We start from the raw sequence: 144,179 nt of genomic DNA, 5'->3' as shown, positions 1-144,179 counted from the left end.
GAACACTTTCACGTTTACATCGTCAGCCATTCACGATTACTCCGCCTATAAATGACGTCATTTTCAAGTCAAACATAATTGGCCAACATCAGAAGGGTACGGCGCATAGTCTAGCTTCTCGTTTGTGTTTATGTCTACAAGCAAACGTTTAAGTACTTTTACGGGGCACTGCGTTTAGGTTGTTAAATTTTTTGGTTACGTTTCTTTCCATCAAGGTCATGTAATTATATTTTCTTTTCATAATATAAAAATACCGAACATTTTGAGATTCTGATTAATTTAAAAGTGCATTAGAATGATTTAATAAACATGTCTTTCTCAAAAAATAAGTGTATCTTTCACATCATAATACAGATTTCGAAAAAATTAATTATTTCTTTTACTTGAAACTGATTATTATTATTATTATTATTATTATTATTATTATTATTATTATTTATCCTTGATTCATAAAAACTTTTTGTTTTATTTTTGTAAAAATCTTGTTGGCAACAATGATAGATTTCAAGAAAGTTTCGGTTTGCAATTTTCGATTGCTACCGGCCAAGGAGGTTAGAATAGCAGGAGGGAAGGTTCAACTCAAACGGTGAAGCTTGGCGGCCATCTTCCTGTTATCACCGTGACTTATGCAAGGAAATCCGTCATTGCAACATTTTTTTCTTTTCTTTTTGAAGCATGTCAGCTTGTATTGCATATGGATGCACAAATAGATTCTCGAAAAAAATTCCGGGCATTGTTTTTCACACGTAAGTATTAATTTTCTTTTTTATGTAATATGACAACTATGTCAAAAATATCACAATGTCATGTGATTTTCTTTCCAGATGTGAAAAAAAAGGACTTAAAATAGGTTATTTAATATAACTATAATCAAAATATATTAAATACATTTTAATGTTTCTGTTTATAGCTGGTATCTTCGTTCCTTAAGATACAATGCTATATGGTAGGATTTAAATTGTATAATTTGAACGTTTTAGTTAATTCGTTTTATAACTTTCATGAAAAGTAAGAAATCAATTGTTACTATTTTTATTAATTGTAAAGGTGTTAAATAAAGCAATGCTTTTCTTTATATATTAATTATTATTCATTTTTTTAAGTTAAGATAAACTGTTCTGTTAAAATTTTTTTGCATAAACTTACAAATTTCTGGGCAGTATAGTGATAAAATTAAGTAAAATATTTACACAATTGAACATGTGGAAAGATGTATCCAAAAACTTATATAGGTGTATTTCTGTAATTCAACTTAATTAAAGGCAGTTTCTTTGAGATTAATAAATATGAAATGCGCATAAACTGAAATCATTGAATTCACATAAATCTGTTTTATTTTATTAAGATTTATTTTCTAACCTAAGCAAATTCGTGAAATATGCAGAAACATCATTTTTTTAAAGGCTTTAATGTTATGCGCATGCATTTAGATTTCGAACTATTTCTTAATAATTTGCTGTACATAGTAAATTATGGATATCATCTTTATTACTTTAAAACAAAAATTCAACAATAGCGAAGGATTTCATTATAAATTTAACATATTTTTACTGGAAAATAAATGCACGGAACAGCTTAGAAACACGTACATGTCACTGCCGTAATGCAATGTTTTGAAGTCACAAACATGGACGCCGCTTGTTCGGCGGAGTTTCATTCCCTGATAGTGAAGGAAACAGCGAACCCTCCCTCCTTCTATTCTAACCTCCTTGCTACCGGCATATTCACAAAGCCTACAGACCTTTTCTTATACGCTTTGCTCTGATTGGATGGCACTGCTGAAATGGCAGTTATATTTGGTTTGGCGAGTAATTGCTCTGCGTTTCACCTGTCAGGCTTTGTTAAGGACGCCAAGCAAACGTTGTAGGCTTTGCAATGTGTGGATTAGAACAAAGCGTAGTGCATTGTTAAATTTTTATTTTGAGATTTTATTTTTTTTAATTCGGTTTCTGCTAACTTTTTTAGTGTAATACTGTATTGTCATATATAGGTATTTTGTAATTACTTTACTACTGACCAGCCATTTTCATCAAATTTCAAATAAATTCGTAACGAAACGGCATGTAAAACATTCTTACCGTTGATTATGCTTGTCTAACCACTATGTATGAATAATAATACTTTACATTGTTTTTCTTTGAACAGAGATATTTTACTATGTATACAAAAATTATGCTAAACATAGAATGTTATGTTAAAATGTAACCCAGTTTAAAGTACTGATATTGAAATCTTTCTTATTCCTTCAACTGGGAGTGGAACAAAAACATAATGTATTATTTCATACAAGCAAATATATCAAGATTTTGTTTATAGCATTAGGCATATTAACATAGTATATTAAAATATATGAATTAATGTATAATTTTTCGACATAGCATATTGTTTAAAAAAATTTATTGTAAATTAAGTGTTCTCACAAAGTTAAGGATACTTATAAATCTCTGGACTCAGTAAGAAGTAAATAAGATGGTAAGTCTGCTAGCAGCTCATTATGTGTTATGATGTTTTATTTTTGAAAAGTAAGTGAACGTTACCATGATATTTTATATTTTACATTATCTCATAATGGCTATGGGAAGTATGCCCACTAACATAGCATATATATCAGATCTATTCAATTATTAATGATGGAGATGAGCACATAATACATTTATAAGGCATATTGTACACAGTTCTAGATAATTTCTAATTGCATACATAAGAAAGTTAAAGATTAAATACTATCATTCATCAAATTGAATACATTTCTCCATAACTGGAAAATCTGTGGTATATAAATTGGGAAAAGTAGAATTGAATTTTCACTTTTCTTGTTATGAAAATCCTAGTGGTTAAGTGTAAAAAATGTTCCTGTTGCTTCTTGCAAAATAATCTTGATATCTAACGTATTCCAAAGTTCATTCTTGAAAATTAAATGTATATGTTAACTACAGCATTCAGTAGTGATGCAAGGTGCAAGTTTGTTTGATATAAATATTCAATCTTATAATTCGGAATCTGCACCGGAGTTGGCAAAAGAAGTATTTACTGTTATGTATTTATTAAGCATTCATGAAAAGCAGTTTATTATTCTTACTCTGATTAACTAAATGTAGGGCAGTTTTGAATTTAGATTATATATCTTAAGAGTTCATAAAATCAAAGTTGAACTGATGTAAACGAAAATTTGTTTGAAATAAAAATATGTTTTAAAAATATTTGTTTTGAAGTATTATTACATATGTAAGTTAAACTGTATAGAAAACAGTTTAGAGATAAAAAAAGGAACTAAAGTATCAGTTTATAATTTGACATCTAATTTCAGTCTTGTTCATAAGAAAAGTTAAAAAAAAAAAAAAAAAAAAAATAGCAGACAAAGACACAACTACTTCAAACACTGAATTTTTAATAAACCAGTAAATACATAATAGATGGCCCCCCCCCACCAAAGGTGTACCTGTTTTTAGTCATAGTGCTAGTTTTGTTTCGCCATCCAGCAGCTTCAGAATTTTGTTGGCCTTTCTGCACATTTTGCATTTATTTCTTCTGTTTAAATCAGAGCTTAAATTGTGCTGGAGCTTTAAATAAGAATACTTCGGCACTTCTGTTTCGTAACTGAACAACAGTTGCAGTAGAAAATTGACCTCAAAAATTTTTATTTTTTGTAATAAAGTTGTATTCAAAATTGCTTATTAAATTTTAATTTATCTTTTTATATTTTTTTTAATTTTAATTCTTTATTTACTTTAAACTTTAATTATTTTAATAATTAATTTATTAATTATTCTATTGGTCATTTTATTTATTTTTGTTCCTCTTTCCTGACAGTCTTCCATATGGCTTCACCACCTCTAATTTTAGAAAGCTGTGGTTTAACAGATATAGCAAAGCTTTATGCGAAACTCATAACACAGTGCTAAGAATTAAACTGACAAATTTTTATATAATTAATATTTTTTTAATTCCCATTCTTCAGTAGAATTTACATGAAACTTATTTGCTTCCAAATAGTTGGCATTTGGACCTAAACAATATCCTGAGCACTACTGCAAAATGAACCTTTTATCTTCAAAAATTTCATATGTGCATAAGGGAGTTTAAACATTTGTTACTTTTCCGTTAACATCTGCCATGCATTTTGGCATGTGTGTGCATAATGGGAAAATACTGTGTGTATATGCATGTGCTATCTATCAACTACTTTTATTTATTACTAGATGTTATTTATGAAAAAACCCAATTAAAATGCATAATGGGAAAAATTCCAAATTTTCTTGCTTTTTACAGTTGATGAAAAATGATAGCCTGCTTGTAATACTGAACAAAAAATAAATATATACTAGCGGGCAAGCCCGCTATTCATTGTTCGTGTGTATAAGAGTTTCTAATGTAATTTAGCGGGTATTGGAAATTTGAAACGAACTACCAGTGTCCAGCGGTGTCACGCTGTCTGCGCCCGCTTTATTAAAGTTTGCATCCAGAATATACTGCATACACGATACACATGCGTAAAATCACGAAAACACCCATGCAGCCAGCCCGCAAATTTTTGGGATTCGAAAGTTGGGACGAACTAACAGTGTCCAGCGGTTACCACTCATGCAGCCAGCCTGCTCGCCGGAACTTGTAAGTTGGACCGAACTACCAGTGTTTAGCTTTCTTGCGCGGGCTGCGCCGGCTTTATTCACTTATGCATACACGATACACATGCGTAAAATCACAAAAACACCCGTGTAGCCTGCCTGCTCGCCGGGATACGAAAGTTGGACCGAACTACCAGTGTTCAGCGATTTTGGGCAGGAAACGCTCGTTTTATGCACATATGTATCCAAAAGACATTGCATACACGATACACATGTGGAAAATCATGAAAACACCCACGCAACAGCCTGCTCGCCGGGACTCGTAAGCTGGAGCGAACTACCAGTGTTCAGCTTTCTTGCACGGGCTGCGCCCGCTTTATTCATTTATGTATCTAGAAGACACTGCATACACGATACAGATGTGTAAAATCACAAAAACACACGTGTGACTTGCCTGCTCGCTGGGATTCAAAAGTTGGACCGAACTACCAGTGTTCAGCGGTTTTTAGCGGGCTGCGCCCTCTTTATTCATGTATGCATCCAGAAGATACTGAATATACTATGTACATGCGGAAAATCACGAAAGCACCCATGCAGCAGCCCGTTTGCCGGGATTCGAAAATTGGACCGAACTACCAGTGTTTAGTGACTATGACGCCCGCTTTATTCACTTATGCATACAGAAGACTTTGCATACACATTACACATGCGTAGCCTGCCTGCTCGCTGGGATTCAAAAGTTGGACCAAACTACCAGTGTTCATCGGTTTTACGAGGGCTGGGCCCGCTTTATGCACATATGTATTAAGAAGACACTGCTTCCACGATACACATATGGAAAATCATGAAAACTCCCATACAACCAGCCTGTTCGCCGGGATTCATAAGTTGGAGCGAACTACCAGTGTTCTGCTTTCTTGCGCGGGCTGCGGCCGCTTTATTCAATTATATATCCAGAAGACACTGCATACACGATAGAGAAGTGTAAAATCACAAAAACACCCGTGTAACCTGCCTGCTCGCCGGTGTTCGAAAGTTGGACCGAACTACCAGTGTTCAGCGGTTTTTAGCGGGCTGCGCCCTCTTTATTCATCTATGCATCCAGAAGATACTAAATATACTATATACATGTGGAAAATCACGAAAGCACACATGCAGCCAACCCGTTCGCCGGGATTCGAAAGTCGGACCGAACTACCAGTGTTCAGTGACTTTACGGTGCCGCTAATGGGCCGTTGTAGAAAGAGAAATCGCGAAAATTTTCGGGTTTGTTATTCAAACAATAGATTCGTTACTAAAATTCCTTTATTTTTTATAATCTTCAACATAATCACACACAAAATTGTATCAATATATATATATTAATGCGATTATCAATTCATAATTATTTATAATAAAAAAGTTCTCATATACCGTCTCCAAGGGTCACATGTTCAATTTAAAACCCAAAACGAAAAAAAATTTTTAAATTTACAGAATCCGCACAAAGTTTCAACAAAGTTGTTTCACAAGAATATAGTTAAGTTAAATTAAATTTAAATAATTCTTTTGCGTCGTTGCTGCAAGGAAAAGCTCATATTCAATTAAAATTTAATTAAGAAATTTGAATCGTAAAAAAAAATTTAATAATTATTATTGTTGCGAACTAATTTACGATATCATTTAAATTCAAAAAGCATATGTAAATTAAGTAGACGTATCCAAAACCATGAAAGAATATATTATTCAAAAAGATTAAATTTATTATTCCAAAAAAAATTACATATTTTAAAAAACTAGCGCTTTCAGATTTTTAATTAATATCTCAGCTGATTAAAATTGTACAACTTCAAGAACGCCATCATTTAAATTTAATGTAATATAACAACTTTTACTCAATAGTAATAAAAGAATTAACGTGGCAATAACATATCATGGCAATTATAAAAACCTGAAATTAAAAGAATGTTAGTTTAAAATGCTGACATTAACGAAATATTTTCAATACACCGTGAGGTAACATGCAATCGCGTGTTTTATTAAAACTTCAGAATATAACCTTGATTTTTATCTCTAGTGGTTCAAGAAACTGTAGCCACTCGGAAAAATGAGGGGGAAAATTAGCATTTTCACAGTTTTTAATTAATATCTCAGCTGATTAAAGTCGTACGAAGATGAGAATGGTATCAATGGATTCCGAGAATTTTTTGCAATCCGGCGATACCTCTCTCGAATTCCAACTCGACCCGGTTCCATAGATATTTGGAAAAAAAAAGAAATTGACACCTGACCTTTCGCCAGCACAAATCTGAAACGGAAGCAATTCCCCCCCCCCCAGCGCTTTCGAAAAAGCAATTTTATCTCAGCTAATTCGGAGACTGTTGCCACTCCGAAAAATGAAATAATGCTTTCGCAGTTTTTAATTAATAACTCCGCCGATTATTGTCGTACGAAGATGGGACCGGTATCGTTGGATTCGTTGATTTTTTTGGAATCCGCGGATATGCGTTTCGAATTCCAACTTGGAGCCGTTCCCCAGATATTCGAGAAAAACAAATTTGGCACGTCGCCAAATCCCTAAAACAGGGAAAACTCCAGTAAGAAAGTGAAAAACGTAGGGAAAGTAGGGAGAAAATTAGTTTTTAATTAATATCTTGGCTAATTGTAATCGCACGAAGATGCCGATGGTCAAAATGGCTTCCCACGGACATTCCGAATCCAATGGTACCTTCCACTAAGCTCTGCACCCAGCCGTTTCGGAGAAGATGATGTTACAAACAAACGCATACAGATTTTAATAGTATAGAAAATTTAAAAAAAAAAAAAAAAAAAAATCCAGGAAAACTTATCAGAATAAATCATATAAAATACAGAGTTTATATTTCACCGAATGTGTTGCCACTTACTATTCAGTTACACTGTAAGTTTAAGTAATTTCTGGTTTTACTATATAAAGACAATTCTTTGTCTTTTTAAAACATTTCTCTTCTATATATGGCTACTGCTGAAGTTGTGTGTCTGAAATTTGCAGTCTCTGGTTTAATTTATCATATATATAAAATATTCAAAATGTTACAGAAATTTATATTCTTGAAAGAGAACCTTTCTTTGGTATTATTTGATTATGGAAAAGCATGCAAGGGCTACTTGCCTAAGGGGAGGGATGCCTTCCTGGAAGACTTTCTGGGGAAACAGGAAACCACAAAAAAACCCATGCAGCAAGCCCGTTCACTTGGATTTGAATTATCAGTGTTCGGTGACTTTACCACTTGAGCACTAATGGGCCCCTGAGAAGAGAAAGTATGTGATCTGTTTTCAAGATAGTCTATTACTTTATAATTCAACCATTCAATAGATGTAGACAAAATGAAGGACTTCTCAAAGATAGGAAAATAACACATATATATCAGGTTGGCAACTAAGTAATTTCAGATTTCACTCATAGATGGTTTCAGTTGAATTTTTAGGGTTGCAGACGTAGTACAAACGTAAAACACATTTTGTTATTTGATAGTTGGCAATTCAGCTGTCAATCAGTAAAAAAAGTTTTTTGATTGGTTGCGTAGTTTTCATTTGGCGTTCGTTGAAAAATGGAAAATCAAAAGGAACATTTTTGTCATATTTTGCTTTTTTATTTACGCAAAGGGAAAAACGCATCGTAAGCTCATAAAAATTTATGTGCTGTTTATGGTGACGAAGCCTTAAAAGAACAGCAGTGTCAAAATTGGTTTGCCAAATTTCGTTCTGGTGATTTTTCACTTAAAGATGAAAAACGCTCTGGTCGTCCAGTTGAAGTTGATGAAGACCTAATCAAAACAATAATCGATTCGGATCATCAGTACAACGCGTCAGATTGCAGAGAAGCTTCATGTATCACATAAATGCATTGAAAATCACTTAAAACAACTTGGCTATGTTCAAAAACTCGTTAGATGGGTTCCTCACAAACTGAAAGAAGCGGATTTAACGCGACACATTAACAGCTGCGATTTGCTAAAGAAACGTAATGAAAATGAACCATTTTTAAAACGACTGATAACTGCCGATGAAAAATGGGTTGTTTACAACAATATCAAGCGGAAAAGATTGTGGAGCAGGACAGGTGAACCAACTCAAACAACATCAAAAGAAGGTTTTGTTATCAGTTTGGTGGGATTACAAAGGAATTGTCTACTTTGAACTCTTACCACTCAACCGAACGATGAATTCTGATGTCTACATTGAACAACTAACGAAATTAAGCAATGAAGTTGAAGAAAAGCGGCCCGAATTGACAAATCGAAAAGGTGTTGTATTCCATCATGACAATGCAAGGCCACACACATCTGTGGTCACTCGGCAAAAATTATTAAAGCTTGGTTGGGATATGGGCAATACATTACAGAATAAAGTTATTTAGTTCATGAAAAAATTGTCTTTGATTTTCTAAAAAAAATCAGAATTACTTAGTTGCCAACCCAATATAATAATAAATAAAGCAATTTAGTCAACAGATTAGACATTAAAATTGCATTGTAGAGCCATACAGTTATATTGAATATTCATTCGAGAGAAAATGGAATGTTTAACTTTATTTAGTTGAACACTAATAAGCTTGGAAGTTATTATCAACAAAAAGCCTGTTGAGGACAATTTGATGAGAATTTCCACCAAGCTGAAAGTAACATTCTTCAAAATGGGCATATCACAATAAAAATAATTTAGTCTCATGATTAAATTTATTTTCTGTACATTTTTCCATGTAAATCACACAGCCTAAATTTGAATACTGCACTAAATTATTTATTTATATTTTAAGATATTTTATGGATTATTAGGAGCAATATGGCAGATACTTTCTCAGAACAACTGTCAAATACTTTTATGCAGTAAACGATTCAGATAAACACTTAAAGTTTAGCTGATAAAAAGTTTTAAATGTTTGAAGTGTAAATGTAAATAAAAAGATTATCAAACTGAAATTCTACGAAATTCCATTATGTGAGGATACTTACTACTTCCAAAGGTAAAAATTTATATTGGTAGAAAAACAGACTTTTTATTTAAGCATATTGGAACATCCCTGAAAGAGAAAAATTATAGAAATAAAATGCAAAAGGAAAATTAAATATAAGCATGATTAAAAACACAGTTTGCAATACTAGATGATATAAGTAGGACACTGAAAATCAAATACAACAAAGACTTTTTGGAGCATGATAAAATAAGTAAATGAAAAGTTTAGTTCTTCACAGGTTAAATTGATGGTATTGAACAAAATGACAATATAGCAGTTTTCATATAGAAATATCAGTAACTCTGTATTACCGTATATACCCGCATATAAGTCGAGATATTTTGGGCAAAAAAAAGACTTCAAAGTGGGGGGATCGTCTTATACGCGGGGCCATAAAAAATTAAAAGAATCGGAAGTTCAAAAATTTCTTTGTATAATGCAGTTGTTTTCTTCCCGCACTCGAATTGGACGACTTATCAAATCAGTCACTTACTTGAAGTAATTTCACGACTTAAGTTATGTGACGAACTACAGTGGTGGCCAAAATTGTGGACACTTTTGGAAATTTTTATGTTTTTGCCCCTGAAAAATGCGAATGCCTGCGAAATACCCTCTGAATGATTATAAAATCATTTAAAAAATGTTGTATTAGCAACGAACTAGATGGCACGGAAGATGATACTGTTTTTGAAAGTGAAAATGACGACGAAGGCTGTAGTAGTGATTTTAACAATACAGTGTTCGAGACTGAAAATATGTATGATGACAAGCCAATGACAACAGAAGAGTTCTATGAAATGTTTGGCGAATCAGACGTTGAAGAATTTTGATTTTGTTTATTTACCAAGGTATTTTTTATCGTATTTTTACTTTTTTTCTCGATCGATTTCGGAAGTGGGGGATTGACTTATACGCGGGTTTCTTATTTTCTACGAATTTTTTATGTCGAAGTGGTGGGGGGGGGGGTTGACTTATACACGGTATCGACTTATATGTGAGTATATACGGTAGTTTTTAAATGCTTCAGTAACATAAAAAATTAACCAAGCTTAAGAAACAGTTCTAAAAAAAAGGGGAAAAAATGCTTTTTGAGTTTATACAGTCAAAAGTCGTTAATTCGGACACCCATAATCCAGACCTCAAAGCTAAAAACTTTCTGTGCATGCGCCACGTTGACACATACGCATAAGACCTTTACGACTGCGCATATGCGCGTGCGCGTTTTATGTATAACCGACGGTATAAGCTAAAATTATTTAATTATCTATTTCAGTTAATGTTGATGATTGCGTTGTTCCTTAATCTTCGAATTGGATCCGTCTTATTATTTTTTGCAGACTGTAAGAGCAATTTTATAAAAGTAAACTTGAACTTTCGATTATGTCAAATAGAATTTCCAATGCTGGAGCTCCCAAAGGATCTACAAAACGAAAGTATGTTTCGTTCGATGTCTGTCAAATAAAAAGTGGAATTGCTGCAAAAAATGGATAAAGACATGAAGAAGGTGATAGAGAGGTTAGTGAAAACGAAAAAATTTCGATTGACAAGTTAGTTGGTATTCTCGGCACAGCAATTACGGGACTTGAACAGCGGAACTTTGTAACTGAATAAGAAATTATGTCTGTTTATAGAATTAAAGAGAAAGCATTATCACATAAAACGAAGCAACTTAAACAACTTACAATGAAAGAAATGTTTAATAAAGTAAACAAATATTAAGCTTTTTTTTTTTTTTGTAAATTTTGATACCCTTTAGATCTGTGGTGATGGCGATAAGGAGCGCGCCTTGCGCCCTCCGATAACTGTGGCAACCCTAGAGGAGAAGTTTCTTACGAGTAGCGAGCAGAGCGAAACAGGCAGGCTGTCGGGGAGTAAACGCGAAGTTCCAAAATAAAGCTTAATTTTTATTGTGCACTATGTCTTGTTAATATTTATATTAATGCAGTAAGAACATAATCTGTGATATGGAATTCAAGGATTGGTGGTAAAACATATAGGAAATCACTATAGATCATAATTGTTCTTTATTTCATAAATTACAGTTTCATATTTTTAATTTTAGAATTTCTGCATGCCATCTTACAAGATTTAAACTGATGATCTATAATCCGGAATCGCCGAAGTCCCGACGAGTCCGGATTAACGACTTTTGACTGTACTACACAATCTCTATGATAAATAAAAACTGGGTCTGAAAGTAGATATCCCAAAACTAAAGTTTTTACACATAAAAAAAAAACATTGCTATTCAATTCGTTCTGAAAGACTTCAGTTATGCGAAAAGTAAAAATAGCATTCTTAGTAGAAATACAAGAACCAAAATAAACTGGAATACTTCAGTAATACCACATAATTAACCAAGGATAAAAACGATACACATTATATAAGCTTTATAAATGACATTTAACACCATAATAGCAGAATTACTGCACAGAAAAAATATTTGATTACTTTTGAATTGTTTTCGTAACCAAAAACATAACAACGAATAAAAACATAGCAAACTGTATTTTTTTTTTTTTTTTTTTTTTTTTTTTGGTTTACTCTATAAAAATAAACTGGTACTCAAAACCAATACTGAAGAACAGTTTTGACGTACAGGAACACCATTAATATTTGATTCAATCGATTCTGAAATATTAAGTCAAGCACATTAATCAACAGAAAATTTAATTTGAAAAGAATATGCAGTACAAAATCCAAGATACGGGCTCCTTGGGACTTCGGCGATTTCCGGATATTAGATCATCAGTTTAAATCTAGTAAGATGGCATTAAAAATATGAAATTGTGATTTATGAAATAGTTCAGTAAAGAAATAATAGATCACTAATACATTTTAAAGTCTTATGTTTTAAAAAAATATTTTTAATGTTCAATAAGTATAATATATACCTTTTAAATAAAAATGCAATAAAACCTCTCTTGATAATCATATATGACAGTTAACCTGCTTTGGCTTGGGACATTCAGTACTTCTGCAATGGCTCTGTTTGATTGTAATACTATAAGGAAATAATTATTTGATATGCTTCTCCATCATAGTTTTTTTTTTTTTTCATTTCTTGTAGAAATATTTCTGCATTCCACTACAGAGCCCTTTTGGGTTTTCATAAAGAACAAAATAGACAGTTATCGGTTTTCAGAAAGCTAAAAAAATAGGGAGCTGCTGAGTAAAATATAACTTCAGCTATGTTTTACTGAATGGAATATATTCAGCAAGATCACACTGGATGATCATCACTCGAAATGAAGCTGATCCATTTTACAGATTGTAATAATACAATAAGTATTATTAATAATTAAATAAATCATACCTGTTTTAAATACTTTTTCCTTCTCAATGTCAGTAATAACACATCCAACTGGTGCACCACCAACAACAGCTGGTAAAATAAAAAAATATACACGGCGATTCAAAACATCCATATGCCCTGAAGCATCTACTAAAATTAATTCTTTCACTTGAGGAAGAAGTGTGGTCGTTCCCTGCATTATTGGCGTACAAATTGCAGCTGCAATATTATTATTTACAGTTTTCATATTTACTTTTCCAGCAGAAACAATGGAATAATTATTGCAGCAAGCTTTCAAATCGGATATGACATCCTTTCCATGTTTTGCCCCATACAAAGATGCAAATTCATTGTTAAATAAATGCTGAATAACAGATACTGATGGAAAAATTGATGCATCAGCAACTAATCTATCATAATTTTCCGCATTATTAATCTGGAATGCCATATCCAAGCTCCATCGAGCACTTGCTGCAGTGTGTCCTTGACGAAAAAGACGTTTCAGTGCCTCTTTCGTTGATTCAGATAAATCTCTAAATCTTAATGCAGCAGCACCGCATACAGCATGATTGTGCACATTATGTAATTCAATGACACATGGAAACTCTTTTACAGTCTTATCAGGGTTATCCAAATAGCTATAAATAAAATAACATTAACAACATATTACTATACAAATAAAATAACATGAGCATATATATTACTGTTATTGAGATAAAGGTACTCATCTGTTATTGGGGCCGGATTCAGAAATATATGTATGCATGTGTATATGGATATATTGTTCATCCTCACATGTGTGCATATATTATGCATGTGTATATATATATATATATATATATATATATATATATATATATACACATTTCTGAATCCAGTTTCCCAATAAATGAAGAGTACCAAGAAAAATACATTTGGCTTAGCTATTAAAAAATGGATTTAAATACAAACAGAATGGGTGAATCTTCAGATTATGGCGTTTTTTTGGCGACCAACCCAGCTACAGCAACCTGCTAGTTTTTTTTTTAGAGGCCATTTTGTTTCCACGAAGTAAAGGCTTTTTTTTTTTAACTCAACATTTTTTCCAACAATCTGCTAGCCGAATTATGCTTATGCTAGAACTTTTATGGAATAAAAGTGCTTAATCATCACGAACATTAGGTGCGAAATTGGGAGAAAGTGCAGAATCGCAAACTGCTTGCCGTGTTTTTAGGAATTGCACGTACACGGTATCCATGTACATGTCGACCTATTTTCACTTAAAAAAAATCCCAAAATTGCACAAAAATGGCATTGCGCACACTCTTGACTTTATTCATGTATACATCAACCTATTTTCACTTAAAAAAGTCTAAGAAAATTGACAAAAATTCAACCCTTCTTACTCTTGTAAAAAGCGGCAAACAAATAAGTGGGCGATTCTGCACTTTAGCAGTGAAATTGTTTCTAAGTGCTTGTTAGCTAAAATCACGATTGGAATTTTCCGGAAAATATCACGACATGTCTCATGATCTCTCCTTTCTCTGAGACAAAATAATCTGTGATTCGAACTGTGTACTTCTCAGGTTATTGCAAGTCCTACCTAGTAACCTTTATCGCCTTACCAAAATGTCGCCAAACTACCTGTTACCATATTCCAAAGATTAGCCACAGAATGATATATAGCCTGTATTCTGTTTTACTTTAAAGTCTACCACTAGCATATTTTTGAGAAAAACATATTACACCAGTCTGAATATAGGTATTTGTAAAATAAATAATGCATTACATATTTTCTACCTTTAGATGTTGAAAGAAAACATACTCATTCAGTTATGGTCAATTTTACTTGTAAAATGCTTTCAAAGTATCACTCAGGTTTGGCATTATCTGTGCCACACTCTGCAGTAAGACTTATGAGGCACAAATGTTTAGAATTCAAGGTGGGTTCACGCTACAAAATATCTAGCACTGGTCCTGCTTTATGCATATAAGCTTCTCTGATTTTGCACTTAATTATTGTTCATTGAACGGAGGTTGGTTTGTTCCCCTTGAAAAGTCAACTAATTTCCGATCAATGACAATGATTACTTGCATTTAATTTATTTCTTTTACAATTCTTATTCATGGTTTAATTCCAATCCCCGTTAAACATTTTTAACAATTTACATTCAAGTTACTTAAAAACATCGTTTGAAATAGAACTTACTACGTATGGATTCACTATTTTCAGATCATTCTACTATAATTAATCTTAGGAGATAATATAATCAATATTATTTAGTAAATAAATTATAATACCTTTATATATTCATTATTACCAAACTGAGTGTGATTTTTGAATTTTCCAATATGTCTCGAAAACCTAGAAAGAAAAATGATGCAGTAGTTATTACATATAATGCTAACCATTTTACCTCTGAAATTATCTTTTGAATATACATTATATTGATTTTTATTAACATAAATACGTTGCATGCTATTATCGCAAATCAGAAGTTTCTATGTTGCAAAAGCTAGGATATATGATACACAGTATGAATAAATATGCAAGTAAATAAAATTACCCATTCAAAATAACATTTTCTGCATTATAATATGAATGTTTTAATTAACAAACTATCCAAATAGTGACTAAGGAAGAATGTATGAAAATTATGCTGATTCTTTTTGCCTTCGTATCTCCAATGATCCAATTTGTGTTGGAAGGGCTTTAATTGCACCAATAAAAATTCTTTTATTTTGCTGCTTCATTATAAAATGCAGCAAGAAACTGTTACAGCAGGAATGAAATTCTTTGACTTATATAGTCATATAATCTTTGACTTATATAGTCATATAATATATTTATATGGATTTTTATTAAAACTTTTAGAAAAAATGTATCTTTTTGAAACAATATAGAATACATCTGGGATAGCAAGAATACATAGATTCAGTACTTAATTATAATTGAATGATAAACTAGTTGAAAAAGTATGTATTCAACAGCTGTCATTATACGAACCTTTGCACTATAATTTTCAGAGTTGCTTGGCAATTTGTATTTTTGGAAATCTTCACATTTTTTATACGTCTACGAGAATCAGTATTATGCTGGCAGCGAAAATCTTCACGAAAGATGTATTTGCTGGCACATTTGAAAGTGCGAGCTGTTCTCCATACTACATTGGACAGCTTTTGATACGAATCAATCCATAACTGAAATAAAATATATTTATGAAATAGGACACGAATACTTTTTTATTAAATAAAAATTTTATTTTTTATAACAAATGGCTACTGAAATGCATTCCCCTCCTAGCTTTTGAGAAAGCCAACTTCCCAAATCATTAAAAGATTACACTCACTGAAGCGGATTCTTCATCCCTTACTTCAGCAATTCTAAAAGCGGCACTATAAGAAATATCACTCAGAAAATCAATTTTCACAATTTTGTATGAATAATTTTGAGGCAAATTTAACTTCTCCATTACAACTTTCATCGATAACAATGCAAAGTATGTCTAATTTTTTTTGTCAGGACTAATAACAAAATTATTTGGCGTACTTGAAACTGACGCCAACAACAGAAACAAGCAACCCCTTACAATCGTCTTTCAACCAATCAGAGTGGACTCTATAAGAAAAGGTCTGTAGGCTTTGTGAATATGACCGCGAGTTTCGAGACAAAGAACAAAGAATCTGTAAAGGTTTCCCGAGGCAAATGTGGCTCCGTCAGACTGAAGAGACACTGTGTATGTCCCTGAAGCAAAGAATTTTCCTTAGAGATTCTTTGCCCGAAGCTTATTTCAAAGGGGCAATCGGGAGCGACTAAATTTCAACTCGGCAGGAAAATTTGATTGGTCAACGGTACACATCACATGTGACGTCAAAAGCGGGATGTTTTAGATTTACCCCACAGGCAAAGCCTTTCTAACCCTCAAAATTATAGACCTATCAGCCTCCTATCCTCGTTATCTAAGATATACGAGTTTGTGTTACTTAAACGCCTGAATGATTTTCTCCGAAATCACAACGTTCTGATTGATGAACAATTTGGATTTCGAGCAAAACACTGCACCACGCACCAGCTGCTGAGGACAGTGGAGTTCATTCACGAAGGGTTTCGTAACAAAATGCTTACTGGCGCTTTATTTCTTGACATAGCCAAAGCATTTGATAGGACTTGGCATATAGGAATTATTATCAAGCTCATACGACTTGACGTTTCGGCCCATTTAATTCATATAATTAATTCGTACCTCACTAATAGATCTTTTTCTGTACGGGTTAATTCTATCATTTCGACACCCCGTCCTATACTAAGCGGCGTCCCCCAAGGGTCACTTTTAGGCCCAATTTTGTTCAACATTTTCATAAATGACATACCAAAATCACCTAGTATCACTCTTGCACTTTATGCAGATGATACGGCCATCCTAGATGGCCATGCAGATGATACGGAATCAACACAAACGCCTGGAAAACTTAGTCCGAAACATTCAGAGTTATCTCTCTAGCCTTGAGCACTGGCTCATCACTTGGAAAATAAAAATTAATGTTGCTAAATGTGCTGCTATGATATTCAAACGTAGCCCCCTCCCGTACCCTTCCATTAATATTAAATTCTTTGACGACTATGTTCCCTGGTCAAACTCTTACAAGTACCTAGGAGTTGTACTTGATTCAAAATTAACCTGGCGCCTTCACATTGAAAATGTTCTCAACAAAGCAAAAGGTGCCAGAGCCCAACTTTACCCATTTTTAGCTCGAAAGAGCAATCTGTCAATTAAAAACAAAATCCTTCTCTATACTTCCATAATAAGACCTGTCTTTATGTATGCATGTACAATCTGGGGTACTGCTGCAAAAACTCATGTGAAAAAACTTCAATCTTTTCAAAGTAAAACCTTACGTATGGCCCTAAACGCAGCTTGGTACGTCCGTACAGATGTGATTCATTCGGACCTTAATATTAAACCAGTTGATTACCTTATCAAAAAACATAGTCAAAATTTATTCCTCAAAATTGAACAGATTGATAACCGAGCACTTCAGCAGATGCCAGCCTACGATCCTACTATTCGCAGCTCACAGAAGAGACCAAGAGCCGTGATTGGCCGAGAGTTCGGCATCTACCCTCCATCTAAAAGGGCAAGACACGCCCTCTCAACATCAGGGTCAGTCGTTTTTCCTTTTCTCAGGGTTGCCTTCGCTTGCGAAGGACGTAATCGTGGGGAGTTCCGCCAAATCCAAATCGCCGTTTTCACGCTTCGATGAGCACGGACACGTGCTAACGCAGTGACGGTTATTCGGATTATGATTATGCCTTGCTTATCTTGCCATATTCTTGCTATCACGCCTAATTGCTGAGTGTTTACTGCTATTTGATTGTTTCCTTGCTGGATTTCAACTCACATAGTTACTCCCTAGCTCTCACTTCAGGTGATTGTCAGGAGCCTTGTGAGTTTCCGCCCGCCCATCTGTCTGCCGGGACGCCGTCGAGCGGGCCCGGTTCCAGGGCGCGGGTCTTACTGCGTACTTGGGCGCTGCGAATTTTTGGATTTTCGGACCGATCATGGACAGAATTAGCCTAGTTTTTGAGCAGCTCATTGAAGAGCTAGAACATAAGCGTTGCGATGATGGTGCGCTTACTTGCGAACAAGAACGTGACTACAAATTCTACGTGCACATGCTTACATGCATCAACGCATACTTAGCTGACAGAAATAGTAATACTAATAAAACGAAACATACACAAAAAACTGACGAAGCTGATAAAATAAGTGACAACGAACGTTCGCGCAGTCCACTAACATTTAATGATAATGACCAAACAAACTCCGAAAAAGAAATCACACTCGATCAGGAATCTAGTTCTGACGAAGAATTTTATACTAAACGAAGAGGCGACCAGACAGTACGCACCAGATCGGCAAAACCGCCGGCGAAAAAGCAAAAACAAGATATGCCGACTGACTTACCACTTGCCACTAGGCACATTAACTCTGATATTATTGATAAGAAATCTAATGATGACACACAATCAAAAGATAAACAACATGAGTCAACAGAAAATAGCAAACACCAACAGGGATTACCCCCTACTGCTGAAACCGAAAATGATACAATGGATACGACTGCTCCGGAAACGGAACACTCTCAAACCGAAACACACCCACAAAATAAAGACGAAAATGAGATAACTGACACAAACTTTGTCAGAAAATATAAAATTCCACCTATTACCATTAAAGTGACTAACAAGGTCTGGAATAATATCAGGAAAACCTTTCAAGAGCGTAATATTGAAGTAGATAGCCGTCAAACTCCTAAAGGCATTAGAATTATGACTAAAGATGACGAAGACTACAGGGTGATAGTTAAGCTGCTTCAAGCCACAAAAATTGAACATCACTCATTTATCTTGCCACAAGATAAAGATATTAAAGTAGTCATTAGGGGACTACTTCATGATACAGAAATCAAAGAAATTAATGAGGAATTAAAATTTAAAAATTTCGTCGCTAGTTCTATCAAACAAATGACTAGCAGGAGAAATGGTGAGATTATTAAATTGCCTCTTTTCCTTGTTTCACTACCCAGAAAGGATAAATCGAAGGAAATACATAACATTACTAACCTATGCGGGCTTAGAGTAAGAATTGAAGATTATAAGGGTAGAGCTGGGCCCCTACAATGTTACCGTTGTCAGGGGTTCCACCACACTCAAGCAGGATGTTACTTTACGCCCAAATGTGTTCGGTGCGCTGAAGAACATTTATCTTATCTTTGCCCAAATAAAAATAAAGAAAAACCACCAAAATGTGCCAATTGCCTTCAAGAACATACATCGAATTTTAGAGGATGTGACAAATTCCCTAAGAAAAAACAAGAGAAAGTAAAAGCCTACACAAGCAGAGTAGTAGAAAGCAAAAGCTACGCACAAGCTCTCTCTACTGGAATATATTCTGACACGATTAGTGAAGCGAAAAAGGTGTTCGCCGACTTGGCTGAACTTGTTAATGTAATTAAAAGCTCAGGCTTTTTGCTTTCACAGCAAATTCAACAGACCAAAGCGGTAATTCAAGAAACTCATCAATCCGGAGACCATAATGGCCAATCACAACATTAATAAGGCCCCCATTCGAGCAGTTTTCTGGAATGCTCACAGCATTCTTAAAAAAATCACGGAACTACACAATTTCCTCACTACTCATGAGATTGACATCGCTTTAATTTCTGAGACTTACGCCACTCCGTGTAAGAACATAAATATTAATAATTATCGCACATATAGATGTGATCGCTTGAATCAAAGAGGTGGAGGAGTCGCAATCTATGTACGTAACTCCCTGCAATCTTGTTTTATTTCCGATAAAAGAAACTCCACAAATGAAATGGTCACAGTTTCAATATTACTACCTTACATAGGGACTGTTTATTTTAGTGCTTTTTACAACCCACCCGATATTGAGCTTAATGAAGATATTCTGAAAAGTATTTGCCCTGACAATCATCAGTTTATCGTTGCTGGGGACTTTAATTCAAAAAATAAAGAATGGGGATGTAGACAGACAAATAAAAATGGAAAAATTCTACATGATTTTATTACGAATCACCCCATTGCATTAGAGGCGCCAGCTGAATATACTTACCGGCCAAATGATCCTCGCAGAGCAGAGATTTTAGATCTCCTTCTTACTAATACTTCCTTTCCCATGACTATTGAAGTTCTCCACGAACTCACGTCTGATCATCTGCCAGTGGTTGCCACCCTAGGAGTCGCCAGGGATAAAAATGCAAATAAAATTAAACTCACTGACTGGAATCTCTATAAAGATATTCTTCAGATTAATCCCCCGAATATCGGTCCACTCAAAACCAGGAAAGATGTTGACGTTGCAATTGAAAACTTGACTAATGGCGTCAAATCTGCCATTAATAATGCCTCAAAAGAAATTAGCAGAGAGCAATTCGCCAATTTTCTCCCCCGCAATATTAGAGATCTTATTTCCGCACGGAATAAATTACGCAAAAGATGGCATTTGACCTGGAGTCCATATGTTAAAAGAGACTGGAATAAATTAAACAGAGATATTAAAAAGAAAATTGCTGAATACCGTAACGAAGTTTGGGAAGAGAAACTTCTCAATCTCAACCCTGCTGACGGCTCTATTTGGAAATTTGCTAAAAACTTAAAACGCAAGCCTTGCAGCAATAGACCTATTTATTCGGACAATCACGTTGCCACCACCAATAGTGAAAAAGCACAGATCTTTGCTAATCATTTTGAACAACAATTTATGCCGAACAGAGAACCCAGAAACATCAATTTTACTTATGAAGTTTCCTATTTCATTAGAGACTGGCTAAATGCACCGACCGCTAGCAATCTTACCAAGTTCACTTCGCCTATTGAGGTTAAAGAAGTTATCAAAAGACTTAAAGCTAAGAAAGCACCTGGCTATGATACAATTAGCAACAACGCTATCAAAAATCTACCTGATAACTGTGTCACTAAATATACAAGCATCCTTAACGCATGTTTGAACATGAGCTATTTTCCCACTGCATGGAAGCATGCAAAAATGATTTTAATTCCAAAGCCCGGAAAAGACATCACAAAACCGGATGGTTACCGGCCCATTAGCCTGCTCGCCGGATTTGCGAAAATTTTTGAACGAATTATACTTACCAGACTAAGACCATACTTATCTGTACTTCCACCTGAGCAGTTCGGTTTTCGCAGCCAACTTTCCACCACCAAGCAACTGATTAGATTGGTTGAGTTTTGCGGTGACGCACTGCACAAAAATCAAAATGTGGCTCTCCTCATGCTGGACGTGGCGAAAGCTTTCGACCGCGTCTGGCATGAAGGACTTATCTACAAATTAATTCATCACAATCTTGACAGAGAGATCATCTTGCTTATCGTCTCTTTCATTTCTAACAGGACTTTTTCAGTTTCCATAGGAGATGACTCTTCTTGTGTCAAACCAATAAATGCTGGAGTCCCCCAAGGATCAATTTTGGGACCCATTTTATATCTCCTTTACGTTGCAGACTTCCCTAATGTTGACAATGATCCTAACTATTTTCTTGGTTGCTACGCGGATGACACGGCTTTAGCCGTTAAGTCCGCTAGCGCCAAACATGCTATTTTCAAGCTACAACTACGCATGCCTGACATTGAAGAATGGTGCCAAAGATGGCGTATCTCTATTAATGCACAGAAATCAAACCTATTAATGATTAGGAAGAAACGCAGACTTATACAATTAAATGAAAATATTACACTGTTTGGGGAAACAGTCCCGCATGTTGAAGAAGCCACTTACTTAGGAGTCGTATTTAACAGACAACTCACCTGGAAAAATCATATCAAAAACTTGAAGAGAAAAGCTTACAGCATTATTAACTGCCTCAGGCCTTTACTTGGCAAATACTCCAGCCTGGATCTTCGCAGGAAAAGACTTCTTTATATTACCATGATCAGGCCTATTTTAACTTATGCGTCACCTGCATGGGCCACTGTAAAAGATAATGAAATTAACCAGTTACAGAATATACAGAATAAAATGCTTAGACAAATGACTAATGTACATATGTACGTTAGTAACGTCACATTGCATCATGACTTTCAACTCCATTCAATTAAAGAACATCTGCACAAGCTGAATACACAATTTTTTAATAAAGCACTAAACTGTGACCATCTTGCTATATTTGATACTTTTAAGTATATTATCCTCTCTGACGACGAAAAACTGAGACCTCTCGCGGCTCACCTCACTCACGACTCTAATTTTCCAACATAATCAAGTATTGTAAATATTGTAAAGCATCTTGTAATTTATATTATTTTTTACTTTATGATTGTATCTTTATTTTAAAAGTTGTATTTATTTATGTATTTTGTATTTATGTTTCTCGTTATTGCACATGATGACTTACACACTACCCGTCTGTCCATGATCGTCTCCTTGCTTGGTCTGCGATGTTGGCCCCCTTTTTACCAACTACCTCTCTAAACTGATGATTGTACTACTGCGATGTGCCTTCATGGTAATTTATGGAGCCAGACAAGCGGCCATGTGCTGCATTCTGGCAATATACAAACAGTCAGTCAGTCAGTCTCAACATCAGTTCCAGCTCCCGCGCCATGAAGGAAGGAAGTCTCTTCAGGGAGCTGCCATATAATTGCTTATTACCATCTCTACCTGCAACCAAGATCTTCAAGTAAAGTTATCAATCTGTTCGCATAGAATCACATCTCCCGCAGATTTTTAAAATCTGCCCATGAATATTTTCAACGCGTTCATATTTATTATTTGCACTATCCTACACAAGCCACATGCCAATGAGCCTATTAATCTTAAAATCTTTCCTCTCCGCTTTCTGCTTTAGTGTTGTATTGTGTATAAAAAATTTATAAAAACCAAAAAAAGTATAAAATATAAAATACAAAAAAATTATAAAACCTAAAAACTTTTAAAAAATATTATGATTCTTAAGTTTTTATTATCTCATCTCTATCCCTAAACTTTCTTGAGCCAGTGGCTCCCTCTAGTGTGCATCAGGTAATTCACTTATGCAAAATTTTTTCTCATTTCTGCTCGCTTTTAGTAATTCTGATGAGGAGGTAAATGGTTTTGATCCATAGGAACTCCGTAATTTTCAAATCATTGGCATTGGCTCAACATCAGTTCCAGCTCCCGCGCCATGAAGGAAGGAAGTCTCTTCAGCGAGCTGCCATATAATTGCTTATTACCATCTCTACCTGCAACCAAGATCTTCAAGCAAAGTTATCAATCTGTTCGCATAGAGTCACATCTCCCGCAGATTTTTTAAAATCTGCCTATGAATATTTTCAACGCGTTCATATTTATTATTTGCACTATCCTACACAAGCCACATGCCAATGAGCCTATTAATCTTAAAATCTTTCCTCTCCGCTTTCTGCTTTAGTGTTGTATTGTGTATAAAAAATTTATAAAAACCAAAAAAAGTATAAAATATAAAATACAAAAAAATTATAAAACCTAAAAACTTTTAAAAAATATTATGATTCTTAAGTTTTTATTATCTCATCTCTATCCCTAAACTTTCTTGAGCCAGTGGCTCCCTCTAGTGTGCATCAGGTAATTCACTTATGCAAAATTTTTTCTCATTTCTGCTCGCTTTTAGTAATTCTGATGAGGAGGTAAATGGTTTTGAACCATAGGAACTCCGTAATTTTCAAATCATTGGCATTGGCATTACCCCACAGGATTACCTGCCATTTTCGGTTGCTTGTTTGCTGAGCTCTGCAGTTATATTTTTTGGCGGGCTAAAAGTGTTTTTTGATAAAATATTTTAATTGGTAATTTAGGTATTGTTTGCTTGTAATTAAACATGTGATTACAAATTATTGTAAAGTATTTATTTTTGAGACAAACTTTTTGTAATCTATTTATTTTTCATATATTGCCTTTTGAGAACAGATAAATTTAGCGGAAATTTCCTTTGTTGAACAAAGAAAAATGAAAAATGTTTCAGAATAGCAAGCCGTGTTAGTTTCAGTCAAACATTAAATATTTTAATATCATATGCTACCATTTTTTGTGTCAAACATTAAATATTTTAATATCATATGCTACCATTTTTTTGTGTCAAACATTAAATATTTTAATATCATATGCTACTAGTTTTTATTCATTTCTTAATATATCTGATGACAAAATAAGTTTTTATTTTCTATTGCAGTACATAACTTTTTGTTATAACAATGGAATATGAAAAGATAGCAGTATTTGAATGTATGTACTGCTGCAAAAAGTACAAAAAGAAAAAGGTTTTATATGAACACATTCGGGAAGTACATAAAGTACCTGTTGTGGCTGAAGGAAATTTGAAATGTCCTATTAATGCCTGCAATTTTTCATGTAGAACGTTTGAAGAGTTAAGAAATCACGCAAGAGATCAACATGGATACACTCTTAACTCCGTTGAAATGACATTTAATACATATGAAGGTAAGATATTAGAAATTTGCATTTTCTGCGATAAACGTTTTTAATTTGAATAGCCCCAAACTGAGTACAAATTACTATTTTTGCAAATTCATTCATCAAGCTGGGGAATAAAATACATCTATTTTTGTGAGTATAATTGATAACAGAATAATTTCCTTAGCATCTTGCTTTTTTCTGTTAGCCTGATAAAACCCCATTATTCTTCAGTAAAAATATTTCAAAGTAATATTTCTCTTCCTCAACTATTTGAAATATGAAGTAAACATTTTCTAAATAATAAAAACATATATAGAGATGCACTGCTGCATAATTATTTATACGTGTAATTCAGTGCTTCATTAAAAAAAAAAGACTATCCTGTTATTACACAAATGGATCTCTTAATGCATATGTATATTGAAGATATCAAAAATGATGTGGACCTAATAAAAAAATTAGTAAAATCTTTATTAAAGTGGCAACCTTCAATTGTAAGTTTAGTATCATAATGATAGACACTTATTTTATTATATGTAAATGAGGCTTAAAATTTATTATATGTTATTTTAAAACTACTTAAAGAAATTTATTCGATGTCTTAAAATTTTAATAACCTATACACATTGTATCAGTTATCAAGAAACAGGCTACAATGTTTTTTTACTTTAGACATAGGCCAGATGACACTCATGTTATGGAAAATGTCTGATGACAATTTGTCTCTTAAGAATAAATTTCTTGCATTATTATACAACTTTGGGGAATATGTTTTAAGTCTTGTTTAGCTGGAACACGAGTACTAGTAACTGTCAAATAGGAAGAAAAATATGCCAATGTATAACTTAAAACAGAGTCGTAGCTAGGGTTTTCAGCGCCCAGGGAGAACTAAAGGTTTCGTGCCCCTCTACTGCTTGCCAAGGATGAAAAACATTTAATTCTAAAATGTCGTAACATCAGTTTGGCGCCCCTTGGATTCTGCGCCCGGGGACAGATGCCCCCCTCTAGCTACGCCTCTGACTTAAAATTAGGCAACTTTATTTCAGTGTAGATTTTAAATAAAACTATCAGTTTTGAGAGCAATTAGACATAGGTTCCTCTTCTTGAAGAGAAAAAATATTCTGCTAAAGTGACCAGTATCTATTTACAATCAGTGCCAAAATAAGATTTTGGTTAGTTTTAAATTAGTAATTTTGTTTTAAAGATTCACTAGTTCACAATTATAATGGGCTTTTATATTGTATGTAGGCTAATGTTTACCCTTCAAATTTAGATTTCTTACAATGGAAAAGTGAGGAAGAACGAAGAGAAAAAATTTCTTACTTTTTGAGAAGTACAATAACTCTTAAAGAAGGTGGGAAAAAGAGTTACTTCCTTTGTAATCGATCTGGATTTTATAATTCTAAAAGTAAAGGTGTAAGAGCTATAAAATCACAAGGTACCTGCAAAATAGAGGGCCACTGTCCATCTACTATTGAAGTTACCAGTAATGGCATAATTAAGATTTTATATTTCCAAACACACGTGGGACACACAGTAGATCTAGAACATTTGCCATTAACAAAAGATTTGCGAGAAGTGATTGCAGGTAAGTTTCTTTATGAACTTGATTGTGAAATTCAATATAAAACAGACATTATTATACAACATTATCATATAAATGCAATATTTTCAGGTAAGTTAAATGAAGGCATTCCACCACAGAAAATATTAGATTCCACAAGGAATAGTATTAAAGAAGACATTTACAGGGAGCATTTATTGACAAAAAAAGACATACATAACATTTCTAATTCTTACTGTATTGGTAATGATGAACAATATCATCCAACTGATGCTGTCAGTTTAAGGATCTGGATAGAAAAAATGAAATGTTTAGATGATAATCCAGTTCTTTTTGTAAAATTCCAAGGAGAAGCAGCAGATCAGCACTTGGAAATTAGTGACTTCTGCATCATCATAATGACAAACGTTCAAAAGCATATGCTTTTAAAGTTTGGATCCGATAGCACACATGGGACTAATGCTTACGATTTTCAATTATCGACAGTTTTAGTCATAGACGAGTTTAATTCAGGATTTCCTGCTGCTTTTTGCCTAAGCAATAGAGTAAATTTAGGTTCAATGCAAAAATTTTTTCAGTGTATTAGGGACAAAGTTGGACTGCTGTCTGTAAACTGCTTTATGAGTGATGATGCACCAGTATATTATACTGCATGGACATCAGTAATGTGTGATGCCAAATTTAGGATTCTATGCACCTGGCACGTTAAAAAGGCATGGCTGCAAGCAGCAAATTCAATTATCCCCTCAAAACGAACGGAAGTTTTGAAATTTTTAAATGTAGTATCTGAATGTCATGATATAAAAGAATTTGAAGCACTGATATCTGATTTCCTCAGCAAACTCTTTGCTGATAGAGATACAGACAAGTTTGCTAATTATTTTGCTTCAAATTATGCAAACAGATGTGAGTTGTGGGCTAAATGTTATAGAAAAAGATGTAACATCACAACTAACAATCATCTTGAAGCACTGCATCGAGTTTTAAAATATTCTTATCTTGATGGATTGAAAAACAAGAGGGTTGATAGGTGCGTTGCGAAGCTTATTAATATGGTGCAAGATAAATGGTTCCAGAGATTTATCAAAACAACAAAAGGGGCAAACACATCAAAGATCAACCAAACAAATTTACGACACAACAGAGTAATAAATTTCCAGCTAATAATATCACAGAAATCAATGAGTTTTCTTGGCATGTGATTTCAGAAAGTGACCCTACTCTTGAATATACTGTTACTCAAATACATACACAATGCATTAATTGTAACATTGTTTGTAAATGGTGCAAAATTTGTAACGATGCATTTGTATGCACATGCACAGATGCCACGATTAAAGGAAGTGTCTGTAAACATATACATGCAATAATTTTAAAGACAAGATTACCTAATAGAGAACAGCCAGCTAAAACTAAAGAATCAAATGATGTAAAATCCTTTCTTGATCTATCAGCACAAAAATTTAAAAAATCAGGAACCAAGCACCATATTATAGATCAACTGAGTATCATATCAAAACTTGTAACATCAACAACAGTAAATAATATAACTTTGGGAGATATTGAAAACACACTGAATAAAGTGATTACAAAATTAAAGAACGAAAAGCTGAAATTGAAAATGGTGAACTATGAACCTACAAATAAAAAAGCAGAGAAACAAAAAAATTTCTTTTCTACAAGAAAGAAAAGAAAACGTCCATGCAGTACTGAAAATATTGCAACAACTTCATACAAGAAAGCTGCTATACATGCCATTGGAAATAATGAAACTCTTATAATTCATGATTCTTTTGATCATGCATATTGATATCTCATCATGTAAATATATTGTATATAAAATAATCTCTAAATAGTTTATAAATTAAAATATGATGAATTAAAAACAGTATATAAATTTAAAAGGCTCTTAATCTTGTCACTACTTCATCCTTGCTAGTTACACAAGTAATTTATTAATCAATTTTTGATCTGCATATTCTGTCGCAGTATTTCACTACTAAATTATTAGTGTAAAGTTCTCCAGTTGATGGTACACATACAATACAGTTAGCAACATCATTTTACAAAACATCGACATATAATGTATTTATTAGGACGTATCACAACAATATGTGCAAAAGAACTAAAAGTTTCAGCATGAAATATGCAGTTACAGATTCAGTCAAATATAGATAGTAACATCATATACAGATAGAGAACATAACAGGAATAACAATTGCACTTGATTATTACAAAGGAAAATCATAATTTAGTATCTGCTGACAAATGAGAGTGTGCTGGTATTTCTCTAAATAAATGATTAAAAATGCCACAAAAATATAATAAGTGCTTTAAAATTCTTAAATTCATATAAGTGTAAATCTTAGTGTTTTTGAAAATGCTACTGTATTTTGTTATTGAGCATTTTTGAATCGCTAGTTATTACCATAACAATTTATGAATAGTGAAAACTTAAATTTTTCCAAGAGAATTGATTAATAAATTTCATACAGTAAATAAATCATTGGGCTGCAAAAGTATGCAGATATATGACAACCAATAACAGAAATAAAAATAAAATCTTTAAAAATTTTATGAAGTGGCGAAGCATGCAAGAGCTATTTATTTATCTTGTAAACAATACATTTTCAGTAGAATCAGTACTTTAAAAAATTGATATACTTTGGAAACATGCTCTGCAATGTAGTTGTTTTGTGATGAAACTGTTAATAGTGATGCTTTGATAATGCTTTTGTTGATTTGCTCCACACAGTAAAACTGTAGAATTTATGTATACATAGTTCTTGCTTTTATGTATGGATGCAAATTATACAGCTTTTAATTTTTCATGAAACTTGCATACATATTAAAGTCAAGTGACTTTTCAGAATATTACAACATTATAAATCTCACACCTTGAGATTACTAAGGCTTATACACAGATTTCAAAGGAAAATATTATTGATATAGACACAAGTATATAGTTTTCATTAATTAACACATTGTTATTGATGAAGATCTCTTTAATGATTCTTACATAAAGCTATTTGGATTTTTTTCCAGAGGAAAAACAAAGTTTCATTTAAGAAAATAAACCACAGAATATTCTTAATTTTATTATAAACTTTCATTACATCACATGAATCTGTAAACACTGAACTAATCGTTTTTAATTTAAATCACAAATGTATTCTTCATATTGATTTATTGACAGTATGAATAACGACGAAAACTTAATATTATCTGTATATAATAAGAAATCATTGATACATAGGGTAAAAATAAGCATGAAGTTAGACTATATTAGCATGCTAATGATCAACTAATGGCAAAAGACTTAAAAACCTTTACCTAATCATTTGTACAAGATTATTTAATGAACACAAAATGTATAGGAGTTACTCCAACCCTTTTTTGACCGTGGACACATTCTAACATATATTTTGAGATCTTGTACCCTTATGACTAAACATTCAAACAGATTTCAGGCATGAGACTTTTAAGTGCTTCTTTGTCATGAAATTACCTTATGATCATTTCATTCAACTACTACAAATCAAGGAAAGGAGAATTAATTACCAGTGTTTTATACTTTTAGCCACTTGATAACGTTACATAATATGGATTAACTCAAAGCACATTCTACTGATTATAATCAGATAATTGCATATCTCTTCTGAGAATTTAGATTCTTCCGCATTCATTTCTTTGCAGATCTTGCTCTAAATGGATTTCAATACATATTTACCACTAACAATCGCAAATGATAGTAAATAACAAATTAATTTTTATTCTAAACATGATTTGGGATGGCTGCATAGGCGTTTTCGTGTTTTTCCTCATGTGTAACGTGTATATGAGCCAGTTTCCCTTAGAAAGTTCTCCAGGAAGGCATTCTTCCCTGTAGGCAGTTAGCTCTCGAGTGCTTTAATCAAATAAAAACCTATTTTAAACTACAATTTCAAATTTTGTATTTTGTCCTTATTTATTTCACTAAATAATTGAAGTCCTCTTTAGTACATACACATATCAGGCGCTATTTTATCTTCATTTACAAAATAAAACAGTTGAAGTAGTTTTAGGACTTTTCTCTCATGGGGAAAAAATATCTGCATTTTATCCAATTTCCTTTATGAAAACTGAAGTTTTCATACCAAACGACATTCTTACAATATAACCTTCCTTACGAACTCTCTTATTTACCATATAAACCATTTCGGATCTTTGCTTTGGTAAATGGTCTAAGGCATTTTACCAGTATATGGCTGTCATAATTCCTAAGGAAGCATATTAGAAAAACAAAACGGTCAGCTATACACAGGGTTTAATTTCAAAAATTAGAAGTACCAGAGCCCTATAGAAGACCTTCAGGAAAGAGGAACAAGAATAAATAAGAGAATAAGATGACTAATAAAATCATTAACAATTAAAAAATTAAATAATTCATTATTAAAAAAAATTAATGGTTAAAGTAATTAAATAATTAAAATTTAATAAAATGCAAAGTGATAAATTAGAATTTAATAAGCAATCTATAATAATAAAAGCAAGTGTAATGTGTCTGTCTGTCTGTCTGACCGAGCTCTCCAGCCAAATCTATCGCACGCAGGGACCTGGAATTTTTTATACGGAAGCACAAAGGGGCTGGCCACCAGACCTCGAAGCCCGATTTTCGATTTTTGAATTAGAAAAATTTAAAAAAAAATTATTTATAATTAATTAATCACGGTTTTTTTGACTCACTGATATTATTATTTGTTTTCAAATAACGTTCGATTGTAACAATTGATTTCTTTATTCTAGCGTTAGTTTGCTGTTTTGACGATACATTAAATCGATTAATTACAATTCATTTCTTTTTTGTAGCTTGTGAGGGGGGGGAGGAAGAGAGAGAGACAGTCTACATGTCCTACACTACTATTCCTGCGCTATTCACTTATCTGCATTTTCTAAATGCACGGGCAACGCCGGGCGGGTACACCTAGTTTTTAATATAATTTTATTATTAAAAATAAAGCTTCCAAGACCAGGTTTCTACTGAAATTATTGTTCAGTTACATAAAAGAAGTGCCAAAGCCTTCTTATTTAGGGCTCCGGCTAAAATTATGAATTTTTCCTAAAACTAATAAGTATCTGAGCCAGCCTCCGGTGGGCTCCGACGCAAGTTAAGCCCTGGCTATACGGATATCTTGGTAAAGCAAGAGAAGAACCCATCTTTGGTCATGACCAAACATGGCGCATGATGAGTTTTGATTGTAAACCACATGAGAGGCGGAGTTTAAATACGTTGAAATGACGTCACCAGAGCCAACCAATCAAAATTTCCTGCCAAGTTGAAATTTAGTCTCACCCGGGGCAATCCATCCACCCTCCGTACCTTTCTGCGCATGTGCGAAATAGCAAGCAAGAAACCGGCATGTCGTCAGCACTAGCGGCTCAAAACAGGGATGGCTGTGAACGGCTCCCTATGAGAAAATCTTTTGAACGAACTGCGCATGCGCCATTTCTTTTTGTCGCCAACAAATGATGGTAAACCTATTGTAATTTCTCGCCAGCGTTTCGCGTTTCATTTGAATTAGCGTAGGTGTTGTCAGTGAGATTAATAACAACGATAATAAAAAAGTCATTTCAAATGTTTACGCAAGGAAATATTTTTTGCTCTTTTTCACACTATATATGCTATCATCGATAGAATTAAGAACTTTTAGTAATTAGGTCAAAATTAATTTTAACGTGTAAATTTCAAACTCACAAATTTGAGTACAGATTAACATCAGATGTCTGAAGGCAGTTACTATATTTCAGTACAGCAAATCCTGGAATATAAAAGAAAAAAATTTTAATTGAAGTCTATTCTTCAGCTTCATTGTAATTCCTATCGATACATCTCTCTAAAACAGTTTATTACAGAAGTTTCAGATGTAAAAGAAGTTCACAAAAGTATTAATCAATGAAATTATTTCCAATGGTCGGTGAAATTGGTTGCAGTTTCAGACACTGTTGCAGAAGTTTTCACATACAATTGCTGTTTATTGTGCAAGTAATATTGAAACTAACTAAAGTGCTTGCATAAATTTCTGCATCTTGGCGGAAAAAATGGAACATTAGTGGAAACAAATTGTGTATATTATTGATACTGTAAAATTTGGGAGGTTTCAAAGACCCAGCAGAAAATATGGTGGCATTGATATCAGTTGCATATTTACTTTTCCAGACTATTATATCTGAAAAGTACGAAAAGCATTTCATCTACACCATCAGCTTCTTACAAAAATAACTGAGGCTCATCTCAGTTATTTTTGTAATATAGTATGTATGTATTAATAAAATATGCTGTGAATGTAATTTGCTGTACAAGATAATAAACATGAGTGTCATCAGGATTTCTAAATATATGTTTGAACAATTATGTACAAAACATTCTTTCAAATTCACTTGAAAGAAATGTGGAAACGAAACTGAAAAAATTCAAGAATCAGTAAAAAGCAACTTTTTTTTATATTTGGATGATATTTTCTTAATGCTATGTTTAAAATCACAATTTCTTAAACTGTGTGTTTTAAGTATACATTTATACTTCTTGCAGGGTTAAAGTGGCCCTAAATCAACATAATTTATTATATTATAAATAATGAAAATTGTACATTACTTATATAAAGAGAAACATAAAGTGACATAGTATGTTAAGTTAGGTTTGCAAAGGTAATTTAAATATTTTCATTGTGCAAGACTTGTATGCTTAAGAATTTTTCAATCTTGGTGTTATTTATCGTATAAAACATCACGATTCAAATAAAAGTACTATTTTGTGGTATAATTCCATTATAGGAGCCATAGCAAATTGCAGCAAAAATATATGCGCAAAATCTAACGAAAGGGGCGATTTCACACCATGTAAATTTAAATAGTTCTATATTTGTAAGTCATCGCCCACACGATATTTTGATTAGGGAAGCTGACTGCGATACTACAAGGCCTAGGCTCGAATTCCGGAGAAGGCATGGTTATAACTGCTGGTTCCTTCATAGATTTTTCTGCACACCCCTATTGGTTTATTAGGTGCCTCCATAATAAAACGACCACCACCTGGCCTTAGTTGTGGCCAAGCTGAAGGGCCGCCGTTGGGGGGGGAAATATTTGTAAGTCGCCATTGGAATACTGGTTTATTTTTTTTTATTCGTTTTTGATAATGATATGGATCTAACAATTTGGGAATTGCCCAATGACAAAATATCTGCAATATAATTTTTCCAAAGAAAAGACATCATTCATTATAGAATATTATGATCGAAAAACCACGAGATGAAATTATGCTTTAGCGGTAACTCAATAGCGAAATGGAGGTGCAGGAATGAACCTGTATTCTGAAGAAAGGATTAAGAAGTCAGATATTGGATCGAAGGAGCAAAAATCCCCTTCCTTATAACTGATAGGCAGGCTCACCTATTTTTGATATCAAGAGATGACATCTATTGAATTTTGTGAACTCCAACTGAAGATGAACCACAATACAACTGTAGACTGGAAGATATGCATGAGGTGTGTGCCATAGCTTTAATTTCTCAGCCTAAGTTGAAATTCGGCGGATGTGAAAAAAATTATGAAGCAGATGAAAGCCTTTTCAGTAGAAGCAAGAATATCATTGGATGTCTTCTTCTGCCACAATGGGTTTTCGGTGGATTGTGCAGAGAATCAAAAGAATGTTTTAGTCGCTATTCCAGATCGATCGGTGAAAACCTTATGGAACATCATAAAGGTTTGGTTTGGTTTATGTGATTAGAGCAAAGCCTCGAGGGCTATCTCCCTAAGGGAAGAGACGCCTACGTGGAGGACTTTCTAAGGGAAACTGGCTTGTATACACGTTACACATAGAGAAAAACCATTAAATTGTCCATACAGCTAGCCCGTTTGCGGGATTCAAACCTCAGACCGAACTACCAGTGTTCAGCGACTTTATCGCTCGGCCACTGATGTTCGAACATCATAAAGGAAACTGTCACAGAAGGAAGCATTATTTATACTGACTGCTAGAAATCATATAAGTTGGATGAACTGCGATATGCCGGCATTGAACATTTTACTGTCAACCACAACTAGAATTTTGTGGACCCCGAAACGGGGACCATACGCAAACAATACAGCGACTTTTGGTTCTTGGCTGCAAAATTTGCTCATTGTTTTCATAATGGTCATTCCAAATAATTGTCTAAAAAATTTCTTGGTATGCTTAAAATTATTTTGCATATGTATATTCTGAAACTTGAGAAATGTCAATAAAAATCATTTTTTTTACCTCAAATGTGTTATTCTTTGTTTTAATATTTAATAATATGCTTAATATGAAAAGAAAAATAGCGTTATTTATGTAATTAATTGCAGATTTGTTAGAAATCTAACACCACGGCAGTAGTTAATTTTGTTTTCTATTAATTCTGATCTTAGTTATAAATTAATGCTAGATATTATATCAAAAGAATAACAATTATGTGAGTTTACAGAAAGAAGGGTTAAGGGGAAAAATAAGGAATATAAAAATAATAAAATTTATTTATTTATTCATTTATTTTGCAATTGAATTTTAGGATGTTCTATGCGAAACATCTAGACGATTAAAGATTAGAAGATAAAAGATCAGCTACACAATTTATCTGAAATGTATGCAAATAAAGCATTTTGAAGAATTTCAAAGTAAAAAACATTACTATCTCCTCGGACTGCGCTATTTAAATTCCACCCTGCGCTGCTGTTTCACTGCATAGCCGTGGCTCCTCGATATAGCGGCGCAGAGGCGAAACAGGTTTGCATTGCGTCTATGGAAGCTTTCATTCTCTCCTTAGATTCTTTGACAAAGAATGCGCAAGTCAGTAAATTTCCGCTTTCATTTCCTGTGCTTTAGTAAATTCTTGGGGAGTGTAATTGTGAGAGGTTTGCATCGAAAACTTTTTAATTCTAAGCAAAATACTGTAGTAATTTAACTTTGGTAATTGATATATTTAGTAAGTATTACTTGAATGATTTTCTAGTGTAAATTGTAATGCAACGTAAGTATCAAAAAAAAAAAAAAAAAAAAAAAAAAAAAATACAGTTAGAGGTGTTCAAGAAAATTACTGTGTGTTTCAGTGGCCGTCAGTTTCTAACAGTTATGGGAAGACAAATGTTATATTTACCGTTATATTTGCAGAATTTTAAGAAATTAATGACTTCACAGAATCTTCGTATGATTTGATTTTTAATTGCAAGTTATAAGGGACGTAGTTTATTAGTTCGGTAATTGTTAGCACTTTTCACTGCTGATATGATGTGCTATGTATTACTCAACGCGGGTATTGGTTGAGTTTCCCTTCGGAATCTCATCAGTAGTTGAGATTCAGTTAAAAATTGTTTTCCTTTTAGATGTTTTAGAGTATGAAAAGAATACGGATTCTGGAGATCCTTAAAGCAAATCTTAAAGGCAATAAATAAATTTTATTTTTTAAAAATAGTTTTTTATGAGTATTGAAAGTTAGGTGTGGTATGATCTCTGTCCTAGAAACAAGTGCTTTCTTCTTTCACTGCAAAAATTAATGACTAGTGTAAAAAGGAATTTTTCTGTCAGATATGCGAGTAAATGCTAATTTGTTGAAAGAAATTATCTTTTTTTTTTCATTTGCATAAAATATAGCCAAGGAGTTAACAGTAACTTCTGTCACTACATGGAATTTTTATTTAGAATAAATGGACTTATCATATTACAGAAGATATTAGAATATGAATTTAACTCAATATATGGAATTTTAATTTAAAATTGATGTACTCTATATGTTTTCATTGAAACATATAAATTTATGTACTAGTTAATATTTTTTTTACCATTGATTAAATAAAAAAGCATATAAATATATGTACTAATTAATATTTTTTACCATTAAAATACTTTTAAATTTTGAAATTAATATAATTGTTAATCAAGAGCCTTTGACAGTATTTATTCTTAAAACTCTCCTAATATAAATAAAGTGCCTATTTTAATGAACCGACAAGCCAATCCAGTAACAATTGTGGAACGCCTCACCGTGCATCAACGCAACGTGGCATCATGGCTTGGGGCGCAATTGTGTACCATTCCATGTCAGCTATAGTTCGTATTCAGGGCACTAATAATGGCTCAACGATACATGGATGATGAGCTGCAGTCAGTGACACTCCCCTACCTTCAGGGCATGCCCTAGTGCCCTTTATCAACAGGATAACACTTGACCACACACTACCTGCATCAGCCAACATGCTTTGCAAGGTGTACAGATGTTTCCCTGGTCATCGATCGAACACATTTCGGATGTGATTGGATGCAATTTGCAGAAACTGCCATTGCCACTGTCAGAAGAGGAATTGTGGCAAATGGTTGCCAGGGAATGCAGAGGACCATTCCTCAGGACACCATCTGTAGTTTCATTAACTCCGTTCCTAGATGTGTTGCTTCGTGTATTGCCGTCCAAGGTGGTCTGACAACCTAGTAAGCCGACGCCGTTCTCCCTCTGCATATCATTTTAAAATAATGATCACTTCTTGTTCATTGCCTGCCTCTCTCTGTTTGCCAAGTTTCATCATTTTCTGGCCACTTCTTTTTGGTGTTGCATTTTCAATGTCAAGAACTGTAATTAAAGTTCCGATTTCAAATCAAAAGCTAGAAACTAGTCAAAATGACCTGAATATATGTGAAACAGTAAATTTTTACTTTGCAAGGAGGGGAAAAATTGTCTTCCAAAATGCACTGATAGATGACACTATTTGTCTAATATGGGAATTTTAATAATAAAGTAGTAATTAATACTAAGATAATTTTCATGATATTAATAATGAATAATCAAAGGTAAATATTTGTCATTTGGTAGAACATGTCAATTTAGTTAATAATACATGATTTAGGAATTAATGAAAAGGAAGTCATGATGCAAGAAATTAGTAGTATGTTGTCTATTCTATTTTGTAAAGCAGCATGTTTTACAGCAGATCAGTGTGCATTAATTGTGGTAGTTTGGATGGGCTTGTGAAATTCGTTCCTTCAGCCAATTTCACTTTCTGATCATTGTACACATTTTAGAGGTACCCTCAAAGTAAGATGTGACAGAGTTTAAAGGTCAGGTGAACATGGTGGCCGGATTGTTGGAAAGTTAGGGCTCATAGTTTCCAGAAAGGATATTTAGCAATTCTTCACTGGTGTTGCAATGCGTGAAAAAGCACCATTTCGCTTAATAGTGCTATTCACACATTAATGCTATTGAAAAGCCAGAATGATATGGTTGCACAAAAGAAATTCCTGCTGTTTGTTGGCCAGTAGTGGAATAGTGCATGCAAAACCTTCCTGCTGTTTGTTGGCCAGTAGTGGAATAGTGCATGCAAAACCTTCCTGCTGTTTGTTGGCCAGTAGTGGAATAGTGCATGCAAAACCTATCTCATTCAGGAAGGCCCAGTAATAAATACCACCATGAACCTTCACCATGCAGTGATTTATCTGTCCACAAAATATATCATGGCCGTCCCTCCAAGGCAAATCCTCTCCTTCCAGGCAAGAAATTATAGGGCAAAAATGTCTCATTGTGACAAGTGAGCAGAAAGCAACTCTTGAATGTGTGTAATTTTGTATGGATAACATCACAGGACACTTTGTAATTTTTTTAAAATTGTTCTGCCAGGCATGTCAGCATTGAGCAACTGTGCATGCACTGCAGCTTCAAACACCATTACTCTTCTCTTTCTGCAATGATGTAACAACATTTTCCATGGGTCAAAGCAGATTATTTCCTCCCTCTGCCAGGTTTGGCTGCCTGAATAGTGGTTGAATAGTTTAAGGTTGCTGAATAAGGAGAATTTAATCCCAGACTGCATGGTTGGTTCTTCCCATGTGAAACAAGAATATGAGCCATTTTTCCATAGAAAGTCCTCCACGTAGGAATCCCTTCCCTTAGCTAGGTAATCCTTGTGTGCATTGCCCTGATCAAATAACCTAGTTTCTGCCAAATTTCACATCCAATGAACTGGCCTCTTCAAATTTGGGAATCATTTTATCTAGAGTGTTTATAGATACTGGATCCTTCTTTGTCTGGAACTTCCTAAGAACAGTTAATGTGTAGTCATTATTCTGGTAAAAGAATCTGCATGTGCAGTCCTTCAAGTGACAGAGCCATTATGAGGTACTCAGACGCAGAGTAATGGGAACTTATGCATTGTGCATATGTGAATTGAATCCATGAAAAATCTAGTGGCTAATTTTTCCACTTCAGCGACCAGTTTAACCTGCGAGTATGCGCACTGGTTATCTCATACCGGGGGGCATATTCTTTTTCCTTTATCTCAAAACCCCTTTCATGGAAATGGATGAAACCTTTTGTAGCTGAATTCAAGGTCACATTCATGAAGCTGAGAAATCCATGGAGTTATTCTTCGAATATTTTTCTAGAAATTATACCGTTTGGGTATTTGACACCCGCACGCCTTCTTCCGTCTCTCAGATTTTCACCCTCAATTTCTTAGTTAGTCAACATGGCCCGCCTTCTTTCTAAGTTACGATAAAGAAATAGAAAAGGTTGAGAAATATGCTAGAAAAATTTCAACAGATGGAAAATTAATAGATGAACACAGCAGCAATTATAATTAAAAAATGGCTTGGTATGGAAGAAAAACAAATTCCGAACGAATGTTCCAAACTAGTTCTAAAAGCATTATCTTTAAAATTCTAGGAAATACTGGTTATTTGAGAGTGGAAGATTATTCAAATCGACAGCAGCAGCAAATCGTGCTCCCTTTAAAACTAAAAGAAAAAATAATTTCAGGAAATTGCAACATGGAACCACCATCTAAAAAGATGAAAAACGTTTACAGAAGATGCTGTGAATGCCCCAAAAACAAGGACAGAAAGACACGGTTTCTGTGCGAGAAATGCAATATCAGTATTTGTGTAGAGCATATGTGTTCAGTCTGCCAGAGATGTGCAAAATAATTGTATGTTAAGTACTTCATTTATTATATTCTTTAAAATATTCTAAAATTCATTGTTTTTATGTTAATCCACAATTATACTCATATGAAATGTAATTTAAAATGTGTTCATTGCTTTCAGGTATGACATACCCAGTGCGCCTTCTTGTGTTTGTAATTTTGGCGCGCATGTTTGCGAGTTAAAAAAGAATATAGTGCTATATATAACAGCACATGTTGGAAATTTTCTTTCCCCCTTGGGTAAACCAAGGTCCATTGCTTTGTATATACTCAAGTATCACATCATATACTACAGCACTTTAAAACTGAAGCTTAAATTATAATCACTGTATATTATGCAAAGTAAAAATATTATTATGAGTAAGTATTATGTTTTGAATTTGTTATCAAAAATTAAGGTATACTGTATGCAATTATGTCTTAAGTATTTTTTCATATAATACATTTACATAAAATTTTACATTTCACTTTGCTGGTACTATTTTGATACAATTCATACAATCACATTTGCATTTATAAAACTGAAATCTAATTGTATGTATTTGTTTTAACTATTTTGATTATTATAGGATATGGAACTAGAAAGTCATCAGAAGAAATATATTCCTGGCTCTGATGCCGACTCGGAAGATATATTTCAGTATCCATTTACTGTGGAATCGAACACTATTAATTTCATTGAAAATCATGGCCGTATTATGTTTATAGTACGTGGCCCACCAGGTACTGGCAAAAATACATTAAGCAAAATGCTTACAGATCGTTATGCTTCTGCTGTTATTTGTTGTGCTGATGACTATTTTAATGATCAGTTTTCTCGCCCTGTTCGTAACAAGGAAAGTTTAGCAGCCTCGCATATGTATTGCAAGAAAAAGTATGTACTTTGGTAATTGGAAATTTTATTTAAAAGTTGTATATTCTGTGTAAATGGATTTTTATATAGTCATGTTACTTGTATCCACTAATTTTATATCTGCTGTCCCCCTTTCAAAAGGAGCATGTTGCATAAGTTTTGAAATGCTTACCAAATGATATCAGGCTGTATGTATTATAGTACACCTGTAAAATATTTCGTTTAATCTTTGAATTATGGTAACTTGGCGATTTTTGGCGAAAATTTGGCGACCAACCCTGCTACAGCAACCTGCTAGTTTTTTTTTTTTGGACGCCATTTTGTTTTAACGAAGTAAAGGCATGTTTCTTTTTTTTTTTTATACTCAGCATTTTTCCAACAATCTGCTAGCCGAATTACGCTTATGCTAGAACTTTTATGGAAGAAAAGTGCTTAATCATGACAAAGATTAGGTGCAAAATTGGGAGAAAGTACAGAATTGCCCACTGCTTGCCGCGTTTTTAAGAATTAATTGCACATACACGGTATCCATGTACACGTCGACTTATTTTCACTTAAAAAACATCCCAGAATTGCACAAAAATGGCATTGCGCACTCTCTTGACTTTATCCATGTACACTGCTAAAGTCCTAGCTAAGTAACCTTTATCGCCTTACCAAAATGTCGCCAAACTACCTGTGACCATATTCCAAAGATTAGCCAAGAACTCTTATTTGTATTTTGTAAAACAAAGCTGTTTATGATCTCGGTATAGTACTCCAGTTTTTTTTTAGCAATAATATTTTTCTTCAACGAAAATGCAAGAGAATTTGTTACCCTTTTTTTTTTTTTAATAATTAACATAGCGTATACTAAGTTGCTATCACTTTCAGCCTAGACATACTCCTTTCCACTCAGCAAAGGTACTGATATTAGAATCGTTTAAAAGAATAAATGGTACTTATGTAATATCCTATCGACTATGAACGTTGTCTACCATTGAACCGTGAGAACATTTGGTGGAAATCCCACCAAAGTTGTGCCATTAGTTTCTGAAAAGAAATTTTAAAGGAACTGTTGCCTCCTCAATAAACAATGGACCTGTTTTGTTTTGCTTTTTGTGAAAAGGCTTTTGATAGTTTGTACTATTTTGCTAGTACATTGAATTTTATTATAATCTCTGTTTAGAATGTTATAAATACAAACTTCCTACAGGTAATTGTTCCTATCTGTTATTGTTTTGTCATTCATTATTCACCTGACTGTATTGTGTTCATTAATACACTCTTTTTTTATTATAGGATTCCATAACTTACAAAATAATCCACTACTTCTTGATCTTTAGATGGCAAGTTTAATTTTTTTTTTTTTTCAAAATGCAAGAAAAAATACAGCAATAACAGCTAATATAGATCCTTGTACATAAAAACAAAACTGACTTATGGAGAATCAATTGGGATTATATCAAAACGAAAGCACACGTTATGAGTGTGTTTTTACTTCACGTTCATCCATAATTGGTACTAAATCTTACTGTTTGGCGACAGTTTTATGATTAATGGAATGATACACAAATACCAAGTATAGGACAAACTAGACATTAAAATTTTGGATTTGGGTTATGGCAAAGCATGTGATGGCTGTCTGCCTAAGGGGAAGGGTAGGTTCATGAAGGATTTTTTTTAAGGAAAACTGGCATGCATTTACATAACAGATATCGGAAAACCACTAGAACTCTTAGAAGTTGTGTTCACCAGGTTGATTAAGGATAATATCTTTTAATGAATGCATGTAAATTATTGAAAGACCTTCTTTTGGGTGTCGTTATGCTGTTCCAAAAGTGAGATTCTGTAAGGGAGACTCTTACATTTCGGATTCCTCCCCCCTTAAATCCATAATTTCCTTTAAAAATGAAAACGGGGTACTTTTCCGTTTTGCCGGCGCAAACGATAAAGTCGCCAATAATGGTTTAACTGATGCCAGACGGAATATCTTCGCTGGTAACCTTTTACGCCTCAGTTTCAAAACAAGTTGAAGCCATTTCTCATCAGATTGTTTCTTTCAATACTGGCATACAATAATATAGAATTTTTACACGATATTTAAATTTTATCCCCTAAGACAATTCACGGTAATTAAGTCAATTAGAACGCAATTACACCGCTCATCCGAAGGCGAAATCAAGTGTTAAATTCATCAATTCTAATGAGAATGCACTAGCGAAGTAAAGCACTGCGGTTTTACATAATTTCTGAGTAAGCTATTCGTACGAATTGAAATAATTCTTGCATTTAAACTTGTATTCCAAATTAAGATTTAACTTGAAATTAATGTAGATAATTACTGAGAAAATTAGATTTTAGTAGCGTAGTTTACGTGAGATGAGATCACTTGGGGTCACGTGATACGAACCGGCGAATCAGGATTTTGAACCATGAAATCATAGTAAATTCTTTAATTAATGTCTTTTTACAAATTTATTGTCTTTATTTATTGGCTTTTTACAAAATTTTAAACCATATTAAAATGTTTATGCCTTCAAAATAAAAAAAAAAAAATTCTTAGAATAACTATTTTTTATGTGTATACTGTATGTTGTCGCCAACAAAGCCTGCTTGGCGAGATTTGCGCCGGCGAAACGGAAAAGTACCGAAAACGGGTGTTATGATGCATGTTTGAGGTAAATGAAAAACTTAAAACTAATTGGTTATGCACTTGGTCTATAACTGAGTATGTAAATGTTTTTGCAGTATTACATTGCAAGACAAATTTTCAAGTCCGCTACAATACAAAAATAATTAAATTTCGGGGAAAGTGCAGAATTGCCCACTGTTTGGCGCATTTTTAAAAATTGCACATACTCGCTATCCATGTACACATCGACCTATTTTCACTTAAAAATACTATTAAAAAAAAACAGATATGCATGCCAATCACAATATTTACTTAATGTTAGTTGGCAACAGTGTGTTGTCATGTTGCCCTTATCTGGTGTGCATTACTGTGGTTGCTCGTTTCCATGTAACCAAAATATTCCCAATATAATTAATTGTTCAGCCTGGACTATGCCATTTATTTAACACACGAATAATTTAAATTTTAACACGTTATCAGCACGAAGCTCAAAAGGAAATGCCATAACGATCCAGGATTGAAGATCGCGCTGAAGCCTAACCACGTTGGGACTCTGAAGTGAGCTGGATAACCATCCTTTGATGAAGAAAATAAATTTTTTTTGGTGAATTTAGCTCGATATATTTACTTGAAGAATGACATCTGAAGATTATAAAATGCCAAAACCAAACGGCAACAATTATCACACATGGTGTATCCGTTCACGTGCCATGCTGGTGCAGAAGAGATCTTGGGAAGCAGTGGAACCCGGATATGGAATTGAAATGAATGAAGCGGAGAGGAAAAAGAATAACGAAGCTCTTGCCCTATTATTCCTCATAGTTGAAGATACATTTCTAGATGATATTGGAGATTGTGTTAGAGCCAGAGACGCCTGGAACTGTTTAAAAGAAATGCATATAAATTTGGTTTGCTTCACATACTGTAACTTATGAGAGAATTCTTTAACATAAATATGAAGCCAAATGAGTCTGTCTAATCCTTTCTAGAAAGATTAATGGACTTACATAGAAAATTAGCAAATGGTGGATATGCATTAACAGATAGAGAAGTGGCCCTAGTGATGCTATTGGGACTGCCTAGAAGTTATGAATCGCTCATCCTAAGTTTGGAAAAAGACGAAGCAAATCTGACAACTAAGATTGTGAAACCAAGGCTACTTGTAGAAGAGAAACGTATAGTTAGAAATTGAGAGTTCAGCCAAAGTGTATCATAAAGAACAAGCTCTTCACACTAAAAGTTTTGCCACCAGCCAGAAGAAACCTGCATTTGGAAAACTCATGAAGAAGTATGCAGCTAAAAAAAGGCCAAATGAAGAAGAAACTAACAGAGGAAGAAATACTAAATGCTTCAGCTGTGGCCAGTGGGGGCACATCTCTAAAAAATGTGAAGAGGCCAAATATCAGAACCAAAACAGTACCAAAACTGCAGTTGACCTCAAGACAAGCATTGCACTTCTGGCAAACAAAGAAAAATCAAGGAAAAGTAATCTGTGGATTTTAGACAGTGGAACTACAGAACACATGACATCTGATAAAAGAAAATTCTCAGACCTTAAGAAATACACATCTGAAGTTGAAGTTTGCTAATTCAGAAAGAATAAAGGTCACTGGAATAGGAAATATTTCATTTTCTGTTGGAGAAAAAAATGTCGCTATTGAAGATGTCCAATATGTTCCAGAACTAGGAGGAAATCTTTTATCCATTGGTAGAATTGAAGAAAGAGGCTGAAAAGTAGAATTTGCTGAAGGAAAAGCCAAAGTATGGTAATGTTTGATGATTTCGTTGGTTGTGGTGGCAAACGTATATGTCACATGTTGTGATAAACAGGAATATAGTGGCAACTTACCCCAGGACAAGATCCAGGTCTATAACCCGCCGTGACGAGAGAGTGACAAACACGTGAAAACAGATTTAATTCTTGCTTTATTGGATACCAACAATACTGAAGAGATATTCCTTTTTTTTTGTAATCCGGTGGCACATGACGATATGAGGCCTCCTCACTCAGAACAAAAAAGATAGATCAATTCTTCCACACAGCCCCTCGAAGACATGGTGTATTTCAGCTCACACACATGCAGGTACTCTTCATCGGGATGCCGGGCGAAAATGCCAAGCCCGGGGAAAAAAAGAGATTAGCTTAAATTTTGCAGCTACAACATCAAAGAGAAAGAAAATCACTTCCTTTATACACACTGGGAGACCAAAGAAAGCTTGCACGATAAACTCCCACAAGTTTGCATTTTTACTCCACTCTTACTGTCTTTCTCTATGCAGCGTCTTCATCTCGCACCTTCACAATCTCCTCCTTCTCCTCCCTCTTGGTAGACAAAAAATACCGCCTTTTATAAAGTTCCACAGTTAAGTTTTGCCGCCCAATGAAAAAAGATCCAGCGTCAGAAGGCAACCAATCGCAAAATACCTTCAGCTACCCAGGCAAACAGAAGTGAAGACGCTAGTTGTCTGACGCAATACTTTTTTCCGCTTACAACAGTTGTCTGATGCAATGCTTTCCTCCGCTTACAACAGTTGTCTGATGAAATCTGTTTCTCACCTTACAACACAAGTTGGCGAAAAAAATGAAACTGTTACCAAAGGAATCTGATGCAAATATCTAAATATTGCCATAACGTAGTAAATAAGTAATTCAATGTGACCTCGTCACATATCCACCCCTCCTTCGGAAAAAAAAAGGTAAAAAAAAATTCCTATGTACACGAAGAACATTCCTAGTGTTAAGAGGGAGCCTCATATCAACACATGCCAATTCATGTGAAAGTGCTGGTTAAAAATACATATATTACACATAGATTGCTATTTACATAATAAATAAAAGTACATAGTATACAAACGCCAGACAAATAACATAATCAAATGTGCTATAAATAAACATACAATTTCTAACATATTAAAACATGGAGATCACTTGGTTACATTGCTATCGTTTAACACCAAAGTATATGGAAAATTGTGCAAAGAATCCAATTTTACACTGTTGGCACAGATGATTAAAGTTCAATTGATAGTCTTCTGTGCATCACGCACAGTAATGGAAGCATTCATTTTAATAAAAGTCCATGAAAAATATTAGAGTCCATAATATCAAAAAGTCTATAAATTTAGCATAATTACCGTACTGAGTATTCAGGCACAGTCTCTAACACGTGTACTCAGTAATAAGTGATATAATCATTGCACATTCACATAATTTGTCCAAAATATTGAAGAACTAGGCACATAATTGATAATAAGTGTGCGTTAAAAAAAAGTACACAGTCCACAAAAGTAGTCGAGATGTCAAACAATTTGAACATTGTTCATATAGTTCATAACCTACATTCTGTTCTATTTGCACAGAATTCAGCATTTAAGAGGATATATGGATACACAAACACAGAAATATGTGTAAACAAAGTTAACTTGCAAGACATAAGACAGTTGTGGTGGTAAATGCATTAACAGTGAGTCCTCAAAGGCACAGTAATAGAATATCATGACATACAATACTTCTCATGCTATACAACAAACAAAATTCACATACCAACTTTTGATGCAAAACATGTTTCATGCTATAAATATGTAGTATAACACATACAGTTTCAAGATAAAAGTAGGGCGTATAAAATCTCATGGTGACTAAAGATTAGAGAACCGTTACAATAAAATAAGAAAACATTCTTTATGATAAAGCAAAATTGCAATTTTTACATAAACCTAGTTACACTTAATAAATAGCATTTATGATGACAAAATATTATAAGACAACTATAATCACATCATACAGAGAGATTTTGAAAAATAAAACACCTTTAATCATTTTAAATAAGTTAGGCACAATGTTGTTGAATCTATAATTGATATTTAAGGGTGATCAAGCCTTAAATATTAATGATTATGCCTGCACAATCATAAGAATTCAACAAAAGAGGCGCAACAGAATAAATTTGGTACAATTAGATATAAATACACTACTTAACAATATAATAACTTTTCATATATATCAACATTCTCCAATACACTACTATGTTAAAACGAGAAGAAAATTTAAACGTGCTGTCTTTTTCTTAGATTATACTGATGTGTAACTTGAGGAGCAGGAGGTGGATTTTGAACTAAGTGAGAGAATCGTTTTGGAGCTAAACGAAGGCGATTGATGTGAATTTTGAATGGTTGAGCAAACTCATTGTCAAGTGCTCGAATAGTGTAGTTTACATCACTTGATTTTGAAACAATACAGAATGGTCCAGAAAATCTGGGTTTAAATGTATCCTTAGATTTCAGATACACTACGTCATCAATACTGAATGATCTTAATTTGGCATTTTTCAGTTGACGAGTATTTTGTTCTACTTGTTTTCGCTCGAGCGTCTCATAGGCATGTTCATAAGTTAATTTCAGCTGCGTTAGAAGATCACACAAATAATGGGATTTATCCAATTGAGCTGGCTTTGGATCAGGATGAAATGTATCAAAAAGTAAAGATAAGTTTCTTCCAAAATGCAAAATATTAGGAGAATAGCCTGTTGAAGGATGAATAGTACCATTGTAAATATTCTGATGGATTAACAATGCATTTTGAAATGAAACACCTTTTTTATGAAGGGTAAGTAAAGAAGTTTTGATTGAAGTATTAACTCGTTCACTTTGTGCATTGCATTCCGGTCTCTGAGGAGTACAATGAGATAATTTAATACCTAATGATTTTGTAATTGATTCAAACACTAATGAAGTGAATTGTGTGCCCAAATCAGTCAAGATCATTTACGGTCGTCCATGTACAGATATATATTGTAATAAATGCCCTGTAATAGTTTCAGCAGTGAGATTTTTAAGTGGATATAAAGCAAGATGCTTAGAAAAATGATCTAAAACAGTAAGAACATGGCCACAATTCCTTATAGGACTGACAATATCCATGGAAATAAAGTCATTTGGGTACTTAGGTATTCTGATGGCTTTATATGGTGCTTGTTTAGGAGTGAACGACTTATATTTGTTGCATAAATGACACGAGAGGACAAAGTTCTTTGTGTCGTTATACATGCCCTTCCAAAAGTAATGTTTCGATAAAATCTCATAAGTCTTTTGCACCCCAAGATGGGATATATGGGAAATTTCTAACACTTTAGATTTCAATGCTTGTGGAACAACAATTAACTCAGCATTATTTTGTTTGTTTGAAATAAACATAAGAAGCTTGCTTGACTCATTAATAAAGAAATTATGTACCTTTGCAGCATTAAGCAAGGAAGGATTTTTCAAAATTGTGATAATTTCTGAAGTAAAAGGATCCGAACTTTGCTCAGCAAGAAACGTTGACTCAGAAATTTCATGAGCAGGATCTGCAGAAGAAACCAGGGCATTCACTTGGGGTCGTTCAAGATTTGTTTCAACAAACGGAAGAATAACTGAGTTATCTTCAGAATTTTCAGCCAACACTGGCTGATTATGATCAGGATCTTGCATACGTGACATGTAATCAGCTAGAGAATTTAATTTTCCAGGAATGTGCTTAAATTCAAAAGTATATTCACTTAACTCCATAAGCCACCTAGTCGTGTTGTCAGCAGGTGACGTAGATTTTTGATAATGCAACAGAGGTTTACTATCAGTCAAAATTGTAAACTTTCGATTATATAAATATGATTTGAAAGCAGTAACAGACCGATAAATGGCATAAAGTTCCAATTTTATAGCTGGGTATTTTCTTTCAGATGGTGACAATGTTCGACTATAATATGATACAGGATGCAATTCATTGTTGTGCTCCTGCAGTAGAACTCCTGAAATAGCATGACCACTGGCATCAGTATTCAGTATAAATTCCTTGTCCCATTGTGGTAAGATAACAAAAGGTCCAGAAAAGAATATATGCTGAAGTTTCTCAAATGCAACGCTATGCGCATCAGTCCATTTAAATTTATTCTTCTTACTGGTCAATTGTGTCAAAATATCAGTAAGTTCGGCATAATTTGGTATGAGATGCCTATAGAAACCACAAAGGCCTAGAAATTTTCTGACCTGTCGGACAGTCTTAGGTGGTTGAAAGTTAGTGATCTTAATTTAGGATTTCACATCTCTCATAACTTAATTAAACCCATTTCAACTAATGGGTTTAATTAAGTTATGAGAGATGTGAAATCCTAAATAATCTATAGCTGTTTTGAAAAAGACACATTTTGTAGGAGACAGTGTTATGTTATACTTAGATAAAAGTTTCAATACTGCAGTCAACTTAGTCATCATGTCATCAAAGTCAGAAGCACCTATTACAATATCATCCTGATATGCATGCACACCTACGATGCCGTCCATTTTTAGTTCATCAATAAGCGTATCCACTAAAGCTTGAAAAGTACTGGCGGCAGTCTTTAAGCCAAAAACTAGCCTTCTATTAGCAAAGGATCCAAAAGGTGTAGTAAATGTTAACACATCCTGCAAGTGATCGGGAAGTTTAATTTGCCAATAAGCATTTTTTAAGTCAAGTACTGAATAGTACTTGTAAGTGGAGATGTTGTTTATAAGCGTTGAAATCTTTGGAAGAGGATATGTTGAATGTTCAATAATAGAATTAAGCAATCTTAAATCAAGAGCCATGCGGTATTTGGGTGGATTATTAGGGTATTTGGGATCTGGCTTCTTTTTTACTAACAGCATGGGACAAGCCCATTCAGCAACATTTCGATGAATTAAACCAGCTTCCTGCAATTCCTGAAGATCTTTAACTTGGGATTGCAATGAATAAGGAATTTCAAAAGGGAGGGTCCTAATGGGATTCGAAGACCTAAAACAAATTTGTGGGGTTACCCTATCAGTGCAGCCAAGTGATTTTAAAGATTTGGAAAAAGCTGCATAATTAGAGATTAACACATCCAATAAACACTGCCTTTGTTCAGGAGAAAGATGGTTAAGATCAAAGTCAGTTGGTAACAATTCTTGTTTCCTTATTTCTAAAACCTCTTTTGATGGAGTTATAAGATTGCAATATTCAGTTTGAGGAGTATCCGAATTTACAGAATCAGGTATGGTCTCAGCAAATTCAATATCAGATGTGACTTGACCTAGCTTCTGATTTTTGTTTAAATGAACATTGTTCGAACCAATATTTTTGATGACAGTAATGAAGGAATTGTCGTTTAGAGTGTGGATCGCAGGATGCAATTCAATATTGTGTTTACTTACAGTTGGTTGAAAGAGGACAGGTTGATTGTTAGCATGAGGACTATTGACTCTTAAGTGCGCAATTGTCGATTCTCCAGGATCTAACATAATTTTGTGTTTCAAAATTGCATAACATTCTGAAGGTACAGGATTACAATTATAATTTTTTACATTAACCATATTAATTAGAGGTACATCAAAATTATTAAATTTTGCAACTGCACTTTTAGCACATATTAAGACATCATGTTTGGATAAAAAGTCATAACCTAAAATTCCATGAAAATTTTGTTGAAAAGCATCAGATACATAAAAGGCGTGTTTAAAATGCTGCTTGTTTATCTTAAATGATATTTCTGCACAGGCTGAAAAATGTAAATTGGAATTGATAGTTTTAATTTGAACATGTCTGGATAAAAATCTAACTTTAGTATCCAATCTTATTGTATCAAACACAGCTTTTGATAACAATGACACAGAACTTCCTGAATCAAGTAATAAAGTGCACAAATTTTTACCAAATGTTACATGAATCAAAGGAAGAGTACAATCAGAAAAGACATTATTTATATGCACAATAGGTAAACAATTACTTTTACTTTTGACATGAAATTGTTGCAAAAACTCTTTGATAGAACTCGAGGGTTTACCACTGATTATCATTTGCTTATTTAAATATGTTTCAATACTCTCCGATTCTTTGCTCGTATGATAGTTGGTTTTTGGTGACTTAGTGTAAACATTAGAGGTCACATCGCCACCTACTTGTGAACTCCCCTTGCGTTTAAAGGGGTACTGTATCTTGGCTGATTATAATAATTTGGTCTCCGACTATAAGATGGAAATCTGTTAACATTTGAATTATCACATTGTCGCGTACTATTGCGATAGAACTGTGGTCTAGTGAGATTAGGACGACTGCTAACATAGTTATTCGAACTTCTAACATGGTTCTGACGAGGGCTACACATCGCCAAAAACGCACGACATACTGACATTGAATGTCCAAATTTATGACAGTATAAGCAAGGAAGTGGGTATTGAGGATATATGGGAGTTTCTTGCATCCAATTTACACAGTGGTCATTTGTATCTTGAGCATGTGTGGGATTACCTGTCTGTAAAGACAAAACAGCATTACATTGATTTAAGGGATGCTTATCTAAATTACAAAACTGACATTTTTCATTCAGTAATGCAATTTGAAGACTGAGGTTTTCAACTTGACTTTTTAAACTCTCAATAGCATCATTTTTGCTATTCAAAGCAATGGAATGTGTTTGCATTATTTTCAAATTTTGCGAATTAGAATGATGTTGCTGAGCTAAATTCACAAGCTGATCAAAATTATCTGTAGATTCACTAATTAATTTTTCTTTGAGTTCTATTGGTAAAGCAGCTAGAAACTGCAAAGATTTTATTTGGTTTAATGCTTTGCTATTTTGAACATGGTTGTATGTAGCATGAGCCAAAGTTTCAATGCGATGAGCAAAACTTTTCATTGACTCACCAGGTAACAGCTGAATGGTCTGGAAAGCAATTAAATTAGATGAAGAGTTAGAATCCTTTGAAAAGAAATTCATCAGTTTTTCACAAGCCTCGTCTAGGGAAGTCACATTTTGACAAGCAGGCGATTCTGCAAAGAACTGCTGTGCAGCACCAACAAGTTTACTTTTCAGATATAATAGTGCAACTTTATCATTCCAATTATTAAGAGTTTTATATTCTTTAATCTGGCTAGTGAACCAGCGAACGGTATCAGGATCACCAGAAAATGATGCAATATTAAATGTGAATGTTTTAGTTTCCATTTGTTCAGGAGATTGTTGTCGTGTCTTAGGCATACTCAATTAAACAAAATAACATTCTATGAAATGACACATATGATAAATATGCAAATTTTTGCCCAATAAAGGTATATACTATAAATCATATATATAATACAAATAAAAAAATTAATATCAAACAAATTTACCACTGCAGCATAAGACTTAAGTTAGACTTTGAATCATTCATGTGATTAATACAATGTATATTCATCTTAAATACATTCAGTTAGACTTTGAATCATTCATGTGATTAATACAATCTATATTCACTTTAAATACATTCATAAATACAACTGCTTTAAATACAGTCTTAGAATAGATACAGTTCAATGCAACGTTAATGTAATTGCCACAGCACACGAAACGGTTGGGCGCGGCACCAAGTATGGTAATGTTTGATGATTTCGTTGGTTGTGGTGGCAAACGTATATGTCACATGTTGTGATAAACAGGAATATAGTGGCAACTTACCCCAGGACAAGATCCAGGTCTATAACCCGCCGTGACGAGAGAGTGACAAACACGTGAAAACAGATTTAATTCTTGCTTTATTGGATACCAACAATACTGAAGAGATATTCCTTTTTTTTTGTAATCCGGTGGCACATGACGATATGAGGCCTCCTCACTCAGAACAAAAAAGATAGATCAATTCTTCCACACAGCCCCTCGAAGACATGGTGTATTTCAGCTCACACACATGCAGGTACTCTTCATCGGGATGCCGGGCGAAAATGCCAAGCCCGGGGAAAAAAAGAGATTAGCTTAAATTTTGCAGCTACAACATCAAAGAGAAAGAAAATCACTTCCTTTATACACACTGGGAGACCAAAGAAAGCTTGCACGATAAACTCCCACAAGTTTGCATTTTTACTCCACTCTTACTGTCTTTCTCTATGCAGCGTCTCCATCTCGCACCTTCACAATCTCCTCCTTCTCCTCCCTCTTGGTAGACAAAAAATACCGCCTTTTATAAAGTTCCACAGTTAAGTTTTGCCGCCCAATGAAAAAAGATCCAGCGTCAGAAGGCAACCAATCGCAAAATACCTTCAGCTACCCAGGCAAACAGAAGTGAAGACGCTAGTTGTCTGATGCAATACTTTCTTCCGCTTACAACAGTTGTCTGATGCAATGCTTTCCTCCGCTTACAACAGTTGTCTGATGAAATCTGTTTCTCACCTTACAACACAAGTTGGCGAAAAAAATGAAACTGTTACCAAAGGAATCTGATGCAAATATCTAAATATTGCCATAACGTAGTAAATAATTAATTCAATGTGACCTCGTCACACAAAGTGATTGGTAAAAATGGAGACACTCTTCTATCTGGTGAGAAAAAGGAAGACTACATAATCGAAGAAAAGATGACAACCGCCTACATTACGAAAACTGAAAGTGCCGACTTGCTGCACCGTAGACTTGGTCATTCACACTCTTGTACAACAAAAAATGTTTTCCCCATCTGCAGAAACCTGAAATCAACAGTATTAGTAAATTCACCTTGCCAAGTCTGTATCCAGGAAAAAAATGAAAAGGAAGAGATTTCCAAAGGCTTCTAGTACAAAAGCTAAGGACATCCTAAAAGTTATACATTCAGATGTTGCTGGTAAAATTTCTCCTCCTTCCTTTGAAGGCTCAAATTAGTTTCTGACTTTCACGGATGAATTTTCTCGCTATACCATGGCATTCTGTATGAAAGCCAAAAGTGAAGTACTAGAAAAATTTGAGGAGTACCGTTGCATGGTAGCAAATCTCCAAAACAGAAAATTCAAATTCCTGAGAAATGACAATGGTGGGGAATATATAAGTGAAAAGTTTGACAAGTACTTCACTGTGCATGGGATCCAAAGACAACTAACTGTACCTGACACACCCCAATAAAATGGTGTGGCAGAAAGACTGAACCAAACATTGATAAACACAACAAGATACTTCTTTATAGAGTCCAGAGCAGATCACAGGTTTTGCGTGAAGCAATGGCCACTATGGCCTATCTCCACAACAAGTGCCCATCTATGGCAATTGATGGCAATATTCTAGAGGAAATATGGTCAGGGTCTGGAAGCAAAACAGACCACCTCAGAGTTTTCGGATGCAGAGCTTGGTATCATGTTCGCTTGCACTCAAGAGAAAGCAAGCTTGATCCTAAAGCTACAGAATGTGTTTTTGTGGGCTATCCTAATGGAGTTAAGGGCTACAAATTGTATGACCTGAAGAAGAAACATTTTTTTTTTTTTTTTTTTTTTGTCAGCAGAGATGTCATTTTTGAAGAAAATGTTTCCCTCTTAAAACTAAGCAAGTGTGACAATCCTGCAGAAGAAGCTACTCTTAAAATTGAAGACTTTGAATCAGAATATCCCATAAACCTACCTGAGACAGAAGCTCGTGATTGATCTCTAGATCACATAACTCCTGATGTAAATGACCTGGATGAAACGCAACATCTAAATACAGATCTGATTGACCAAAATTCTGAAAGATGTCCAGACCTACAGCTTGAAAATACTTCAGATTACGGAGATGAAGGCCAATCAGTTACACAGATACGAGATGTTATTAACAACCTAGACCTTGAAGTCGAAGCAGCAGCCAGAAATCCTACTCATGGGAGTGAGAGAGGTGAAAAAAGAAACACCAGAATTCCTAAATGTTTTGAAGGTTTTTATCTGTACAATGCCCAAGAGATACAACAATCTGAAGAAAAGGACCCAGTCCTGAAATCACCCGAAGCTGACTCCAGATGGTTTCATAAGAAAAAAGACGAGATTGGGAACTGAGCAAAGTTCAAAGCCAGATTGGTATCAAACAGTTATCTGCAAATACCTGGAGTGGACTTTCAAGACACCTTTTCACCAGTCATCAAACTTAAATCTATAAGGTTCGTAGCTTCAGAGGAAAAGCTAGAGTTTCACCAAATGGATGTAACAGCTGCATACCTTAATGGAATTCTAAAAGAGGACATATATATGGCACAGCCAGAAGGCTGCATTGAGAGAGGGAAAGAACATCTTGTCTGCCACCTGAAGAAAAGCATTTATGGTCTCCAACAATCAGGACGTTCATGGAATACTTGCTTGAACGACTTTGTTAGATATTAATTACTTTGCTTGCAGATAGATGACTGCCTCTAACCTGACTAAGTAGGCAAGTGCATGGTATTTGTGCTCCGTCACACTCTTGTCACTTGCCGCCAACCATGTAGCATCAATGTCTCTCTTATGTATAACGTAATCTAATTTAATCTTATAAATAAACAGTAATTTATCTGTGTTTGATGAGTCAACGTATATAACATGGTGTCAGAAGTGGTCAGAGTAAACCATGCTCACGGATTTAATGCATAAATGGATATTTTAAGGATAACGTGTATTTGAAAAACTTGGAATTAAAAATGGCGCATAACCTGCCCACGTTGTCACCGTTTGACGCTGGACCGAACCCTTCTGAAGCTTGGAGACACTGGAAGGAAGACTTCGAGGACTATATCGAGGCATTAAGATATAGCCAAGAGTCGGAAAGCACAAAAACTGCGCTTTTTCGACATGTTTGTGGTGACGAATTAAAAAAGCAATGTCGATCGTTTGATTTGAAGCCAAAAGCGGGCAGCAGTGAAGTGTCCTTGAAACAAGTGCTACAAGAATTCGACAAATATTTTGCAGATTATCAGAATGAGATTTATGCATCATTCAAGTTTCTCGAAATAAAGCAAGAGAAAGGAGAGAAATTCACGGACTTTTACTTAAGGCTACGATGTGCAATAGTAGATTGCAACTATGGGCAAGTGCAAGATAGAATGCTCCGTGATAAAATAGTGCAAGGCATCTCAGATAAAGCATTACAAAAACAGCTAATATGAGAGACAAATAGAGTGAAAAAGATGCTGCAGAATATCATCAGTGAATGCAAGGCAGCGGAACATAGCAAAGCTCAAGCCACTGAAATGAACGAGAACAAAATCTCCGTAGATGCTCTCAGAAAAAACAAACATCGATCAAATCTCGTGCAGATAACGCAAGTAAAAGTGTGCAAGAGATGTGGAAGAAAACATGAGCCAAAGAAGTGCGCTGCGTTCGGAACGGTCTGCCGAAAGTGCGGTGGGAAAAATCGCTGGGTGAAAATGTGTTGCGCCAAACCAAAACAGAGAGTGCACGCCGTTGAATGTACGGAAGATAGTGACTCGGAGTTTATTTACCTAGGGGAAGTAAAAACTGTTGATGCGGTGGATTCAAATAAAGCATCAGTCTGGTACCAAAAGATCACTGTAAATAAGAACGAAGTGAAATTAGATACCGGAGATCAAATTAACATTATAGCCAAGAGTGAATTGTTAAAGTGGAGTGAGAAACCAATAATTAAAAAAAATAAACAACCAGTACTGGATTATAGTGACAACCAAGTACCAATATTAGGTGAGTGCTACCTTACATGTAAAACTAAAAAATTGACAAAAACTATCAAATTTCTAGTAATCACTCTGGAATCATCTCCTATTTTGGGTCTTCAGGCTTGTCAAGACTTGGGTCTGATTGAAAGAGTGTATCAAGTCAAGCAGGAAAAGAAACAAAATGAAGAGACACCAGAGCAAGTGATACAGGAATTTGCAGATGTGTTTACTGGTGTGGGAAAACTAAATCGCACAGTAAAGATAAAAATAAAAGAAAATGTCGCACCTCATGTTGCAGCACCACGTAAAGTGGCCACTTGCTTTTCATGAAAAAGTAAAGCAGGAGCTAAACAGAATGGTTGAAACTGGCATCATAACGAAAGTTGATGAGCCTACAGAATGGGTGAGTAACATGGTTGTGATAAATACGCCAAAGAAATTGAGAATTTGTCTAGATCCAAGACAACTTAATGAGGCTATTCAGAGACCTCATTATCAAATTCCTACAGCAGAAGCCCTTATGACAAAATTCCAAGGATGTAAAATATTTACCATTTTGGATGCCAAGAATGGATTTTGGCAACTACCGCTTGATGAGGCGTCATCATACTTGACAACATTTACAATGCCCTGGGGAAGATTCAGATTTTTGGTTCTTCCTTTTGGTCTGAAAAATGCACCTGAGGAATTTCAACGGGCCATGGAGGAGATTTTTAGCAATGAGAACGAGATAAATCCATATTTTGATGATTTAGCCCTAGGATCGTCATCTGTCGAAGAACATTGCAAGTTGTTGCGGAAGACACTTACGATAGCCAGAAGTGCTAATCTAAAATTTAACATCGAGAAGACACAGCTATCTCGGACCTCTGTGACTTATTTAGGACATGTACTGTCTGATAAAGGCATTGCACCTGATCCAAAGAAGATCCAAGCGATTGAAAAGTTTGCAGAACCAAAAGGCTGAGAAGACTTGCAGCGATTTCTAGGAATTGTGACATACTTAGCAAAATTCACACCTCAGTTGTCAAGTCTAACTCATTCATTAAGGCAACTTTTGAGAAAAGATAGCGAATGGTTATGGGATGAAAACATCCAAAGACAGATGATTGACTGATGACAAAGACAGACAGATGATCCAAAGACACCTAAAACAGATGAATTGTGCAAGCCCAATGTTTACAATATTTTGATGAAAGCGAACCTGTAACTGTGTCAGTAGATGCCAATAAATGTGGAATTGGAGTGGTTCTCCTACAAAATAATCAACCTGTGGCTTTTGGATCAGCATCATTGACAGAAACGCAGCAAAGGTATGCACAGATTGAAAAAGAACTCTTAGCAGTTGTGTATGGCTTAGAACATTTCAACTACTATACATACGGAAGACATGTAACAGTGCAGACTGATCACAAACCATTACTAGGCCTTAGTAAGAAACCTTATGATACAATCTCACCTCGTCTTCAGCACATGCTCCTCAAACTAAACAGGTAGGATTTGAAATTGGAATATGTCCCAGGAAAAGAATTGCTAATAGCTGATGCCCTGTCCAGAGCACAGTCAAGTGTTGACACCTTTGATGACACCTTCAGTCAAGAACCTACTGTTAAGTCTATTAACACAAGCCTCTCCAACAAAATGGCAGGAAATCGGAAATATGACAGAAAAGGACCCTGAATTGCAAGATGTGTTATTTCATATCAAAAATAGATGGCCAGAAAGAAGCAAAACAAGGCCAGCAGCACAACCTTACTGGCATTGCAAAGAAGAGCTTTATACAACAAAGGATGGAATAATTTGTCAAGGAAACGACTAGTTGTGCCAGCATCTCTTAGAAAAGATATTATGAAAAAACTGCATGTGTCTCACAAAGGTATAGTTTCTAGTAAAGCTAGAGAATATTTTTACTGGACGAACATCAACAAAGATGTGGAAGAATATGTTTCTAAATGTGTGATGTGTCAGAAATATCAACAGGCGAATCAGAAAGAAGTTCTTTTAGACTGTGATCTACCAGAGAGACCCTGGCAAAAAGTTGCCCGTGATTTCTTTTACCTGAAAGGACAACAATATCTGTTAATGATAGACTACTTTTCAAAATATGTAGAGCTGAAACCACTGAAAAATATAACTGCTCAAGCTGTAATGATCGTTATGAAGTCCATTTTTGCAACACATGGAATACCAGAGAAGCTCATCACTGATGGGGGACCACCATACAACTCGGAAGCATTGCGGAAATTTCTTGAAGAATGGGGTGTTATGCATAACATCACATCACCACATTTTCCTAGAGCAAATGGGCAAATTGAAAGATCTGTCCAAACTCTCAAGAAGTCTCTGAGCAAAGCTGCTGAAGAAGGAAAAGACTTGTATATTGTTTTGCTAGATTATAGAATTCAACCTGCAAAAGATTTGCCATCCCCGGCTGAATTATTAATGGGAAGAAGACAGAGATCTTTTCTGCCATCACATCCTAAAGCATTGCAACCAAAATATCAAATAAAAGGTGCAAGTAGAGCATTAGAAAAAAGGCAGTTGGTGCAAAAGAAATATGCAAATAAACACGCAACCCAGCTTCCAAAACTTCATAAAAATGATAAAGTGGGGTTTAAATGGAAAATTAAAGAGCCTTGGAAACAGGGTATGATCATGAAGACAGGTCCTCAGCCAAGATTGTATGTCATAAAAGCAAAGGATGGAACTGTGTATAGGAGAAATCGACATCACATTCGTAAAGACAAGTCTACGTGTGAAATGACAGAGTGGAACAGGACAGCAGAAGATTTATTTGGACTTGATCAATCAACACTGGATCAACCTGTTCTTGTAGATAATGATAGGCAGGATCCACCTAAGGACCAGAAAATGATTCTATTAAACATCCTCAAATTCCAGGAAATGTGTCAACCGAACCAATGTTAAGATGATCTTGTAGAAATAGAATAAAACCTCTTTGATATAGAGACAATTAGGAAGAACTTATTGATGCCAAAAACTTGTACTTTATTTATAGACTAATTATGGAATTTTATGAACTGTTCAGAACTCTAAAATATCAGTCTAATTAGTAAGTCACAATTTTAAAGATTTAAGTGAGTCATCCAGGTATGTAATTTTGCTATGTTCTCTAATGTCAACTGTTAAGTAATAATTTAATGTCAAAATGTTTTCTTAAGTTAACTGCTAAGTAATGATGTAAAATAATTATTGTACTAAGTTAGTAACATCCACTAGTCTTGTTCTATAAATAAAAAGTGCATGTTAGATATTAATTACTTTGCTTGCCGATAGATGGCAGTGCCTCTAACCTGACTAGTTAGGCAAGTGCACGGTATTTGTGCTGCGTCACACTCTCGTCACTTGCCACCAACCATGTAGCATCAATGTCTCTCTTATGTATAAAGTAATCTAATTTAATTTTAATCTTATAAATAAACAGTAATTTATCTATGTTTGATGAGTTAACATATATAACAGACTTCCTCATCCAGTATGGATTGAAAAGATCAAGTGCAGACCCTTGTATTTACTTTTGTCATGAGGAGAACATCATGATTGGAGTTTATGTTGATGACCTTCTCATAGTTGGAAACATGCCAGAGATAAATGAATTAAAGGAAAGCATCAAGAAAAAGTTCAATGTCAAGGACCTAGGTCCTGCAAGCCAGATCTTATCTATGCAAATATGCAAAGAAGAAAATGGATCATACACACTAGATCAAATCATTTATGTGTCGGAGGTCCTAGAAACATTTAAAATGATTGAAGCAAAACGTGCATCCACACCATTGGACCCCAGCATAAAATATAAAAAGGTAGATGAACAACAACAGTGGGAGGAAATCAAAGAAAACAGCAAGGAAATCCCATACAGACAAGCTATAGGAAGTCTCCAATTCTTCTTACTCTTGTGAAAGTGCCAAACGCTAATCAAATAAGTAGGCGATTCTGCACTTTAGCCTAAATTTCTTACCTTTAAAATTTATTAAAAAATCCTGTCCTAGAGTTCAAAATCAGATATTTGTCAATAATACTTAGATTCAAATCAGTGACATTTTCAGCCACTATTTTTGATCACATTGAAATTTATGCTAAAAATTTTCTAATAATAACAATAATATATATTCATTTAAGTTATTGAATTTTAAGTTGTCCAGACAATATAGTGGTTAGGGGAGCCTACTGCGGTACCAAAGGGCCCAGGTTCGAATCCCGGAGGAGAAATGGATATTTGTAAACGTATAGTGTCTTTGTGGCATGAAAGCACTCCGAAATATATGGCAAGCAAAAAGTCCTCTCTGGTGAGGGAAAGGGGAGAGACACTTGGACCAACCCCTGAGGTGCTTTCTCTCAAAACTGGGGTGAAATTTCCATTCCCCCTCTCACCTCCTGCAATAAAATCTACCAAAACAGGAAAACCTTTATTCATTTTATCAGCAGATATGTCCTTCAGAAACATATCCTCGAATTTTTTATCTACTTCAGAATAAAATTCACCGTCAGAATCAATAGGTATTTCATTCTCTGATGAACTAGAATAGATCTTTTTATGGAGAATATTTGGTGTTTGAGGTTCCCTTTTCAGTTTAGATTGTTTTTTGAAAGCAGATTCTCCACAGGAAAGCATTTACAAAATCCATTTCTTTTACAGTGTTGAGAATAATCACACTTACTCCCTGGTTTATGATTTGATGTTATATGTATATTAACCGTAATTGTTTATATTTTGCTTAGGTTGTATCGGCAACAGTCGTTGTAGAGTAGTTTGGTGTGATATGTAGAAGTGTGCTATGTCATGAGAGTGATTAATTTCATCATTTAATAAAGCCTCTACTTAAGTTTCACTGGCCTCTGATTCACCTTTTTAAATCTTAACAGCAGAGCGTGGTTCTGATATTGAACATGCTAGAGGCAAAACATGTATATTTGTGTTGTGGAACTTATTTGTTTGGAACGGAATCGCGTGTTAAGTGAAATTTGAAATAGCAGCACGTGATGAGAACACAAAGTATTGTGTTTAACCATTTAACTGTAAAAACTTTTCTCTGTTTAAGTGCTGTGTTGAAGCTGTGTTTGCAGCCAAAGAACTTGATAAATATTTAGTCATTGAAGCAAATGAAAGTTGCTGAAATCAAAGATGCAAAAAAGGTTACACATTGCTGCTAACCCTTCTAGATGATGCCATATTGGCTACCATGTCGAGTGAATCTTCTGCATGTGAAATTTGGAGCAGTTTAAACAATAAATACCTGAAGGTGAGTGCAGTTAGTCAAATATTACAGTCAAAAGTCGTTAATTCGGACACCCATAATCCGAACCTCAAAGCTAAAAACTTTCTGCGCATGCGCCGCGTTGACACATGCGCATAGGCGTTTACTCGTGCGCGTAAGACCTTTTACCACTGCGCATAGGCGAGTGCGCAAGCGCAGAATATGTTTTCGCGTGCACGTTTTATGTATAACGGACGGTATAATCTAAAATTATCTATTTCAGTTAATGTTGATGATTGCATTGTTCCTTAATCTTCGAATTGGATCTGGCTTATTATTTTTTGCAGACTGTAAGAGCAATTTTATAAAAGTAAACTTGAACTTTCGATTATGTCAAATAGAATTTCCGATTCTGGAGCTCCCGAAGGATCGTACAAAATGAAAGTATGTTTCAATGTCCATCAAACAAAAAGTGGAATTGCTGCAAAAAGTGGATAAAGACATGAAGAAGGTGACGGAGAGGTTAGTGAAAACGAAAAAATTTCGATTGACAAGTTAGTTGGTATTCTCGGCACAACAATTAACGAGACTTGAACAGCGGAACTTTGTAACTGAACAAGAAATTGTGTCTTTTTATAGAATTAAAGAGAAAGTATTATCACATAAAACGAAGCAACTTAAAACAACTTACATTAAAAGAAATGTTTAATAAAGTAAACAAATAAATATTAAGGTTTTTTTTTTTTTTTTTTTTTTTTTTTTGTAAATTTTGATATCCTTTAGATTGTAATTGTTCTTTAGTTCATAAATTAAGGTTTCATATTTTTAATTTTAGAATTTCTGTATGCCATCTTACGAGATTTAAACTGATGATCTATAATCCGGAATCGCTGAAGTCCCGACAAGTCCGGATTAACGACTTTTGACTGTAGTACGAAACAAATTATTGACACTGAAGAAACGGCGAGATTGCAGTATGAGGTCACATATTAACAAACTGTTGGCAATCGTAAATAAACTGCGACTCTCGGGTTGCTGAAGTCAAAGATATGGATGTGATTATTTATTTGTTAATGTCGCTACCTGCCGAGTACGACATTATTAAATCAGCGATTGAGAACCATCCAAATGAAATGGTTACGCTGGACTTTGTTATGCAAAGACTTTGAATGCTGAAGAATTGCAAGATGAGAGATATTCTTATGATTCTCGTGTTTCTGGCTCAAGTAATAACGTAGCTTTTAGTGCTGATAAGAGTGATATCATCTGCCAAGAAACAATCTACATGGAACAAAAAATGGGCTACAGTGACAACAGTGGTCACATGTGCAAGCTTCTCAAGAATCTTTATGGACTTAAGCAAGCACTGAGGCAGTGGTTAAAGAGATTCACAAATGTAAAAGTAAAGGTCATTTTGCCAAGCTTTGTAAGAGAAAATTAATTTGTTTTGGATGTGAACGCTCGGGGCATTACAAGAAGGATTGCAGATTTAAGCATAAATCAGATTACACAGAATCAGCTGCAGTATGGTTGTGAGCCTGTTGGAAATTTCATTTTGGATTCTGGAGCATTTACACACATGTGTAACAAAGGTGAGTGGTTTGAAGAAATTAAACCTTTTTCTGGAACTGTAGCGTGTACTTCAAAAAATGATGTTTTAAAGGTAGAAGGTATTGGTACATACCTGGAACGTTAAATGGAAGAGAAATATTGCTTAAAGATATGTTATATGTGCTTGAGTTGAACGGTCAATTAATATCTGTGAAGAATATTCAAAAAGCAGGTTACAGTGTCATTTTTAAGAATGATGTAGCTGTTATTGAAAAGAGGAATGGAAAATTTGAATTTGCTAAACTCGATGAGAAAGGACAGTATGTGACTCAATTTGAATCTGTTAAAGCTTCAACATACATTGCAAATCATAGTGCTGAATTATGGCACAGGTGCATGGAGCACTCATCTGATAAAATATTAAAAGAAATGGGTTTGCCAGTATCTGAATCACCATCAAGTTTTTGTGAAGTGTGTGTGCTAGCAAAACGTTCCAACACTCCTTTGAACAAAGACCCTAGAAGCAGAGAGCATGTGCCGGTGAGAATGATACACATTGGCATATGTAGTCCCATTGATCCACCCACTTGGGAAGGTGAAAAGTATTTTGTTACAATTATAGACGATTTTTCTAGATTTACTGAAGTGCATCTCTTAAAGCACAAGAGTGACATGAATGAAGTGTTTAAATTGTTCCTAAAGCAGAATCCTGACCTCTACAAAATCCGGTGTGATAATGCCAAGGAATACGTGTCTGGTGAACTAGCTCGTCATTGCAAGAAAAATGGTGTTATGATAGATCCTGCTCTTCCATATTCACCTCCTTTGAATGGTGTGGCTGAGAGAGCCAACAGATATCTTTTAGAGAAGGCCCGAGGTCTAATATGTGAAGCAAAGCTTTCTAAATCCTTTTGGGGTTATGCTGTACAGAGAGCTGCATATCTTAATCCAAATCAGACTGTTGAAAATCTATCTTATAAGCTCAAATATGGGAAGCCACCTGATTTGAATATTATTAAGGTGTTTGGATTTGATGCATACATGAGAGTTCCTGATAACTTAAGAAAGAAATTAGATCCAAAATCAAAAAAGATGATTTTTATTGGATGCTCTATCATGGGTTATCGTTTACTGGACCCAGTCACAAATCATATTGTGGTTTCTTGAAATGTAGTGTTCAATGAAGAGAAAAAGAAATGTATCTCGGTTCAAGATGTTTTTTCCATAGAAAGTACAGATCCTGCTAAAGATGAAGTAATATGTGATTCAAGTGATGTAGAATCCAGAAATCTTGGAGAAAGTCATGAAGAAATTACTAGGCAAAGAAGAAATATAAAATTACCTGTAAAGTTGAATGATTACTCTGTGTATGAAGCTAATGTGTCAATTTTTGGCACAGTAACATTATGAGGATATAATACGAGGGCTATCCAGAAAGTAGATTACGTTTTGGAATAAAAAATTAACAAAGTATAGGAAACAAATTTTATTATATACAGATGAAAGCCACACTCAAATACTACTTTTCTACATAGTCACCATACAAATTAAGGTATTTATCGTAGCGATGTACGAGCTTGGAAATTCCTTCGTCGAAAAATTCGGCCGCCTGCGCCTTCAACCACTTCGTTACCTCTTCTTGCCTTCCATCTTGCACAAAACTTGTGGTAACCAAGCTTTTCGCTGATGATTTCGTGCAACAAACTTCGCGAAATTTGTGGAAAACTCAAAGAAAGTTCCGTTATTGTGAAATTTCGATTTTCACGGACTTTAGCATCGACTTTTTCGAGAAGTTCGGCGGTCACTATGCTGGGTCTCCCACTTCGATCTTCGTCGTGAACATTGGTTCGGCCATTTTGAAATCTTATGACCCACTGACGCACTCCACCTTCAGTGATAATGTTGTCCCCATACACTTCACGAAGCTGCCGATAGATTTCTATCGGTTTACAGTTTTTTGCAGTCAGAAACCTTATTACTGAGCGCACCTCGCAGCTCGCAGGATTTTCAATTAACGCAGACATTTCAAACCGTCACAGTATCTGAACGGAGCACAGCACGAACCTCTCACTAGCACGGCTAGATGCAGACTGAGCTGCGCAACGCTCTGACCCCAAGATGGCCGCGCTAGCCCCGCCCCTAGCGGACACAGACGGAAACGTAATCTACTTCCTGGATGGCCCTCGTAATATTTCCAAAAGAAGAGCAAGTCCTATGGAGGAAAACCATGGATGAGGAAATAGCTTCTCTTAATAAGAATGAAGTGTGGAAGTTAGTCGACTTGCCAAAGGATGAAAAGCCAATATCCTGTAAATTGGTGTTGCGCATCAAACAAAACAATGTTTACAAAACTAGACTGGTTGCTCGTGGCTTTGAAAAGAAGCCAAGCATTGATTACTTTGAGACCTATGCTCCTGTAATTAGTACATCATCACTTTGACTTGTGCTGGCTATCATTATTCAAAAGAATTTTGAAATCTATGCATTAGATGTAAAGACTGCATTTCTGAATGGTGATCTTCAAGAAACAATCTACATGGAACAACCAATGGTCTACAGTGACAACAGTGGTCGTGTGTGCAAGCTTCTCAAGAGTCTTTATGGACTTGAGCAAGCACTGAGGCAGTGGTTCAAGAGATTTACTGATTTTATAATTCAGTTAAACTTCCAACAACTAAACTGTGAAGCATGTACTTTTGTGAGAAGAACTAAACAGAGTGAAATATTTATTGTGCTGAATGTGGACGACTTGCTTATTGCTGGTTTTAATGATTCAGAGGTAAGAATTGTGATTGAATTACTTGGAAATGAATTTGAGATGTTCAAGGCTGAAGTTGCAAATGAATTTCTAAGAATAAGTTTTGAATATTCACAGAACAAACTTACTTTAGGCCAAAAGGCTTATGTTGAAAAATTGTTAAATAGATTTAGACTGTTAGATTGTAAGCCATCTGATACTCCCCTAGTGCTTAAGTCAACTTCATCAAATTTTGTGAATGGTGAAAAATTTCATGGCCCTTATTGTGAACTTGTAGGTGCTTTGCTGTACCTATCTTTGACAACTCGTCCTGATATTCTGTATTCTGTGAACTGTCTGAGTAAGATACAAGAGCAACCCACTAACAGTGCTTGGGCTGGTCTGAAGTGAAAGGAACAGCTGAACTCAAATTATTATTTTGTAAATCTAATAGTGTTGATATTATGTTAAATGTTTATGTTGATGCTGATTGGGGGTCAGATACAATATGATAGAAAATCTACTTCTGGGTATATTATTTTCTTTAATGATTGTCCTGTAAATTGGTCTGTTAAGAAGCAAACATCTATTGCTCTGTCCTCTACTGAGGCAGAAATTTTGGATTTTAGCAAAAGCTATTCAGGACCTAATTGTATTTTATAATGTATCTAAAGAAATTTTAGATACATTATAAAATAGGAGTCGACAACATTAAATACTCAGGAGTCGACAACATTAAAGTTTCAGTTTATGAGGGTATTCAGTCTGTAATTAAAGCAATATTAAATTAAAGTAATTGTGCTAGACTAAAACATTGGGATATTAAAGTATATTAGGGATATTGTAAAATTGTATGATATAATTCTTGTATATGTTTCTAGTGAAAATCAGTAAGCTGATTTGTTTACAAAAAGCTTGCCTAAACCAAGATTCTGTTATTTAAGAGATAAATGTAAAATAATATGTGATTAAGAGATGGTGTTAAGAATAATCACACTTACTCCCTGGTTTATGATTTGATGTTATATGGATCCGGCTTATTATTTTTTCAGACTGTTAGAGCAATTTTATTAAAGTAAGCTTGAACTTTCGATTATGTCAAAAAGAGTTTCCAATTCTGGAGCTGCCAAAGGATCTACAAAGCGAAAGCATGTTTCGATGTCCATCAAACAAAAAGTGGAATTGCTCCAAAAAATGGATAAAGGCATATCCATCTCAAAATACAGACACTGGAAGGTCAGCTGTATATGACATAAGCAAAAAGAAAAAGGAACTTTCTCAATTTTTTGTGTATTCTGACATTCAGTTGACAAGTTAGTCAGTATTCTCGACACAGCAATTACAAGACTTGAACAGCGGAACTTTGTAACTGAATCAAACAAAAAGTGGAATTGCTGGAAAAAATGGATAAAGGCATATTCTTTGTTTCTCTAACCATTCCGAAATTTGTTTATCAATTTCATGCTGCTCTGCGGGGGGACGTAGTGGCGCGAAATGAACTGGAAGTTGATCTGTCAGCACTATCCTTATCTTCAGGGCAGATATTTTTATTTTATTCAGCTGATAATTCCTTATTAAATGTAGTATTTCATCTCGATGTATTCCATCTTTGATATGATTTAAATTAACTTCCTCGTCATTATAAATATCACGAGTACACATCAAATAGTTTTCTGGTTGCAATTTTCTAATTTCGACTATGCGTAATGTATGCTTTACGCATGCACACGTTGAAAGAAAATGTTTAATAAAGTAAACAAATAAATATTAAGCTTTTTTTTTTTTTTTTTTTTTTTTTTTTTTTGTGTAAATATTGATACCCTTTAGATCATAATGACTCTATTTCATAAATTATGGTTTCAATTTTATAATTTCTTCATGCCATCTTACCAGATTTAAACTGATGATCTATAATCCGAAAAAATCGATAATCCGGAATTGCCCGACGCCGCCAGGAAGTCCTGATGAGTCCGGATTAAAGACGTTGCGAGTTATTACTGCAAGATCTGAACTTAATCTTTATCATTTAAGGTGGCTTATTTTTAATCATTTGTTGTCTATTATCTCTTAAATTAATCTTTTTTTTATGTATAGTTTTGTATTTATCGAGTAATGTTTGATTGAAAACATTATGCAAAAATAGTTGACATGCAGCTGCATGATTTCTAGTTATATCCCCTTTAAAAACGCTTTTGTATAGTAACTATGTTTTTTGGGGGGGGAATTAAGGGGTGTTTTCAAATAAAATCCAAAGGAAAGAAAATTCATAAAAAAAAATTTATTTTCAAATTCCACATACTTTTCTCTATTTTTCAACATAATTGCAGAGTATTTTTAAATACAAATCATAACTTTGAACTAGATTTTGAATACCCTTTTCATAGAAATTTGCCGCCAAAATGATATTTGAGATAGCGGAAAAGATGAAAATCACTCGATGCAAGGTCTGTGCTGTAGGGAGGTTTAAAACTTCCCATCAAAAGTATCCAGTAAAGCTCTGATCTGAGCTGCAGTGTAAGGCCTTGCATTGTCTTGGAGTGGTAAAATTTCCTCTGCCAGCTGCATCTTTTACTTTGAATCGCTCTGCCTAGCTTTCACAGGGTTTGGCCATAGGCTAACACATTTATGGTGGTTCCATGTTGCATGAAGGTGACCAACAAAACACCATGCCTATCCCAAAACACGAATGCCATGATCTTGCACTGGGACAGCGTCTGTTTGGCCTTACCCTTAAAGGAGACTGTGTGTGTCTCCACTCCATGCTTTGTTATGTACTTTATTTGTAACAGCTACAATATATGGCAATGTAAAAATTTAAGAATTATTAATAAACACGTGGACAAGGGTGGGCATGGGCAGAACCGATTAACCGTAATGGTAGAGGGGTTGTGCCCACGTTCTCCGTTACTACTACTACATGCTCTGTTGCTTCTATTTGGTGTGACATGTGAAACCCATATTTCTTCTCCTGTTATAATCTGACTCAACATTGTGTCACCTTCTTTATTAAAACGAGTCAAATTCAGTGAACACTCAAAATCTTTTGTTTTTGTGCTTATCCGTTAGGAGTTTACGGACCCAATGAGAGCACAGTTCCTTAAACCTTAACTTTTCAGAAACAATCTTTTACAGCACTGACCTAGACACTTCAGGAAAATTTTTTGTAAGAGTGCTTATGGTGAAGTGTCTGTTTTCAAGAATTTTTGCTTCAATTGAAGTTAGCATATCGTCTGTGATCACGGATGGGTGACCGGAGCAGGTTTCATCATGGATGTATTCGCAGCCAGCTTTGAAGTCTCTGTCTCACTTACACACATTGCCTTCATTCATGACAGTAGCTCTGTAAAATTCACAAATTTGCCAGTGAATGTCTGTAGCAGACAGGTTTCTTGCCAGGTACTGGGCAGACAATTCGATAATTTTGAACAGTTTAAAGACACAGATTCACGGTACATTGTTGTCATGGCTAGCTTTGAAATTGTTTTGTTCTGTTTCCATATCGGCATTCACAGGTGTAAACACCGATACAGAAACAGACACTGGTGAAGCTGTAACTAACATAGTTTAGTTAAACTAAATTGATTTATTATTAGTTTATTTATTTATTAGGCATTTAGTTAAACTAAATACCAACCTGAAAATAAACTCTTTAAGAGTTAGTTAATTTCAACATTTTTCGTGATCGTACAAGTGAAAGTATATGCTTTGCGTTATGTGAATGCACCCGGGACCACGCCGTGAGAGGATCGGACAAACAAGAGATAAAAGCAATATACATATTAGTAAACACATAAATAGATATAAAGAAAACATAAGAAATAGGTTCCAGATTAAAATACAGTTTATTCTGATTCCTCAACAATTAAAATTAAATTTCACATCCTAGGTAATCAATACTCAATTTCTTATTTTAGTTACACATGTGAACTCTTCAATTTATATCATTTACACATTCAAATTAAGGATTTACAAATTTTATTTTATTTTCAACTAACGTAATGAAATTAGTCTCAGAATTCACTTTATGACCCATTTAATTTAACTTTAACCAGAACTACTACAGTACATCCTAGGATGTTAAAAAAAACATTATCTGAAATTCAACATCTATACTAGGATAATTTCACAAAAAACAAACTATATTTTACACCACAATTAACTTATTAAGACTTTCCTGTTTGTCTCGGTAAATTAAGAAGGGGAAAGGGGAGACAATTTTTAGCCATTTAGAATTAATTTAGAGATTCAATTTAAGTGTAATTAAGTTTCTGATTTAAAAAATTCTTGATTTTATTTAATTCTTAATTATTATTTTAATAATTTAATTTTGGGGAAAAAACAGATGCTTCTAAGAATATTATTTAGCTTCAAAGAATATTATTTTTTTTCCTTTTATTTGCAATCTTTGATTCATTGTGAAAGAAGCAGAGAAGGGAGGCGATTTTGCTAAGTCATGATTTTCACAGGCTGTTTTGTCATTTAGAATGTTCTAGAAGAAATTTCTTTTGTGCAATTGACCTTTAGGACAGGAAGTACGTGACAGGAGGGGTCAGAGATTGCCACTTAAACTTCGATATAAATCATCTGGTATTGGCGATCGGGGTCCGGTCGTTGGCTAAGTGAAGAGGGGCGTGCATGTGGGATCACCCTAGTTCTGATATTCGGGGAAAGAAACGCAAATTTTCTCCAAATTAAGGGGGCGATAAATGAAGCCATTGTGGGAGCCAATGTTTGTGAAGAAGAACACAGTACAAATTCCTAAAAGTTCATAGGAAAAATTGATAACAAAAAAAAAAAAAAAACCTTTTAAGTAGACAGCTTGAAGTGGAGGAGAACTTTATCTTTAATTCTATATTTTATGACACCTGGCAAATCCACAGCTCAGGGGACTCGAATGGCATGGCAATAAATTGCATCCACTCCGGGAAAACAAGCCAAACCGTCTAAGGAAAATTGGAGTAATCGGAGTAGCAGTCGTGATCCATTCCCGTAAGAATAATGGCAGCGGCTAGGTACTCAAGAGAATGGCTGATGCAGGTTTTGATCCATCTACGTAGAAGTTCAGAGGACATCGTCCTAGGTTTTGCCGATACAGATATAGAACAAAGTCTGTTACTTTTTTTTTTTTTTTTGTTGTTCACTCAACAGTTTTTCTTTTTCCCTCGCATTTTTGGGAACCCACGGCCGCGGAGCATAATTGTCGCTCCCCGCCGGAAACACTGCTCGATGACGAACTACCTTTTTTTCCCCCTTTCTACCGCTCATCCCAAGAGCAAGTTCGAAGTCCAAGTCTTAGTCAAAAAGTGATTCAAACTCGAATTTTCTTCGTCTTCTTCACAAACATTGGCTCCCACAATGGCTTCATTTATCGCCCCCTTAATTTGGAGAAAATTTGCGTTTCTTTCCCCGAATGTCAGAACTAGGGTGATCCCACATGCACGCCCCTCTTCACTTAGCCAACGACCGGACCCCGATCGCCAATACCAGATGATTTATATCGAAGTTTAAGTGGCAACCTCTGACCCCTCCTGTCACGTACTTCCTGTCCTAAAGGTCAATTGCACAAAAGAAATTTCTTCTAGAACATTCTAAATGACGAAACAGCCTGTGAAAATCATGACTTAGCAAAATCGCCTCCCTTCTCTGCTTCTTTCACAATGAATCAAAGATTGCAAATAAAAGGAAAAAAAATAATATTCTTTGAAGCTAAATAATATTCTTAGAAGCATCTGTTTTTTCCCCAAAATTAAATTATTAAAATAATAATTAAGAATTAAATAAAATCAAGAATTTTTTAAATCAGAAAAATAATTCACCTGGATTTTTATAATGCGATCAAACAGTTATGTACACAACAGATTGTTAATCACGAATTTGTTAAAAGTTTTACAAAATATGAAATAGGTAATAAAACAAATTCCAAAGTTGGGCTTCCAGATGCCCATATTTGGGTGGAGACTTACTTTATTCAAAATTTGAAGGCTCTAGGTACCATTGTTTTATCACAATTCGAGAAACGTACATACATTTATGCAGATTCTTCATTATTTAATTTCTTTAAATGTAATAGAGGGCTCTTATACAGTACAAAGTCGGTAATCCGAACTCGTTGGGACTTCGGTGATTCAGGATTAGGTTTTCCGTATTATAGATCATCAATTTAAATCTGATAAGATGGCATGCAGAAATTATACAATTAAACATATGAAACTGTAATTTATGAAATAAAGAGCAATTATGATCTAAAGGGTATCAAAATTTACAAAAAAAAAAAAAAAAAAAAAAAGCTTAATATTTATTTGTTTACTTTATTAAACATTTCTTTCAATTTAAGTTGCTGTAATGTAAGTTGTTTCTTTAATTCTATAAACAGACATAATTTCTTGTTCAGTTACAAAGTTCCGCTGTTCAAGTCTTGTAATTGCTGTGTCGAGAATACTGACTAACTTGTCAATTGAATGTCGGAATACACAAAAAATTGAAAAAGTTCCTTTTTCTTTTTGCTTATGTCATATACAGCTGACCTTCCAGTGTCTGTATTTTGAGATGAATGTGCCTTTATCCATTTTTTGGAGCAATTCCACTTTTTGTTTGATGGACATCGAAACATGCTTTCGCTTTGTAGATCCTTTGGCAGCTCCAGAATTGGAAACTCTTTTTGACATAATCGAAAGTTCAAGCTTAATTTTTATAAAATTTCTCTAACAGTCTGCAAAAAATAATAAGCTGGATCCAATTAGGAGATTAAGGAACAGCACAATTTGACTAATTTACTTACACTAATTTCTTCTTGTTTGTTGAAATATATGCACAATTCTCGATTTTTTGCACCTTTAACTTTTCTTAATTGCATTTTTTAATAATTTTTTATTTCTTAGTCATATTTCTTATTTTGTTCTTTATTTTTGTTCAGTTATCTCTTTTTTTAAAGTAAATTGAGTGAGAAAGGTACATGGAACAATCGTCTTTTTATTGCTTTTAATTTGCTTTGTAATGCAAACAACATCAAAGCATCTGTTTACATTTGGTATGATGTTGTACTTTGGTGCAGAAGTTTGGATTTCTTTAGTCAGAAACAGACCATTATCTTCTAATCCAGATTATCAAGTTTGTTCTATAGGGTTAATGTTTTTTGAGAGTTCAAGCAATCCGAAAAGAATGTGATGACCTGTTTATGACAGGTTCTGAAAGAAGCATTCTTACAGTTTTCCCAGGAAAGACAGGAGTGTTGGATTAGGTGCGAGTGTAATTTGATTTATTTTGCTAACTAAACTAGATAACTAAATAACATTCTTTTATTTTTAAAATAAAGTTGCCCTGCAAGCATTTTCCACACATATTGAATACAGAAGTATATTTTGGCATATAAAGCCTTTTTACATATGTTGTTTATACAGTACAATATCCACATTCCGCAGGACTTCAGCAATTCTGCGTTTTAGAAATTTCCAGATTTTAGATCATTAACTTAAATCTAGTAAATGACATGTAGAAATTATAAAATTAAAAATATAAAAAAAGCTGTTAAAGTGGTTTCATTGTTTTGTATCAGTACATTCTCTACAAAGGCATAATGTTTTGTTATTACAAAGTTTCATTTTTCTAGTTCTGTAACAGCATTTCCCTAAATAGTTAACTAAAACTTTTTCAACAACCTTCAGTGGTAGTATTTTCTGGAAACTGTACTACTGATTTTGCCATTTTTTAATTAATTGATGAAAGGAGCATTCTCACTGCATTAGAAGACTTCAGTTATATCCTCTTCATTTAGCATTTCTTTCCATATTTTGTAAAATTTAAAATTTTGCAGTATATTTCTGTTAAAGTCCTACAACTTGACACTGTTTTGTTTTGGCATAGTTCTTCGGTGCACATGCCACCAGTTTGATTTCACATCTTTCCAGATGCAATTAACAGTTTTTTTAACCTTTTTGGGGAGATAAGGAATGGACTTATATGATTTGGATTTGCAAGAGATGAATAAGTAGTTGTCATATTTCTTAAGGAAAGAAGTGTTCTATTCTGAGCAAAGAAAGGCTATGTTTGAATAATCACCTCATGAAATTAAACTGTGACTCAAAGACTAGATGCAGGTATTTTCTTGATTTAAACTATTCTGCAGATTTTACCATCCATTAATTCATCATTAATTGGAGCATTGTCACTGCAGGGGAAGACTTCAATTATATCAACTTCATTTAGCGCTTCTTTGCATATTCTGTTAATTGGAAGATTTAACGTTTTACTTGGACAGTAAATGCCTGGAATATTATATATAAGTGGAAATTTTAGAATTTTAGAAACTTTTCTTTTTAAAAACATAACAAACAGAAGACTTATAAAGACAACATAAAGCACCTATACGATAGTTGTCGCCGAACAGTGTGATTTAGTGCCTGTAATGGATGAACATGGTATCGCAATGCAATCACAAGGTCTTCACCTTGCTTTTATATAAACCAGATTAATTAATGTTAAGTTGGTTTAGTTTTTATAAAGAGGGATATAAGTTAGCTGCTATTTATCTGTTTTTTCTCTTGCATGTGTGACACCCACCAGCAGCTGAGCAGTAAAAGTTGCTGAATACTGGTAGTTCGTTGTGGGGTTGAATCTTGGTGAACAGGTTGACCACATGGGCATTTTTATGGTTATCTCAATAACATATTTATGAGCCAGTTTCCCTTAGAAAGTCCTCCATGAAGGCATCCCTTCTCTTAGACAGATAGCCGCAGTGTGTTTTACCATAACCTAATAAACCAACCAGCTAACCCTTGCATATGGGAGAGAGGATGATTAAAATATGCAATCTGTTTTCTATGAAACAGCTTGCAGTAAAGTATTTTTAAAATTACAAGATCTTGGCACCAGGAGAAGTGTACATTAATGAGCTTGATAAGCAACCTTATTTGAAAATGACCAAATAATGACAATGCAAATTGAGAAATTGGGATAAGTGACTAATCATTTTATGTGTTATATCCATAACTTGTATTTTTTAATTATCTTATTAAAAAATAAAGAACAATGCTCCTTTAAACTCCTGCTGGAACGATTTGTGCAAGTTTGGCAACATTGCCACCAACTTTCATGGTCAGTGGCATTTAGTTTGATATTCATGTTTATAAGAAATAAGTTGATAGTATTTATAATTTTAAACTGAAAATTTCTTCCATTCATTTTGCTTTTCTATAATAGGAACCTGCTCTTATATATACAGTCAAAAGTCGTTAATCTGGACTCGTCGGGACTTCAGCGATTCCGGATTATCGATTTTTCCGGATTATAGATCATCAGTTTAAATCAAGTAAGATGGCATGCAGAAATTCTAAAATTAAAAATATGAAACTGTAATTTATGAAATAAAGAACAATTATGATCTAAAGGGTATCAAAATTTACACAAAAAAAAGCTTAATATTTATTTGTTTACTTTATTAAACATTTCTTTCAATATAAATTGTTTAAGTTGCTTCGTTTTATGTGATAATACATTCTCTTTAATTCTATAAACAGACATAATTTCTTGTTCAGTTACAAAGTTCCGCTGTTCAAATCCTATAATTGCTGTGTTGAGAATACTGACTAATTTGTCAATCGAAATTTTTTCGTTTTCAATAACCTCTGTGTCACTTTCTTCGCTATTGGAAGCGAATTATAATGACGAGGAATTTGATTTAAATCATATCAGAGACAAAAGTACATCGAGACGAGATACTACATTTAGTAAGGAATTATAAGCCAAAATAAAATAAAAACATCTGCCCTGAAGATAAGGATAGTGCTGACAGATTAACTTCCAATTCATTGCGCGTCGCTGCGTCCCCCCCCCACAGAGCAGCGTGAAATTGTCAATTGAAATTTTTTCGTTTTCACTAACCTCTCTGTCACTTTCTTCATGCCTTTATCCATTTTTTGCAGCAATTCCACTTTTTGTTTGATGGACATGCTTTTCCTTTGTAGATCCTTTGGCAGCTCCAGAATCGGAAATTCTTTTTGACATAATCGAACGTTCAAGCTTACTATTTATAAAATTGCTCTAACAGTCTGCAAAAAACAATTAGCCAGATCCAATTTGAAGATTAAGGATCAACGCAATCTGCAACATTAACTGAATTAGATAATTTTAGCTTAGCTCATACTGTCCGTTATATATTAAACGCGCATGCGTAAACGTATTATGCGCATGCGCACACGCATATTCGCAGCCATAAAGGTCTTACGCGTCAACGCGATGCATGCGCAGAAAGTAATGGAGAAAAATTGATTTAAAGTCCATTTTCTTTTTCTTGAATATCTTAATTCTCCATTTCTACACCGTATGATAAAAAGCAAGTTTTCAAAAAAAAAAAAAAAAAGTGGGAGGGGGGGAATCTAAACAATAGATTATTCTGTTATTGGACATCTGGGATCTTTCAAAATTTGTATTGTATATCTTTATTCACAGTCATTTCTAGTTGAATTTGGAAGTATGACCGTAAGAATAAAAGCCAAGAATCTTTTGTGTTCATTGTGTGGAATTAATGATTATAATAGCTATTATTAACATATTTTGTTATTGAATTTTGTATGCAACTTTCAAGTTATCTTTCTGATAGAGAATTGTCATAAGGATAAATACCTGAAATAGTAAGAGTTTTTTTTTTAACCTTTCAGAGTGTCAGATGCTTGTAAAAAGAATAACCATCCAATTGTTGTACGGAACACGCACATGAGAAAATTTGAGCTTCAGCCATATTTGGATTTTGCAGCTGAATTTGATTATACTGTTATTATGGCAATTACAACGCATAAATTTAAAGTATCACCTGAGGTAAATATTTAATTGTGTATTTTATATTAATCAAAATGATTTTTTGTACTTTCTGATTATTTACACTCTTGACAATATTTGACTGAATTATTCTATTGTGGGCATATTTTTAAATGTCCATATGTCCATACCAGGAAGAGTATGTGTTAATTTATATGCTTTATATTTAAACAAACAGTATCCACAAGCTATAAAAGAGTAAATATATTTAAAAAAGGAGTAGAAAAAAGCGTTTTTTTTTTTTTTTCCATAAAATTTATTAAATGCTTTTACTATTATTTATGAACAGAACAATAAACCTATGAGTAAAATTAGCCAAATAAAATTGTTTTCCAGCTAAGTCACAAATGAATTGTCGATTTGGATAATCGTAAAGCACTGATTTTTCTGATGATATATGCAAGAAACTATTTGTACGCCTATAAGCACATGAAGAAGCCTTTTGTGTCGCATAACAGACATGTACTATATCTCATAACTGGTTATTATTAAATTATAATTTTTTTAGAAGTTATTGACAAGTCTTAGATATTCATTAATAATTAGCAAAGGTTGCTTGTACAGTAAAAACTCCATTATCCAGCATTATCCACTAACCGTAAAGATCAAGTTACTAGAATCTTATAGAAAAATTTAGTGAGAGATTTTTAATGTCATTATAAAGCTCATATTAATATTAATGTGTACACAGTGTGATATAGTGCCAGTAATGACGTTTCAACACAATCATAACAAGTTTGTTTTGGTTTAAATTTAAACTAGGTTAATCCTCGATAAGCCAGCTTAATTTTTATGACATTTCATTAAAAAAAATTATTTAGTATTTAGGACTGCATGAAGTGGAGTATTTTCAAAGTTACAGGATCCAGATGTCCCCCGCCCCCGCCCCAAAAAAAAAACTTCATAATTCAGAATGGTACATGGTACATAATTCAGTACCAGGAAGTTTAAAGTTTCAAACAATTTTGATTCATAATAATGCATTTAAATAATGCATAAACTTTAAACTTCCCGGTATTGTTCCACTACGTAGACGATACATTTACCCTGTTTGAAGGTAATAAAGATGATTTAAATAAAGTTCTTTCAACAATGAATTCTATTAATCCTGCTATTCAGTTCACTTTGATATTTTTGAACTTGAGACTTGCAATTCTCTTCCATTTCTCGACATTCGGGTCACACATAACACATCCAACTTCAATACTATGGTTTACCGTAAACCTTCATCGGTTTGCCTTACACCACACATTAAATCATGTCATCCGACTAAACAAAAGTTAGCTTCATTTTATTCCTATGTTTTCTGTGCTGTTCATGTTTGCTCCTCCAAACTATCCCTTGATAAAGAACTAAATTATTTAAAAGCAATAGCTGTTGACAGGGGCTTTTCACCCGACATTATTAATCAAGCAGTTAAAAAATTCTTAAAAGAGTAAATATATTTAAAAAAGGAGTAGAAAAAAGCGTTTTTTTCTAAGCGTTTTTTTAAATTTGCTAAAACGTTGATGAGGACATTCAAGACTCGCCCAGAATGTAAACCAATGCCTAGAAACAGTCAACCAGATGGGAAAAAAAAAGTATATCTTAAAATAATCTCATCTCAACACACTAAAAAGCACACTCTTGTTTTAGGAGATTATAAAAATTCTGTTGTCATTCCCTTCTTTCCATCAATTAGCTATAAAGTTGCACATATTTTGCAGAAATTTCACTTTCGGGTCGTTTATTCTCCCATCAATAAAATTCCGAGTTCTATACTCAAGGACCCCATTCCGGATATGAATTCCTGGTGTATTTATAAGATTCCTTGCTAGTGTGGTTTAATTTACATTGGCCAAACTAAGAGAGCCTTAAAATTTCACGTCAAGAAACATGAGGCATATGTTAGAAAAAAGGAAACACAGAAGTCTTCTGTTGCTCAACATTGTTGGTCCGAAAATCACACTTTCAATTTTTCTGCTGCCAAAATTATTCAAAAAACATCTTCCATTGGAGAACTGAATTTTCTAGAGGCATTTCACATTAAAAAAAATCTTTCTGTTCTAGTTAAAGATCCTAATTCCAATCCATCTTTGTCTTCGGCCGTTAAAGAAATTATGTTTTAGTTCTGGTTTCATCATCAGATGGCGCCACTAGCTTATTATCTGTCCAGGCTTTAATCTGATCATTATATCCTATCTCGTTCATTTGTGCTTTTGCAGCTGACGGTGGTGGTTCCGGTAAAACCATCGAAACTACCTTGAAAATTTGAAAATATAACGCTGATTTTTGTTGTTTGACTTCTGAATTAGTATTTATTCAACATGTTATTGTGTCTTAACTATGGTACATAACTTTGAAAACATATAAACAATAGCCATATAATGTGAAAAATTATGATAAGTAATTCAGTTTTTTTATGTGCCAATGAGTAATTTTCATCCCTTTATTATCTATCCAAATAGTTGTATTTATTTTAAACTTCTACTGGAATGATTGGTGATAAATTTTTATGTTCTGTGGGATTTCGTAACAGTTGAAATACATCACCTTTTATGACTGAAATGTATATTTTTTTCAAAATCTTATATAATTTTAAATGCAGGCTTTTAATATTCAAGATGGTAACAAAAATCATGATAGTTTTTTAATTTCAAAATGAAAATTTTTCCTTTTGATTTGTCTTTTTTAATGGGAATTCCATTTTCTATATGTTCATCTATCCAGAATTAGGTATTTCCTGACCTTTCCAGATAGACAATCTTTTGCTGTGCTGAAGTAGAAATTTGTTAATTAATTGAAATTCTCTTATGTGTTTTTAACATGATAAAGCTTATACTGAAAAAATGTGCTTTCGGCTCATGATATTCATTTTCTTAAAAAATTGTATATTTTACTGTGAAAGAGAAGTGATGTATAAGCAATTTTAGTTTACAACAAGTTACGGAAGTTTTAACTGTTTCAAATGTATTTAACATTCACTGTTAGTAGCTTCTTGATGTATCTCTCTTTTATTTATGTATAAAAAATGCCTTACAAAAACATAAATCTTTGAAATTGAAGAAAAAGTGATTTTGCAGGTTACATATTGGAAGCATGAATATTTTTGACATATTAAATATGTTTTACAGTGACATAGCAATAAGGAAAATACTGCAGATGTAAAAGAATGATTAAAAAAAGTATCTTGAGATTTTGCAAAGATGTTCAACATATAAAAGTCCATTATTTATTGTGGAATGCATTTGTAAGTTAGGCTATATCAATCAATATGATAAAGTTTACGAGTTTATGATTAAGTTTCTTTGTATGGCATATTTCTAAAATGCTCTAAAAATGACTTAATTTTTGAAACTGTTGGTGACAATATATTATTTACAACAATTTCAATGATGAGAAAACATTCATTGAGTTATAGCAGTGATTTCAAACTCATGGAACCCTTAGAGGTTTATTAGGGAACCCTATCAACCTTTAGAAAAAGTATATCTTAAAATAATATTTAAAACAGATCAATATGTTATAAGGTACTTTATGTTATAACTGCCACATATGCTGAGAAAGATTTTTCATTTAACATTGTCTTGAATGGCATTAAAATGTTGATAGCTGAGTGAGAAACTTCTAGGTATTCTGCATGAATCTGCAACCAAAAATTTAGGAGCTGCTTTTACTTAAAAATTTGCGTTTTAAGATTGAATTTGCTAAAACGTTGATGAGGACGTTCAAGACTCGCCCAGAATGTAAACCAATGCCTAGAAACAGTCAACCAGATGGGAAAGACATGCATTGTGAAATGGATACCTGCATATGTTGGAATTGATGGAAACGAGGTAACTGGCTAAAAAAGGCAAAAATCTCAACAACTCAATCCTACATCACTTTAGAGGATGCTAATACCATTTCCAGACATAGACTCAAAAGAGAAATCAATTAAGAAAGACTGTCAGATATGCGATGTTGGTGAAAACGTAGAAATTGCAAAGACCATTACTAGATCGAGAACCTGCAATTTTAGAGGAATATTGAAGATGGTAACAGGTCATGTAGAATTTGTAGAAACTACCCCGAAACGGAGCTTTCTCGAGAACGCACCTTTACCTATCCAGCAATACTTGCAGCTCTCCAAAGCTTGGGGAAATTTCCTTTCCAAGGAGAGCTGTATAATGGAAAGCTGTATATTTCTTTTCCAAGGAGACAGTGGAACTAGCAAAAGCAGTAATTTCCAGGCATAGATCAATTTGGCTTATCAAAGGACAGGACACCAACCAACCATAAGTTTTTCTCTTTCCTTCATTGGCATACTTGAACAGATTTTTTTATGCAGTCATACTTAGTTTTTTTCTTCTGAGAAATATTGTCTTGTCGTTTTCTTTAATGGGAAGAGTTGCACCATTATATAATTTTTAAGAATTTTATTTTCTATTAGAAAATTGTTTAGTTTTTGCAAAGGATTGCATGTCGTCTTCTTTAACATATGATGATATATGTTAAGTTTTAAAACCAGTGCATTGATTTTTTTTTAATTATTGTAATATGTATATTCAGTCCTTGAAGGATATGTTTATTTCATTTAGAACATTGGCAGCTCAGGCAGGAAACTCCTGATTAATTTTCGAAGATGTTTCAATATTTTTTAGTTAATAAACACTTGTCAACTTGGGTGGATGTTTTATAATTTTCTTTTTAAACTTGTATTGTGGCCTGCAAAACCTTCCACTTGTGCAGAAACACAGTTTGAACAATACACATTTTGTAGTCGAAACCGAAGACATTTTAGAGTATTGGGACTGAGCCCAAAATACCCTTTGCTCAGTCTTTGTTGAGATCAATGAATTACAGATAATAAAGCTGTAATTCACCAGAAATTTTCTCGAAAGATGGGATAACAAATACTGCTTAAAGCTATTGCCTTTCACTAGGAACAATTAAAAGTAAGTATGATTTTTAGCTATTAAAATGGTTATTATGTGCAGAAGAACAAAGCCTAATCTTTTGTTTGCTAGCAGAAAAGTGCTGGTGTATAGTTGGAATGCATTATCTCCCCCTGCTCTTCCTTTCAACATATCCCCCTTTTAAATGCTTTTTGAATGAAGTGCAAAAATTGGATCAATTTTATTATGTATGATAATTATAGAATATGAAGCATGAGAAGTTTTTAAGAAATAAAATATTGCAGTCAAAGAACACCCGGATCAGTTTTCATATTAATAATAATCATAGAAGTTAACCTTTTAACTGTCATGCACGAGATAATCTCGGGCACAGCACTGGGGTTCGAAAATGTCATGCCCGAGTATTACTCAGGGTAATTTTTTTTTTTTTGAGTGCATCGTATTGTTATACCCGAATATATATCGGGAGGCGTTTATTTCGGCTTCGTCTCTTTGTCAAACCCGACTGTATTTCGGGAAAAGTTAATGTGCGCTCAGTTCAATAGATGACAGTACTTTACTGAAGATTTCAAAGGTTAGAGGTTATTTGGTTCAAGGTGCATGGGATCTTTTTGTTGTAAAATAGCGTCCAGTTCTTTGAAATGTTATATAGATGATTTAGATTCTTCAACCGAAGATGAAGGATGTGTGTTTGATGAGCAGTATTCATGATACTTCCATGGTCAGCCTCAAAAATAAAAAATGGCGATATACTCAAGCCGAAGATAGTTTCTAATTACGGTCTAACTATGGGTGGTGTAGATCGCTGTGATCAGGAAATATCCTTTCATCCAACAATCCGAAAATGTCAGAAAAAATATTATAAAAAGATATTTTTACATTTACTAGACAAGGTACTCTGGAACTCATATTTACTCTATAAAAATGTAGTTGGGAAATGTATTACATTTTTAGAATTTCGAATCCAAGTTGTAGAAGAGCTTTTACATAAATATGATGATGCAGCTTCTGGACAAAAGAATGTTGGCAGACCACCTACAATAGATAACCCTGCCCGTCTTACTGAACGACATTTTATATCCCATTTTCCTCCTATTCCTGCGAAACGTGAGCCTACAAGACAGTGCAAAGTGTGTTGTTCGAAAAAGGATAAAAATGGGGAAAAGATAAGGAAGGAATCACGATTCTGGTGTAGTGATTGTGGAGTTGGTTTGTGCTTGGAAAAGTGTTTCCAGTTGTACCACACAAGACTGAATTACTGGACTACTAATAGGTATTCACTTATATTTATTTATGTTTTAGAAAATAGTTAATTTTTTTCATTTTTAGAAAATAATGCTCCACTAGAAGCGAACTTTGCAACTGCCATGTTGAGTGACAGCCGCCTCAAAGAAAATATGCAGTGGCTACAAAACTTTAAAAATTTTACCCATGTACGTCAAAATATCAATTTTTAACTACTTAAGTATATTTTATTTTGTACTAAACATTTGGTTTTTTGCAATAAAACAATTTGACAATTTGTGTACGCAAATCATCAAAATAACTTGACAGTTAAAGGGTTAACTATGAATGGAGCTTGTGAAGTTCTGTTAAGATAAAATGTTGCATCTGAATAACAGTTGGCAAATATGTTTTATAAAAATAAGTTGCTTATTTCATTGAATAAAAGATTTTCCTTTTGACTTTTTCCTTTTATACAGAAAGACATGAGAACTTTGTAGATAATTTAACAACTTAAAATTCAAGTACAATTATAACATTTGCAGATAATGTAAGTGTTTTGAATTTTTCACACTTCAGTAGAAATTTGATAATATTTTGCTGTAGTTTATTAATTTGAGTCTCCATTATAGGAGAACTAAGTGCTTTCAAAGAAATGAAGAAGGCAAACAGTCATATCAGGACAACTGTTCACTAAATATGTGATGTGTTGAAAATTTAATTCTTAAATAAATAAATAAATAAATAAATTTGGTCATTAGTTAAAATTGTGGGGGCTGTTGTATTTTGACATTAGGAAAGGACTTCAGAGGACGACATAACATTATTATGCTAACGTGTAATTTAATATTAAAATTATACCTTATTAAGAAATTGAGTGATTTAAGAGCAATACATGCATTTCTTACTAACTTAAATCTTTACTTTCAGTAATATATTAACATACCTAGCTTATAATTCTGAACACTTTCCATGCCATTATAATTAATAAAAGTTATTCTCTGTATCATGTATTACATACTTTAGTACAGAACCTTTTTTTTGGGGGGGGGGGCTTCATTTTGCTGAAAAAATCGTAAAAAGGAAAGTATCATATGACTATGACATATATTCTATAAATATGCTATTATATGCACTTTTAATTGTTTAATGTATTTGATTTTAGACCTTGGCCAAATACATGCTTTTCTTAATCTGTGTTTACACCAACGCATTAACCAATCAGAAGCGAGTTCAGAGGTAGCATTTGCCGGATGGCCGAAGACCGCATAAGTTGACACAATTTTAACATTTTTACGCTTGATGCCTCAGTTTCAGGCATCTTGTTTCAAATGTACAGTTTATACCATGGTTTTTAAATGATTGCACTTTAAAAAATTCTTTGTGATGGAAAAAAAAAAAAAGTAAAATGGACTAATCTTAATAAAAATTTCAGATTAAATTTTAAAAAAATGCATACGCTAATAGAATAAATAGCTTTATAAATTATTTAAAGGAAAATTCTCAAGTTTATTAATGGTAATAAACCTTAATAATCAACCAAAAATGATATATGGTTGATAATTTTTACAGAATAATCTAAAGGAATAGATTGTTCCACGAAAATAGTGATGGATTTTGAAATCTCAGATTATGAATTTTAAAAATATATCTACATCAATTTAAGGTTGCTCTTGTTGCCTAGTGGATAAAACGTTGGCTTCTTGAGTTAAAGATTTTGGATTCAAGCATCACCAGAGTAGTGTTGTAATGAAATTGGTATTTTTTAAAAAAATATTTTCAGAAAATATTAGGGCTAGTTTCACAGTAGCCCAGATGCTTTTTTAGTTTCCTGAAGGTGAAGTGTGAAAACGATGCTTACCTGCAAGGTATCGTAGCGCGGAGGTAAAAGATTCGGTAAGTAAATTTACAAAGATAAGTAAAAGATAAGATTCAGCTTTTAGTAGGGGCTTGTATTGCAGGTTCAGGCCTTGCTTTTTCCTACCTTTGATGATGGTACGAATATACTTTTTTTTTTATCCTACCATGAATTTTTTTTGTGGGGGGGGGGGCACAAGAAACTTGCATATACAGTCAAAAGTCGTTAATTCGGACATCCATAATCCGGAATGATCTATAATCCGGACCTCAAAGCTAAAAACTTTCTGCGCATGCGCCGCGTTGGAACATGCGCACAGGCGTTTTACGCGTGTGCGTAAGACCTTGACTACTGCGCATATGCGTGTGCGCAAGTGCAGAATACGTTTTCGCCTGCGCGTTTTATGTATAACGGACGGTGTAAGCTCTAATTATCTATTTCAGTTAATGTTGCAGATTGCGTTGTTCCTTAATCTTGGAATTGGATCAGGCTTATTATTTTTTGCAGACTGTAAGAGCAATTTTATAAAAGTAAACTTGAAATTTCGATTATGTCAAATAGAATTTCTGATGCTGGAACTTCCAAAGGATCTACAAAACGAAAGTATGTTTCGATGTCCAACAAACAAAAAGTGGAATTGCTGCAAAAAATGGATAAAGACATGAAGAATGTGACAGAGAGGTTAGTGAAAATGAAAAAATTACGATTGACAAGTTAGTCGGTATTTTCGGCACAGCAATTAACGGGACTTGAACAGCGGAACTTTGTAACTGAACAAGAAATTGTGTCTTTTTATAGAATTAAAGAGAAAGTATTATCACATAAAATGAAGCAACTTAAACAACTTTCATTGAGAGAAATGTTTAATAAAGTAAACAAATAAATATTAAGCTTTATTTATTTTTTTTTTTTGTAAATTTTGATATCCTTTATATCATTATTGTTCTTTATTTCATAAATTACGGTTTCATATTTTTAATTTTAGAATTTCTGCATGCCATCTTACGAGATTTAAACTGATGATCTATATCCGGAAAAATCGATAATCCGGAATCGCCAAAGTCCCGACGAGTCCGGATTAACGACTTTTGACTGTATTTTTCATTTTATTCATCATTCATACAAACCTAATTTTTGCTCGGCATTGTGTGCATTATCCTTCTTTTGACAACGAGCCTTTGGTATAATTTATAAGATCTGATTCCATTTCGGCTGACACGAGACTAGCAAAAGTGATACTAGTATTAGTATAAAGTTGCTGTTTCATCTAATTAAAAAATTTAGTGAGTTCTGAATTTTAAACGAGTGGTGATGAGTAAACCATTTGTTTAAAGAAATTAAGAAAACTATAATCCAGAAAAGAAGCTCGCTAGTATGTAGCTGATTTCATGTAATATTTCTATGCATTTTAATGGCTTCATGTTTGTTTTTCTTAACATGCATGACCACATTTCGACAGGTTTAATCTTGATAATTGTTCATTAATTTAAAAAAACTTTTGCATGAGCATTAACAAATTTGCTAACTGTGGAATTCAATATTTAACACAGAAAAAGAAGTACAGTACAAAGTGTTTAATCCGGACTCGTCAGGACTTCGGAGATTCCGGATTAGGGGTTTTTCCGGATTATAGATCATCAATTTAAATCTGGTAAGATGGCATGCAGAAATTATAAAATTAAAAATGTGAAACCATAATTTATGAAATAAAGAGCAATTATGATCTAAAGGGTATCAAAATTTAGAAAAAAAAGCTTAATATTTATTTGTTTACTTTATTAAGCATTTCTTTCAATGTGAGTTGTTTAAGTTGCTTCGTTTTATGTGCTAATACTTTCTCTTTAATTCTATAAACAGACATAATTTCTTGTTCAGTTACAAAGTTCTGCTGTTCAAGTCCTGTAATTGCTGTGCCGAGAATACCGACTAACTTGTTAATCGAAATTTTTTCATCTTCACTAACCTCTCTGTCACTTTCTTCATGCCTTTATCCGTTTTTTGCAGCAATTCCACTTTTTGTTTGATGGACATCGAAACATGCTTTTGCTTTGTAGATCCTTTGGCAGCTCCAGAATCGGAAACTCTTTTTGACATGATCGAATGTTCAAGCTTGCTTTTTATAAAATTGCTCTAACAGTCTGCAAAAAATAATAAGCTGGATCCAATTAGAAGATTAAGGAACAATGCAATCTGCAACATTAACTGAAATAGATAATTAGATAAATTTAGCCTAGCTTATACTGTCTGTTATACATTAAACGGGCATGTGTAAACGTGTTATGCACATGTGTAAACGCATATTGCATTTACATATGCCCAGGAAGCTTGTAGCTTTGAGGTCCGGATTATAGATCATTCCGGTTTATGGACGTCCGTATTAAAGGCTTTGTACTGTATTACATAAAATGCAGTTACTTCAGTGAGTTTTAGATAAAAGTGACCTCATGAAATAAACCTTTAGATAGTGGCTGTTCATTAATATATGAATGACTAATTGAAGTAATTACTGTTACATTTAAGGTAAAAAATATGTACATAAGGCAGAAACTATAAAATATTTTTTTAAAAAATTGATATTGTTTATTAACTTAAAAATAACTCCTTTTTTAAGTGTGATATTTAATTTAGTAGTGCTGTAAATCCTACATATATTTAAAAAAATATACATTTTTATTGCATTATTTAAACCAATTAAAAGATGTTCATACATCATAAAACATTTATGGTATTCTACTACATGAAAAATTTACTCTCCAAAATAGAATCATACAATTAGGATTTTTTAATTATCATTCAACAAAATTCATAAATAAATTAAATTAGATATAAACAACAATCCTTTTCTGGGATGTCCTATTCCTACAGTCCAATCGATTCTTTTCTAGGATATTTTGACAAAAATTAGTTTTCTGCTTTTGAATAAATAGTTCAATGAGCGCTAGAAATTCATCAAATTGATGAGGTGTCATACAAAAGTAATTAAAAGAAATTTCGTTGTGTTCAAGCACATTTCTTCAATTAAATTACTTGCATCTCCTTACTGCAGTCATCTCTCACATATTAATAAAAACCTCTGCATTCTGCTTCTCTTACACAAAGCAAGATGTAAAATAAGTTTTAATCGAACAGAAATTAAATCCATTTTAATTAAAAATTATAATCGTAAAAAGTCAAAATACCACACAAAAATTTCACGTTTTCCCCAAAGTTTCCAATATGAAACTGCCATCTAGTGCGAGCATATGACAACTTTTAAGCAAAAGTTGCCGACCTGGTGTAAACTGGCTTACACGGAAAGTGCTTTTTTTACACTTTGCCGCTTGATGCCCCAACGGAGAAGTGTGAACGCAGCTTTACTAACTTAAATCTTTATTTTCAGTAATATATCAACATATCTAGTTTATAATTATGAACGCTTTTCACATCATTATAATTAAAAATTATTCTCTTTATCATGTATTCATACTTCAGTACAGAACCCTCTTTTTTTCGGGGGGGGGGCTTCATTTTACTATTATCTGAAAGATTTGTAAAAGAGAAAACATCATATGACTATGATGTTCATATGGTATGCACTTTTGATTGTTTTATGTATTTGATTTTAATACCATTTTAGATCTTGGCCAAAAGTAACACTAAAGGGTTAACAAAAGATTATTTTAAGAACCGTCTGAAACAGTGGGAGCATGTTCCACCTGTTGTAACTGGTTGGTTCCTTTGTTCAGATGACTCCTGTTTCCTTCTGAATGAACTACAACTCTCTTTGGATGCCTTGCTTGGAGATGGAAAATTTTGTCGTATTTTAAATTCCTATGATAAAGGTACTGGTTATATATATATATATATATGTTTATATATGTATGTATATTTTAGCTCTTAGTAAACCTGATATTTGTATATTGCCTTTATTTACTGCATTTAATTTTTTTTTCAATTCATATTAAAGATTCTAATAAATTTATAGAAGTAATGATTTTTTTAAATAAAATTCATTGTATTTATGTTATGTATACCCTGGAAATAATAGAACACTAGAAATATTGAAGTTTTCAGTTCAAACTGAAAGCTGCCTAATGGCTTCAAAAATGAAGGGGAATTAAATTCATTTTCAATTCTTTATCTAATTATTAATTTACAAACGCTATCTAGGCGTAGGTTAAGATAATTGTAAGATAATATTTATAGAAATAAAAATGTTTTAAAATTAAAAAATTGCAGACCTGTTTATGCAGTTTCTAATTCTTCAAAGTACAATTTAATATTAGAAGGATATATTTCTTTATTTGTAGTATTATTTTTTAAAATTCTCTTATGTATTGGTTGGGGGTAATTGCACTTACTGACAAAATTCCCACAATAAGAAAACTGGCTTATTAAAAGCACTTTTCTTTCAGCTTTGAAATGTCATTTATTAATGTAACCTCTGTTTATTTGATGTTTTGAATTGGTTTATTACTGTTGTTGAGCTTATGAAATATGTTTTGTTTACATTACTCTATTATATTTTCTCATGAATAATATATGACTCCAGTAGTTTTCAGCATCTTTGATTATTAGCAAGACAATTTAAAATGTTAATCATTTAAATTTTAAATGTTAAGTTAGTTAACATTATTATTTTCAAGGGTATGTTAATATTACAAATGATTCATCATATTTTGAAATACTCTGCTTTCCAAGTTATGGATTGCTTGTGGTTTAGCTAATAATGTAACACAATAAAATAGCTTAAATTTTTTTATTTGCACATTCAAATTTTCTTGTGACACATCATGTAGCCAACATGAGTTCTATTTCCAAAACTGTGAATTTACAGCTGGATGCATTTTATGTTTTTAAATGCTCAAAGTTTTTATCCTTTATTAATATGTAATATGCATTTTGAAAACCGTGCACTACAGATATATTGAGGGACTAAAGCATTCTGCAATGGTATTGACAATTCAAAGACTGGTCACGTGTAAAGGCATGATCCTCAAACAGTTGAGCATTTCTAAGGATAAAGTAGAGAAAGTTGGAGATGAATTAGTGTGTTGCCCCCCCCAAAAAAAATAGGCACAAACTTGGTATTCAACAACCAATAATTTGGATGATATTACAATAGTGATTGCATTATATCAAGTGAAATGAATTTAGTAATTCTATGCAAGAAGACAGTATTGCTACCCATCTCTTAACATTTTGTGACTAAGTAATGTTTAACCTTTTAACTGTCATGCCCGAAATAATCTTGGGCACAGCACTGGTATTCCAAAATGTCACGCCCGAAAATTACTCGGGCTAATTTTTTTTTTGAGTGCATCGTATTGTTATACCCGAATATATATCGTGAGAAGTTTATTTCGGCTTCAGTTCAACAGATGGCAGCATTTTACTGAAGGTTTCAAAGAATAGAGGTTAAAGTTCAAAGTGTGTGGCATTTTTTGGATTTTTTTGACTGCGAGGCAAACATTTCATTTTTGAAATAAAAAAAATTGATAATTTATGCACCCAAACCATCAAAATAACTTGACAGTTAAAAGGTTAATTTGTGCGAAATTTTGAACCTTCACAATAACTCAACATAAGGTATAGAAAATTGTCATGCTATCATTGAAGAGAAATAGAACTCAACAACGCTAAAAATTTTTTTGTGCCAGTTCATTTATGTATGTATGAGCCCTTCAATGCTTTAAGAAATATCTGATGGGTGTACTATATCTTGATATGTGTCAGTTGTTGTTATTTCTTCAAAGAAATGGTGATCCAGCAAATTTTATATACCAGCAAGAATCTCATTGACACTGTGAGGTATATTGCAACCCATATGATGAGCTTTTATGTGACTGGATTAGTTAGCATGAGAAAGATGACTTAGCTACCTGAGTTATAAGTTGCCTCATCACTGGATTGGTTCATATGGGAAGAAATGATTTAATGTTGTTCAGATGGCCTTCAAAGTCTCCTGTCCTAAGGCATAGTGATTTCTTTCATCTGGGGATTTATTAAAAACAGTATTCCTGTGCCCATATTGTCAGCTACATTAGAAAAGCACCAGTTGTTTTAATAACTATCAGTGAGAAATAGTACAGTGTGTGTGGCTAAGATTGGAGTACCATTTGGGCATGCATTGTATAATGAGAGATGAAACTGAATATTTATAGTATTATGACTAAAATTTATATTTCATCTCATATAGTGCTCATTGTTGTAATGCTTTATAAAATGCCTCATTTTGAAACCTGATAAATCATTTCTAATGACTCTGTATAGTAATAGAACTCAATACCCACATATATGTAGGAAAGAGATCAAATTTCAAAATAATTTTTTTCCTATTGTGGTTCAGATTTTTTCTGAGGATCAACCTATCCTTTGAGAACTGAATCGCAATTGTTTATATTGGCTTTTTTTTAAAATCTTGTAAATTTTTGATCCATACCTGAATCATTACAGCTAGCCATTTCCCACAACTTTCAGTTCTTGAGAGTCTTCACTGATTAAAACTCCATCATCATCTTTAGTTATACTTGTATGAATATTTTATCTGATATTAAGGCCAGTTTGAAGTCTTTCCTTGACGGAATTTCTTTTGTTTTGACCATCTTATAGAAAACTATGTATTTTCTCTTGGTTTTTTAGTTGTTCTCCCAGTCTCTCTCACCTCTTTTTTTTTTTTTTTTTTTTTTTCAACCAGATAATTTTTGCTTCTGATCCATTTTATCTTCTATATAAATTATTATCAAAAGAAAAAATTGAAATAAAGTTTCTTTCTGAACAAAAATAAAATAGCAATTTGCAAACTAACTACTATTATCATATCTGCTCCCCTTTTTTTTACTAATTTTATCCAGAAATCAAGAGGGGGAAAATTGTGCAAGTTTTATTTCTAAAGAATATAATAAATGGAAAGTAGTCGTAGATGAACTACACAATAATATTTTTAAGAGGAATTTACTTTCCAGTAAGAATACATAGTAATAGTAACATTATAATATCTAATAAGATATCTTCATTTCTATTTCCCTTTAACTTGAATCTCATACATTCATATTTCTATCTGTGCTATTTATTACTCAAATCATCCATAAATAAATAGAGAATGTGAATGTGAAGCTGACTCAGTGCAATTATAGACTGAATGTGAGTTCATGTTTGCTTTGCTGTGATTCATCAGTTCTTGTATTAGGTTGGCATAATGTTTAACAGTTAGAAGAAAATGTTTCAGGGTGGTTTTTGAAAATAGTTTCATATTTGCTGTGGTTACCTTTGTTAGACAAAAACAATCATTATGTGAATGAACCCATTTTAAAGATTAGAGAAGCTCATTCTTTGAATGCTTTGAGGAAGGGAAAATTACGTGAATATTTTACAAATTTTCAGAACCTGTGTCTTAAACATGGGCAACACAATGCTTACTATATTTTAATTGACCAAGGAATTGTCAACACAGGCCCACACTCCACTTTTGTATTGCTACCACCACTGAACCGTTGGTATGGAGTTCTGAAATTCCAAACAAGAAATTTGTTTGTTACTTGCCACAGAGAGGAGCTATTACTCTACTTAAATAAGTCGCTTGTCATAAAAATTTACCACCCATTTTTTATATCTTTAAAGCACCTTCTTCATAATAGTGTCTGTGTGCTTAGGTTACTTCATACACATTACTGGCTGGTCCTCATCTTCTGGGTTCACCTGGATATTTACAATCCTTTCAATGTCAAAATAAGCCCCAAAACAGTACATACTGTATTCAAGGTGTATACAATTATATATACCACATGTAGTATGTTGGTTTTATGTATGTATAAAACTTAATTTTCCTTTTTATAAAAATTATTGCAGTTCCAAGCAGTGGATTTCAAGGGTTACAGATTTGTAAAGAAATGATTATGATTGGATAAATTTCTACCGTGAATATATTTATTCTAAACCAAAGAAATCTTAATTTTTACCATATATATATATTATTTAAATCTGCATTATAAATCTTCTGTTCAATGGTATGATCAAACGAAATACCTGCCAACAGTTTTGCTTAAAAGGATTTCAGAAGAATATTACAGAATTTTCATCATTTTATTAAAGCTCGTCATTAATTTTCCATACATTGAAACTTAGATTTGAAATTAAGAATTTTATTATGCTTTAAATAAATATAGTTTTTTTAAATATAAATCTAAATTTAATTAAATGAAAAGAATATTGTGCAAAAATATTTTAAGAACGTCTTTTGTAGTAACCAAATTTAATTTTAAAAAATTCTGTAAAAAGATTTTAATAATGTGTTCTTCAAACCGTTGTGAACTTTGAAGATACAACTTATGCATAAAGGGCATATAAAAATATATGTGTACCATTCTGAAATAAATGTAAATATGTTCTGATTGTAATGAAATTTATTTTTGTATGGTTGTAAAATTTTAAAAAATATGTTTTATTTTTCAGATGAACTTTTGAAGCATTACAAAGCTAAGAAATTGCTGTTTTGCTTAGCTGGTTGCAGTGCAAATAACAATGCTAAAGACTTAAAATCTTACTACTTATCTGAAAATGTTAGTAGTCTGGATTTTTTGATACGTTGCTACAAATCTAACTGGAGTAATGAGATAATTTAATGTTTATAACTTTAGCTGTTATTATTTAATTTTATAAGCTCGGCCTGAATGTGAACTAGACTTTTATGTTAATAGAGCTGTTCTTATTATGTTGTGCATTTAATAGATGGTAATGAATAAATGGTGATTAAGCATGTACCTTATATACAAATTTTATTGGTTTGTATTCACAGGCATAAAATTAAAAGAAGAGGCGTCTAGTGGGTTATGTCAGTGCTTGGCTATTCAGCAATATTTATTTTTGCTTCTTTGTTCTCTTAGCGGCTAATAATTGAATGCTGCTTTTATTTTTTTATGAGACCTATAAAAGACAAGACAAGAAACATTGTAATCTGCCTGAAACAATGTCATTTGAGTAGTGTTGCCCCTAATGCACTTATTAAGTTACAAATTTCAGTGGGATGAAGTAAATTTTTCATTGAAGAATTTCAACTTTTTAATTCGTGGTTTGAAAGTACATATGAATGATATAGTTCAAAAATAAAATAAATCCCTAACACACATCCTTAGTAAGATACAAAAAATAGTACCCTATAAATTTATGAGAACATGACGCATATATGAAATTTATGAGAGAGAAAATAACATATAAAATTTTAATGTTATGCATGAATGAGATCTGTGAACTACTATAGTATCCAAATATCCTATAATAGTTGAAAATTAGACAGCATTTGGTTTAGTTTTAATAGAAGACTCTTAATGTGTTCTGAAAGGGAAACGTAGTTTGTCTTCAGATTTTGCTTATTTCTAAGTGGAATTTTTGTTGTGATACAAGATAAATAAATGTGATCTGTAAAAAAAAAAAAAAAAAAAAAAAAAAAAAAAAATAACAGATTTCCATCCAAGTGTGACATATACTTGAAACTGTCACTTTATAAAAATGTTTTGACCCATATTAATTACTTATCTTGAAGTGAAATATTTGAATATTAGGGTCACCTGTAATGGGTAAATTTGTCAGCAGCAAGTAAAAGTGTACATCAAAAATAAAAATCAAATTCAAATTAGTAATGTGTTTGAAATATAAGACTTTCTCTTATTTATGGTAAATTTAATTTTTCATTTTAACTTATGAAAATATGCGCTGGGCGTGTCATGTTCATACATGTGTTCACTGTTGTTTAACCTTTTTCTTTGGAAGTGGAAGAAACTTTTTAATTTAGGAGATATTCTTTCAAAGGTTAATATAGGGTTAATGTATTGAGTTTGAAGATGATGTTTAAACAAGTTTGAATTTTGAAAACTCTTCAAGTTTATAATTAGTTTATTTTTGGGGGCTTTGATGTTTGAAAATTATGGTCATATTTAGGAGTTAAATTTTTGGAACAAACAGTAGAATACATTTCTTTAAAATGTATCTTCTGGATATTAGATACTAATGTGCCTTTTCACTTGACTCACATTTAATGTTCAGTCTCTTCCTACCAAACTCAGCACAGCATAAAGGTGCTTCCTGTTGTTGATTGCAGTATTTGTTATGCACAAATATATATGTATAAAATTATGAATGACAAGAAGCAGTCCATTAATTCAAAATGGTAAAAGTTAATACTATTGTAAAATGTGTGATGGATCCTTTATGCAATTCTCCACAAATCTTAGTCCACAATCTTAGGTAATCTTAGTTACTATCTCAGAAGCTCTTATAAACGAAACAACAATACAACCTCCAAAGTCATTAAATTATGTTATTAATGTATTAATGAAACATTATCCTGAATCAAAGAAGTCATTTCACTATTTCAGTTTTATATCCATCTTTTGTATATATTATGTATTGTCTGGCTATCTGTTATATTCAAAAACAGTAATTTTTTTTTTTTTTTAAATCTCCAGAAAGCCTGAAATCATGTCATTTTACAATTTATCAAAAACAGTAAATGTAACTTGAAATAACAGTATAATTTGGCTAACAGCTAGACAGTGACATATGGGGATTTTTTACTATTGTTAAATATCACTTCAATTGATGAAATAATTATCATGCAGTTAAAAATATGCAAACATTCCAATTTCAAAACATATTATGATCACAGCTCTTTAAATTTCTAAGGAAGTAGATTTAACAATGTTTATTTTTTCATTCAGACTCCAAAGACACCAGTTTATAAAAGATGTACAAAATGCTTTTGTAACAAAGGTAATGTTATTCTGCTTCTGTTTGAAAGATGTAAAGAAAAATATGCACATGTGCATGACATTTAGATTGTTTGTACTAACCAAGGTAAATGTTAAAACACAATAAACTACATTTTCAAAATTTTTAAAGTACATATGTAGGATATAAAAAATATATGTAAGTACTGACTTTAATTTTGTAGTAATCTTTTAACTCATTTTAATTTGGGCATTTTCCCTTTCTGTCTTAAAAATAGTAACTGCTTATAATAATTTTTTTCAAAATTAATTGCTGTCATATGAATTTTACATAAACCTCTGATGCAAATAAATTGCTTAAGCCCTCAGCCAATGATAATGTGATTTATTAATTAGCCAACAAAAGGTATCAAAATTGAAACTAAATTGTTCTAAATTCGGATTTTGTCTTGAACACATCACACTTGCTTTCTACTTCTCTTGCTAGATAGATGCTGTCATTCTGCTTCTCTTAAACACAACAGTATGTAAAATGTTCTTTTAAAAAAAGATGCTATGGCACCTATTTTATTTGTGTTGACTTAAAGAAAAATGTGTGTCAGTATAAATAAAAAGAAATATTTTAATCTAGCCGCATCTGTAATTTCTTCTAGTATGCTTGAACACATCTAAATTATTGCACTTAGATTTTAGTTAGCAGAGAAATTAATGCATGTTGTTGCTGCTGTGATTTACCTTTCTTTTCTGATAAGAACATCAGATCAAGTTCATGAATTTTGTCATGGCCAAGAGGGCAAGAATTGTACCTGCCATATTGAGTACCTTATAGGTTATCATGAGAATTTACCCAGCTTCAGCCCATATTGGAAAGGGAATCTTCAGGAGTGCAGATCCTAGGTTCTTCTTTATTTCTTTCCATTCCAGCAATATCTCCAAACTGTTTTTCCAGCTTGACAGTATTGCGAGGGACCCCATGATACAAACGTAATACATGTGTAAAACTAGAATAATGTGCCTTTTCTAGAATTTGAACACAGCCCAAGGCTATGGCTGCTCCCTTACCGCCATGCCGAACAGGACAGCATTTAATATATAAATAATTTAAGCTGCTTAACATGCAATAAATGCTTTTGCATAAGAGACACCTAGCATATATTTTCATGTTTCTCAGTTTGGTATGTTCTCTCTTGGGTTAAAGCTTTTGTTCATTTTGATTTTTAATTTATATAATATTTTTATTCTTTCACTATAGGTTAAAGATTGTTATGGTAGAGTATACAAGCTGAGCATCCAAGCATTTATGGTGATGCCAGCTTATGCTTTGGCCATAGTTTCATTGAATGAAGCAATGAAAACACTTATTCACAAGGCTAAAGATTCAATAAAAAAGTCTAAGCAGAATGATATTGATGACTTCAGTTCAGCTCTTAGTTCACTTTCTCTGAAACGAAAGCTAGCTCAGTGTTGCAAAACAATCAAGTTTGAGGAGAAACTTTCTGTTCCCAGCAAAACTGCCGAAAAACAAATTGTTGATGGCATCACCATTAATCCTTGCAGTTTCATTCTTCTTGCTGAGAGTGGAGAACAGAGTTTTAATCTTTGGGAAATACAGAAGATATTAGAGTGCAAATTGAATAAATTAGATACACATGATGGAAAAATTAATGTTAGCAATTTTATAGAACTTGAAAAAGACTTTAAAATGTGTCGAATATCTAGTGATTCTTGGTTAGTTAAACCTCCCTATGATATAAGTCTTGAAGCTATTTTTACTGGAATTTATGAATAAAAGTAGCTGTATGAAATATGACATTTTTATTCAAGGATTGTTATTTTATAGAACTATACATTTTATTTTTGAATATGTAATTAGCTTGTGTAAAAGAAATTTTAAAATATTTGCTTATAATTTTAATGCAAAAATTAAGGTTTATTCATGTGTAATTTTTAGAAGCAATTGCAAAGTTAATAAATAAAAATGAAATATAGACTGAATTATTAATATTTGTCTTAATTGTTTCATCATCTGTTTAGTTCAGCAAGAATTCTTAAAATGAGAAGTAAATTATTTTCAAATTGAATAAATGTTTTATTATAAACTTTTAAGCACATCTGAATGCATTTTAATGCAATTAGCTTGACACTTTATATATATATATATTTTTTTTTGTCTCGCATGTTTTTATAAAATAAATTAGTTTTATCTTGCTGTTATAAGTCTTTAATTGTGGAACAAAAATTTCTATATACATTAGAAGTGTATTAAAATATAGTATGTAAGATTTAATTGATTTATCCATAATCCTTTTTGTTGCCACCAAAAAGTTTTTGCCATCTAGGTGCTACTGTATGAGTATCATCTTGTAAATATTGACTTCAGAAACTATTTAATTAAAAAATATATTTCTCATAACATCTGAAATATTATTAAAATAATTCAATTATTGCTATCAGTTTTTTATTTTTAGTTATTTGTATTGTTGTGTAGATAATTGTCTGATCGCGTTATAAAAAACTAGGTGAATGATTTTCTGATTTAAGAAAATCTTAATTTTATTTGATTCTGAATTATTTATTTTAATGCTTTAATTTTGGGGAAAAACAGATGCTTCTAAGAATATTATTTAGTTTCAAAGAATATTATTTATTTTCCTTTTATTTGCAATTTTTGTCCAAGCTTTCATTCATTGTGAAAAGAAGCAGGGAAGGGAGGCGATTTTGCTAAGTCATGATTTCGCGCGTTTTGTCCTTTAGAATGTTCTAGAAGAAATTTCTTTGTGCACTTGACCTTTAGGACAGGAAGTACGTGCAGAAAGGGTCAGAGGTTGCCCCTTAACTTTCGATGTAAGTCATTCTGGTTTTGGCGATCGGGAGTCCGGTTGTTGGCTAAGTGAAGAGGGGCGTGCATGTGTGATCACCTTAATTCGGTCATTCGGGGAAAGAAACGCAAATTTTGTCCAGATTAAGGGGGCGATAAATGAAGCCATTGTGGGAACCCGTGTTTGTGAAGGAGACGAGAAGAAAATTCGAGTTTGAATCACTTTACTTTTGGGACTGACGTTTTGACTAAGACTTGGACTTCGAACTTGCTCGTGGGTTGAGGTGGAAAAGATGTAGATCATCATTGAGCAGTGCTTCCGGCGGGGAGCGGCAATTATGCTCCTCGGCCGCGCGTTTCGCAAAAATGCGAGGGAGAAAGAAAAACAAAATTAACAGAAACTTTACTTTTTGGACTGACTTTTCTATGGTGAAATGCTGTACTTTAGAGTTCTGGTGATGAATAAGGAAGGGTAGTTCGTCTTCCAGTTGTGCCTATGGCAGGGAACGGCAGTTATACTAACCGGCCGCAGACTTGTCTACGATTTTCCTGGTCCGAATAGATTCGGACAGCCGTGCGGGGCCAGCGGTTCTCTTGCCTTCCAGAGTGAAAATTTTTCGTCTATGGAAACCAGTTACCCGGCCGCGTGTTTCGCCAAAAGGTGCCAGGACAGGACGATGTCCTCTGAACTTCGACTTGTAACCGAGGGGCAGTGCCGTTTGTCGAAAGCCTAGAATTAGGATACTAGTTCGCCGCTTCAAGATGTGTACCCAAGATAATTTTTTTTTTCTGTGTTTGATGTATTCCTATGAATTTTAAGTAAAGTTGCAGAAACTTCCTTGGAATTTTAAAACTAAGATTGCATTTTTAAATTAATTCTAAAGGGTTGGAAATTGTCTCCACTTCCCCTTCTTTCTTTTTCTGAGACATAAATGATAAATAGTAATTAGGGTATAAAAATAGTTTGTTTTGTGAAATCATCCTTAGAATAGATGTTGAATTTCAGATAATGTGTTTCTTTTAACATCCAAGAAATTATAGCAGTAGTTCAAGTTAAATTAAATGAGTCATAAAGTAGATTTGCAAATCCTTGATTTAAATGTGAAAAAATGATTTATGTTGAAGAATCCACATGTGTAACTAAAATAAGAAAATTGAGCATCGATTACTTAGGATGTAAAATTTAATTGTTGAGGAATTTGAATAAGCTTGTATTTTCATCTGGAAACCTATTTCTTATGTTTTCTTTATATCTTTTATGTGTTTTCTTATATGTATATTGATTTTACATCTTGTTTATACGATCCTCTCATGGCACGGTCCCGGATGCATTTACACAACGCAATGCACAAAATTTCACTTATATGATTACTAGAAATATGGGGAATTAAGTAGCTCTTAAGAGTTTAGTTCTCAGCTGATATTTAGTTAGTTATGGTTTCACCTGTCTGTTTCTGCATTAGTTTCCTCCCTAAGAGGAAGTAGAAACACAACAGTATCGTACAGCTATTCTTTTCTAAGTATCATTTTATGAATTTGAAGTTTGTAAACTGTGGGATCAAAAAATGTCTTTTTTAGTTTTTGGAGCATTTAAAATTTATATTCAAGTTTGGTGAACTGTTTCTAGACTTCTCTAAAATTTTTTTTTTTTTTTTATTTTAGTGAGCCGTACTTTTCTTATTTTATTATTTTATAAAGTTCAAATCAGTGAACTTAATTGAAAAATGTTCGTCTGCAGTTTTCTGAAGCAGTAAAAATGTAGTCATACATTCTGTATGAAATATTACCTTACTAACTCTGTTAATTTTTTTCCTTTATGGTAGCCAGTCATTTTACCTCTTCCATTCTCAGTATCATTTTATCAGTGAAAAATCTCTCATCTAAAGAATATTTAAAAGTTTATTCATACGAGGTTGGAACTTTAAGAGTAGCAACTATTTATTTACAAGGAATACAAAAGTGATTCATGTCACCATGTTTTACAGTCCTTCAATACAGTCACCAGCATTGTGTACAACCCGTTTCCAACGATGTGGAAGTCGCAGAATACCTGTAGCAGTGCCTGTTTTATTGATAGTTTGAATGGACTGGTCTACTGCCGCAAGAATCTCAGGAACAGTTTGGAAGCGAGTGCCACGAAGTGGTTCCTTCATCTTAGGAGTTAAGTCATAGTCACAAGGGCTTAGATCTGGGGAGTATGGTGGATGGTAAAGCACTTCCTAACCCCATCGCTTGAACAAATCATTCATAGCTTGCGCTGAATGCGGCCGAGCATTGTCATGCAAAATTAGAGGAGCGTTCTGCAGAAAGTGTCGCCGTTTTTTCTCAAAGCTGGTCGGAGATTGTGCTCCAAAAATCAGCAGTAATGGTCTGCTGTGGGGGAACGGTATGCGTTAGGATGACACCATCACAGTCATACACAAGAATCACCATAACTTTCACATTGCTGGGGTTCTGACGAAATTTCGAATGTCGTGGTGACCCGTGATGACGCCATTCGTTTGATTGGCATTTCAGTTCTGGCTGGTACGATCGGGCCCAGGTCTCATCCAGCGTAATGATACGGCATAAAAAAGCATTTCCCTTGTGCTCCAGGTGGGTTCGAGCAGCATCGTATCGTAGCCATTTCTGCATTTCCGTCAATTGATGTGGAACCCATCGTGAAGCAGTTTTTCTCATTGACAGGCGTTCCTTCAGAATGTGCAGCAGAGTCATATGCGCTAATCCTGTTTGTCTGGCCAGCTGACAAATTGTTTGGCGTCGCTCACTGTCCATTAGTGCGGCAACAGCTTGCACGTCTGCATCGCTGACACTCGAACGACTTGGCCGCAGCATGTCTGCCACGTTTTGGCTTCCTTCATTGAATGCTTTCACCCATCTTGCTACAGTTCTGTAAGGCAATGCAGATTCCCCGCAAGCCTCTTGAAGCCCTTGATGACACTGTCGTGCTGTACAACCTCTGGCACATTCAATTTTTATCCAACATCGTTGTTCTTGTTTTGAAAACATCCTGACAAACACTTACTTTAGACCGCGAGCTAATACAAGGATCCGTTCTTCGCATCACTCCGCACGCGCGCGACGTAGGCAGGACGAATCTTTGCTGAGAGGTAAGGTAGGTATGTAGTTTACGTGTGGTATACGCGATATTCTTTCGTTTTGTTGCGTAGTGTTTTTTCAGCTGTGTTGCCACTATTAAAGTTCCAACCTGTCGTATATGGTTTGTAAAATAAAACATTTTAAAATGATATATTGTATTTTTTCTAAAGTTAAATGTTAGTTATTAGACATAAATTGCCAATATTTCACTTTTCAATTTATGTGTGGCTAACTTTAAAAAGCTTCCTTTCATATGTTGTTTATTAATTTGTGCTCAAATGTGAATATAAATTGCTTGAATGTTTTTCCTCTGGAACCAAAATATCTCAATTGATAAGCAGCTTGGATCCCTCTTCTCCCAAAAAAACCTTGCTACCCTCTAGCTTCTATTGACAAAGGAATACATTCCCTAAGGCTTCTGTAATAAATAAAATGCAAACTGGTGTATTTTATCTTGATATAGCATTTGATAGGAATCATAATCAAGCTCATATAACTTGATTTTTGGCCTATTTCATTTTATATTATTAAGTCATATCTGAGTAACAGATCGTTCTCTGTTCAAGTTAATACTATCATTTCGAATTCCTGTCTAGTACATTCAAGCGTGCCCAGGGTTCTTTATTAGGCTTGTATTTGTTCAGTATCTTCATTAATGACATGCCAGAATTATTTAATATCACTCTAGCATTTTATGCTTATGACATGGCCATTCTTGCTCAATATACAAGACTGGATTTTCAGGTTCAAAAATTCAGTTTTTCAGTGTTGAGCTTTGGCTTATTTTGTGAAAAATTTAAATTAACATTACTAAATGTGTTGCCATGATCTTTTTATGTGTACCCTACGATTAATTTAAAGTTTTTCAATGATTACATTCCCTGGTGTAGTTCTTATATATGCATACCTTGGTTGTACCTTGAATTCAAAATTAATTTGATGTCTTCATGCTAAGAATGTGCTGAAGATGGGTCAGATTCCAGGTATACCCTTTATTTTATTAGCTGAGAAGAGCTATCTGTCAATTTAAAACAAAGTTCTCTATACCTCAGACTATAAGACCTGTTTTCATGTTCACATGTAAAGTCTGGTGCTAATGCTGCAAAGATACACATAACACTCAGTCTTTCAAAATAAAATCTTATGTTTAGCCCTTAATGCACTGTAGTATGATTAGTAATGATGTAATTCATTTGGACTTAATCAATAAGCCCATTGATAACTTAAAAGATTTAGTCAAAATTTATATTCTAAGATTTAACTAATTACCTGGCATGTACACTCATTATCAGGGATAATTAAAGACCCATGTAATATGCACCAAAACTGTGCATCTTAATTGGCAAAACTGGGCATCTTAAATTTTTAGTCAAAATTTATTTTCTAAGATTTAACAAATTGCATAGTATGTGAAAAAATGGGGACAGCTCTATATCTCCCATTCTACTGGGCCGGTTGACGAAATTCAACTTGCGTTTTTCATGTCTCGAAAGCGCGAATTAGGATATATATTAGATTTATATATAGCATCGTTCTAATATAGGTATTTTGACACAAAATCGGACTTATTCTGAAATGACATGCCTTTTTTTTTTTTTTTTTCATATTCGAAAAGAAAAAAGGGGGATGAAAAAGAAAGAATCCTGATACAGGAACATTAAAAATTTGTGCGTTTACGTATAAATATAATATTCTCATATAGGTCATTTAAGCAGTCTTTGAATCGGTAACATTTCCAGAAGTATTTCAGTTTTCATAATGTAAAGCAAAAACAAACCTGCATTTGCAGAGAATATCCATTGGCAGTTGCCTTCAGAAAAGGTTTCAATTCATTGAAGCAAACCGATTTAATCTGAATCTACTGATGAATTCACGCTCTGCCATTTCAAAAGGATTACGTCTCTCTCTTAAATAACAAGGAATTCGATCAGCATTTCTCCGATTTCTTAAACGTCTGAGGAAAATCTCTTCAGCCATCTTGTTTACAGTCTCTGTTGTTGTGGCAGGTCAGAAGTAGCCGCAAAATTCCTCTAGGGTAGTGACGGTGGTGTATTTATGGCAAAGCACACTAGGGCTATCTTCCTAACGGGAGGGATGCCTTCGTGGAGGACTTTCTAAGGGAAACTGCCTCGTATACACGTTACACATGGGGAAAACCACGAAAACGCCCATGCAGATAGCCCGTTCGCGGGATTCGAACCTCGGACCGTGTTCAGCGACTTTACCCCTCGGCCGCTGGTGGGCCTATGGTAGTGACGTATTTACAATAGGCGTGTCCGAAAAGCATTGCACTTGAATCCGGTTTTGTAATGCAAGTGCGATTATTATGACAAGCGTTGCACTTGAATTCGCCGCTAAGAAATTATTGCGTTCTCTTGAGTTGACATTTAGAAGATTTGTTGTGAACAAACTTTTCCCTTGCTGCCAAATTCCAGCAAGGGCAGAGTTGGATTTTTCACATTTCTTTCTTTGAAAGCTTACTACTTTTAAATATAGCCTGAGTTTACAAGAGGAGAACATTAAGTTGGGAGACAATGTGGACTTTTGAGACAACCAGAACTTAAATTCTGTGGAAGCCCAGCTCCAGTAAATTTTAGTTTTCGAGATGAATTATAATTATAGTTTTGTGTAACCCTAAATATGAGAGCTTTGGTGTTTCTTTATCGAACTGAACCACATTTTCAGCAGAAAATTCTTCTGACATTAAAAACATTATTTTCTTAACAAACTGTAAAATATTATTCTAACGTTGAATACAAGCATAGTGCTTTTCTCAGAAGCAATCACTTTCACTAAAGTTGAGACTTTTAATGAAAAGAGGAATACTCACCCACATGCCAGAGGTTTATTCTTCAGGAAATGTAATGAATTTATGAGAACGGGTAAATTTTTCATTCCTGAAAGTACTAGAAGTGATCACCCAGCTCGTGCATCGAACATTAATGACTTCCCAGAAAAAGAGCATCTACAAACGTTTGCAACGATGTGACCAAATACAGGGAATGAAAATTGTCATTTCTGCAAAATTTTATCTTTCTTGTTAGCTTACATATCAACCCTTAGATTCTGGGAAACGTTTCTTATCCTGTTGCATTTTGCTTGACAATTAGAGGGGATTGTGAACAGAAGTTTTTTGATTCTTCATACCTATACATATCTGTTAAAGTTTACTTCCATATTTGCATATTGTTTCCAGCATTCTCTCTGTTATCATCAGTGGAAATTTAGCCAATTTACCTTTTTACCAGATAAATAAAATAAATTCCTGGACAATTTATTTTAATAAATATATTTTAAATGCTCAGTTCGAATTAATAAATAGAAAATTTTAAAACAATTATCTGAAGAGACAATGCAACACAAACAATTAAAATAAAAGTTTAAAAATTACCTAAAATAATAACTATGATCAAAAAAATAAATTATGAAGAAAACTATTTGGAAAAAAAAAAAACAATGCACTTTTTATTTAAACTACGCTGTTTGAAGGGGTAAATAGAAATTTTTAAAACAGTTATTAGTTTTTTTTTCATTGGTTTGTTGGAGGAAGAATGGTATTTATTTTTATCATCTCTTGAGCTAGCTCATTGTACCGTACATTAAGGGCTTAAAATTCAGCCATAAGCCCGTTGACTTGCTTCTTAGTTTTGGAATGAAACTGTAGTTCCAGCTAAGTCCCAGTACATATTACTGAAATTGATTTATTTAATTATGAATTATTTTATTGGTTATTTTATTTATGCATTTTTTTCTCTCTCTTTTCTGATGGTCGTCTCTTAGACTTCAGTTTCTAAATTTAGAAATTAAAGCCGTAGAAACAGTGAATAGCAGAAGCAATTTCCTTTATGCGATGTGTGATGAAAACAATAACTGAACAGCTTCACAACTGCAGGCAACAGGAAAATAAAGTCAGTTTGGTGGAACTGGAAGAATATAATTTTTTTCACTGAATAATTGATTTAGGTAATCTAAGAATGTCATATTTTAGTAATTTTAGAATTATTTTACCTAAGAAAGATGCAGTAGATATTTTTGCTAAGAACTTTGCATTCCCTTAGGCAGGAAAGCAAGACCTTGATGAGTTTAGTGATTTAGTTGAAGGACTAACAGGTATTTGCCCATAGGAAAACTAAGAGCCCTTTCTTTTGACCTTGTGCTTGGAAGGACTGGACACATGACACCCCCATTCTCATAAATCTGTCGCGTCTCTTTCAACTAATGCACACTATTTTTGGACACAAGGCACTCGCATACATTTTGAAATCAAGCCACATGCCCTTTCAACCAAATCCGATAAATGAAATCTATACATTCAACTCTTTGAACGGCAGCCATTTTGCTGACACAGTTAAAATGATGCAGTGAAATGATGAATATTTAAAAAGGAGCGGTTAAACAGCATTGACAATAACCATAAACTCTTAATGGTTTTTGCAACTTGGAGCCAATGGCCCATAATGTTCAGTATGGGCCATTGGCTCCAAGAATTGGCTCAAGAAGTTCAGAAATGAATTTTGAACAGAAATTCGTGCTGTCTCCACTTCCATTGACAACATTTTTGTGCTATTTAACATTCTGGAGAATATATTTACCTGAAATTAATCTGGTATAAATGGAAAATAAGTATGTGTGATATTGCGGTGAGAGTTTAATATTTTCTATCTGCATTCAGTGGCGTAAATAAGGGTATGCAAGGAATGCCGACGCATAGGGGCCCTTAAATGTCCTGCTAAACTACATTTACATGTTTAAACTTAAAAGAGGAATTCTATTACATATGTATAGAAGCTTTAATTCATTTTCCCCTGATGAGTTCGGAATTGGAGTTTCAATAGAAGAAGTTTTGATATGTTTGGATTTTGTGTTAAACTCCTTTTACACGATTGCTAATATAGTTGAGGATAGCCTTGCTTTGACTCCGATTTACTTTTAACTTTAGAATCTTTAAGTATATGTAGATAATAGAATTCGTTTTCTTTTAAGTTTTAAGGGCCCCCTTCCTATATGGTGCCGTGACGCAATTCTCTATATGACGCAGATAGGAGGCCCTTGGAAGCACATGAAACAGCTAAATTCAGTGTTTGTAAAAGTTAATATTCCATCATTCGACTATGAAATAGTAACTTCATGACCTACCTCAGTTTAGGGATAGCAGTCAGCAGAAGATAGGAAAAGTTTCTTTGTATTCCTTAGTCTCTAACCTGAAAATTATTAAAGGCAACCCCCTAAAGGAAAGGTTCCACCTTTTGTAATCCCAAATCAGAAAGGGGTGGAAGCGGAAATTAATTGCAACTATTTATTATAAAGCACTTATTTTATATATTAATTTGTTTCTGTATAATTCGCATTATGATCAAACAATCAATAGACATATTTTCTAAGCATAAATCAAAGAAGTTATAAGGTATTTCTCCCACTATCCTAGAGTGCCATCGTGGTTCTGCACGCTGGGCCGGTCTCCAGAGGTCCGTGGTTCGATTCTCGGCGAAGGCTTTGCTAGTTTTTCATTTTGCCTGCTTCCAAAAAGTCCTAATGTCTCTACAGTGGCACCCGAACTGAAAGGGTGTTGGTTGTTTTCTCCACACCCAGGCTTTAGCGATTGGGTCTTCTGAAAACCCCAATCGCCCTTTAAAAAGCGGAGTATATAAGGTATTTCTCCCACTTTCCTAGCGTGCCTTCGTGGTGTAGTGGTTCTGCATGCTAGGCCCGTATCCAGAGGTCCGTGGTTCGATTCCCGGCGAAGGCGGTTACTAATTTTTCATTTTGCCTGCTTCCAAAAATCCTAATGTCTCTACAAAGTAACTAGGTAAGATTCTGGTACTTAATTTGGAATGAACTTTGCAAGTTAAGAGGAATGGTGGTATGTTATTTGCAGTTCGCAATTTTCATATGTCATTCCGTAGCGTGTAATTTTGTTCATATATGGAATTTCTTACTATCATTTCCATTAAACCCAAGTCCAAAAATCATTTCTAATATTCAAATCGAAATTGAATTTATAAATGTGAATGATTCTTACTATTCAATATAACATGTATTGCATTGGTTTGCTATAAACAGCGCATCACTTTTCAAATTGTTGCCACCAAATATTTTCACCCTGTATTATTTTTAAAGAAATTAAATAAAGAAGAATTTACATGCTTGAATGTATAGTTCTCACAATGTAAAAAGCGACGGTACTTGCAACCTGTGCAGTCGCACCAGGAGGCAGGGTTACGGGACAGAAAAATGTTTGATATAGAAGTACGATTGACATTACAAAATGGCAAAGTTAAAGGAGGATCTAAGTTTTCCTCTGTTTTTTACACTAATAAGCTGGAGGGTGGTATCATTCGTACATATCAATTGCTAACTCCAGAATATATGCTTTTCTTTCTTAAGGACACAAAATCATTGACGTAAGTTGAGCAGTTGTGCTATGAAAGGACTTTGCCCCACCCACATGTCGAAATACCGTTCTAGTGCAGGAAATGCAAAGAATTTATGACACCAAATTTGGAAAGGAGAGATTTCCCGTTCGGCTTAGGGATCTTTGAATGAATTCAAGGTCCGAAAAAAGGTCCGTTGTTTTACGATAGGTTGTTTACGATATCAAGGATCAAGGAAGTTAATTTACGGAGTGCGCTAGGCTAGGCCTTTAACTCCACATCATCAGAGATAGAATAATTACATCAAAAGAGGGGTTCATCTAATAAGGGAAGATTTTGAAGCCTAATTATAAAAATAAAAGCTTTTCAGATAATGCCTTCCGCATGAGAAAAAAAAAAGGAAAACTCTTAGAAATTCTTTAAATTAAATTTTGTGTTCAAAAAGGGCCAGGAATAAATTTTGAGAGAGGAGTCAACATTCAAAAAGTTTTGAAAAGAATAAAAAGGTGCAATACATTTCCTTGATTCTTGATATCAACAGTAAAATAAAATCCTTAGGACAAGCAATCCGGAGAGTTGGGCAAAAAGGGCTGGGGGCGAAACCCGTTGGGCGGGTTCTAGTAGCAGTTCAGTGTGATACACTGAAGGAGGAGAAGAAAATTATTGGTCGCTATTTAGTGCGACGTTAAAAGGTCCCCTTAGGGGGTCGAAAGCAACCCGTTTAGCGGGTGGAGAAGAAGCTTTTAAGAAGCTATTGAGAAATTAAGTGCAGTCGCGTGCGGCTGCGGAGATAGGTTGTCCCTTGTTAAAGAAACGTTAGAAGGCTCTTCTTAAAGAGTTAAAGAACAGGATTCCTCCGGTCAATGCCCTTACGCATTGTTAACGCGGGGGCGGTTGGGGTTTAGGAACGAGAGGTAAGCATCCACTTGGGCATCTGTATTCCAATACCGACGCCGTTTAAAAGGTAGTTGAGCATAATCAGGTTGTAAGATTGCTCTGGGTCGCTTTTTAGAAGAGGCAACCGCAGGATCATATACCGGCAGGGTATGTAATACTGGATTTCCAACAAGATGGATGTTTTTGAAAAATCTTTCCGAAAGTCGCTGTATAAAGCGATTAATGGGCATAATTTTGAGGTCGTTATGAATGTCATCGTTCCTTATGAACCATGGAGCGTTTAATATCTGCCGTAAAAATTTTGATTGAAAAATTTGGACGTGTTTACGGTTAGTCAGAGCAGCTGAGCCCCAGATGGGACTCGCGTAAGTGAGAATAGGCCTTATGATAGATTTATAAAGCAAGATCTTGTTATCAAGTGACAGGTCGCTATTTTTAGCGAAAAAGGGGCGCAGGTTGGCTTTGACAGCTTCCGCATTCGCAATAATTTTTTGAACGTGAAGTTGCCAAGTTAATTTTGAGTCTAGTAGAACACATTTGTAAGTAGTAACCCAGGGAATAGGTTCACCGAAGAAAATTAGATTATCTAAACGAGGGATGTTTCTTCGGATGAATAAAGTGGCAGCACATTTAGCGACATTAATTTTGATTTTATACAGTCCGAGCCAGAGTTCTAAGGCTGAAAGGTAACTCTGTAATGTAGAGATTACTGTGGTGATGTTGGTATGTTGAGTTAGGATGGCCGTATCGTCTGCATATAAAGCTAAATCGATACTAGGTGCCTTAGGCACGTCGTTGATATAGATATTGAAGAGCAGAGGTGAGACAAGACTGCCCTGAGGACATCCAGCATGGATCGGGCGGGGAGAGGAGAGTTCGTGGTTAACTCGTACGCGGAAGCTTCGTCCGGCTAAGTACGAGCTAATAATTTTAATGATGTGAGCCGGAAATCCAAGTCGCATGAGTTTGTAAATAAGTCCGTCATGCCAAACCCTGTCAAAGGCTTTAGCTATGTCAAGATAGACAATTCCAGTATTCTCTCGCTTACGAAAGCCTTCATGAATGAATTCCACTACACGTAGTAACTGGTGTACCGTGGAGTGTTTAGGTCGGAAGCCGAATTGTTCCGGGATGATTAAGTTTTGATCTCGACAGAATTCATTCAGGCGATTAAGTAAGACATATTCATATACTTTTGAGAGTGAGGAAAGCAGACTAATTGGTCTGTAGTTGACGGGTAAGTTTAGATTTTGCCCCGGTTTTGGAATGGGGACGACCGTTGCAATTTTCCAGCGGTCGGGGAAGTAGCTTCTCCTTAGCATAAAATTAATAAGGACCGTAATCCAAACAATAAACATTACAGGGAAATTTTTAATCATGCGATTAGAGATAGAATCCATGCCTGGAGCCTTGTTGGGTTTCAGTCTATTGATGTATTCCATCACCTCTTTAGGATCAGTGGGCCTAAGTTCAGGCGTGAAAGGTTGTGTTAAAAACTCTTCAACACGTGAATGTATGCGCCCTTGAGTAACCGGGCGGTTACAGTAGGCGTCGTTATTAGGAGCGAATTGAGTAGCAAGGTTGTCGGCTAAGACTTCTGCCTTTTCAGTGTCTGTGTAAGCCATCCGTGCGTCATCGGCCGTTTGGAGCGGCGGAATGTGTCTGGATTGTTTGCGTATTCGAGCGGCAGCCCGCTAAATCGAATTGTCTTCAGTCGTTAGGGACTCAATGTAGTGTTTCCACTCCGTCTGTTTGAAGAGACGGGTTTCAGTCCTTATCTCGTTCTGTATTTTGCGAAATTGGGCGCGGATATTGGGATCACGCGACCTTTGCCAAAGTTTTCGCAAAAAGTTCCGCTGCTTAATTTTGGATTTAGTCTCAGGTGGGAGTCTGACACCCGGATAGAAAATTGGTTTTGAAGCCGCAGCTCTCGCTTCTTTGAGAATGGACTCCAAATTTAGTAAACACCTGTCAAAATCCGAATTGCTGGTAATTTTGATAGGGGGGGTAGCAGTACGTTCCAAGATAAATCTAAAGTCGTCCCAATTTGTAGAGACTTGTTCCTGTAATTTTGAGTAACGATTTTGGATATCTAGGGTGATCAAAACTGGATAGTGATCAGAGTCAAGGTCTTGAATCACTTTTATTTCGTGTCTAAAATTGACATTATAAAAGGCAGCCAGATCAAGAACTGCAGGGGACCCTCTAACAGGGTAGTAAGTCGGGAGGGTAGGAGCTATGATCTGCATATGGTTTCTCTGGCACCATGAATTTAGACTAATGCCATACCTGTTCCTGTTAGGGCAAAACCATGCGGTATGACGTGAATTTAGGTCACCAGCAATAATTAGGTGATTTGATAATGATAAAAGTTTATCAAAATCACTGACAGGAAAAGTACCTCTTCCACGTGCAGTTGATAGTGGAGGCAGGTACGCCGAGATGACTGTTAGTGGGGGAGAATTTTGGAGGAAAATTTTGATAATTGTCGCTTCCAAAATACTTAAATCAGGAGGGGGTATCATGTGATGCTTAATCGAACGCTTCACGTAGATACAGGTGCCACCACTTGCACGCCTGGCTAATGACACCCTGTCAGTCGAGTACATGTCATAATTCCCAATTTTGGGAGTTCTTCCTGGGGTAAGATGAGTCTCTTGGACTAATAACACGTCAAGATCGTGCACTACAATAAAATCTTTGACTTCATCGATCTTATTGATGAGGCCGTTTGCATTCCATGTGCACATGGTAAGTTCTCTGTTGGTAACTGAACTTTGTCTTAAACAGTTGAATTTAAGGCCGTGGTAAAAGGTTACAGCTCTGAAAAACTTAAGACACGGGTCTAAAATAGAATCCTAATTTAATAAATAAAAATAAAATCCTAATTTGAAAGCATAATATAGCTTTCATAAATTAGGAAGGCCCTCGTAAGAGCGTCTGCCTGCCTAAGCTTTGGCAGGGCCCTTTGGAAGGCTTGTAGTAGAATATGCCTATCTACCGCAGGATCGCGGGAGATTTCAATTAGGCATTTTAAAGTAGAGGAGAAAACATCCTCTGAGTCTCCACTTTCTACTTGGGTAACCGGGGGAGCTATTTGAGGCACATTCGCCATAGCCGCCGGATTTGGACCCTGATTTTTGGGTCGGGGCTCTGTAGGTCCTTTACCTAGGGTCGCTGCATAAGACAGCGAGCTTGTGGTTTTAGGTGCAGTCACAGTTGCTGGTTGTACAGCTTTTGCTGGGGTGTTTGTAGTTCCCTGAGGGGGGCTGCAGGAGCAGCTGCCCTAGGGGCATTCTTTTTTGAGCTCTTTTTGTTATTACCTGGGTAACGAGGACAAGATTTAAAGGACGCTGGATGACTACCTCCACAGTTGCAGCAGCAAGCAGGTTGATCGTCACTTAATGTGCAATCTTTTGCCCAGTGCGGGCCAGCGCATCTCACACAACGGATGTTAAGGGTGCAAGTTTCAGAGGAGTGAAAAAATCCTTGGCACCTAAAGCATTGAGTAGGGCCTTTACGGCCTCTGTAAGCCTCAAATTTGACCTCAGCGCCCCACATATCGGTGACACTGTACAGTTGGTCTATGAAGGGATGAGGTCGGACTTGTATGTAAACAAGTGGCATAGGGTGTCTAGTGCGCGGTTTAGTCAACCGGGCGCACCTATGCACTTGGAAACCCCATGATTCCACTTCATTTTTGACGTCCTCGATTTCAGTTTCTTTAGGGAGGCCTCTGATAACAATTTTGATAGGCCTGTCCTGCTTTAGATCAAAAGTCTTGAATTGGATGCCGGCCTGCCGCATCCATAGTGTAACCTCCCTAAATTCTAGTTCTGTTTGAACAAATAATTTTAAAAAAGGTCCAGTGAGAATGCACTTGATATTAGGGGCAATTTCTCGCAGGAAAGTCATCTGCGTTCTCCACTGTTTGCTGCTCTTAACGTGAATAGCCGGAATGGAGGGTTGCTGTGGAGGGGGGGGGGCGCTCTGTGACTGCGCCGTACTAGTTTCTTCTCCTGAAGTTTCCCCGTTAACAGGGGGGGGGGTGATTATCGAGCTTCCCTTGGCAGGACTGCGACCGCTGTCCAAGAGGCTTTCTTTAATTCTTTCATATTTGTTTTTAGAAACAATATTTTTTGAATTTGCAATTACTTCAGTGGGGTTACTATCATCAATTGTAATTATTTCTGGAGGTTTTCCCTGTTTGCGTGATGCGGGGGTAATAAAGCCCTCCGAATCTACGCTCGCAGTCTTTCTTTTTCTGCCGGAGGCAGTAATGGTATCTTGAGCCGAGGGAGTCGAAACTGGTCTATCTGCTTGCTTCTTTACGCTATGCGTGCGAGAAACAGGTTTCAAATTGTCCTTGAGTTTCTCCTTGCGGAGAAGAGCTTCTTTTTCGGCGGCCATTTTGGCAATTTTCTCGTTATCTAATAGTTGCTGAAATTCTTGTAAGGTGGCAGGGAGTTGGAATATCTGTACATTAAGTCGGTTTGCAATGTCGTTGATCTTATTAAAGAGTGTCTTACCCGCTAGGTCTAGTTGTTGGTATCCAGAAGTATCCAGGGGGGCTCCAGTTCGTTTTAGGAACATTTTCTGCTGTTGAATGGCTTCAAACTGAGTTTTGAGTCCGTAAAATTCAGTGATAAGATTAGATCGGTCGTCTTGGGTATTATCATCAGATGGATTGCTCTCTGTACATGATTGCACGTTTGGAGTATCCAAAGGTAAAGCATTTGTTTGCGAAGAATCACAAAATTCCATGGATGAAGGCTGTGTCAGCGGGAGCCCGCAAAGCGAGCGACCGTCCTCGTCCGCGTCCATACTCGGAATCCTGTTTACGATAGGCTACGAACCAACAGATGCTCGAACATTTAAGCGGTTAAATATTTCAGTTAATTTCCTGCGTAAATTTAATGAAATTTTTTCATTTATCGAAATTCATTACCTCTTCACTTATGGGAGTAGAAAATGGAATGGATGAATATTCTTACTTAAAATAATGAGTAAATAAATATTTATCCAATTTTTCATATCAAAATATTCTCACATTGCAGATAAATGCAGGTTAGGAATTCTTTAAAATCCCTAATCGAGAAAGAAATCTGAAGGCATACATTGAACTGCGGTGCTTAACCACCAGGGTGCCTGGGCGCCATAGCCCTACCCCTCATCGAATAACATGATAAAAGTTTCGAATTATGAGAAATATAACTGAATGTGCTAAATAATTAAATGAGTAAGAGTTTAAATTCATAATTGCTAATAGTTAAATACATATTTTTTACCTATTTATCCATACATAATTAACTATATATATATTTTTTTATATATATATATTATTCTGTTGTGATGCAGATAGCTGTGGCCTCTACGGCTGAGAGCTGTGGAATGTTCACGTGATAATGGGGAATGCAGCGTTTGACAAGAAGTGCAGTGCCACCTCCACGTGGGCGAGGAGCAGTAGTACTTCTGTGCGACTTGTAGGTATAGTAATTTGCCACACACAATGATATTTTAGGGTCAAGCTTGTGTTCTTGTAGGAAAAATAAGTCGGGACTGTGCTCACTTGCAAAATCCCGCAATTCATTGATCTCACGGAACAAACCATTTGCGTTCCAAGTAATTATACTTAAGTACCTACTCTTTACACTATACATAATTATTCAACATTGGAGAAAACACTGTCAAAAACATTAAATAATATAAACAACTTATCAATTGAATGCTCCGTAGCCCTCAATTCAGGCATGACTGCCGAGATTTTTTGAAAAACATTCATGACTGTGGTGCCTTTAAAAACATCACACACCTCTTTGATTATTTTGAGAAAGTCCATAAACATACCAGAATTAACAGTAGCACTAGCAGCACCACCACTGCTGACAATCTGTTTATGCATATCAACATTAAAATTATTAACAGTATTTACAGATCTTTGAACGTCACCCTTGGCTACACTAGCATAACTGCGCCCGGAGGCAACAGCAGAATAACTCAAATTTGCATTAGAAGTACTAGGCATTTTAACACCATTATTTACATTATTATTTACATTTTCTGAGTTTGCACTCTGAGTTAACTGTGAATAACAGTTTTATTTCCGACTATGCGTCGGGGGAATTTCGGATATCCGCGTTAATTGGCGGTGTGTCCTTCTTGCAGGCAATTACAACAAATAGGAGAGTCTAATTTTTTAACATTACATTTATCAGTACGATGGGCACCCGCTCATTTCACACATATTGGTTGTAGTTTGCAATTTTCACTACTGTGGTGGAAGGAAGTGTTGGCAGTTGTGACACTGCACAACATTTCCACGCACTTTATAAGGATGTATTTCAACAAAGAAACATAGCAGTTTTTTAACATCATAAATAGATTGCATCCCTGGTACATTCTCTAAATGAACCTGAAACAAAGGCGTAGGAGCCTTAGATTTGGTTCTGTGCATTTGGGTAACTTTTCGAGGTTTATACTTTAAATTAACCAGCTCCTCAAAAATGTCATCTGAGGGGCTTTCGATAGGTAAACCTCTTATAACTATTTTGATGGGCCTATCCATCTTTCTGGTAATTAAATAATGATCTACACTTTTTCATCAAAATATTTTGTTATCTGACGATGATCATTTTCCGTTTTCGGAAAAACTTAAAAAACTCTCCAGTAACTTTAGCTGCAAAGTCTAAATTAGTTTCAGCCCTTAATTTTTTAGACAATTCCGAAAATTTAATTGGAGGCTTCACCATTATCGGTTTCACCTTCGGTTGTTGAATTTCGATAACCTCAATCTCTTCACTAACTTCCATATCATTATTAGTGGCAGTATTATCTGCATTAGCATTTTCAACTAGCTTATCAAATTTATTGCTAACATTAATTTCTGCATTAGCTTTGACTAATTTAGCAGGCCGAGCCGTATTACGCGGCTGTGTAAAGCCTTCTGAATCCTGAATTTCGCTCACACATCTTTTTCCTTTTTTTCGAAGGCCGTTTAAGCAAAATTTTTGTTTTTTCTCCGCTAGGAGTTTGTGCAATTACACCAGATTTATCATTGGCATTTTTTATACTTGATACAGTATCATTACAGTTAACAGAATTAACAGTAGATATAACCTGCATCTTAGGGACATGCTTAACAACATTCACATTCAACTTATCACATGATAAATTTACAATACTAGGATTTTGGGCACTAAAAACGTCGCACCTACCCTAAAATAACAAAGCCAGTCTTTTAGCTATTCCACTCCTTTTTTGGTGTATATCCAGACGTTTTTGCTTATCCTCCTCACTGGATAATGTATTGAGATCATCTTCCGTTAACTGCTCATCTACATGAACTGCAACATTCAGAAGCGAACTTGCTGAAGCGCGAGTTCATAATCCTCCGCATCGTAACAATCCTTGTTTAATAGCTGACTCCATCCTTTCCCTAACACCTTGTCTGCATACGCACATATCTCCTCGGGTAAACCAGAGAGATTTTCATTAATAACGTTCACAACCTCGGGCGGAGGAAACGGCGGGTAATCCTTCGGATCCATTGCTGACACGAGCACGTGTTAGGCCTAACACCCACAGGCTTCAGCAAATCATCAATGTGATCTGTTCCATTCCGTTGACTTCGCCAGCCGTGCAATAATTCTTCGATCATTCAACTTTTGTGACAAATGTGCTACAATAGTGATTTTCGCTAAATGTGCTACATCAGTGATTTTTCTGCAACGTGCTACGGCAAAATTCTTTCCTCAGTGTTCGAAAGTAGTGAATTTCTTTCCCATGTGCTACAGAAGTGATTTCCTTTTTCCTTCGATAATGTGCCTTAGCAGTGAGAAGTGGTGGTTTTGTGTGTGCGCAATACAAAGTGAACGCATCATTTTTCTCAAATAGGGGTTTCTTTTGTAATGCATTTCGATAAAATATTATTTGTGTGTGTAATTGCTGACTGTGTATTATTTGCGTGTGTATCGTTACGTAAATTTTATCTGCATGGTTAAAATATTTATTGTTATCATGGTAAAATATCAATAGTGTATCCTCATGCTACACAATTTGTGCTGTTAAGTGATTATTAATTAAAGCGAAAATTATCTATCAGTATGCCCAACGATATTCAACCGGAGCCACAAATCACACGCGTTGCGGTGAAGCCCCCGCCTTTCTGGAAAGATAATCCTTCATTGTGGTTCGCTCAGATCGAAGCACAATTTTTTATCGCTCGCATTACTGAGGATTCTACAAAATTCAACCATGTAATTGCAGCAATTGAGTCTGATATTCTGAATTCAGTGCATGACTTAATTCTCAAACCACCTGATTGTGATAAATACTCCAAATTGAAACAGCGGCTCATCGAAATCTATTCAGAAAGTGAATCTTCAAAAATACGTACTTTACTACAAGGACTTGAACTTAAAGATCAGCGACCTTCATACTTACTGTCACGAATGCGTGATCTGGCACGAAGCCATTTTAGTGACGACTTGTTGAAGTCACTATGGCTTTCGCGTCTCCCTAATAACATACAAATAATTCTTGCTGCTTCCAATGAAGATCTAACCCGTTTAGCAGCAATGACTGACAAAATTAATGAACTTGTTACTCGAGCTTATGTCAGTGCTGCTAATGTTGCACCTTCCAGTTCACCCCTCGAACAACAAGTGGCTGAATTGACCAAAAAAGTATCTGAACTCTCTACAAGTTTTCATGCTTCACGGAGATACAATCGATCAAATCAGGGCCCACGTAATAAATTTCGTGCCCGTAGCAGGTGTCGATCTCGTCACAATACTCGAACGCAATACAAAGAGACCATAAGTGGCATATGTTTTTATCATATGAATTTTGGTGCTCAAGCTCGCAAGTGTGCCCCTCCATGCACTTTTGAACAAGCGGGAAACTAAATGGGCGGTCTTCTGCTGGTCAACAGAATGTCCGCCACATCGACAGAATAGTACTGGCTGATCGTTCAACTCAGTTATGTTTTCTAGTAGATAATGGAGCTGACATCAGTGCTCCCGAGAACTAAAACAAATGCTCACGAACTTAATAAACTTGTACTGTATGCAGCTAATGGTACCCAAATAGCAACTTACGGCACCAAACTATTGACACTTGATTTAAACTTGCGCCGGACTTTCAACTGGCCTTTTATTATTGCGGATGTATATCAAGTAATTATTGGTGTCGATTTCTTGACACATTTTCACCGTCCAGTGGATGTCAAGAATAATTGCTTAATTGATGCTACAACTCAGCTGACATCACAGGGCCAAGCTTCTCACATATCAAACGTACCTACGAACATAACCGTTGTATCGGGCAGCACACGGTTTCATCGGTTATTAGTTGATAGTTGATAGTTGACGGGGGACGTGTGCACCATCCCTTTACCGTAATGGTTAATTGGCATATGCAACACGTCCACCTCTATCTTGAGCCAGATGGGCCACACAGGCGCCTCGCACCATACACCGAAACCCAGCGACCAGGCCATCCAGGTGGCAGTCCAAAAGACCAAAGAAGCCCCCAGAAGCATGTTCACACCAACCGCCCGGGCCTAGTATTTATTGAGTCAAAGTTCAACAAATACATGGCCAGACAAGGGCTCAAAAAATAAAATAAATAGATAAATAAAGGGTACATTTGTAGTTTTGACAAAGCATAAGATTACAAAGGTGCAAGTGCCAGTTTTGAATAAATACTATAATCACATAGACATAATTAGAACAAAACACATACAGATAGCGATAACAATAGAAAACCAAAGGAGTAAACACCATTACAAAACTACTACTGCTACATACTACAATACTACAAAACTACTACTAGAATACTTACAAACAGTACTACAAACTGATACAATGCTAAATATTACAAAACTGCTACTGCTGCTATATACTATGCTGATAATAATGCTGATAGTATGATATCGATGATGTAATGATCTTAATACTGATAGTAAGTTCAATACAATAGTTAGTGTACAAAGCAAGGATCCAATACATAAATACATTATGCAACTATATAATACCAATACAAGGTAAAGAGGATACATTATACAACTATATATACATATATATATATATACACACACACACACACATATATATATATACACATACGCACATATATACATACATACACATATACAGATATATACCAATACAAGGTAAAACGATACTAATGATTCTGTACGAGATGCAAGACAAGATAGATAATTCAATATAAGATCAATAAGCCATATTGTTCAATACAATAGTTAATGCAAAGTTAATAAAACACTATTTATATTACTATACCAAATGTATATTTCCTATATTAGTGCAATTTTATACGACGCATATCTATACGATGCTCACAATTTAATATATATTACACAGTACTGTATTGCAGGGAACTTATAATTCAATTTTATACAAGATGATACATATCTATACTATGCTCACAATTTAATGTATATATTATATAATACAGTATACAGTACAATATGATTTACAACTAATACGTAAGATAATGGATGCTATATCATTCAATTACAAAAGTTAATGCAAAATTAATGATACATTATTTATATTACGATATCAACTACACATTTTCTGTATTGAAGGGGACTTATAGTGCAATTTTATTATGTATACGATGCTCAGAACATTGCAATTTCATATAAGATGAAACATATCCATAGGAAGCTCACAATTTAATATATATATTATACAATACGGTTATACGATATAATATAATGTACTGCAAATACGTAAGATATGTGATACAATAGGTAAATTAACATGCTTACAGGGTTAGTATACAAGACACAACAATAGGTACAATACAATAGTAAGAGTAAATAAATAGAGTATGTGACAGTATATAGACAAATGCAATGTAGAAAAATACATATTGTCAAGTAATTGGTAATAATTCTATGCAATATGCAATACAAGACATATGATACAGTATAAAATCGATAAGCTACGTCTATGATACTATTTATAATTTAATGGAATATTTAAAGCAAAATGAGACCAAAATACTACTTTAACTTTCATACAGTATTTTAACACAATTGCTAGTTCAGTAAAATAATTATTACAATATTTAATTCAGTACGTATCTCAGGGTATAAAAAGAAGTGCAATATATATATTCTTAATAGTATGATGCCTATAAGGCAATGTTCTTAATAACTAAAGCGAATTAAATGCAATACTTTGTATACAATACACAAGAGCAACACTTCAGTACAATATTGAGGATAAAAAGACATATTTTGCAACAGTATAAATATACAAATGCAATGTATAAAAATACCTATGATCAATTCAATATTATCAATTCTGTGCAATATGCGATACAATGCAACAATATAGTTATACCAATATAATGTATAAAAAATACTTATGATCAATTCAATATTAATAATTCTGTGCAATATGCAATACACGACATATAATTCAATATAATCAATAAACTAATCTAAAATCTAAAGTCTAAAATTCTGCATGTAATTCAATAAAATAGTTAATGCCAAGTTGAATCAAGACTACTTATAACGTTATGCTAATAATCCAGCTAATAATCCAGTTTCTGTATTGCAAAGAATTTAATTTACAGTTCCATACTAAAGCATACATAGCGATACGATGTTCATAATTTCAATATGTTGCATCACATATTCTTAGGGTAGAGCTTATAACTCAACATAATATTACATAACTACCAACTTAATACAATAATTAATGCAAGAATTAAAATAATAAGTAAATTAAGTTAATAGACTAGTTAGAATATAATGCAGTACTTAGGGTGCAAATATTGTATATTGTAATTATAATGAAATATGATACAATGCTAATAGTTTGATACAATAGTTATTACAATGCTCGATACAATATTTTTGATATATAACCAGATTAGAATACTTAATATGTAGCTTGTAATTCAGTAAGATAGTAATACCATATCTATAGTTTGAGATTGCGAGTATAATACTTATTGTGCAATATCTTATAGTGCATTTAAAATACAATACAATTTTTAATAATATTTGTAACAATATTGGGACTATTAAAAAGAAAGAATATAATTATAATATGTAAATAGACAAGAATGCAACTGGAGTGTACAAAAATAAAATTGTATTATGAAAATACTATGTAAACAGACAAGAATGCAACTGGAGTGTACAAGAATACAGTTGTATTATGAAAACAGGACAAAACCATTAACATTAGACAACCTAACATAGATCAGATCCATAACTGTGGAGAATGTCCATAATTTTTGAGAGTTTTCTGATAAGGTACTTCTGCTTAATTAAAAATTTACTAAATGCTAGTTGATTATCCACAGGGAAAGGAATGTGAAAGTCCTCCGTTAACGGGCGTGTAGTAATATAATGTTAAGGTATGCCTAGAGTTCCGCAGACACAATATTCACTATTTGCAATTCCATGTAAAAGTAGCTTGGAAATGGACCATGCCCCGAGATATATCTTACTAGTTGATGATTTGTTATCTGACGACATTGATCCACATACGTAATATGATTGTACGTTCGTCGACCGGTTTCATCAGTATCCCATTCTAGTTGCCATTGGGATATAACTTTTAAAAGAAGAGCTCGTTTTAAGTGAGATGTTGGCCACTTAAGAATCACTTCTTCAGCCTCGGCATCGGTATTTTCGGCAGCTGATTTGGCTAACTTATCTGCCAAAGTATTACCGTGATCCCCAGCATGGCCCTTAGTCCAAGCTAGCGTGATTTTATTTCCCACTTGATTACGAAGTTCACATTGGATGTCCGAGATAAGCGAAGAAGAATGTCTGGGGTTTTGAATCTCTTGAAACGACGAAAGACTATCAGTGATAATTATTGCCTCCATAGCACCACTTGTTTTAGAGTGTTGAACTGCTTTGAGGATGGCTAGGGCCTCCGCTTGAAATACACTATTATTTCCATGGAGATGACCCAGCCACTGATAAATTGACTGACCATTATGAAAGGCTACAAGGGCACAGCCTGTCTGTTGATCTATTTTAGATCCATCAGTGTAATATTGAATGCTTGGGATAGGCGGCAGTGTTACGTCTTTAAGGAAAATCCGAAGTCCTGTTCCTTGAAGGACTGGATGCACATCCATATGTTGTGAGGGTTGTTCATAGTGCAATGGTGTGAAAAGTTCATCAAATAGGATGAAAGGTTTTTTCAAAACCTTGACGGATTGTATTGCTGCTTCCTGCAGAATACGTAGATGAAGAGGGATCAGTCCCGCCATGACATTTAATGCACTGGATGAGGTAGTACGAAACGCCCTAGTTATCTGTAAGGCAAATTGACGCTGGAAACTTTGCAAGTGGCGCACTTTGCGACCCTGCATGGGTTCAGCCCATATAGCAGCCGCATAGGTGACCATTCTCTCGATAACGGTGAGATAAAGAACCTTTTGTATATAGGGACTAATTCCCCATCCACGACCCTGCATTTGACGCAATTTACATGCAATTATAACAGTTCGTCTCTTTAGTTCCAAAACATGCGGCATCCAGTTCAGTTTCTCGTCAAAGATAACGCCGAGAAATTTGAGCTGCGGTTTGATAGGTATACGTGTACCATGAATGGTGATTCGAGGCCGTCGAACCAAAGATCCTCCTTTTTTAGGGATTAATAAAATTTGCGATTTTGGTTCGGAAATTGTTAATTTAATTCTAGAACATAAGTTATAAAAGATCACAGGTTTCAATAGCATTTCTTTGCAACTCTTCTCGAGTTCGTCCTTGAATGATAAAAACTGTATCATCTGCATGTGCATATGCCCGGGTATGTGCTGGCCAGTTTGCGGCAACAACAGAATTAAATGTTATATTCCATAAATCAGGGCCAGCACAAGAACCCCGCGGACAGCCTCTGTTTTGTTGTCTTGTAATAATGCCATGATTAGTGGAGTAGATAATTTTTCTTTCCGACAAGTAACTTTGAAATGCAAGAAATAAATTCTGAGGACAATCAGCTTGTCGAAGTGCCTCCAGTATTGCAGGCCACCACAGTAAGTCAAAAGCATTCTTAAGATCTATACTGATGAAAGCACTGTGGTAACCATTGTTGCGATTACGATGTATATCTTCTGTAATTTTTGATAATACTTGTAGGGTAGACCTACCTGGTCTAAAGCCATATTGGTGATCACTTAAAAAGGGAATTTTGTGAAGATAATGTTTTAAACGGTAGAGAATAATTCTTTCATAAACTTTTCCCAGAGCAGATAATAGACATATAGGTCGATAAGATGTGGATAATTGCGGATCTTTGCCGTTTTTGAGAAAAAGAACCACTCTTCCAGCTTTGAAGATACGAGGAAATACACCATTAAGAAATAACTTATTAAAATAATCACAGAAGAAGAAGATGGGGGAATTAATGATTACACGAATTATAGAATAGTCAATCCCGTCGGGGCCTGGGGCCCGTTTTTTTTGGAATATTTCGAAGAGTGGTTTTAATTTCTGTAATTGTAATCTGTGGATCATCCTCTGTGTTAGGAATAGAAGTTTGCTGCCTAATTGACAAGTGCTCTGGGGAGTCATCTGTAATATCATCCTGAGGAAGAACTGATGCTAGAATATCATTAATAGTATTTTCTATTGGGCTAGACTCAGCAAGTGATGATTCTGAAAGATACGTTGATGCAGGCTGGAAAAGCTTATCTCGAGCGATCTTATAGGGTAAGCCAAATATTTCTCTATTTGATGTGCAGTATTTTCTCCAAGCTACTATTTTGCTCTGCATAATCATCCGTTTATACAGAGCACGCTCTCTTTGAAAAACTTGAAGAGTATTAGATGTTATTCCATTGCGTCGTTCAGATTTTAATCGTCGCCTAAGCGCACGACACTTCCGCTGCTGTATGCGAAGATCAGAGTTCCACCAATGTAAAGTATGGAGCTGCTTGGTAGTTCGCTTTGGAAGTATTTCGTGACAAATATCTTGAAGATTTTGCATTAAGGACTCTGAAAAACGTTCAATATCTTCAGATATGGTTAAAGAGTTGATTTGGTGACGAAGACGATTAAGAGTTCCACGAACTTTTCGACTAAACTGATTAATTTTCCTGCCAGGAAGATTATAACGAGGTAAGATAGGTAAAGAACTATGTTGTGTTACTTCAAAAGTGATATATTTATGGTCAGATAATGAAATCTCATCTCTGACCGTCCAATTACTTGTCGATCGGTTATTAGCAGAATTCCCTGACATTTTAAACCCATCTAAACCAGGGCAGCATACTCATCAGCCAGAAGTGTATCATCACATTGAAACACATGGCCCACCTGTATTTTCCAAACCTCGTCGTCTTTCTCCAGAGATGCTAAAGGCTGCTCGCAAAGAATTTGAATTCATGCTAGCACAGGGAACCATTCGCCCATCTAAAAGTCCCTGGGCCAGTCCACTTCATATGGTGAAAATGTCTAATGGTGACTGGCGGCCTTGTGGAGATTATCGTCGACTTAATGCCGTCACAGTCCTCGACAGATATCCAGTCCCACATATCCAAGACTGTACCCACCTCTTTTATCGAACAAACATATTTTCTACCCTCGATCTTGCCAGAGCATATCATCAGATCCCAGTATATGCTGAAGATGTGCCCAAGACTGCAGTGACTACACCATTTGGTCTCTATGAGTACTTATATATGACATTTGGCCTTCGCAATGCTGGCCAAACATTTCAGCGTTTCATACACCAAGTACTGTCTGGCCTTGATTTCTGCATCCCATATTTTGATGATATCCTGGTTGCATCTACAGATGCGGAAGAACATTTTCAACATCTGCGTCAGATTTTGAGTCGCCTTAAAGATCATGGATAAAAACTAAATCCATCCCAAATGTGTACTTGGTCAGCCCTCAGTTTCCTTTCTTGGATGTCTTATTACCCAGAATGGAGTCAAACCTTTACCGGAAAGAGTCAGCAATTAACGACCTACCTCAGCCCAAAACCGTCTCTGAATTGAAGCGTTTTCTAGCAATGTTAAATTTCTACCGATGCTTTCTGCCAAATGCTGCGAAAACACAAGCCTGCCTGCATGAGTTTCTGAAGAATAGAAAAAAAAAAAAAAGATCAACGAGCTGTCCCTTGGACTGAATCTGCATCTGCAGCATTCGTGCAATGGAAACACGATCTGGCAAATGCAGCCACACTTTCTTATCACTCACCTAGTGATCAGCTCTCTATAATGGTAGATGCATCTGACACGACCATAGGAGCAGTGCTTCAAGCCCATACCACTAAAGGACTTTCCCCAATGGCATTCTTCTCCAGAAAACTTACCAATGCAGAAAGGAAATACAGCACATATGACAGGGAGCTACTTGCTGTGTACTGTGCTGTTAAATACTTCCGGCACAACTTGGAAGGACACGACTTCATCATTTTAACCGATCATCGACCATTAACCTTCGCTTTTAGAAAAAACTCTAACTCATGTTGTCCTCGTCAGCTTCGACAGCTGAATTTCATCACACAGTTTAGTACAGATATCAGATATGTTTCTGGTACTGATAATTGTGTCACTGATGCCTTCTGTCGGGTAAACAATATCAACCTCACTACCCCAGATTTTTCTGAAATTGCAAAAGCTCAATTGCATGATGAGGAACTCAAGAACCTAATCTCAAATCCACAAACCTCCCTTCAGTTACAACCGCTGCACATTGATCCAACGCTTAAAATTTACTGTGACATAGAGAACAATAGCATACGTCCCTATAATTCCTGTCAATTTTAGACGTGAAGTGTTTAATGCCTTGCACAATTTGGCACATCCTGGAATCCGTGCCACCAAAAAGCTGATCGCAGACAGATTTGTCTGGCCAGCGATGAACCAAGACGTCATAGAATGGACTCGTTCATGTATTAGATGTCAACGGTGTAAAGTATCCCGTCACACTCACAGTCCCATTCAACAATTTAACCTTCCAGCAAGACGCTTTGATCATGTGCACTTAGACTTGGTTGGCCCATTGCCTCCTTCAGATGGTTACACTTACCTCCTCACTTGTATTGATCGGTACACAAGATGGCCTGCAGCCATTCCTATTGAAAATATATCCGCTGAAACTGTAGCTCGAGCATTCATCTCCCAGTGGCTTTCGAGATTTCGCATGCCTACCACCATCACTACTGACCAAGGTCGACAATTTCAATGTCAATTCGCATCCCTCACCTCTCTTCTTGGCATTCGCCATATTCGCACAACACCATACCACCCATCTGGAAATGGGATGGTGGAACGCTTTCACCGATCTCTCAAACAAGGTCTGAAGTATCACAGTAGCACACACTGGACAGAAGCCTTACCCCTAGTCTTGCTCGGTCTTCGCAGAGCATTCAAAGAAGACATTGGTAGTACTTGCGCTGAAATGTTATATGGTGCAATCCTCCGTCTGGAAGGTGAATTCTTTCACTCAGAATCTACTCCAGTTATCGACCCTCAACGTTTACGTGAGACCATGAGTAATATCTTGCCAAACCCAGCATCCTCTCATAACCAGCTAAGGTAATTTGTACATCCTGCGCTTGAGACATCTTCGCACGTATTCGTGCGCAACGATGCAATTAAGCCACCTTTAACACCTTCATATGATGGTCCATTCAAAGTTGTCAAACGAACACCGAAACATTTCACCATCATCTGCAATGGCAAACAATCAGTGATTGGAATTGATCGTCTCAAACCAGCATTTCTAATGCAAGATCCAACAACTTCCTCATCAACATTACCCCTGGAAGAAAGCTTAAATCCTGTTAAAGAGCAACCTAAAACTACCAGATCTGGAAGAAAGGTTAAATTTAACCCAAAGTACTTATAACGTACCGATGGTACTTGGGGGGGGGGAGTACTGTGGCGTTCCGACAGATACTTTAACTTCTATTCATGAGATGGCGCCACCTGTCAAATCCAGTTCGTATTCGGAGCAGTAAAGCGACGTCATTACTCACTCGGACTTATCGTCAGACAAACGTACGCGACGATAGCATGAACTGTGTTCCGAGCTCTGCGTTGATCTCTGCAATGTAATTTTTAATTATAATTTTAGTACTTAATATATTCTTTTGTTACAGGAGATTGTCTACTCTTATTTTCTTTAATTATATCATGCATTAAGCACACTATCACCAAAGGCTTTCTACCTTTTTTTAATGCTATGCGTCGACATGTTCCTTTTTTTTTTATATAGACTTATTCATTTATTATGAGTAAGTATCTCAGTGGAAGGAGAGAAAAATCTGTCTCTCGCACTCACACGCACGCACATAAAAAGTCCTAAATAACTGAATTAAAATCATATGACGTCAAAAACCCAGACTAAGGCAAATTTGCGTTTCACCAGTTGGTCAAGAGAAAATATTTTCTTTTTTATTCTTCTTCATGTTACGTACCTTTCAACTGGTTCCCTAAGAACGTGCTTTTATTTTTTAACAATCAATCCAGATGTCATAATAATCATCATGAAAACATTTGCTCCTGGAATCTTTGATTTTTTAAAAAACTTTTCACTTTTTTATTATTATTTTATTTTTATTTTTAAGCACATTAAATTTATTGGCATATGGGCCCAGGAAATTTTTTTGCATAGGGGCCCAAGAGTTCTAGTTACGCTACTGTCTGCATTTGTTTTCAGTCTGTGGGAACATAGGTAGTTTTGCATTTACTTTTGACTTATATATATGTAGCTTTGGTTTTTGTATGTGCGTTTTTTTAGTTTTATTACGTGCCTTAGATTTTTGTAACTGCCTTTTACATGCCATGCTTCGTATTCTTACGTCTTTAACTTAACAGCCACGACTATTTTCGGACTTTTCTTGTGACTATTATTGTTTGTTCAACTTCAGAACTTTTGTAATTACTGTTAGAATTTTCTCTTTTAGTCCGCCATGATAAATTCGAAATTGAATGTATTTCGATGGTCAGTGCACCTAGGTACTCCGGTGTTGTACCATTCTAATCAGGATTGCTAGATTCTTTAACGTATTGGTTACTGAATATTTGTGCATTACCGCGCCATTTTAAAATTTTATTATTCATCTCGTCGAATTCCTCAGATTTCAAAGCGAATGGAAATGTCCGTTTCGAAGATTAATGTTGTTATTGTTAATTACCAAGAATTATTGGTATCGGAATTAAAAAATTGCCCTTTGAGACCTTATTTTGGCCACCTGGCTTTCCTAATCAAAGATTTATTTATAAATTGTTACAAGGATCAGAGGAAATTTATTTTAAATTTTTGGAGGAAACATCGCTAATTACTTCTTCAATGAAGTGCAAGAGATGTAGATCACAAAAGAAAATCTTTTTTTTTTGTTGTACTTATCAAAATACGACTAGTAAAATACTTAAAAAAAATGTAAGTACATATTTTTATTTTACTTTATAATTGTATACTTCAATTTTTATTAAAAAATTAATACATTTTTTTCAAAAATTCCCGAGATATTTATTGCCACATATGTTTTAATGTTAAATAATTATATCCTATAAAACTTATTTTAAAGTATTTGAATTTAACTAATATTTTAATTCTTTTAAATGTTAGTATGATGTTTTTAATTCGATATTCAATTTAAGTAATATTTTAATCCAATTAAATGTTGCCGCAATGTTTTTACAGTGGTATTTTTATTCTATTATGTGAAAGTAATAATTAACCTTACTTTAGCATTTTTATACTCTTAGTAAATGTATTTATTTACATTTGCCAGCCATCTTAAAAAACAACGTTTTCAACAAAAAATGAATCTATTATTTTTAACGATATTTATTTTTTTAAAGTTTCGAATACTTTACTATGCGTAAAATACGTAAAAACAACATTTTTCAAGATGGCTGACGACTATAAAAACCGCGCCAACAATTGCGCCAATGGAAATCTCCAAAAATCGGTGCAACCGTCTACCAAAGTAGTTACAGTATTTATTGAAACAATCACTAGTAGCAGGATATATTATAACCTTTACCCCAATGGAAAATTTCAGACTGGGCATGGCCAGTGAATGAGAAACACGACAAAACGAGTATTAGGTAATAACCATTCTGATGTCTTTCAAAGATTTAAAAGCAAGGCCCTTAGCAGCTAAATGGATGAGACTGATGAACATTTTGGTGGCTTTGCTATATGTAATACAGGGAAAGTCAGCTTATATGTATTAGTAAGTAATACGCAAAGAAAATAAGTATATATGTAGAGCAGTAAATTTAACACATCAACAAATCCAAATTAAAAGTTTCGCGTAGAGAAAAGCAATGGATACGAGTTTTCCTTAGAAAGTCCTCCACGAAGACATCTCTATCCTTGGGCAGACAACCCACTTCTATTTTAATCTCTATTAGTTAACCAATTAATCAACACAATAAGATTTAGTGTAGGAAAGGGCATGTCTTGGGACGCGCTCATAGCTCTTAATGGGATGTACGGGGTTGGACCGTGAAACCGAAGGACTTTGAGAATAAAATGCTCTAGTTTTCTCCGATTGGAAACGCCGAAAGTTTTTAAAAAGCAGCTGAAAGCAAAATTTGAAGTGTTTAGTGGCATTGGAGGTCCCGATTTCAAACATTGAGGATTCTTGGATGTAGTTAGAAGACACATGAAGAAAAAACAGGAACTGGTGCTTCTCTGGAAGGTGTACTTGCTAACCAAGAGACAGTTTTTTTAATATTTAGGATCATATCCATACACTTAGAAAAGCGAAGATCATCTTCAAATAGGAGTCATTCTTTAGGTCAGAGGTTTGAAATAGATAATAGAATGTTAAAAGGGCTTGCATCAAATTGATGACACTGCAAACTCATCCACCTGCTGAGTTCATTTTTCTCAGCAGTATTAGAGTTGTGTAGTAGAGTATTAAGTTGCGTATTAGAAACTTCACAGAGTTACTAATCAATTAATAGTCCCGGTCTATAAATCTTTGATAAAATGCGCCCAACAAGGCAGGTAGAGCAAAATGTGTTGTTCATCGATCAGTCTACTTACAGGATCTTAAAAGAGTTTATATATGGAAAATTCTTCATTCAGGGGCTTATAATCTGGACTCTTTTGCCTCCAAGTAAAGTATGGAGTGGTCTGGTGACAATTTGGGCTGCAGTATTGTGGAAGTCTTTCAGAATATCGATTTTTCTAAATTGTCAATATCAATGTATTCTATATGAATATCAATGTATTCTATATGAACAAGTCTACTCACATTTTCAAGCAATGCACGTGGAAGTACATACTGTGCATTAATGCATTAGTACACGCTTCAAAATTCGTGACAGAATGATTTGACGGAAATGAAAATGAGTTTGAATGCCTTTTACGTGCTTTATAGGCTCCCGATCTCACTATCATCGAGCTTGTCTGAGATGTGATAGATCAGAGATGAAAAAGTTTGCACCTTTTCCCCATATAAGGAAACAGCCTTTACTTTGCAACAGGAATGGCTAAAATATTTTTAATGACTGTTACTGTCTTCTAAAAGTGGGCTTGCATCTTAATATTAAAGTATTAACTGTAAATGCTGGCATTAGTTTCATTTTCCAACCTTCGTGGATAAGTACTTAAAAAGTTAGTTATTATAATGTTACAATGTTGAATGCTACTGGCTTAGCTAAGGCGGGCAGTCCACCTCGAGTGAGACGTCTTATCGCGTGAAATTATATTTTATGTGTTCAGTCATGTGAATCGCCAACGCAGGTGAAGAATAAGGAGATTCAGAATTGCCATGTGGGAAAAAATTGAGAAAATGATTTTTACACTAAAAGTGTTTAAACAAATCAGTAAGATTTTAACAAATACATACTCGTTATGCGTTCATCGAATTTTTGAAAGGAAAATGCGAATATGAACTAAATTATGATCATGGTGATATTAATAATTAAGACTCTTTCACTAAAAGGGAAATATTTCAGGGTTTTATTTCTGTTACGGACAAGGAAAGCGAAACTGGGGCGTTGAAAGTGGTCTTTCCGAGCTTTTACTGGTTTTTCTAAAATACAAACTCCGCATCATAATTCAAAATATTGTAATACTTCTGTGAACTTTCCTCGTAAGTGTTGCTAGTTGTGACAGGGATTTTCTAAAAAAAAATCATTTACGACAAACAAATGTATATTTTGCAATTAAGAAATATTTTTAATACTATCTGCGTAATAGCAAATGGAGTAACAAACATTGTAGATCTCTTAAAAAAATACTGTTTTAAAATTTTCAAATGTGAGAATTATAATTTTACCTAAAAAATGTAAAGTTTAAATTTGATTTCACGTGCGCTATTTGGATCTTTCTTTAGCTATTTACTTGAGCATCGAGAGGGGCTGCAAATTTAGGGAATGTCCTAAGAAGCAAGTGAGAGATTATCTTAAGTGGCAAAAGCTCTAGCTATGCTACTGTTTATAGCCTTCCTATCAGGCAAGGGTTTCACTTCTTCCCAAAACTTTAATGAGAAAGAGGTGTTTTTTTTATTATAATACCAAACTGCGTCTGGTACTTTACCCATGAATTCTTTTGCTTTTAACATACTGTTTAAATTTCTTGGACATACTTGAGGATGCACGTATATGTGTTTATTTAAAGGAATTAGAAAAATAGTCTAGGGGGGATATAAACGGCTTGGTCGTTTGGAGATCTAGTAATGGATGATGTTGAATCTCTTTTTCTGTTTGCTTAAAAGGCAAGAATATTGTTCATGTATTATTTTGTCAACCTACTGAAATCATCTCAATTTTGACAATGCTGCTTCGAGCGCAAAAAGGAAAAGTCGTTGTACAAAGGTGGATTTCCAGTTTGGGAATTCTTTCATTGTCTCATCTTAAGGAACGGCGAAGTTTTCCAAGATGGAAAAGATTCAGATTATGCTTCCAAATGCAAAACCACTTTGTCAAATACAGGGATTTAATCGTATTATTCTGAATAACTTTTGCTTATATTATTTAATAGTCAAGACACAATGACATCCAATACTTTGCATTTTGCTTGCAGGTATTGTGCTGTTCGTGGAAATATCAAGAACGATGCCAATAATTAGTTATCATGAATTATTTTTCAGACAATAACCAATCCCCTGATTCTTGTGTTCACTTCTTTGGCTAACTATTTACTGGTCTTCTCAGTCTGAAGAGTCCATTCACCAGTATCAAATGCTTTTAGAAAACGTACATCGGCCTTACTGAGAAAATATAATATTGCAGCTTGTAGGGTTTATATTTATTTTAACTAACATTTATTTTAAGTTTAAACTATCTTTCCTGTCAAGCCTTACTTTCCCCTGGAATTGCCAATGCCAGAGTATGTAAATTTTAGTAGAATGCGCAAGGATTCAAATTGTCAGCGGAAGTAATCTGAGTTAAATAGAAAGGAAACGAGTTCGAAAGTGTGCTTTTCTTGCTTCACGAACGTGGAGGTGGCTAGTTAGAAATTGAAGGACCACGCGTTTCGGCCTGTGTCCTTGCCTCGGCAGATTGTTAATCTTTCAACATAATATTCAGAAGTTTTCTGAATTATCAGCGGTATTTTAGAACGCGGTGAGGTTACGTTTAGAGAGCCTCGTAATTAGTCACTTGTTACTATTTTTTTCTTAGTTTCTAATTTTTATTTTACCGCCGGGTCGGCGTAGTTTGTGAGCGTCAAGAGCACGCATTTGTAAAAGTTGAATAAAAAGGGATTTAAACCCTTCTCAAGACTTTGTCTACTTTCCAGTTCTTAGCAGTCACCACTATTGTTGCGTGCAGGTTGGAAGCGCGCAACATTACAAGCTGAAAAGATGAGAAAACCGATCTCAGTCGCTTTTCGAGATTTATCTCTTTGAACCATACGATTATAGTATTCAAAATATCCGTAAAGAATTTTCGCTAAACTTTAAAAAAATTCAGGAAGAAGCTATAGTATTTTGAAACCAAATGAAAGACTAACATTTAAATAAACACTATAAGTTAATTTTTCTCTCCTTTCTAGCATGCATTCGTGTGGTGAAACGGTAGCACACTCGATGCATATTTGAGAGGTCCAGGCGAGACATTGCTCATTTTCATCTCTCCTGCTTCAAAAAACCTAATGACTCTACAAGATAATGAAAGTTCGTTACGAATGGTTATCATTTTGTATGCTGGTAAACAACTATCTTTTTTTGGATTTGGTAGAGCTGAAAAAGAGGAGAGCTTATATAGCTAAAGAGGCTGCAGAAATAAAGTCAGTTTACACAAATTTTTTCTTTGTATGTGCAAAATTATTGTAGTGAGTTATAGAATAGAAAATTTAATACCAATTATAATTTTACAGCTATAAATAAATGTATTAGAACCTTAGAAATGTATAGTAGGTAAGATATTCTGATACCTTACAAAATTTCTAGATCTAATAATATTTTATTTCTGACCCGAGATCTGATATTTCATGAGTTTATTTCATGCATATAGAACCGAGACAAGTGGATATTCAATGCTAGTTAAATTTTTCTGTGAGCTCAGTATTTGCTGAGATTAAATGTTAACTTACCAACTGGGGTGATTTAATGGACAAGTCTGGTTTTGAAGTTATAAAAATGCTAATAACTTTCCCTGGAAATGAATAGACATGTGACCTGAAGAGCCCCGTCTAGTGGAAGAGTGATTTTTAGAGATGCACACTTTGAATTACCATGGAACTCAGTACTCGATCTCCCAGGCATGCTTGTGTGTTACCTTGAACTTTTTAATTTCTAAATTGCTGTTTGACTACACCTTCACTTGTTATCTTTCCACGACTCATGCTAATTCCTGATTTTTTTGCTTATTTTAAATTCTGCTATACTTTAACTTTCTCAGCTTTCTTTCCAGCTTAGTTCTAGAATATGACAGGTTATTTTTTGTCATTATTCGTAACTTTTAATAATGTTCTACAAAGGGTAGGGTTTCTGAGCCCAGGTACCCTGGTGTTTTGACACCACTCTACTGGATAGAGCTTACAAAACTAGAGCTATCTTAAAAGTCCTCTGTTGACTGGAACACTACCAGATGTTACTGATGATGTTTCCCAGGAACTCGTGCTTGTAGAACTAGGTTGAAAAGTAGATTCCAAGTGTAAAGTTTTATTCGCAGATCAAATATGTTGCTTCTAGCACGATGTTATTGATAGTTCAACCTGTCAGTAGAAAGCTGGAGGATAACCTGGGAGCATTCTTTTACCAATTCAAACGATAATGCAAATATCCGACTCAAAATACCAACAATGACATAATAGTTATAAAAAGTATAATAATAAATTCTAGGAAAAAAAAATTCTAGGAAATAATCCATTTCACTTCGTGTTGCGGAAATGTTTTTGAATCTGATTAGGAACTTTACATATATTGCCTATTGGCTGTTTTATTTTCTGCCGAGGTTTTAGTGAGATTTGCTAAACGTTAAGGTATCTAATTTTTGCCTCTAATTGCGTTTTTCGTTCAGGAAATCATTTTAAAACAGAAAACCAACAAGCATATTCACATCTTATAATTCTTCGATTTTGCCCATAATTTGTAATAAATTTGATTTTTGGAATAAGTACAGAATTTTTATTTTTGAAGCAAATGTTTTATAAATTATTATGTTATTAATTGGAAGTTTATAAACACTGATCTGAATATCCAAAATTTAGTGTATATGAATGCATTTTCTCTGTGATCCGTATACGTAAAGGACCAGGATCATTTGGATGTGTTCTAGATATCCAAAAGCTACATAATGCACTCACTGAAGAGGCAACTGACATTCGTTAGAGGTTTCCTAAATAATTTTATTTGTTTACTTACTTATTCCTTTTTTTTAAATATCACCAGTGTTTCCAATACATTATCTAATTGATGACCATTGGATAGCTTATGGATACTAAGTGACTCTTTCGAGGAACTTTGATAGCTATTTTTACCCCTATTCTAGGTTTTTCACTTCAGTGAGCAGTTACTAGCAGAAATGTAGATTTACGTTCCTGAAAATATATAAAATTTTAATTTATAGAATCAAGTAAGTTCTCAGAAATTCACATGCCAATACTTTTCTTTAAAATTTACAAATATTACCCTTAACACTTTCCGGCACGCTACCTTTTAAAGTTGGAGTTTTGATTAAAAAAATAAAAGGTAGGCAGTCTAATTAGGCCTAGAGGAGTACATAAGTAAAATTTTGTGAAGATAGCACTTATCTTTTAATTCTGTGGATGTGCCCAAAGTGGGCACACTTATTGAATAGAGCTTCGAAAAGAGTGCTGAAACGAGCATTGTTGTCAATGAACTGACCGATGAGATGCGGAGAAACAAAGAATACAGACTCTCAAAGATTTCAAGGTAAAAATTTAAAACTAATAAAGAATAAGGAGATTAGCATACAGCCAAAAAATAACATAGAAATTTCTTTTCAAACAATTCTTTTTATACCCTAAAAAAATCTGGAAGACTTCTTTCAAAAATGGGGTCTTAAAAAAACTAAACATGGCTAAAATATATGGACTGGTTTGTGTTAAGCTGCTATCTACTATAAATAAAGAAGGTTCAGAGTAAGCTATAGTAACCTATAAATCCTTTTTCATTCAATTTTTCTGTGCGTACAGAAGGAAATTTTTAGGTGTGTCCAGACCAGATACACTGTGCCGCAAAGGGTTAAATGAGTACAGCTGTTGGAAATGCATCATCGTTATGCATTAAAGACCATATGCAAGGCCTGAAAACACATTTTGGTTTATTATACATAGTCTGTAATGTGATGATAAATTTGGGCACCTTCCGAATTAAATTTAAGAATAATCAGTGCCCATCCTCACAAAGATTTCGTATACTGATAATGGAGCATATTTTGAAATATGCTCCATTATTTATTTGAAATATGCTTAATCCAGTAAAGATTTGGAGTGCAATAAATGTTATGAGAACTGTTTAGTTTTTGTTATACTTTCCTTTTTAAACTATGAGTTGCCATTTTTTATTCAAAATGAGCATGCAGTAAGACGTAATAGAATAAAATATACGGAAGGGATAACTTAATAAAAAGAGTAATTTGACTCGACTGTGAGCGTTAGCTATTTTTATTTATCAATAATTATTTAAAAATAATACAGATTTTGTTCATGTTTTAAATAGAACTTTTAAATATTTTACCTGATTTCCCTTTCTGTGGACTATTATTATTAAAAGGGCACAGCCCCGATCCTCCTAGCCGGCACAAGCCGGCCGTATGATAAAAAATGGGACTGGCCAAATATATATATATATATAAATTAAAAAAAAAACCTGAAAGATTTCAGATTTTAAATTACGTCCAAAGGAGTTTTTGTGTTATCTTTATTTATTTCATATCATATTCCTTGCATTTAAACCATAAAATTAAGTTCAACAGCAATGTCGTAGAATAATTTTAAAATGAGCATATCTTTAGAATTTCCGATAAAAAGTTCCGCGGGGCGCTGGTGATAAAAAGGTCCCCCCCCCTCCGTAGAGTGTTGATATTGCTTTGCTTTTAAATTGTTGAATTTGTTAATAAAAAATTCGTTAAAGTATTACAAAATATGAAATCGATAATAAAATAAATTCCAAATTTCAAATTTGGTCTGTCAGATGCCCATATTATCAGTAGGATTACGTCATTCAAAATTGGATGGCTCTAGGTACCGTTGTTTTATCACAATGCGAGAAACATAAATACATTTATGCAGATTTTTCATTATTTAATTTCTTTAAATATAATGCAGGACTCTAACATTGGGTTGTCTGTGACAAACTGTTTCCTTTTCTTTCTTTTTTTTTTATTCGCTTAATTTCTTTTATATATCGTTTTAGATTTATTATAGTATTTGAATAGAACATGTAGCAATGATTAGATAATTATTCAGATGATATTTTTTTTTTTTTTTGCATTCTGAGTTACAAAATGAATGAGATGTAACGCTGTTAAGTGAACCTGAATTTTAAAAAGCGCAATTGTTCTATTGTGGTTTATGCGCTATCGACGAATAAGATTTAATTCAAATCAAAAGTTTAAATGAAATGCAAGAAAAAAGTGCGTATAATTTAATATTTCGTATAAGAAAGTCATGTGGTGTATACATCAGATTTTTTTTCATAGCCTTAAATTAATCATTTGCCACGTTTCAAGTAGTTATTTTCAGTGATTTTAATTGGTATTTTATGAACTATGGTTTCTCGTAAATTTGTGAATGATTCCGATATATTCTGTTATATTCATGGAAACTATGCACCACTAAAACAAAGGATCACAGATTTTGATAATTTTGGAATTAAATTAGGCGATCATTGCTCCGCATAAAGGTGTGTTGAAGCTTTGCGCCTTTAGAGTAAAGGTAAGAAAATTTCAATGCCTTTTGCAATTCCCATGGTGTGGAGAGAATAAAAGAATCATTATGGTGATTGTTATTGTTGTGTGACAAATGTTATTGGTTATAATGCAAAAAATAAAGGAGGTATTATATGTTCAAACCTATTTTCAGCAATAAGACCTATAGGTTATAATGCAAATTTTCCTGTTCCTCATCCTAAAGCCCCCCCCCAAGTCTTGGTATGCTGCCTCAACGTGGCGGAGGGAGGTGTCACTGGGCGGAACGGGCGAAGTACGTCGCGAGCATAGCTCCTGGTAGGGCCACCCTAGGCGTGAAGACCGTTTCAATATGCCCAACTAAAGCATAGAAGGTGAAGATCCTTCAGGGGATTACTGTCTCGGTGATCGTGTGTGACAATCCTGGAGCCCCAGTGATCTCTCCTCCTTTCTGCCTCCTCTCCTCTTCACTACAATTTTTCCCGTTTTCCTTCTCCCGTGTGGTTTCCTCTTCCGAGGTTCGGGCTCGTCGTAAGAAACTGGAACAGCCTTGTCCCTAGTTCTGCGAATGGCGAGAAAACTTCTCACGTGTTTGCCGTGCGTGGAGACCCGTGTCACTGGAAAGGAGGGTCCTGGTAGTTGAGGGGCGAGGTACTGGTCCCAACACACTGCTTTGGCCTCTGCTTCAGTTAAATGGGAGGCACCTTGTCGTCCTCACGGGTGTCGATCGGCTGGTCACTGGTCCTTGTGTCAGTGGCTTGGGGACAAGCTCTAGGGAGTACCTGCTTTTGGGAAAGCCGACTGTGGGACTTCAGATTGCGTATAGGTTCGGCTAGCCTTGGCGTAGGAATCTGCGTCCCCTTGTTGGGCTCCATGGTGGGTGGGGCGGTCGGACCCGAATCTTTCTCCATTTAAATATGAATACTATGATACCTTCCTGCTCCAACAATGTACCCGATACTTCGACTGTGACTAAAAGACTAAGAAGCAACATAGAAAGCACTGTATCATATGCACTTTGTCCACGTTCCTTAATTATGTTTCTCGTAATTATAACCAGCTCTGAAGAATTGAAAAAAAATGCCCTTTCTAATAAACAAACATCTTTTGTCTTCTGTAGGAGAACTGAAAAATATTAAGAGACTTCGATCTGGAGACCTTTTGATAGAAACTGTGTCTGGAAAGCAGTCTAATAGTCTTTTGAAAGTAACTAAATTAGGACAAGCAGACATTGCAGTTAAGCCACATAACACTCTAAATTCGTCCAGAGGAGTAATCTCTGAAATAGACTTACTGTCAGTAACTGAAGAGGAATTTGTTAGAGTTGGCAGATCAAAAGGTGTGTGGTGCTCGTAGGATCAAAATACGGAAAGAAGGTCAACTCATTCCCACTAAACATGTCATAGTCATTTTCAAGTCTCCTAACCTGCCTAAAAACATCAAAGCTGGATACCTAAACTGTTCAGTCAGGCCATATATACCGAATTCAATGCGTTGCTTTCAATGTCAGCGCTTTGGACATGGAAAGACCTCTTGTCGCGGTAGCCTCACGTGCGCTCGATGTTCCATCGTAGGCCACGCTAGTGAAGGCTGCTCTGCTGCCCCTTGTGTATAAACTGTAAAGGCGAGCATCCAGCTTTTTCAAGATCATGCCCGAAATGGCAGACAGAAAAAAAATTCAAAACATTAAAGTTACACAAAAGATATCATTTACAGAAGCCAAAAGACTTGTTTCCTCTAATCAGCCAAGATCTAATAAATCTTATGCCTCCGTAACAAAATCATTCAGTTCAATATCAGCGCAAACCACAATAACCGCACAGAAAAAAGAACTAGCAACGACAGAAGATCCTAGAAGCCAAAAATCAGGAAAAAACCTGATGTTGAAAGTAGTACACCGGTGACTGCGCCCAAAGGAAAACAGGATGTCCAACAGAACAAACATAGAGATCGTATCAAAGAGAAAAATAAGCAAAAACCCAGGACTCCCAGTCAAAGTTCCATCGCAAGCATGAGTGCAGGACGCTTAGACGACTCAGATGAAATGGACGTTGAAGAAGGGTTATCCTTTCCGAAACACCTATTGCCTCGGAAGTCAAAACAACAACACCGCCAAAACAAGCATCAATAATGGGTACATTTATTTCGTGGAATTGCCGGGGTTTTCATCAAAACCTGGATAAGATCAAGGATTTAATAAACATGCATCAACCTGCCTGCCTTGCGCTTCAGGAGACCTTGTCAAAACCAAACAGACATGCTAAGATGCGGAGATATACAACAGTAAGAAAGTACAACCCATCTGGGGATCGTGCCTGTGGTGGTGTGGGCCTTATCACCTCCCACAATCACTCACACAGTGCTCCCCCTTTGACGACCTCCCTTCAAGCTGTGGCGGTTCAGATTAATTTATGCTTTTCAATCTCTGTATGCACTGTTTATTTACCTCCACATGAGCATATTCATCAACGAGAGTTGGACAGAATAATAGAGCAGCTCCCAAAACCTTTATTGCTTTTAGGTGACTTTAATGCCCATAGTACATTATGGGGAAGTAGTTACACTAATTCAAGGGGCCGGCAGATCGAACAATTAATGGAAGAACACTCTATTTGTCTCCTTAATAATGGAGAATACACTTACTTTCATCAGTCGACTAGAACATTTCATACAACAGATCTAGTTTTTTTTTCTCCATCTCTACTACCTTTCTGCTCTTTCAGTGTAGGGCAGAATCTCTACACTACACGATAGGGACCACTTCCCAGTCATTGTAAATATTACAGGGAAATGAAAGATCTCAAGACAACCATGCTTACTTTATATAAAGCTGATTGGGATCTTTTTGAATCTTGTGCTGTGCTGATTGAAGAAATGGTCAACGATGTGGACATTAATACAGCAGTAAAAATGATCTCTGATACTATTGTACAAGCAGCTGAACTCTGTATTGCGAAGTCCTCGACAAAGTTCCCTAAACCCTGGTGGAACAATGATCGTCATAAAACTTCGAGAGAGCAAAAGAAAGCTTGCCGCATCTTTTGTCGTTATCCTACACGAAAATTTTCTTGCCTTTCAAAAAGCTAAGGCGAATGCAAGAAAAGTGAAGCGGCAAGAAAAGTGAAGCGGCAAGAAAAGCAAGAAAAGTGAAAATCATTGGCAGACTACGTGTCCATTATTTACCTCTTCAATGTCTAGCAAACAGGTTTGGGAAAGAGTCCGCAAAGCCCCTGGACTATATAATGATTATTCTTTTTCTGTTCTAGAAAAAGATGGAAAGTTGATTAGCACCAGAGAAGAAATAGCCGATGCTTTAGGTGATACATTTGCTGCTGTATCTGGCAGTAGCAATTACTCAAAAGAGTTTCTGCCCACAAAGTTGCGCTTGGAAAGGATTCAGTTCGACTTTTCCCATTTTAATGCAGAATCTTATAATAAAGGTCTCACCATGTTTGAATTAAGAAATGTAATATCTCGCACTGATAGGACTTGCCCTGGTCCTTGCTCTGTATGATAAGATATGGAAGGAACAAATTTTTCCTACTGCCTGGTGCAGGGCCTTTGTTATCCCTATAGTAAAACCCGGCAAGGACCCGAAAAATCCTTTAAATTATCGCCCCATCGCGCTCACTAGCTGCCATTGCAAGATTATGAAAAAAATGGTAAATCACCGTCTCACCTACTATCTGGAGACTAATCATTGCCTATCGCCTTACCAAAGTGGTTTCCGTAAGGGAAGATCCTCACTTGATAATGCCCTGGTTTTAGAAACCGCAGTACGTAATGCATTTGTGAAAAGAAATCATGTGGTTTCAATCTTCTTTGACATGGAAAAGACGTACGATAGAACTTGGCGGCATGGGACTCTTCATGACCCTTACAGCACTGGATTGCGAGGTAATCTTCCCATCTTTATTCAGAACATTTTGAAGGACCGCACTTTCCAAGTCAAGATTGGTTCGTTGCTTTCTCAAGTATTTGTACACCAAGAAGGTATACCACAAGGTTCAGTGCTCAGTGTCACTCTTTTCACCTTGAAAATTAATTCCATTTTAAGAGAACTGCCTCCCATAGTTCATGGTTCCCTGTATGTTGATGATCTGATGATCTATTGTCAAGGTCAAGATATGAGATACATTGAGAGACAACTACAAATTGCTCTAAATAGAATCATGAAGTGGTCCAACAACAATGGTTTTAAATTTTCTAGCCAGAAGACAGTCTGCGTGCACTTCTGTCGCAAAAGAAATCTACATCCTGATTCAGAGCTGCATCTTGACGGCTCTTTGATACGCGTTGAGCCAGAAGGAAAATTCTTAGGAGTTATCTTTGACAGAAAGCTCACTTTCCTTCCGCATATCCTAAATCTAAAGAAAAAATGTGCTAAAGCTCTCAACATACTGAAAGTACTGGCCAATACCTCATGGGAAGCAGAACGTTGTTCTATGCTCCGCATTTATAGAGCTTTAATCCATTCCAAACTTGACTATGGCTGTGTTATCTAGGGATCAGCAAGACCTTCTGTGCTCCTGAAATTGGATCCAGTCCACCATCAAGCGCTACGGATTTGCTGTGGAGCCTTCAGAACATCTCCAGTCCAAAGTTTATATGTCATCTGTTTTGAACCATCTTTGGAATTCAGACGCAAGCAGTTGTCCATTGATCTTCATTATAAAGTAATGTCACAGGCCGAACATCCTGTCCGACTCATGACATCTATCAGTACTGGCGTCTTTACCATGCCCGTCCGTCATGTATCTCACCTTTTGATCTTCGCATTCGCTCACTGATTTAAGAATATAACCTAAATGATCTGCATCCCAAAAGCTTTGACCTTTTCGGTATTGCTCCCTGGCAAGAAGTGAACATTCACCTACTTAACATTTTTGGAGAACTAAAGAAGAGCAGAACCAATGATATTCATAACCAACAAATTTTCCTACAGCGTAGAAGCAGTTATTCTAACTACAAAGCAATTTTTACTGATGGCTCAAAGAATCATGACCACGTCGGGGCAGCTTTTGTTTGTGATAAAGAAATAAATAGTAAACTTCATAAGGCTGCATCTATCTTTACTGCGGAAACTTTTGCCATTTTGAATGCCTTAATATTTATCTCTAGGCAGAATAGCAGAAAGTTCATCATCTACTCTGACTCTCTGAGTGCTCTTGAATCAATAAATACAAATACCAGCCACCCTTTGGTGTTAGAAATTTTAAAGGCACACCTCCGTTTGAGAAACGCAGGTTATTATAGCGCGTACTGCTGGGTGCCTGGACACGCTGGCATCAAAGGCAATGAACGCGCCGATATTGCAGCAAAATCTGCTGATATTACCTCAGAAAACGATGTCCCTTTTACAGACATACGGAATTACATTAGAACAAAGGTCTTGTTCAGGTGGCAAGAATTCTGGGAATGCCAAACTCTGAACAAATTAAGGCAGGTAAAACCCAATTTGGAGTATTGGGAGTCGAGAGGGAATCGGAAGGAGGATGTACTACTGACTCGCTTACGAATTAGTCATTGCAGACTGACACATCAGTACTTCTTGAAAGGAGATAATGAGCCTATTTGTGTGGCACTTGCAACGTTCCCGTTTCAGTCAATCATATTTTAACCTGCTGTCCTGCTTTTAGTCAGAAACGTGAATTTTATTTTAACTCTACGAATGTTAACTTAACAGATCTCATTAGAAGAAACCCTCACATCAACCTCATAAGTATTTTTAAAAGACATCTCCTTTACCATATGACTTCAAATATTTTATTCTGCTCTACCTGTTGCTAGAGCATTTTTCAGTCCTTTCTGCATGGACATTTTAAAGTCATTTTCCATGCCTTTATCAACATTTCACGTTCATTTCATCAATTCACTTGATACTTGTTTGTGCATCTTGAATTTTACTCACCATTTGTCTGGCGCATAATAACCCTCGAGGTTTTGTGCCATTTAAAAAACCAACCAAACAATCAACCAATCATCATCAAGCTAATATGGGAAATATAAGTGACATAGAAATTTATTCATATTTGCAAGTGGTTGAAGAAGAGGAAGATCTGTATATACCTGAAACCAAATGAAACTATGCCAGTATTATTTAATCAAAATGAGCTTAATGATTTAGTACGAGAGATAAATTTGCTAAAGGAAAGTGCTGAACGTTTTGGTTCTCGCCTTAAGCTTAATTTACCATTACCACTTTTTATGCTATAGACTAACACACTTTTCATGGTGTAGACACCGTGAAAAAGAATTAGTACCAGAATTTTCGGAAGAAGGCTCACTTGTGTTCTGCACTGATGTCAATACAATAATGAATTCTTTGGTATTAATCACAATTCTTCTGACTGGAGACTATTTACAGATTCCTCAAAAAGAAGTTTGAAGGGAGTTTTACTTCATAATGGAAATCAATATGCATCGATTCTAGTGGCACATTCTGTTCATTTGAAAGAAACATTGAAAACATCGCATTTTTATCATACAAGGTGAATCGTAACAAACATTAGTGGCTTTTATGTGGTGACTTTGAAAGTAATTGGAATATTACTTGGACAACAGTCTGGTTATATACTAAATTTCCACGTGTTCTATGCGATTGAGATAATCGGGATAAAAAGAACCACTGGAAAAAAGCATTGGTGTTCTTGAGAGTAATTATTACCTGGGTTTTAAAAATATTCTTCATAAACCACTAGTTGAATCCAAAAATATTTTACTTCTCTCACTTCACATTAAATTAGATATTATGAAACAGTCCCCCAAAGTTTTAAATAATGAAAATGACAAAGATTTAAGTATATTTGTGACGAATTGCCTTCTATTTCTGATGCTAATTTTAAGGAGAGAATTTTTGTTGGACCACAAATTCGAAAACTTACGTTAGATTCCAAAATTGAAGCAACGATGAATGATTGTGAAAAAGAAGCATCGCCGAGTTTTAACAGGTGAATGAGCTTTATTAGGGAACAGGAAACATCCAGATTACTAAATTATTGTACAAGATATGCTACAAAAATTAAAATTGCTCGAATGAGTATTAGCACGAGTGTTAAATTACATTTTTTACATGCACACTTAGATTATTTTTCAGAGAATCTAGGAAAAATCAGTGAAGAACAAGGTGAACTATTTGATCAGGATGTAAGACATGTAAATACGGTACCAAGAAAAGTGGAATAAAAACATGATAGCAGACTATTGCTGGATGAAGCAGATGACCACCTGGAGAGGATGGGGCCAGCGGTCCCAATCAGCCTTTGCTTTACAAAGGCACACAGCCATAACCCCTGGTGTGATGGTGTGGGGCGCTATTTCTTATGACAGCAGGTCATCTTTAGTCATCCTGCGTACATCTTTAACAGCTCAACGATATGTTGATACCATCCTGCGGCCGGCTGCATTACCCTTCATGGCACGTCATCCTGGTGCCTTTTTCCAACAAGATAATGTCAGGCCACATACCGCTCGCTTATCTCTGGACTGTCTCCGTGCGTTTGATACTCTTCCTTGGCCAGCAAGGTCATCAGATCTTTCACCAATTGAGCATGTTTG

At 34.6% G+C, this 144,179-nt stretch overlaps 2 protein-coding genes across 7 annotated transcripts; one reads left to right on the top strand and one right to left on the bottom strand.

Annotated features, from left to right (window-relative positions):
• Positions 1-14,238: 14,238 nt before the first annotated feature.
• On the bottom strand, positions 14,239-16,492 carry LOC146995244 (uncharacterized). The gene is made up of 3 exons (XM_085826136.1): positions 16,165-16,492; positions 15,822-16,015; positions 14,239-15,179 (listed from the first exon to the last, which is right to left on the bottom strand). Exons 1-3 carry the CDS (start codon positions 16,297-16,299, stop codon positions 15,107-15,109), a joined length of 402 nt encoding a protein of 133 aa, XP_085682262.1. The 5' UTR covers positions 16,300-16,492; the 3' UTR covers positions 14,239-15,106.
• Positions 16,493-35,132: 18,640 nt separating this feature from the next.
• LOC118191479 (2',3'-cyclic-nucleotide 3'-phosphodiesterase-like) lies at positions 35,133-97,121 on the top strand. Of its 6 annotated transcripts, XM_035362274.2 has the most exons (8): positions 35,208-35,331; positions 39,145-39,313; positions 39,432-39,670; positions 39,880-40,184; positions 76,311-76,467; positions 88,043-88,247; positions 92,857-92,963; positions 96,379-97,121. In XM_035362274.2, the coding sequence occupies exons 4-8, from the start codon at positions 39,883-39,885 to the stop codon at positions 96,913-96,915; spliced, it is 1,308 nt and encodes a 435-aa protein (XP_035218165.1). In that variant the 5' UTR covers positions 35,208-35,331; positions 39,145-39,313; positions 39,432-39,670; positions 39,880-39,882; the 3' UTR covers positions 96,916-97,121. The 6 variants fall into 6 exon arrangements, with proteins under 6 accessions (XP_085682135.1, XP_035218169.1, XP_035218164.1 ...); XM_035362275.2 differs by lacking the exon at positions 39,145-39,313 and having other exon boundaries at positions 35,202-35,331; XM_085826009.1 differs by lacking the exons at positions 35,208-35,331; positions 39,145-39,313; positions 39,432-39,670 and adding an exon at positions 35,133-35,195.
• The last annotated feature ends 47,058 nt before the right edge of the window (positions 97,122-144,179 follow it).

This window comes from Stegodyphus dumicola, chromosome 10 (genome assembly GCF_044657685.1).
Source record: "Stegodyphus dumicola isolate Sdum_Otavi_A_Nest chromosome 10, ASM4465768v1".
Classification (NCBI taxonomy): Eukaryota; Metazoa; Arthropoda; class Arachnida; order Araneae; family Eresidae; genus Stegodyphus; species Stegodyphus dumicola.
This window is presented reverse-complemented; position numbering and strand designations above follow the sequence as displayed.

What these genes read in the sequence shown, in the direction of transcription:
- LOC118191479 (XM_085826009.1), top strand. Translation starts at nt 35,148, where the DNA reads ATGGAAGCTTTCATTCTCTCCTTAGATTCTTTGACAAAGAATGCGCAA. An exon ending in CTTTGACAAAGAATGCGCAA is followed by an intron (nt 35,196 to 39,879) that starts GTCAGTAAATTT and finishes TGATTATTATAG; the next exon opens with GATATGGAACTAGAAAGTCA. An exon ending in AATTTAAAGTATCACCTGAG is followed by an intron (nt 76,468 to 88,042) that starts GTAAATATTTAA and finishes ATACCATTTTAG; the next exon opens with ATCTTGGCCAAAAGTAACAC.
- LOC146995244 (XM_085826136.1), bottom strand. Translation starts at nt 16,299, where the DNA reads ATGAAAGTTGTAATGGAGAAGTTAAATTTGCCTCAAAATTATTCATAC. An exon ending in GGGATGAAGAATCCGCTTCA is followed by an intron (nt 16,016 to 16,164) that starts GTGAGTGTAATC and finishes ATTTTATTTCAG; the next exon opens with TTATGGATTGATTCGTATCA. An exon ending in CTGAAAATTATAGTGCAAAG is followed by an intron (nt 15,180 to 15,821) that starts GTTCGTATAATG and finishes TTTTCTTTCTAG; the next exon opens with GTTTTCGAGACATATTGGAA.